General features: G+C 31.3%; 9 protein-coding genes across 19 annotated transcripts; 3 read left to right on the plus strand and 6 right to left on the minus strand.

Moving 5' to 3' along the window:
- The first annotated feature begins 17,955 nt into the window (after positions 1-17,955).
- On the plus strand, positions 17,956-22,599 carry LOC137820128 (Leucine-rich repeat protein kinase family protein). Of its 4 annotated transcripts, none has more exons than XM_068623967.2 (4): positions 17,956-18,454; positions 18,592-19,915; positions 19,988-20,084; positions 20,857-22,599. In XM_068623967.2, exons 2-4 carry the CDS (start codon positions 18,598-18,600, stop codon positions 22,304-22,306), a joined length of 2,865 nt encoding a protein of 954 aa, XP_068480068.1. In that variant the 5' UTR covers positions 17,956-18,454; positions 18,592-18,597; the 3' UTR covers positions 22,307-22,599. The 4 variants fall into 4 exon arrangements, with proteins under 4 accessions (XP_068480068.1, XP_068480066.1, XP_068480067.1 ...); XM_068623968.2 differs by having other exon boundaries at positions 17,992-18,119; XM_068623965.2 differs by having other exon boundaries at positions 18,592-20,084.
- Positions 22,600-35,784: 13,185 nt separating this feature from the next.
- On the minus strand, positions 35,785-36,948 carry LOC137822192 (uncharacterized). The gene has a single exon (XM_068627092.1). It carries the CDS (start codon positions 36,946-36,948, stop codon positions 35,785-35,787), a length of 1,164 nt encoding a protein of 387 aa, XP_068483193.1.
- A 7,445-nt stretch (positions 36,949-44,393) lies between these two features.
- LOC137822193 (uncharacterized) lies at positions 44,394-45,146 on the minus strand. The gene has a single exon (XM_068627093.2). The coding sequence runs from the start codon at positions 45,144-45,146 to the stop codon at positions 44,394-44,396; it is 753 nt and encodes a 250-aa protein (XP_068483194.2).
- Positions 45,147-53,617: 8,471 nt separating this feature from the next.
- Positions 53,618-54,370, minus strand: LOC137822194 (uncharacterized). The gene has a single exon (XM_068627094.2). It carries the CDS (start codon positions 54,368-54,370, stop codon positions 53,618-53,620), a length of 753 nt encoding a protein of 250 aa, XP_068483195.2.
- An 8,903-nt stretch (positions 54,371-63,273) lies between these two features.
- LOC137820904 (U-box domain-containing protein 62) lies at positions 63,274-68,161 on the plus strand. 8 transcript variants are annotated; one of them, XM_068625232.2, is made up of 8 exons: positions 63,281-64,041; positions 64,148-64,448; positions 65,380-65,461; positions 66,777-66,834; positions 67,130-67,218; positions 67,347-67,436; positions 67,515-67,585; positions 67,767-68,161. In XM_068625232.2, exons 1-8 carry the CDS (start codon positions 63,573-63,575, stop codon positions 67,885-67,887), a joined length of 1,281 nt encoding a protein of 426 aa, XP_068481333.2. In that variant the 5' UTR covers positions 63,281-63,572; the 3' UTR covers positions 67,888-68,161. The 8 variants fall into 8 exon arrangements, 1 of the variants encoding a protein (XP_068481333.2); XR_016515555.1 differs by having other exon boundaries at positions 63,290-64,041; positions 66,726-66,834; positions 67,342-67,436; XR_016515553.1 differs by having other exon boundaries at positions 63,290-64,041; positions 66,726-66,834.
- Positions 68,162-70,219: 2,058 nt separating this feature from the next.
- On the minus strand, positions 70,220-71,405 carry LOC137821240 (uncharacterized). The gene has a single exon (XM_068625739.2). The coding sequence runs from the start codon at positions 71,177-71,179 to the stop codon at positions 70,484-70,486; it is 696 nt and encodes a 231-aa protein (XP_068481840.1). The 5' UTR covers positions 71,180-71,405; the 3' UTR covers positions 70,220-70,483.
- A 15,324-nt stretch (positions 71,406-86,729) lies between these two features.
- On the minus strand, positions 86,730-89,188 carry LOC137820526 (nascent polypeptide-associated complex subunit alpha-like protein 2). The gene is made up of 4 exons (XM_068624658.2): positions 88,914-89,188; positions 88,696-88,798; positions 87,270-87,388; positions 86,730-87,187 (listed from the first exon to the last, which is right to left on the minus strand). The coding sequence occupies exons 1-4, from the start codon at positions 89,013-89,015 to the stop codon at positions 86,846-86,848; spliced, it is 666 nt and encodes a 221-aa protein (XP_068480759.1). The 5' UTR covers positions 89,016-89,188; the 3' UTR covers positions 86,730-86,845.
- Positions 89,189-96,716: 7,528 nt separating this feature from the next.
- On the minus strand, positions 96,717-97,659 carry LOC137822195 (RPM1 interacting protein 13). Its single transcript, XM_068627095.2, is given in 4 exon segments — positions 96,717-96,898; positions 97,018-97,104; positions 97,379-97,531; positions 97,533-97,659. Coding segments are annotated over 4 exon segments (405 nt in total). The 5' UTR covers positions 97,611-97,659; the 3' UTR covers positions 96,717-96,811.
- Positions 97,660-112,984: 15,325 nt separating this feature from the next.
- Positions 112,985-115,033, plus strand: OMT1 (O-methyltransferase 1). The gene is made up of 4 exons (XM_068624442.2): positions 112,985-113,856; positions 113,939-114,249; positions 114,366-114,430; positions 114,528-115,033. Exons 1-4 carry the CDS (start codon positions 113,438-113,440, stop codon positions 114,828-114,830), a joined length of 1,098 nt encoding a protein of 365 aa, XP_068480543.1. The 5' UTR covers positions 112,985-113,437; the 3' UTR covers positions 114,831-115,033.
- Positions 115,034-121,984: the final 6,951 nt, after the last annotated feature.

Raw genomic sequence — 121,984 nt, forward strand, 5'->3', positions numbered from 1 at the left:
ATGGAAGCCTATTATACCAATGAAATCCTAAATTAGCCAACTTATCAACACACGCATTCCCTTCACGAAAAATATGAGTAACCCTAAACCTGATTTTCCCACAGTAATTAAAACAAGTATTTCATCGATTACGAAGCATCCATAGAACATTACTCCTAACAATAAATGTAGCACAAACCAAGGCAAAATCACATTCAAGTCATACATTAGTATGCGTCATCTTTGAGCTTCCTCCATAGCATGTATAACTCCATAAAACTCAGTAATCATAGTAGTCTGAACTTCAAGAAACGCAGAAAAAACACCAATAAACTTCCCTATACTCCCACAGAAAATACCTCCACAAGTAGCAAGACCGGGATATCCCCTAGCAGCCCCATCAGTGTTAATTTTAACCCAGCCTAGTAAAGGGAACTCTCATCTAAGAGGAAAAGGACAAAGAACTTTACCAATACTAGTAATAATACCAAAAAACTTAATCACATTGAAATCCAACATATCAATCTTCATTGAAACTTTGGACGAATTTCCCACTAGACAAGTTAAATCTTAATTACCGAAATAGCTCTATAAACATCAATCTTATCCTGAAATCTAGCATAATTCCTCATACGTCATATCGTCCAAATAGAAAAAAGTTATCATAGCAAGCCTAATCAATTTAACCAAAGGACTACCATCACTCTTAATAAAAGAAAGAAGACATCCTTATTAGAGAAATGAGAAGTAAGAAAAATCTGTCGAACCCAACTCCAAATATGCAAAGCATTAGAACATTTAAAAAATAAATGTTCGAATAGATTCATCGTGCTTTTCACAAAGCGTACACATAGAACATATATGCAAACCTTTATTCTGAATATGTTGATTTGTAGGAAGTCGTCCATGAAAAACTTTCAGAGTACTAGAGTTTTGGAAGGCAGAATATATGAAGAACAAATGAATTTACCCCAACCACAGGGAACTCCAGGTTCCAAGAAAAAAAGTCATAGCCAATTTAAGAGTGAAACGATCAGACTCGTCTAGAATCCAATTAGGAATATCCTTTTCCTCTTTAACCATGGTATGGTTTAAAAAAATGAGGCATCTGCTGTAAAGACAAGAGAATATTCCAATCACAACCAGACCAAAACTAAGAGACTGTATTCGGAATGCTAGCACCATCAGATAACCTTGCAATATTTGCTAAAGAAGTTGTAGCACACCATTTATTATTTCAGAAATTAATAAAAGAACATGTACCAACATTCCAAGAAGTATAATAAAGTATAGTAGAATAAAACTGCTTAATTATAGACAAAAAGATGAGGATCTATAAATCATTCTAAACTCGTATTTTTATTTAAGAACCCTGTCTTTCAAGAGAAAAGACCAAGGCTTATTGCTATAAGCAAAGTTCCAAGCAAGCTTAAGAAGATACGCATTATTTTGATGATGAAGGTTAATAATTTTCAAACCTCCATTCTCAAAAGGAGAACAAATTGTAGCCCAATTAACGGTAGTTATGCCTTTTTTCAAAATATCACCGGTCCAAATAAAATTTCGACACCACTACTTAACTTGCTTAAGAAGTGAAACAGACCATTTATACATATTAAAGCTATAAGCTAGAAATCCAGTAATCAATGTATTGACCAACTGAATCTGACCCATCATGCTAAGAGATTTACCTTTCCAAGATGCTAGCTTCAATTTGACTTTGTTAGCCAAAGGTTGAAGAAATTGACACTTTGGAGCACCAACAAAGATAGACAATCTTAAATAAGTGAAAGGCAAACAATCATTACTACAAGAAAGAATACATTGAATTTTGGTGACAAATCTTGCAGAATTATCCATGGTGAAAAAAAATACTCGTAGAATTATTAACATATTGACCCGAAAACTCACCATATGTTTTAAGAAAAATACTCAAATTTCTAAGAGACTTATTATTCGTCCTATAGAGAACAATTATGTCATCAACATATAAAATATGAGAGGGAATGAGATAACCTTTTGGACTAACCATATGTAGAATCTTTTTATCAATCACAAGCTTAGAGATATTTCTACTAAGAACTTCCTCTGCAAGACAGAAAAGTAAAAGAGACAAAGGATCACCTTGTCTAACACCTCTATTACAAGGAAAATAACCCACCAAACTGCCATTTATTATGATAGAAAACATAGTTGATTGTACTAATCCAACCGACGAGGGGTGAAAACCAAAGCGTGTCAAAACTAATAATAAGAACTTCCAACTCAAAGTGTCAAAGGTTTTATGAATATCAATTTTGTAAGTCATATTACCTTCTCTAACTTTTTTAGAAAGCATGTTAATAGCTTCATAAGCAATACCAATACAATCATGAATTTGTCTACCCTGCACAAACCCATATTGATTAGGAGAAATTATTCTAGCAGCCACAAGTGCAAGTCTATCCGCTAGTATATTGAAAATTATCTTAAATTTGAAATTAGCAACAACATTAGGCATGTAATATTGAATGGATTCAATATCCTAATGTTAGAATCGAGGACCTTAAACAAGAAGGGATTAATTGTTTATAAAAGATTTTCGCAAACTTTAAAGACATAATGAAAGTCAAAGAAGAATCACAACCAAAGGAATGAAAGAACACAAGTTATAAAATAATTTTAATTGAATTTCAGAAATTCAATCGGTTATATATAAGTATATATTTTCCATTTATAAATTATATGGAAGTGCATGAAAGAAGGATTGAGGTGTAGGCAAAATTTGCCAACAAAAATTATTTACTAAAGTTGTCTGCGCGACCCACAACTTCTACTAAAAAGTTAAAAAACATTATTTTAAAAAAAAATTTAAAATTCTGAAATTGTAGCTTTAAATACAAATTTTACAAAACTTTTTAAAAAAATTATTAATATTCAAGTTGTGTTGCATCATGTGGCCACTTAAAAAAAATATATATAAAATCATACATTTAAGCATGACTTTAACTATAAAAAGAAACCTCAAATTTATATGAAGAAAAAATTCTATATTTCAAAGTTGCGTTTCAAAACCAGACTTATTTATTTTTCTAAAAAAAATATTCATCTTAAAATAAACGAAACAAAATTACACCATTTACCTTAAGAGAAAACCTAAAGTCTCATCTTTAATCCATAACCAAAGGGTATTTGACTATATTTACGTGTAAAATATGAAATGTCCCACGTAAGCAATTATACCTGTTTAGCTTTTATTTTGGAAATATTTACAATCAATTATTGTACGTTGTAACTGGATTTTAATGAGATACACGAAATCACACATGAATGAAATAAAAAGTTCAATTAAATCACGCATGAAATACAAATACAAATAACATGATTTTCGTATGGTCCCGTTTCCTTTTATGGTTAAATTTAATGTTTTTGTTCAATAAAATACAAAGATCTCATTTTTGTACGTTATTCGGGAAATTTTGTCTTACATGTCTCAAATATATCCAATAGTTTCAAATTAATTATGCTCAACTTAATTTAAGACAATACTATTTAGCATATGAAAGAAATAAAGTTGATGCAACATATGTTTTTTTTTTTTTATGAAAAGTAAGGATTCAAGTCATGTTCAATCCCAATGTGTAACGTTTTCAATCTTTTCTTTTTAAAAAAAGAGGTTTTTTTTTTTTTTTTGTCTTCGTATGACTTTAACTGAAGTCATTCACAGTTGCACTAGCATAACTACTGTCTCAGCTCTCATTTAATATATTTTGTGACCTTCATTTATAGTTTACTGTTCTTTCACTGCTTTATTATTTAAAATGCATGAGTTTTGTATGTTTTATTTTCTTCCTTTATCTATGAAATATTAAATACTCTGCATCTCAGATAAACTTTTTAGAGATTATTATTCATTAAATCATTTGTGCATATATTATTATTATTATTATTTATTATTATTTGTGCATATGTTGTTGTTTAATACATGTTTGGATAATGCAAAATGTTAATGCTATGGTTGTTTAAAGTTTAATAAATTAGAAAATAGTCCCAAGATCCTTAATCAATTGATGCATATTAAATTTATTTTATAATTTTAACTACAGTTGAAAATTTCTTATAATTAGGATTTAGATAAAAAAAAATTATAGATATCACATATTTTTTTAGGAATAAGCTGAAATTTATCAATTAATTTTTAAGTCTTTAACCTAATCGTTGATCGATTATTTAATAAATCTCATTAAGAATGAATATTTTTCTTTAAGTAATTTAGAATTTATGAACCAAAGAATGAGAGTTAAAATAAATTCATGAATACTAAATTAACCGACAATCAAAATTGTTGGATAAGAATTAAAGTGAACTGCGTGAAAAAATTAGTAAAATTAATCTCCAGTGTCTATTTGTTTATTTGAATTATCTTTTTGTTTAGATTACTTTAATATATTTTAATCCAACAAAAAAAATTATGTTCTTATTATCAAACATTATTTTTTTCTTTATAATCAAATAATTATATAACAAACATTTATGATTTGATAGATGAATTCTATGTTTTGACTATTGTCCGTTTGTAAGAAGTGGTATGATTGTTAAGAAGTTGTTAATAAATCAAGATAAAATATCATGAGTATAATTGAGTAGGACTTTAGTACACATGCAAGTTTATGTCACTATATATGTTTATGAATTAAAACATATTTATATATGTAAAACATGATTTCATTATCAATTTATGATGACAAGCATGTGTTTTTTAACATTGTAGTTTCTCAATTCTATGAATATTTTTTTATACTTAAGTGTAGTATTCTCAAATTAAAGCGATAAGTATAAGGTTTAGAAGGAGAAAGTTCTTCTCCATTTGGGTTGGATGAGTTTGATTATATCATTATAAAAAAAGCTCTAACTATCATTGAAACCAACACTCAAAAAATATTTATCTTTATAAAAAAGTTACATGTTTAATCACTTTTATATGATGTTCATAAAGACCAACATGTTGGAAATGTGTGGTTATGTTGACAAATATGACAATGTTAAAGATTTACTAAAAACTATTAATGAACAATTTACCACATATCATATCATAAGTCTCTTATATTTATAATGTCATTTTCATACTTAAAGCTCATTGGTATTAAAAAAGTGTCTGACTCAAAGTCCTAGATGTTACCATGTTTAATTTTTTTTTAGTATATTGTATTTTGAGTATTTTACCTCATCAATATGTTCCTTTTAAAATCTATTATAACACACAAATATAAGTATTTATAATGAATTATTGATCATACATGCTTAAGTGAAAGAAATGTACTAAGTGAAGAGGAACAAAAATGTGAAATTGACTACTTTTAGAAAGAATAAAAAAACCTGACTAAATCACAAGAAAACAATTTCTTCACAACCAATTATATAAATAAAAAATTTAAGTGTTTATTTTGTAAAACATGAACACATAAAAAAAATCTAATACGATTAATATTAATCATAATATAAGGTCGATTAATTATGGTTCTATAATCCATGCTTGTAATATGCTATCGGATATGCAAAAACTAAGGAGACCAATGGAAAGTGAGCAAAACATTTATTCAAAGGACAAAGAGAAGTTTACATGAGTCGTTAGGATGTGCAATTTAGTTTTAAGTAGTCCTAATTTATTTTTAAAAAAAACTTTTTATGTTTCTATTTTTTCTAAGAACTTGAATTTTATTTCAACACTTGTACCTTTGGATTTTTCTTTTAATTTTATAGATTATAGTTTTGCTTTGTTGAATAAATCTAAGGTTCTAGACAACTATGTTATGTGATGATCTTTAATTTACAAAATGATGTTCCTTATAACTTTATGTATGTTTTTGTTAGACTAAAAATGATGTGTTGTGAATGAAGATTCTCTATGTTGTGACACTAAAGATTGAGGCATATCCACTAATAGAATTAAACAACTAATAAACAATAAAATAACTAATTACTTTGATTTTGTTAACTTTGAGACTTGTGGCAATTGTATTAAGGGTAAGTAAACTAATAAGCTTAATAGGGTTGAAAAAGGAGTTCAAACTACACAATATCATTATATAAATATTTGGTTTCCACATATATGAAAGTAGTCTGAAATACTTTATCACTTTTATGGATTATTACTTACTATATGTATCCCTCTTGATTATGTTTTAATATAAAGAATATATTGAATGTTTATTTATTTAAGACATACTTCATAGTACATTTAAGTGAAAACTATACTTAATTATAATTAACATTCATAAAGCATAGGAGATAGATAAATCTGAACAATTTTTTTAAAAATACTTTTCTTATATGTTATTAAGTACGTTTTATATCCATTACTAATAGTTTTTAAAAAATTATGAGGTTTGCAAAGAAAATATTACTACAAATACCCTAATTAGTAATAACTGTTGATTCATTAGCCATTTCTTTAAGAACGCTTGTTAACATATATTCCTCTTTTTATTTTCTTGAGCTTTTAACACAGCATACTTCTTATTTTTATTTACAATTTGTAATAGATGAAATGGAAGATAATAAAAATCAATATAATAAAAATGTTAATGCATTTCTAAATATATAGTGTAATTAATTTGATGGATTAGTGTGATTTCACATCTCGAATGCACACTACAAGAAAACTATGAAATATAAATCAATTTGTAGAAACCAAAATAATTATTTGCAATAGTAACTAAATTAGAAATCATTTTAGAAACTAAAAAGAAATTTGGTTTCTAAATTAGTTTATATTATTTTCTATTATTGTTAAATAATTTTTAAATTGGTATCTAATAGGTTTTTCTACCAAATTTATAAACTAAATAATTGGTAGTTAAAACCTTAATTGTTAATTAGATACCAATTTAAAAACTATTTAACAATAATAGAAACTAATTTAAAAATTATTTTTTTTTAATTTTTAAAATGATTTTTATTGTAATTAATTATTTTAATATTTAAAAATTAGTTATTATTTAATGATTTTTTTTTTTTAAGAGAAACTTACATAATGGAAGACTAAACATGTAATAGTTACATAATCGAAGACTAAACATGTAATAGATATGGCAAAGATTTGAATGGTTGAAACAGTGACACATGAAATGGGTGTTGCAGTTTTGAAAGCAAAAGCTTCAAAGTGGAAACAGTGAAAAGTAAAAGGGTGATTGGTTTTTGAGAAGGATGGAATGAATAATGAGAAATTGCATTGCTGTAAAGCCTGCAACTCTATGCAAGGATTGACCAATACACACAATGGCTAGTTAAAGCTGCCACTGTGAGATTCTCTTCCACTTTCATTTTGGAATTCGCAAATATTTTATTTATTGAAAGGCACCTTAAGAGGCCACCACCATTTCGTCGTTTACTGTTTCGTCCTTTTCCCATCATCTCTCTTCCATTGACATTCTTCGGATTTTGTCTCCCTTCTTTTCCACCTAAGACATTTACCTCTTTCTTCCTTCAGCACTTATCTGCATGAATCAAACCAAACCCTTCTTCATTCCCTTCCAACTTTCATTACTTGTCATTGTCAACCCAATTCATGTGGTCTACACATGCTTTGCAACTCACCATCACTTTTAATTGCAATTATTTATATGATTAATGTATCAGTAGTTTATTTGTGGATGGATCTAGTTTGAAATTCGGATAATAATAACAGCACGCATGTCGCATATACAGTATAGGGTATGTTGTTAGCACCAAAAATTCACATGATCAGTACCTGCTTCCATGGCAGAAACAACTGAAGAAATGTAAAATGTAGAATTGAGTTGCGTGTCGTATTGTGTTGGTTGCAGAATAAGAGCCAGAGCAGAAGCATAGCACATTGGAGTCAACCACAGTGCCACAACATATAATAGTGTGTCTGCATAGTACGACTAAATGTATCATTTGACTTACAATTATTTTAATTAAGCTAAGTTTTAAACTCAAATAAATGAACAACTGTTTATCAGATTTTAGCAGAATTAATTATAAAGAATAATAAGTGTGTTAAGGTGCCTGAAATTTTTGTGTTCTATCTTTAAATTAACTTAATTTTATAAAATAAAATTTATATTTATATAATATTTTATTTTATTATTGTCTCCTTATTTAATGGTTGGAAATTAACTTAATTTTATAAAATAAAATTTATATTTATATAATATTTTATTTCATTATTGATTCCCATAATTCACTTCTTTATGGTTGGAAATTAACTTAATTTTATAAAATAAAATTTATATTTATATAATATTTTATTTCATTATTGTCTCCCATAATTCACTTATTTATGGTTGGAAAGATGATTTTTTAGTTAAATAGCTTACATGTTAAGACAAGACAACAAACTGCCTTTGTTACTTGTCTTGTTATTCATTAGATAAAAATTACTCTTGCTATTTTCATGGTTATTTTCTTTTTAAATTTTGATAAAAATACTTTTTAAATGATATAATCAGAAAAAAATATTAATTTTTAATTATAATATAAATAAAATTACTTCTTGAAACATCAGTACAAATAGAATTAGTTTTTTAAGAAACAAGTTCAAATAAGTTATACAATAAAATATAAGTTCTAATAAAATTAACATTTCTTTAAAACAATTAATTTCATACATCTAAATAAAAAAAACTTAAATCTATTAAATCAAACTTTAAATTAATTTTTTTCTCATCAACAATTTTAAATCATTATGTTTTTAAGTAAATTTGTTACGTCAAATGTAAATCTATAAAAATTATTTTATATATTTTATTAACAATAATAGATAAAATAAAATAGAATACTAAAGTATTACAATTTTTTTACATTATTCTCAATGTACATTTGTGCACAAAACTACTGTACAGTAAAAAAATATTTCATCAATATTATATTACAAAACATTTATTTATCAAATATTATATTACAAAACATTTATTTATCAAATAAAATATTATCATATACTTCTCTTATGTTTAGTTTTTATTGAATTTGATAATGACATAGACATAAGGTAGTCTATTTATTCTTTTATTTATTTTATTTGAAATTATAAATTATCAAGATCAAAGTGTTTTAGTGTATTGAAAAGTGTTTTTTGAATGTACTAAATGTTCTTAAACTATGAGTCTAAAGAAGAATACTTTAATCAATTACAAACATAAATTAATATATTGAAATTACTCAAATATTTCAAAGTAAGACTCAGATTATCATTCAAAAGTCAATGATCAGATTGTTTGAATAAATTAAAATAATATTAAAATATTTTTTGATGAATTGAAATGAATTATAACATATTTTAATCTATTATGACTTGTTTTAGATAAGAACTATCTCCATCATTATAATCATTATTAGTATAATTACTATAGACAAAATCCTGATAATCTTCAAAAGTTAGAAAAACACTTCTTATAATTACTTTATTAAATTAATGACATTAAGATTGTTAAAGGTACTGTTATGTAATTATCTCTGTAATATGATTTTTATATCAGGTGTATCTAAATAGAATATAAACTCTCAAAAAAAAAAATATTATGAGAACGTGTGACTTGAATTAAAAATAAATTATCTAACGATATATCCAAAGAAGATGTCCAGTTTTAACTTCCATTAAATGTGTTACGTTTTATTTTTTTCCTGAAAGATACATGATCGTTAATGGATTACCGACCATTTTGAGTAATCTCTAGAAAATCAATTATTTTCCGACAGTTTGGAAAACTCCTGTTACTTTCAGGGATTTTTAGACATCGTTACTTTCAGAGTTTTCAAACCCCATCACTTTCAAGGGTTTTTCAAACCTCCCATTAATTTTATTTTTTATTTTTTTAATGATTTGTTTTTTAATACACATAAATTCTAAAACAACTAAAAAAAATGATAAAAGACAAATATTTTAAATTTTTTGAAAATTTAATTAACTCCAACTTTTAATTTTTTTTGGAAGAATAACTTAAATAAGTTTATTTAGTGATACCACATATATTTGTCATCATTTTAATTAAAATATATAAAATTTATAAAAAGACATACAATATTTTAGGTCCAATTAAGTTTTTAGGTTAACTATTTTGAAGAAAAGCACATTATTGATATGATGTTGAACCAACAAACATTAAACAAAAATAATAAGATTACATTTATAATCTGTTAACTTAAAGTATGAAAATGAGTTGTTTACATTTATCACGATACTTATTATCATTGTCACATGAAGAAATACGACAATCAATATTAAAAAAAATCATTTGTGTGAGGAAGAAAAATTGCAATCCAGGTTTTCAATAATTTATCTTCAATAATTTTTTTCTTTTTCGGCCACAATTTCATCCTTCTTCTTCACTTCTTTTGTCTTTTCTCTAATTTTTTCATTCTTCAAAAGAAAATAAAACATGATACGCATTAGTCATAAAAAAAAATCATCAGAAATAAGCATATATCAAAATGAATAAAGGTGAGAAAATTATAACTCTTTAGAATTCAAACTATACGAAAGGAAACCATAAAAAAAAAAAAAATCATTTCAACCATAAATCATTAACAACAACGCAAAATCAACAACATAAATAAACTATAAACTTTGAAAATTGCTTTTGAAACAAAGTAACAAGAACTAATTGAAAATCATGAGCTTAATTTCAAAATAAAAATTGCACATAAACAAAAATTATAAACACAAACATTTTGATGATCAAAAAGTGCAACTACTAAAACTGAAATCTGAAATATGAAAAAATATAGATTAAAAGTAGAGTTAGGTTTTTATTTTGTATAAAAAACAAAATCAAATCAAGAATTTGGATCTTAAAATTGAGTTGATCTAATTACATCTTAAAGAAAAAGACATCAGACTCCCTGGTGCGAATCCTTCAATGAAAATTAGTCTCAATCTCGATAACAATAAAAACTAATGCTATTAAAAATTCAAAGAAAAAGGGTTATCGAAATACATATTTTCTTTGTCGCCAACAAAATTTTGGAGAAAAGCACACCTTGGTGTTATGATATTTATAACACGTTTAAAATAAACTTTTTTATTTTAATTTTCTTTTTCTCTTGAAACAAATAGTAATTAGTAATTGAATATACTGAAAATTGATACATTCACTCTTTATGCTATTATTGAGTGACAATTGTCAAAATAATAGAAATTTTATTTAATTTTATAATAAATCTTAAAATTAAACTTTTTTTTTTTTTTTTACTTGGTGGTTTAAGAAATTGTAGTAAACAAAGAACAAAATGTGGACGTGGATTCTACCTAGCCACTAGTTGGAGAATATAATCTTCTGATATTTTATTTTAAATACTATGGTATGGGAACAAGTGGCACCAAAATCTAATGATTCATTCATAATAATATTGAGCTAAGACAGTTTTGTTAACAATCAATTAATTTTTTCTATTTTTTCAAAAACATAATTAACTTTTTCCTGTGTAAAATTCTTGTAAGTGTAATTGTGTTTTGAAAAAAAAAAATTAAGATATTCCCCACTCTCTTAAAAAATAAAAAAATTAAATAATATAAATTTATTTATAAATTATTAAAAAGTATTAATATTTAAGAGAGTTTAGAAAACCTTTACTAGATGTAGGTCTTACTAGAAGTTTAGAAAATCTCTACCTGTCATATTAGAGGTTATAATAACCTCTATTAATAAACTTTTACTAAAATTATAAATTTTTATAATAAAATATAAATCTATACAAATTATCATATATTTTTTATAAAAAAAATATATAAATAAAATAAAATGAAATATCACACATATTATAATCCATTTTACATTATTGTACACTTGTGTATAAAACTGCAAAGTAAAAAAAGTATTTCATCAATATTATAATAAAAAACACTTATTTATCAAAAAAAACTATTTTATGTACTTATCTTATGTTTAGATTTTATTGAATTTGATAATAATATAGACATAAGGTAGTGTATTTATTCTTTTATTTATTTTATTTGAAATTATAAATTATTAAGATCAAAGTGTTTTAGTCATTTTTGAAATGAAATGTTCAGTTGAGTTTTAATGTATTGAAAAGTGTTTTTAATGTATTAAATATTCTTAAACTATATGGGTGTAAACAAGAATATTTTAATCAATTACAAACATAAATTAATATATTGAAATTACTTAAATATTTTAAAGTAATAGTTTCTTAAGAAAATAATCACTATCAAATTATACGAAATTATTATACATAATTATTATACGCTTATATAATTATACACAATTAATTTGATAATGATAGAATATCATGATTAGTGAATCACCACATAATTAGTTTGTAATTTGAAGAGAAAGTCTTCATACACTTATATATTTCATAAATACACACAACAAAATAAGGAATTATCATTTTTCTTACCATCTTCTTATATACCATTTTCTTATAGAGTCAGATTATCATTCAAATAGTCAAATTATCATATTGTTTTAATATATTAAAATGATATTTTAATCTATTAAAATATGTTTTGATGAATTAAAATTGATTATACACTACAAGAAAATAATGAAATAGAAACCAATTTTTAGAGACCAAAATAATTAGTTGTAATAGTAACTAAATTAGAGACCATTTTGGAAACTAAAACAAAAATTGGTTTCTAAATTAGTTTCTATTATTGTTAAATAGTTTCTAAATTGATATCTAATAATATAAACTAATTTAGAAACCAATTTTTGTTTTAGTTTCCAAAATGGTCTTTAATTTAGTTATTATTGCAACTAATTATTTTGGTATCTAAAAATTGATTTCTATTTCATGATTTTCTTGTAGTGATAACATATTTTAATCCATTATAACACTCTAAATCCTTTCTTAAGAATGAGATAATCTTTACAAGTTAAAAAAACACTTGTAATTATCTTTGTAACCCTATATAGGATTTTTATATAATAAACATAAAGTGTATCTGAGTACAATATAAAATTCATTTTGTCTATCTCTCTGATCTTTCTCTTCTCTCCCTTCTTCACCTTATCATTGAACAAATCACATTTTATCACTTATATATTTTCTAAATAAGATATGTATTTAGATATTTCCCTTCAACTTAATTAGTACATGAATAGTTGAAAGGAACTCTTTGAACTAAAAAAATGGATTATGAAAATGTATGGCTTCAAACAAAAAAAATATACTTTTTACAATTGTACTTACTTAAAAAAAGATGTGTTAGACTATATTTATGAAGTAGATAACCGTTGATAGATTTTTTCTGACTTATAAGAACGGTGTATCCAACATGAAACTGAAGTAGATCGGTTTCAAGTAAATGACTATTCTAATATCGAATGAGAAAAAATAAATTTAAATAATTCAATTTATACTATGTTGAACAATATAGTTTAAAAAGGAAAAAAAAAGTTAGTAATTCTATTGTTTATTATATAAGGATCCAGATCCAAAAATCCGGATTCATACCTACATATAAAGTTTTCCAGGCCCCTTGCTAATGGGGGCTAAAACTCTAGAAATTAAAAATGTCAAAATATAAATCAAACTTGCTTTTTCAATTTTTTAAAACTTTCTTGAGAACTCAATGTGTCATTTCCAATTAAATTTTAAAATCATGATATCGATCGATGATTAAATATATTTCTTATGATATAAGAACCAATAAATATTTACTTTTCTATTTGTTATACCTCTCAATTGATAAATTGTTCATTATATATTTATTGTTTTCAGAATTTGAAGAATTCTTAATATTATATATCAAATATTTGTAAAATATATTTTTACAACCAGTTAACTTGATTTTTTTTTTATCTCACTGATTATCATATTGTTTGATTGTAAGATAATTTTATCCTCATGAGAAATGTAAGCTATGATAAACTCTATCTTTCTCCTTTTTCCAACTCTCTAGATATAATATTCACTCATAAATTTATATTATAATCATAATCATAATGTAAAAACAAATTATTTTTATAATATTAATTTTTAAAGAGTTATAAAATTTAGTTATATTTTAATGGAAATTAGTTATATAAATAAGATATTGTACAACTTTAAATATTAATTTATATGATAATATAAATAATAATTTTAATTTAACATATTTATATATATTTATAATTATTGTGATACATAAATTTAAATTATAGTATTTATTAAAATACTAAAAAAATAAACAGTAATTATTTAAATATATCAATTAAAATTTTAAAATATTGTATAACATATTTTATATTTTAATAATTTGGAAAAAAACAAATTAAAATCAATATTTTGAAAATTATAAAAATTGTGGTGAAAAATTAATATTTAAACTGGTAGACTGAAAGGTTGAAGGATCGAAAAGGCCGAATGACTTGTAAAACGACCTATTAAACAACTATCAATATTATGTATTTTTTGTTGGAACAATGACACATAAATATGATAAAAGATAATTAATTATTAATTAAATACAAAATTATAAAATAAATTTTGATTATAAAAATTAATTAGTGAACCTATTGCGAAGTGAAGATAAGATAATAGACAGAATTAATAGTTAGTATAAATAGCAATTACTCCCACCTTTTGTGCGTCATATTGAGGAAGAGGAAAGTCAAATTACTAAAGAACAAGTTGTTAGTGAAAGTAATTGAAAGATAATGAAAATTTAACTAAAGATACTCTTCTTTGTGTAAGAACAATATTTAAATGAATTTATATTACATTCTATCATTATTTAGTTTGGTATGTTTGTGAACCAATATAATTGTGAATTATTATATATATTTTATTATTTTGATATATTCCCAAAATATTTTTCAAGTGTTTTTACCTTTTTTTTTATCTCAATACAAAGGTTACTATAAATAATAATTTGTAATATAATATTTTTATTAACAAAGTATTTAATAGGTTTTTGTAGTAAAAAACTACATTCATTAAGTATTTATTAATCCATATGAATTAACCTTAAATATTTAATAAAATCTGTAAGAAATAAATTAGAGAAAGTAATTGAAAACAAGGAAGTTGATTGGAAATAGACAAAAACATAAATATTTTTAATTGATAGATTTCTTCATCCATGCGGGCCGTGGAGTGTATGTCTAGACTTAATTTGAAACGGTTGTGGGCTAGGTGGCCTGACCTACTATCATTGTAAGTAACTCTATTTTATTTTATTTTATATATTATTATATATAATAATGAGATGAAAATTGTTCTTTAAAATCTCAATTAAATTGATACAAAATGTAAGAACTTATATCACTAATTAACTAGACTTTGCCTTAGATAAAATTGATCCTAATAACCCAGACTTATAATGAATAAAGGTATACAAATTTGTTCAATTAAAAATCTAGAAACATAACTCATTATTTACTATCTAGTATCTAAATAAAAAATAGTTATACTAATAAATATTTTACATTTATTAAAGATAACACCACTTAATCTCCATTAAATATAAGACCAGTTAATCCATTAAAGATAAAACCAGTTAATATGAATATAAATTTTATTTTACAAGCTGATTTTGTATGGTTGAATTAACCTTAAAGTCTATAGACTAAAGATAAGACTAATTCACAACACATAAGTGAGTGTAAACCTCACTCTTTAAGTTGATTTTGTAATATTGAGTTAGATTTAAAGTCTACTTTTTAACATGGTATCACATACTATTTTAATGAGAGTTTATTGAATTTATTGTGTCACCCGTTATTAAACCACTAATCCGATCACCTATAAATTTTTAATTCCACACACAAATTGATAATCTTAACCTAAGATGAATATGTGAGAGATTTCATATCAATTAAAAGTAAAGATAAGAAAAATGCATTTTGAAAAGCCACTACAAGAAAATCATGAAATATAAATCAATTTGTAGAAACCAAAATAATTAGTTGCAATAATAACTAAATTAGAGACCATTTTAGAAACTAAAAAGAAATTTGGTTTCTAAATTAGTTTCTATTATTTTTTATTATTATTAAATAATTTCTAAATTGGTATCTAATTAGCAACCAAGGTTTTTGCTACCAAATTTAGAAACTAAATAATTGCTCGTTAAAACCTTAGTTGCTAATTAGATACCAATTTAGAAACTATTTAACAATAATAGAAACTAATTTAGAAACCAATTTTTTTTTAGTTTCTAAAATAGTCTTTATTTTAGTTCCTATTATAAGTAATTATTTTGGTATCTAAAAATTGGTTTCTATTTTATGATTTTCCTGAGGTGAGCAGTGTTGTAAAGTTTAGTGTAATTCTTAAGATATACTTTTATTTATCTCTTTTCTTTGTCATTCTCACCAATGTTTCCATATTTTTTTAAAGAAATAGTAACATATTTGACATATGTACAATAAACAACCCATGACTAACATGATCTTTATCTTTAGTGCGATGGTCAAATTAAACACTACTTTAGCAATGTTGGAGGAAATTTAGGGAGAAGTCTGATAAATGTGAATCTGAGTTGCTACTGTAGTTGCCGGGTGAGAAAGAGCAACAAAAGACTGTGCTTGCTAAATGAAATTTAAGAAAGCATGAAAAGATCTGTCCCTCTTAGATTTCTGCGCACTCTTACATCCACTGCTCCACACCATTCATCCCCCACCACCTTCTCTCTTTTCTTTAATTGCACCACCAACCATTGCCACCTACTTCTCTTTATTGCCTTTCTTTTTCCTTCTTCTCTACCCAACTAACTTTCACTTTCACTTCACACTGCTTATAAATGCCCTTCTTCTTTCCCCATATTACTCCTTCACTCACATGCCATCCACAACACCACACACAAATACAACTTTTCTGACATATGGTGTGTGCATGTCAGCTTATATCTCTAATTAGTTAAAGAGGACTTTTCTCATGAACTGAAAATCTCGTTTTCCGTTAAGAGATACCTTAAATCATGGTAAAGTTCAATCTACTCAACCCAAGGAAAACCCTATTGTTCCACTACTTAACCAGGATTCTTTAGCTTCTTTACATTTTCCTCTTTCATTTATGTTAGTCTTTCAATTTTGTCGTGGTAGTTGAAGACCCTAAGGTTGAATTTTGTCATTTAGCACTACCTATCCACTCTAAACATTTAGTAATAAGCTATTATTAATATATAGCATGTCCCATAGGGTTTTACCAGCTCATGTTCATTCCTTTAGAATATGAAATAACACGACATTAAACTCTGCTCATTAGTTTAGAAAGGGATTGAAGAGATAGAATTGAGTAGATAGAGAACCAAACATTTCTTTCATTAGGCAAGAAAAATCCAGAATATTACCCAGTTAAACTTTAACAGTGGTCAAAGTGGGAAAATGTTGAATGAAAACATTTAATTTGAGTTGATGCAATAACAATGTGCTTTCTCATAAAAATAAGTAAAGAAAGTTTCAAAAAACTGTGCAAAAAGCATAACACGCTACTGTGTTTTGTGAACAAAAACTATTGTTTTTAAGATTTAAGAAACCAAAAAATTACATCGAGACAAGCAGAATATATCTGTAAGCACGCCACATTATTTTTATTTTTCTCAACCTTGAAAAATTAAGTAGTGAGATTACCTATATACAACAGAAAGCAAGAAATGGTTATATTACATTACGTTTGTAAAAAAAAAAAACAGTATATAGTGATGCAATCACGTGTAGCGTTTTTTCAGATGATAACTGAAGAAAGATTTTTGTCAATAACATTATCAATATTCCTTTCTGCGCAGAAAGGTGTAAAGGAAAAAACAACTTAATATCTCTGTTTTCCACCAACAATTTCTAATTCTAAAAGGAAATCATAGCCAAGTGACATCTTAACATTTTTAATTAAGAAAAAATAAAATAAAAGAGAAAGCTGCAAAGGAAAGGGCAGTGTCGGAAAATGGAAAGCCAGGTCAGCCTCCAGGTCAAAAGCATAATAGAGCATGATGACATGGCAAACACATAGGACCAGAACCTCGGCATGGTATGCCACCTGGCCTTGTCGTAATTTATTTTCCTATCTACCAACCGGGACCCTTTTGCCGTTAATAAAAACTGAATATTACTCCTTCTGTGTGTAGAACCAGAGAGAGACACTACAGAGAGAGAGAGAGAGAGAGAAAAGAGAGAGACTGAGAGACGTTACCTTGACGCCGGCGAGGAACTTCCGTTCACACTCGTCGGAAAATCTATTTTCCGTTTCTGGTTCGTTACTCTTCAGCTGAACTCCATATACTCCGTTCCCGCATTTCACTGTTTCTGGATCGAGTCTTCTACAACACTCTCGCAGCTGATTTTTTCATATGTTCTGCTTTGTTTCACTTTGAAGCTCCCCCAGAGGAAAAAAGTGCTTTACTTGCGAAGTGGGGTTTAGGATTCACCTTCAGTGACCGTTTCTTATTTCAGTTAAACTTTTTTTTGGTTATTCGATGCGTTTCTTTGAATTCCATTAGTCACGAATGCCACTGCGGCGTTGTGTTCCGCACTATTCTTTTTTTCTCCCACACTCTCAAATCTAGCCGTTACTGAAATAAAAAAAGGTTGTTTTTCATTTTTTTTGGTTTTGGTTAGAGCTTAATCTGAAGTTGAGTTTTGGGTTTTGCTTGTCTTATCCAAATTCGGAGGCTTTGATCCTCTTTACTTGCTTTACCTAACTCAATTTCACATGGGTTTTTAGGGTAAAATGCGAGCGTTATTTTCGAACATGAAAGGTTTTCTTTTACTTGTGTGGTTGTTGGAGGTGGTTTGTGTGGCGGTGGCGGCGGTGAACCCCTCTCTGAACGATGACGTTTTGGGGCTGATTGTGTTCAAGGCTGACATACGAGATCCGAAGGGCAAGCTTGCGTCTTGGAGCGAGGACGATGAGAGTGCGTGTGGAGCTGGTTGGGTTGGGGTGAAGTGCAACCCTAGATCCAACAGAGTGGTGGAGATTAACCTTGATGGGTTTTCTCTCTCTGGGAGAATAGGTCGAGGGTTGCAAAGGTTGCAGTTTCTAAGGAAGCTTTCTCTGGCGAACAACAACCTCACTGGGGGGATAAACTCCAACATTGCTCGAATAGATAGTCTTAGGGTCATCGACTTGAGTGGCAATAGTCTCTCAGGGCAGGTGTCCGATGATGTTTTCCGACAATGTGGGTCTCTCAGGGCTGTTTCCTTGGCTAGGAACAGGTTTTCTGGGTCCATTCCTTCTGCTTTGGGGGCGTGTTCTGCTCTTGCTGCTATAGACCTTTCTAATAACCAGTTTTCTGGTTCTGTCCCCTCCGGGGTTTGGTCTTTGAGTGCTCTTAGGTCCTTGGATTTGTCTGATAACTTGTTGGAGGGAGAGATTCCTAAGGGGGTTGAGGCCATGAAGAATTTAAGGAGTGTTAGCTTGGCCAGGAATCGTTTAACTGGGAATGTTCCTGGTGGGTTTGGGAGCTGTTCGCTTTTGAGGTCCATTGATTTGGGGGATAATTCATTTTCTGGGAGTATTCCTGGTGATTTCAAGGAACTTGCATTGTGTGGTTACCTTAGTTTGCGAGGGAATGCTTTTTCTGGAGAGCTTCCTGAGTGGATTGGGGAGATGAGAGGTCTTGAAACGTTGGACCTTTCAAACAATGGGCTTACTGGTCAGGTTCCAAACTCTGTTGGAAATCTTCAGTCATTGAAGATGTTGAATTTTTCTGGGAATAGTTTCGGTGGTAGTCTTCCTGAGTCTATGGCTAATTGTACGAAACTTTTGGTGTTGGATGCCAGCCGGAATTCGATGTCCGGGGGGCTTCCATTGTGGATTTTCAAGTCAGATTTGGACAAGGTTTTGTTGTCGGAAAATGGCGCAAGTGGTAGCAAGAAAAGCCCTTTGATTTCCTTGGCTGAAGTTGCAGTTCAGAGTCTTCAAGTTTTGGATTTGTCTCACAATGCATTTTCTGGTGAAATCACATCTGCTGTTGGAGGTTTAAGCAGCTTGCATGTTTTGAATTTAGCAAATAACTCTCTTATAGGTCCTATACCAGCTGCAATTGGTGAGTTGAAAACATGTTCTAGTCTTGATTTGAGCTATAATAATCTAAATGGAACTATACCTTGGCAAATAGGAGGAGCTGTGTCCTTGAAAGAACTGGTACTGAAAAAGAACTTCCTAATTGGGAAAATTCCAATGTCAATTGAGAACTGCACTTTGCTAACTACTCTGTAAGTTCCTATTCCCTGTCCCATCTTTCATTTCGGCTTTTCATACATGCGCTTGTATTTACAGTAGGTATATAAGTGTTGCTCTCATAATTTTCATCAGACGGATAACTTTTCTGCATGCTGTATATTTGGTGAAAGGTGCTTATCTCACTTTAATACACTCTTTAATGCATATAAACTAAAAAGCCAGCCTGTTTGTTCATTGTTCATATGCACATGATGGAATTTTTCTTTGCTTATTATCATTTATTTATTCTATGTTGTATTGAAATGTGTCTTTTATCATAATACTGAAAGTCTTGGCCTCGATTTAATCTGGCATGGAGTTTTGGTATTTTTGGCTTAATCTCGATCAATTCAGTAGTTTTGGAGCTGCAACAACTTGGTTAAGTTCATCTGTACTTCTAAACTTTTATATGCCCACCCTGCAAAATAGTAAAGGCACAAAGGTTGAAGAAATTATGTCAATAATTCATATTTGGGGAATGGATGGTGACGGTGACAGTGACATGAATGACTTATTATATTTTTTCTCGGAACATAACTATCTGTTACTAATGTGTGGCTTTAAAGATAATAGCACTGCACTTTCATGCATTGTTGTTTTTTTCTTAATTATAATAGGAGCTATTATGTAGGTTTTGTAGTCCTGAGTTAAATTTTTAAAAATCATACAGTAAGATGAGATCCAACTGCTCCTTTTTTTATTGTTCTGATTTCCCTGGTTCTGCTTTGTTTTCTTTACCCCTTTCTCTTTTGGTACGTTCTGTAGGAGCCTATCCCAGAACTGGCTGAGTGGCCCTATACCTGCAGCAGTTGCAAAACTTACCAACCTGCAAACTGTGGACTTATCTTACAACAACCTTACTGGAAACCTTCCTAAGCAACTGGCCAACCTTGCCAATCTTCTTGCATTCAATTTATCTCACAACAACCTTCAGGGTGAACTGCCGGCTGGTGGTTTTTTCAACACCATTTCACCCACCTCTGTTTCTGGCAATCCATCACTTTGTGGAGCTGCAGTAAACAAATCATGCCCTGCTGTCCTCCCAAAGCCTATTGTTCTAAATCCCAACACTTCTACTGACGCAAGCCCGGGTGCATTGCCTCAAAATTTGGGTCACAAAAGAATCATTCTCAGCATTTCGGCACTCATTGCCATTGGTGCAGCTGCTGTCATTGTAATTGGTGTTATTAGCATCACCGTTCTCAATCTCCGTGTTCGGTCCTCCACATCACGAGATGCAGGTGCCCTCACATTTTCTGCAGGAGATGAATTCAGCCGTTCCCCTACTACAGATGCCAACTCTGGCAAGCTTGTGATGTTTTCTGGTGAGCCAGATTTCAGTTCTGGTGCGCATGCTTTGCTGAATAAGGACTGTGAGCTTGGGCGTGGAGGATTTGGTGCAGTGTACCAAACGGTTCTTAGAGATGGGCATTCAGTTGCAATAAAGAAGCTCACTGTATCAAGCCTTGTGAAGTCTCAAGAAGATTTTGAAAGAGAAGTAAAAAAGTTGGGAAAAATCAGACACCAAAACCTGGTGGAACTTGAGGGTTATTATTGGACTCCATCGCTGCAGCTTCTTATATACGAGTACGTCTCCGGTGGCAGTCTGTATAAGCATCTCCATGAAGGATCTGGTGGAAACTTCCTCTCATGGAATGAGAGATTTAATGTGATTCTGGGAACGGCCAAGGCCTTGGCACACTTGCACCAGTCCAACATTATTCACTATAACATAAAGTCAACCAATGTCCTTCTTGACAGTTATGGTGAAGCAAAGATAGGGGACTTTGGCCTAGCAAGGCTGTTACCAATGCTTGACCGATATGTGTTGAGCAGCAAAATTCAGAGTGCACTGGGATACATGGCACCGGAGTTTGCGTGCAAAACAGTGAAAATCACTGAGAAGTGTGATGTATATGGGTTTGGGATCCTGGTTTTGGAGATAGTAACAGGGAAGAGGCCAGTTGAATACATGGAGGATGATGTGGTGGTACTTTGTGACATGGTGAGAGGCGCTTTGGAAGAAGGTAGAGTGGAGGAATGCATTGATGAGAGGCTTGAAGGGAAATTCCCAGCAGAAGAAGCCATTCCTGTAATGAAGTTAGGCTTAATATGTACTTCTCAAGTGCCATCTAACAGGCCTGACATGGGAGAGGTAGTTAACATATTGGAGCTCATAAGATGTCCCTCTGAAGGACAAGAAGAATTGGGATGAATTAACTTTGCCGTTTTCTTTACTAGTAGGATAGACAATGGGTTGTCCGGGGAAGAAGAATCCGGTTTTATTTATTCAAGAGAGAGAGAAATGATTTCTTGCAAAATGTTTACCTTTTCCATTGTAATTTTTCCTTGTTAGTCTTTAGTTGTTTGTTTTAAGATTTCTCTTTGTTATGCTACTACACCTAGGATGCCGGATTCCTTTTCACCGGGTTCCGTTTTGGACCCCCCTCAAAATTGTTCCTCAATTACTCATCTTTCATATTCTACTTTCTTTATTTTGGTGTCGCATTTAATTCTTCAGACAGCTTGCGCTTTTCCATGTCTAGGAATTATCATATCTATTTTGTTCCTACGCTTTTGGCTTGTGCAAACACCGCATGCTCTACCTTACATTCACTGTATCGTTTTTTTTTTATTTCTCTTCTGGAGGGAAATGTAGGAAAAAAGTTAATCGCATCTAATAATTTGAGTTATTATAGTGTGTGTTGTTTTGGTTCAAGTTGTGTATAAATGAATTTAACAGGTTAACTTGCCAGAGAGAAATATGTTATTATGGGAGATAAAAATGAAACCAACACTTTATTTATTGTCTCTAGTTTCACATTGCTCTTGCCCTGATAGAATGATGTGGTTGTTGGGCTAAAATGAATTTTAGATTCCCGTAAGGTAGTGAAATTTAGACCCAAATTCAACCTCACAAATTGAGATTAAATATTTGGAAGTGGTCTCACAGTAATTTAATAGTAGTCTATATTAAGTGAAACGATAAATCTAATAAATTTTATTATGATAAATTTTGATATCATATTTAGACTTAATTCAATCTAATCAAATGGGTTAAAGAATGTGAGATTTATCCTCTTTTATATAATTTAAATTAGTCTAATCTATACTCAATGCCGAGATCATAGATCATGAAAATCTAAGAGACCTAATGGATGATATGATATACTTAAATTTCGATTATAATTGATTAGAAAACGAGTTTAAATTTAATTCATCTTTAAAAATTAGCTGTAAAGGAAGATTATCATTACTTATATATTGACTTATCTTAATCGATTTGACATTTGCTAAGATATACGTTCCTATTTATAATAAAATATTGAATAAAATAAAGTGTAAAATTAGAAGTTGAGAAGTGGTGCATAGAGCCTCGGTTGTTCCTAGATTCTTTGCACCCATTTTGAAGAAAATGTTTATTTGAAATGTAGTGAGGATGATATAATGGAATGCCAGCATTGCATATAATGGAATGGGGAGAAAAAAAAAGATGACAGGGGAAAAAAAGAGAGAGCACGCCCGACCTAAAGATGAGGACGAAATAGTAAATCTCTGTACTGGATTATACAATATTACCAGATATGATGCTGTCGGAATAGAAGCTCTCTTTTCGGTGCTATATTGCTTCCCATGTTCTTTGCTTTTTCTTTTTTCCATTTACTTACTTCCTACCTCTTCTATTCTAGCTACCTTTTCATAATTATATATATTTCAACCTGCAACTTACTTTATTTACTCACACAATATGAATTCTACTTCATTGCATAATTTAGTATCTGATGGACTTTATCAACTGCCAATGTGAATAAATTATTATAAAATATGTTATTAGAATAAAATAATGAAAATATTCTGTAAATCAAAATGTTCAAGATAACAGGAAATTTTTAAAACTTATTTATGACCAATATTTATATTCTTTTCGTATATATGCTCTGGTTGGTAGCAGAGAGACTTCGGGAAAATGAAAACATGGAAGCTCTTTTTTAAGAAAGAATGAAAATAGGAGGAAAGCTGAAAAAAAGGGTCAAATAATAAATTTGATGGATGTTTGGTTTGAAGGAAGTGAGAAAAATAACAATAAAAACTATTGATTATAATGAAAGTAATTTTTGAAGTCGTGTTTCATTATAAAAATGATTTTCATCTCTTGTTGTTACACTTTGTTCTTAATGCAACTTCATTTGGTCGAGCTTTTTACCAAAACTTAAACCTCCAAGATCAAGGACTTTTTCTTGAAAAACATTGATCATTGATTCACTTTTCACTTCTCTGCCAATCCTTTGCTATTGATTGGTTATTGTGAATTCGAAATTCTTATTGACTTTATTTACACTTATTTCTTCCACCTTATTTATCACATTTTTTAAGTTAAAAAAACATATTTACACAATTAGCTCATATTCTAACCCATTCATTCATTCTTTCCCTCAAAACTAAAAAGGAAAAGAAGGATTTTAGGTGTAGGCTAAGCATGTGCACATATGGGAAGTAGTAAATGAGTTGTCCCTATTCTCCTAATGCATATAGATATAAATTACCACAAACGTTGTTGGGCCCAAAGGAACCTAAATGCATTGGTTTTCTCATCGTCAACGAATACCCACATCACATGAACCATTCATCTCATTTATTTCACTCTTACCACATTGATGTCTCAAGGGCTCATGTGACATAACTCTATAGGAATCAAGAGTTAAAATTTAACTCATTTTTACTAAATTAATTTGTAAAGTAAAGTTTCTCTTTACTTACACATTCGGGAAAAGAGGCACTAAACAACTCCGAGTAGTGCTGAAAACCTTTTTTTCTTTCTTTCTCGGAATCAAGTAATTTATGTTGGATACTAATATATTAACACTTTCAACACTAAAAATATACACTTCACATCTTAATAAATTAATATTTTATTATTAATTTTACAAAATTATATATTATTGTAAACAATGTCAAAAGTATTTTTTTAGTGTTCATAGTGTCAATCAAACTTTTCTTGGATTTGACTGTAATTCTCTATGACAATGGCTTATGCAGTAGGTTTTTTGAATACGAAAAAGAGAGGGACTATAATGTTCTAGGTTCATCATATGTATTTTTTTTATCATCCAAGACATTTTCAATTGGTGGAGACATAACAAGTTTCAGCTCCAAAACACATGGACTACCTTAATGTGATACATGGTTGTTTAGTAAAAATCTTGTATTGTTACATGTAAGTTGTCTGGTAGAGGAGTGAAGATTTAGCATTTTTAAGTAAACAAAATATGTCTAAGTGAATTGATCCCTGTTTGTTGTTGTCTTGGATGTAAATACTACAACTAGAAACTTGCATAAACCAGGATCTGTAGCCAAAATTGTTAACAATATATTTCTTCTCATTCCTTTTATACTCTTTTTATTATTTGGTAAACCTTTTTATTCATTAAGTAACTTGCAGCTATTCTTTGTTGACAAACTAAAATTAAATTTTATGTAACAATAATATTACAAAAAGAGGAAAAAATTCTCTAACACCATATAAGAACAATTTTGGAAATTTCAATTGGAAAACTTTAAACATATACATTTAAAAAGTAAAATTAAAGAAAAATTTGTTTGACTTTTACTTGAATATATAACTGATCCAGCCGGTTGACTAAACACAAGAATGTTGCCTCGTCAGGATCTATACTCACCAGCTTCAACGTTACGTGTACTTCAAGTCTCCGTTCCAAATTTCCTCAGATGAGAACCTGAAATTACAGAATAGCGCCACTGCGGTCGGTGCACTCCTACGGTCAAGTCAACAGCAGGAACACCAAAAACTCAGAGAAACTGGATTCTGTGGAACCGTGCTCAAGTGCTCTCTCTTAGAAAATGAATCGTAATCAAGAATCCCCTTTCAAATTCTGTTAAGTTTAGTTTTTATACCTATGCATTTTCTCTCTCCAAACAGTTACACTTTTGGACACGTGTCTCGTATCCAACTCTCCACGTGTCATCATCTGGGCTAAAGTAACTCAATCGTCATTTCTATGTATCTCGTTACGCGACTAAGTTACCCATACAAGGAGTAACCTAGCACGTAACGCACTCTGGAATGCACACCTGACAAGGCTAGTACCAGAATGCAACAGAGTACACCACCTCTGTGGTACCGCCTGTTGCAAGTGCCACCTTCTTCACTGACACGCCATGCATGTTCTAGCTAAGGAAACCTCACTATCAATGAATGTCCATTCTGGGAAACCCTATCACCGATGAGCAAGCTGCTTCCTCTAACTCACTTCTCATGCTGGGACATGATCACCTTGTATCTTAACCTCTATGTTCCGTGCTGATGTTTACACGCATGTACCTCCTAACAGCTTTAATTAAGTTTACTGAAACATCCGACAATGTGCTTCTTACGACGACCCCTGACCACTTGATCTTCTATTCAAACACGACGATGATATGAAACTCTTAAAACCCTCGCGCCACTTCACTGTTTCATTACCCTCTTCTTTACTCATTGCGTTCAAAATATTCTTGTGAACCCTTCATCTCCCTCAATCATCGCCTTTCTCAAAGCACTTCCGATCATCAAAAGGTAACGTTTTTATTTCTCCCACTGACACTTACTGTATTTTAATCGGTTTGCATCATCCATTAACTGTTCTGAAGCATACGTTGTGGGTTGCTCTGTTTTTCTGTATTTAGGTTCTCTATTACGTTTTCTCTCTGCGAGCCCCCCTTGTTCATGTTGTTTTCTTCTTTTCAATCAAATCATTTTGTTTATAAACCTTCATCTCTTCCCTTTTTACCTTCTTTGCAGCTCTTCCAATGGCTCGTACAAGAAACATCCCAAACCCACCTTTGTCTTCCCGAAACCTTCCACCAAAGACTCGCAGAGTCAATCCTTCACAAAACCCTTCCTCCTCTCGCAATCCACCGAGGGATTCCACTATCCCTTCAAATCAAGCTGAGAGACCCGCACCTTCTCAACCCAACCAACCACAACCAACTCCACCACAAACTGAAGAACCTGTGAAACCCCTTTATGACTACAAAAAACTATATCCTCTGGCCACCTCAGCTTTGCTGAGTGAAACTTCCTCCATTAACACATAATCCTTCGTTTTGCGTCTAAAGAGAGGCGATAAGGCTCACCTTTCGTTTAGCAAAGAACATGACGACAAAGTCACCGTTCACCCCTGCTTTCCTGGACAACCCGTATGCACCGATGGCCAAGGGAGCAACGGTGGACCATTTTTTTTCGTTTATACTACCGTCTTCAAGAAGGTCAAACTTCGCCTTCCCCTCACCCGCTTTGAAAGAGAGCTCCTAACTGAACTGGACATAGCCCCTGCCTAATTACACCCCAACAGTTGGGCGTTCATTAGGGCCTATCAAATCATGTGCGCACATTTGGGACATCCAGCTTCCGTTGATGTCTTCCTGTTCCTGTTCGAGGCTAAAAACCTAGGTGATCGACTATGGGTTAGCCTCAGTGGGATTGCAGGGAGGTTCATCCTCTCCATCTTCCAACAGTCCTACAAAGATTGGAAAGGGAAATTCGTTCGTGTTTGCCATAACGATCAAGACCCCACCCTCCTCGACGGATTTCCCTTGTATTGGGTGAATAAGGGAAAGAAAGAATCTAAAGACAACTTTAGAAGGGCAAGGAGTCTAGAGAAGATGGGGGACCTCGATAAAGACTTGTGCAACTTCTGGAAAGGAGTCGCTTCTTCCAACATCACTCTGCCCACCTCCTCCATAATTACCTTTGAATTCCATGAAGATAAACTAGACTTCCATATTGGTTTGTTTTCCCCTCTTCTCCAAATTCCCTTTTCCCTGTGTCCCAAATCATTCTATCTTTTATCGCCATTGTTTGTGTTATTCTGGTTTGCACTCAGTCTTCACTAGCTAACTCATGCGTTTGTTCTTACTTGCTTTTCTGCATACTATCAACTGTCAAAATTCTCTGTGCTAGTTCGTAAATCTTGTTCCTCTTATGCAGATAGGATGTTGGGAAAAGAATAGATGGCCAGACAGCGGTCCATTTCCAAACTACACAACTTGGCGGCGGGCTCCCAAACTGTTCCCAACTCCGTTGCAGAAACTGCTGCAGCACGTGGCAAATCTCCGACAGTTGGCCCAGCTCCCCCTGCCCTTGAACAAAGAGAGCTGCCATTAATAAATACCAAAAGAAAAACTGCTAGGGTGATCTCTGATGAGGAAGAGGATGATAGCCCTCAAGAAGAATCGACTTTTAAAAGGAAAAGAGCAATTGCTGTTGAACCATCTGCGAATGAAGGCGTCACCCTCGACTACACAGAAAACCCCCCAAGCGCCTCCACACCATTTGGATCTGCTGACGACGCTTTTCCTTCAAATGCCTCCGCTGCTGGGAATTCTCAAGTGCAACTTGCTGATACCCAAACATCCCCTCAACCTGCAGCTGAGCAACCTTCCTCACCACCACACCTTGAAACTGCTCTTACCATCCAACCTGATGAAGGTGGTGGTGGTGAGAATCAACCAACTCCTCCTCCTCCAGCTCGAACGCTTCTAGCTCCTCTCCAAGAAGCTCTGAAGTCCTTCACTTCACACTTCAATGCCATAGCTGTTGAAAATTTAGAGAAACGCCTTTCCCAAGTTGTTGGTGAAGCTCTGAAGGACTCCTTGAGCAAGTATGAAATCGACAACCGCCTTTATCAGGAAAAGGCAAACACCGCGAGAACTCAAGCCGACAAGCTTAGACGTGACATAACGATGCAAGGGTTAGAGTTCTCGCGAGTAGAAAATGCCCTCAACGCTGAGCTTCGAAGTTTGCGCGAAGATAATGCTGATCTGCGCCAAAGGTTGGACGCCAAGCTCCAAGAAGCTGTTGAGTTAGAGAATGGGCTTGTTTCTTTGAAGGTCAAAACATCTGAGCTGGAGAAGGCCCACGAAACCGACAAGGCTGAGATGGTTACACTAAAGGAAAGATCAGCTGAGAGAGAAAACCTTCTAGGACAAGTCAAAACAGAACGGGATCAAAAATCTGAAGAACTGAGCAAAACTACCATGGAGCTTTGCCCAAGTGCATGAAGAGAACAATGAGCTCAAGAAGAAGATCGACGAACTTGAACTCAATACCGCCTATGTTCTCACCTCAGGCTTTGGGGCCGCTCTGGAGCAGTTTGCTTGTGAATTTCCCAATCTCGACCTCTCTAAATTCTCTGTGTACAATGAAGTGGTGGATGGCAAGATCGCTCATTCGACTTAACTGCTTTCATCCGCCACTTCAACCTTATTATCTCGAAAAATCTTATATTGAACTTTTTGATTTATCTGTAATAACTCTCATCTTGTATAAACTACTTTTGTATACGCGACATCACCTGTTCATGGTAATTCAATCTATCTTAGCTTTGTATATCTTTACCTTTGTCTGTTGTGCAATTATCCAATGTAACTAGCTGAATTTGCTTAACCAATATAACTTAGCACAAACTGACACTTAATTTTCTGAAAATCAACTTATCCTGAATAAACTGTTAACTTATAGCAATAATATTTAATGTAAAATCTCTTGTTGGGCAGTAGGTGCAAGTCAATCTAGTATTTTAGATACCGTTGTTCGATCTGTCAAGTGAAATGGGTATTTCTATGTCATCGCCCAAAACTCTGCTGATCTGGTTCTTGCCGTGTAATCCTCTTGCCATCTCAATCTCAAAGCCACAGGCTTTCGGCAATGTCATTTTTCTTTTAACTGGAAATGCGTCTTCTATGGAGCTACCTCATAACTTTGAGTGGTCATCTTTACTCATCTGGGAGGAGAGCTGCCTTGCAGATCTCTCTCTACCTCCCTGAGCTTTCAATCTTTTACTACCATCCACTTATCTAAGAAAGGGAGGTGCCTTTTATGGATTCCCCCTCTACCTTCCCTGAGTCTTTAGCCTGAAATAACTTGATCATTGCTCCGGATAGTGAGGTGTTCACTGCGAACCTACCTCAGCCACCCTTTAACCTCTTCCACCCTTCACACCGCACCTAAACTCGTTCAAGACGAGAAGGATTTTATCTATCTTCACAACACCCGCAAACGCAGAAGCTTTAACTGGTCTTACTAGGCCAATATTGATGTTTCACTTAAAGAGAGGAGGCGTTTTCCATCAACCTTCCTCCTCCACATTTAAGATCATTAACATCCTTGACTTTTCAGTTTCAACTTGCCTGAACTCACTTGAGCGTGAGAAGGACTTTTTCTGGTGCCTCAACTTGCCCAGGGGTGATACCTCATCCCTCCTGGATGCACTGAGGACTTTCAAACTTGCCTCAACTGGCTTACAACAAAGGACCTTTCAATCTTCTTTCTATCACCTGAAAACGCATAAGGGCGTTGAGGACTTTTAAACTTAATACTAATGCCTCCAATTGCACGAGAGCGATGAAGACTTTTAAACTTTAAACTGAATGCATGCAATAATCTTTAAGCTGTTACCTTAAATCACACAAGAGTGATAAGGTATTTTTCTGAAAACTTTAGAATGATAAACATGCAAACTTAATAAACTTTGAAACCTTCTTTATTGGGTGAACTCATTAAAAACCCTCATTAGGGAAAAAAGAGTACCCCCTTGAAACTGTTTCAACTGAATACCAACTGTTTAAAACTGTTCAATTTAATCACTATTTACCATATTTTAACTGTAATAAAACTTGAGATGGGTGGCATTCCAAGTACGAGGAATCGCCCCTCCCTCCAACGTCTCCGAGCGGTAGGCGCCATTTCCGAGCACTTCGATTATTCTGAACGGTCCTGTCCACTTGGGCGACAATTTGTTCTCCATCTCGTGCTGGTGGGCCTTCCTCATCACCAGATCGCCATTTCTGAACTGCTTTGGCTTTATCCTAGAGTTATGCTTGCGTTCCACTCTTCTCTTCACTGCTTCAGCCTTCACCCGAGACTCTTCCCTAATTTCGTCCAGCAAATCCAAATTCATTCTCCTTTCTTCATTCGAATCTTCAGCCACAAAATTCTGAAATCTCAGCGAATTTTCTTGGATTTCAACTGGAATCATTGCATCACACCCATATACCAAACTAAACGGGGTTTCATGGGTTCCTGACTGCTTGGTGGTATGATACGCCCATACTATACGGGGAACTTCCTCAACCCAAGACCCCTTAGCCTTCTCTAGCCTCCTCTTCAAGCCTCTCAGCAAAACCCGATTGGCAGACTCAACTTGCCCATTCGTTTGTGGGTGCTCCACAGAAGCAAACACCTGCTGTATTCCAACATCCTCGCACAACTTCTTTAACCGGAAACTTTCAAATTGAGTTCCATTATCCGACACCAAATGTTTAGGCACGCCAAATCGACACACAATATTCTTCCACACGAAACTCTGAATCTTGTGCGCGGTGATCTGGGCCACCGGCTCTGCTTCAATCCACTTCGTGAAGTACTCGATTGCCACAACCAAGTACTTCATTTGCCTAATCGCCAATGTAAAGGGTCCCAGAATATCAATTCCCTATGTGTGAAACGGCTAAGGGCTGTAAATTGACCTCAGTTCTTCCGGAGGCGCCTTGTGCCAATCAACGTGCTGTTGGCATTGTTTGCAACACTGGCATATCTTTTGCAATCTTCCCTCATTCTAGGCCAATAGTAACCTGCATGGAGAGTTCTCGTTGCCAAAGCTCGACCCCTGATGTGACTTCCACAAATCCCCTCATGGAGCTCAGCCATAATTCTCATGCACTTCTCTCCGTGTACACATACTAGAAGAGGATGCGTAAACCCAAACCTGTATAACTCGCCATCAATGAGGGTAAACTTGTTGGAATTCGTCTTTATTTTTCTAGTTTCTGTCAGGTTCAGTGGGAGCACGCCATCCGCCATGTAGCGTCGGTACGGCGTTATCCATGTATCTGGCTCATGGATAGTACAAACTTGTATCATCTTTACTTCTACCACTGGATGTGCTCTAATTCTCGGCGTCTTCAAAGTCTCCTGAGTCAAAGATCTATGACTCCTTGCCATTCCCTTCGTCAACTTGCTTACTTGAAGAACCTGATGATCTGCCACAAACGCCTGAGGTATCTTCAAAGTTTCTTGTATGACGGTCCTCTGCCTGCCCCCCTTGCCCGAACTGGCGATCTTGGCTAGCAAGTCAGTTCGGCATTCTGCTCTCTTGGCACGTGTACCACTTCAAACAAGGCAGAAGACCTCTTTAACTCTTGATATACTCCAGGTAAGCCGCTATTTGCGGATCCTTGGCCTGAAGCTCGCCAGTTACCTGCCCAGTGACCAACAACGAATCACTCTTGGCCACCAACACCTTTGCTCCCATTTCTTTTGCCAACAAAATTTCGACAATCAATGCCTCATACTCTGCTTGATTATTGCTGGCTTTGAAGGCAAACCTCAGGGATTGTTCTATCAACACACCGTCGGGCCCCTCCAAAATAATTCCAGCACCGCTACCTTGCTGGTTAGACGATCCATCCACTGAGAGCACCCAACGAAAATCATTCCTTTCAGAAGAGAGCTCGACCACAAAATCAGCGAAGGTTTGCCCCTTGATCGGTCCTCGGGGCTCATACTTAATATCAAATTCCGATAACTCCACTGCCCATTTTACCATTCTTCCAGCTACATCCGGCTTCTTCAAAACCTTCTGCATAGGTAAATCAGTCATTACCAGCACTGTAAAACTCTGGAAGTAATGGCGCAACCTCCTTGCTGAAAACACAACTGCCAAAGCCGTCTTCTCCAAGGCTTGATACCTCACTCCTGGGCCTTGCAACACCTTATTGACAAAGTAAATAGGCTTCTGGATTTGATCTTGCTCTTGGGCGAGTACTGCGCTCACCGCCTTCTCAGTTACAGCAAAATACAACCTGAGTGGCGTTCCCAATTGAGGTTTGCACAAAACTGGCGGGCTCGCCAAATACTCCTTAAGCTTCACAAAAGCTTCTTCACATTTATTTGTCCACACAAACCTATTATTCCTCTTTAGACATTGAAAATACGGATGACCTTTCTCTCCACCAGCAGATACAAATCGAGACAAGACGGTCATCCGACCTGTAAGTTGTTGCACCTCCTTTACAGTAGAAGGGCTCCTCATCGCCAAAATAGCGACGCACTTATCAAGATTTGCCTCAATTCCTCTCTCAGTCAAGAGAAATCCTAGAAACTTCCCTGCCTCAACGCCAAAAATGCACTTATCGGGATTTAACTTCAATTTGTACTTGGCTATTGTACTGAACAACTTTTCTAAATCAGCAATGTGCTTGCTTTTCTCCAGGGACATCACGACCATGTCATCAACATATGCCTGTACATTCCACCCTAACATGGGCGCAAACACCTTATCCATCAGCCTCTGGTACGTGGCTCCTGCATTCTTCAGCCCAAAGGGCATTACCTTGTAACAATAACACGACCTCTCCGTCATGAAAGCAGTCTTTTCTTCATCCATTGGATGCATCTTAATCTGGTTATATCCCGAGAAGGCGTCCAAGAAACTAAACAATTTACACCCTGATGCACTATCTACCAGAGCATCTATACTTGGCAAAGGATAAGAATCCTTTGGACATGCTTTGTTCAGATCTGTAAAATCAACACACATTCGTCATTTTCCATTGCTTTTCTTCACCAACACAACATTGGCGAGCCATTCTGGATATTGAATCTCCCTGATATGACCCGCAGCGAGGAGTTTCTGCGTTTCGTCCCTGATCGCCTGCCTCTTCTCTTTGTTAAACTTTCTCCTTCTTTGTCGAACTGGTTTGACTCGAGAATCCATTGCTAGGCAATGACACAAGAAGTCAGGGTCGATCCCTGGCATGTCTGAAGCAGACCATGCAAACGCGTCCAAATGCCTTTCTATCACTTTGGCAATCTGGTCTTGTATCTCGTCACCTAAAGACTTCCCAAGTTTAAACATTCTGCCACCGATTTTCCTCTCCAGCCAATCCTTAGTCGATTAAGGCCTCTTCTCACTGGCGGTTGCCGCTCTTGCTATTCCTAACTCCCTTGTAAATTCCGGGCAGTCCTTCTCTTCTTCTACCCGAGCGGCGTTCTCGCACCTCACCTCGACATCTGCATCACTACTTCCCTTTCAGCAGTCGCCTCCGAAATTGTGTCCACAACCCGCCGATTTACTCGTCTAGGCTTCACACCAGGGAGCGACATTGTGGTTACGTGGCACACCAATCGCTTATTCTTGAGGTTGATTTCGTACCATCCCTTCCATTGAAGGTAATTTGACCTTCATGTGCCTTGTTGACGGCACAACTCCTATCCTGTTAAGTGTCGGCCTTCCCAACAGAACATTGTATGCTGAAGGAGCATTCACGACAAGGTACCTGATCTTCTCTGTACGCGAGGCCACCACATTAGTGAATGTGGTTCTTAAATCAATATACCCCCTGACCTCCACTTGATCACCAGCAAAACCATATAAACAGCCCACATATGACCTCAACCAAGGTTATCAGACTCGAGAGTTTACTCAGACTCGTGGTTGGTCTATAAACTCGACTCGTAGACTCGTAAGAGTCTACTTTAGATAAAAAAATTTAATAAAAAATATTCATATATCAATTTCATATTATTTTACAATTTTTTTATTATGCTGAAACATCAAATCAATAAAAAATAACTTAATCTTAATTCCAATTTTATTTCAGCCACTTTGAATAAAAAAAATCCCCAAATTAGCTTACAAATAACTCCCAAACCTAAATCCAATCAGCATAAAAATCCCCAAACCCAACCCTAAACTCAATAAAATAAAGTTAAAAATTCCCAAACCCAACCTAAAAATAACCTAACCCAATTAAGTTAAAAACTCCAACCCAACCCAGCCCAGCCCAATCAGGTTCAAAATTACTGACCCAACCCAACTAAAAAATCATTCTCAACCCTAAATCCAACCTTCCCCCAATTAACCCACAAACCCACCTCACTCTCAATCCTAAATGAAAAAGACGCGACAGTGCGGCAACAATGTGGCGCGGCGAGGCGTGGCGTGACGTGGTGAGGCACGATGACAGCGAGACGCGACACGGTGAGGCACAACGACAGCGAGACGCGACACGGTGAGGCACGATGACAGCAAGGCGACGAGGTGAGGAACGGTGACAGTGAAGTGTGACGACGAACATCTCAATCGTTTTGGGATTTTTTCATAACTCGTTGACTCGGCCTCGAACTCGTGAGTTTACACCGAGTTCAACGAGTCTGTCCGAGTCTACACTGAGTTTGTCAAAAAACGAGTTTACTCACGGGTTCACTCGCCAGGCACCAGTCAACTCGTAAACTCTAACGGGTTTAAGGGTTCACCCGTGAGTTTGATAACCTTGGCCTCAGCTGGTTAGGAGATAGCTGTAATTTGTTGAAAGTCAGCCAAAACATAACATCTGCCGAACTTCCTTGATTGACCAACACCCGGTGAACCTTCCTTCCGCCGTAACAAGTGAGACTACAATGGGATCGTTGTCATGAGGCACAACATCCCTAAGATCTTCCTTGGTGAACGTAATGTCCACATCGGGTGAATGATGCTCAAAAACTTCTACTGACATCACCGACCTCGCATATTTCTTCCGCTGTGATGCAGTACACCCACCACCCGAGAAACCTCTAGCTATAGTGTGAATCTCGCCGTGAAGGGGTACTTCATGTTGTTGTCCCTCATCACTCACCGATTGCAAGTCTGACTATTGACCTGTTTGTTTCTCCAGCAAGTAATCTTTCAAGAACCCGCACTTCACCAACTCAACGAGTTGGTGACCCAAAGCCAAACACGAATTAATGGAATGGCCAAAACTCTTGTGGAACTCACACCACACATCCGGTTTTGGCCCCAACACCTTATATGTCGCCTTCTCAGGCACTTTAATCCTGGCGGCAATATTCGGAATGGCAATCAAGTCAGCCAATCCCATCACAAACTCGTACCTCGGAGGGCGATTAAACTCCTTAGGTCGCCCTGACCCCTTTCCTTTGTTCTTCTCTGGATCATAAGGATGGTGCATCCTCTGATCCTTCTTCCCAGTCGCCGCCTCCATCACCCTCTGCGGCTGAAACCTCGTATGAACCCGTGGCTTAGCTGGAGCCACATTTCCCTGTTTCTCATAAACTTCGCTCTCAGCAGCGATATGGACCACAGCACGTCGTCGAATTTCAGCAAACGTGGCGGGGTGACTCCTAATCAACGATTCGCTAAACGGTTCAGGTAACACGCCCTTTTTGAAGGCGTGAACAAACATGTCTTCGTCTTTACCTAGCAAACGAACAATCCGAGCTCCAAATTTGTTCAAGTAATCCTTTAAAGACTCCCCTTGATCCTGTCTCACATCAAACAAGTCGTAAGACACTAATGGCGGCGCCTTATTCACTATGTACTGCTCAACAAACATTTTGGAAAACTGCTGGAAGGTGGTAATATGACCAGTAGACAAACTAACAAACCACTCCAGCGCTGTACCACTGAGAGTACTCATGAATACTTTACAATAAACCGCATCTGAACCACCCGAGAGCATCATCTGCGTGTGAAACGTAGTGAGATGAGCTTCAGGATCTTCTACACCGGTGAAGGATGCTTTCACCGCCACCATATTCGCAGGAACCGCCGTGTCCATGATCTCCTGAGAAAACGGCATCGAAAAAATACGCGACGGAGACGGCGGTGCAACTCTGTCCACGTTTGCACGCTCCTTCTGCTCCTGAAAGGCTTTACGCAACTCTTCATTGACTCTGTTAAGCTCTTCGTTTCTAGCCTGAGAGGCCACTAGATCCTCGTGCATTCTCTCTTGTTCAGCACGCGATGCAGCCACGTTCTCTTGCAATGCCCGCATCATCTCCATTACTTGCGCCATAGTCACAGCGCCCTCCCCGGTCGATGGTGCGACTGAACTGGATCGTGTTGTCCTCATCCTTTCTCAATAGACTTCAGAAAATCACACTATGTTCACAGGATTGTACAATCGCAAACGTTCTAAACCAAAATTCTGAAAATGCTTTACGGCTCGATAAAACCTCTAAGAAATCAGTACGAAACTTCAAACTCTTCCAACAAACTCCAGAAAGGCGGTTGATCCAGCAATCAATCGGTAGAGACTTCAGCAAACTCAAAGAAACTCCAATTCCCCGATTAAAATTCCAAACAAACGGTGAAAACCTCAGAAAACCGATTACGACAGCAAACAATCGAACAGAGATAACCAAAACTTCAATAAACTTGAACTGTGGTTGGGAATCACCTTTTACACGGCCCTACGGTAGGCGACAAATGATCCAGTCAGTTGACTAAACACAAGAATGTTGCCTCATCACGATCCATACTCACCAGCTTCAACGCTACGTGTACTTCAAGTCTTCGTTCCAAATTTCCTCGGATGAGAACCTGAAATTACAGAATAGCGCCACTGCGGCCGGTGCACTCCTACAGTCAAGTCAACAGCAGGAACACCAAAAACTCAGAGAAACTGGATTCTGTGGAACCGTGCTCAAGTGCTCTCTCTTAGAAAATGAATCGTAATCAAGAATCCCCTTTCAAATTCTGTTAAGTTTAGTTTTTATACCTATGCATTTTCTCTCTCCAGACAGTTACACTTTTGGACACGTGGCTCGTATCCAACTCTCCACGTGTCATCATCTGGGGCTAAAGTAACTCAATCGTCATTTCTATGTGTCTCGTTACGCGACTAAGTTACCCATACAAGGAGTAACCTAGCACGTAACGCACTCTGGAATGCACACCTGACAAGGCTAGTACCAGAATGCAACAGAGTACACCACCTCTGTGGTACCGCCTATTGCAAGTGCCACCTTCTTCACTGACACGCCATGCATGTTCTAGCTAAGGAAACCTCGCTATCAATGAATGTCCATTATGGGAAACCTTATCACCGATGAGCAAGCTGCTTCCACTAACTCACTTCTCATGCTGGGACATGATCACCTTGTATCTTAACCTCTATGTTCCGTACTGATGTTTACACGCCTGTACCTCCTAACAGCTTTAATTAAGTTTACTGAAACATCCGACGATGTGCTTCTTACGGCGATCCCTGACCACTTGATCTTCTATTCAAACACGACGATGATATGAAACTCTGGCGACAAGCGACTATGTACACTAGAGAACGCCGCTTCAACAAATGGCGGCTATGTTAACTTCTTGGCTACTCGTCTTTCTCTCGACCACGTGTCCCTCCAAGCATGCTCCACATAGTCACTCACTGTCCACGCCATCACACCCGATGACCTGACCGGTACAATAACTTTAAATTAAATTTTGTCTTAATTTTGTATTGAAACTCAATTTAAAATAAAATAAAATAATTGTTCTATTTATAAACTTAAATCCAAACACGCATATTATACTATGAATGAAAAATTATAGTTGCACAGCATATAAGACAAGATACTCCTACTTTACATTCATATAATAATATATATTAATAGTTTATCTTAAAATATAAAAAAGAATATGATTAAAATAATAATATATTGAGTTATTAAGTGAGAGTAATTTTTTCGATAATGTTGCATATCGATAATCTTATATTATACTTACTTGAGTTGGTTTGATAGTGAGGGCTATTTGTGTAATTTGTGTGTGACTATCACATATTACATTCTTTTCAATTGTATTAGAATTTTTTTTATGGAAGCTTATTACTTAGGTTGATGTTTTGGTTGGATTTAAGGTTTAATTCACTTAAAATTAATCATAGAATGTTCACAGTTAGCTAAGTTTAATTAGTGGGATTTTTCTTATTACAATCCCATAATTTCTTTGTACAGTCCTATACTTTTTTTTTAGGTTATATAATTGGAGTCATAAAGGTAAAGTTGTAAAAGTGAGCATTCTTGAGTCAATTAAAATTGTATATTTTGCTTCAGATTTAAATATTCAATATGATCTACTAAAAACATAACTCTTGTGAATTGATCATGAGGTATGGTAGTGTCAAAACAGAAAAACATTAATAATCATGAGACTTGACAACTTTCGAAAGATAATATTGAACATTAACATCTAAGATTAACATTTGTTAGATATTTTACAAAATATGTGGTCCTCTTAGGAAAATTCCTTGATTTTATAATTCCAATTTAATCTAAATAGTAACCAACTTATGATAGGGTAGTTCTTGCATATCCGTTTAATTTCTAGTGACTCTTCACCCTGAATAAGATGAAAGGAACCTTCATAGTCTTTTCACAATCTGATGTTATATCTCATACATATGCTTTGTAATACTACACTATACTCATGCAATGTAAGATTACCTCCCCAATAACTATTAGATAGATAATCTAGAATGGTATTTATTACCTTCTAGTTTGACAGTTTCAAAGTTGATGAGAGACATGTTTTTAATAGTATTTAATTTTTTTATTATGAAAATATATTTAATTAAATGGTATTATAATTAAATATGTTTAGTTGTTTAATTATTAATACAAGATTATAAAAAGTGGTGGTTGAATTTATTTATTTAGAATTAAAATTACATAAGTTAAAACTGACGTATTACATTATATAATTATTATATAATTTTATTATAATACTGACAGTTAAAAACATCACATTATATCGTATATAATGACGTTTACATGTGTCGTGTTTTGCGTTGAAATCGTTTTAAATGAAATAAATTGCTACAATTTTGGCAGACATTAATTACATATAAAAATTGTCACTTTATACAAAGCGTTAAATGACGGGTGTTGCGACGGATGCATATGACTCTCATATTAAATTTTGTGACGGTTAATTTTATGATGGTTTAGGAAACTGCCACACGTGTATATTATAGTGTTTATAAATACCACTTTATAGAAAAATAGCCGTAACCATATACAAGATTTTTTTGTGTTTGCTAAAGTTTTTAAGAAAATTCTCTATTTTTTACTTCAAAAGTTTTTCTATGTCACATAAGATTTTTTACTAAGGATTATTGTTTTGATTTATTACTATTACTACTGTTATATATAATTGTTAAATTAATATAAAAAAAATTTAATTTACTTTTATACGTTTAGAACCCTTATTATATTTTTAAATATTTTGTATTAGTTGATTTTCAATAATACGGTCTAGATTCATATCATCGAGTTTATAACGAAGGTATTAAATTTTTTATGAAAAACAATCAACAATAATTATTAAGAAAAATGAAATGATTTTATTTTTTATATTTTTTATTGCTAAATAAACGAGGAAAGTAGAGTGTAATATTGGTGGTGACATTTTTTTTATTAGATATTTGTTCAATAATTACTTAAAATTTGCTAATAAAATCAAAATGAATTTTTAATTATGAAGAAAAGGATTGAAGAATTGATGTTATGAAATTACTACGAGATCATAGGGGCAACAATGTTTGTGTATCCACATTTTTTTTTTTTACTCAACTTTCATGATAATAGAAATTTAATATATATACAGAAATGAGTCTGAAATTGAAAAACAAAAAAGATGAATTGATTAAACAACATTTTTTTCTTCTTCTCCTGTTTGAGTCTCTCTTTTTCTTCAAGTTTTTTCTTTTCTTCCATTGGTAGTTTTGGGATAGAAAGTGTGATGATGATCATGTTAAGATTATGATTGACTTGATCATAGATACAAAAGAATAATAGTTTTACCAAAAAATATAATTGTTTGAAATAGAGTGAAGATGGTGATTGAAAATGGAAGTTATTATGTGAGATTTGGTGTGGAAACATGAGAGAGTATGTTCCTTCTCTTCCTATTATTGCTTTAAAATAAGGAAGTAAGAAAAGAGTGGGGAGTTAGCATAAAACAAATTAATATTAATATTAATTTAAAAATTAAAAAATAATTTTATTTCTTAAATAATTTATATGAAATGACAAAATATTCTATCATACTAATAAAATAAGATATATTAAATAAGGAAAGAATTGAAAAAAAAAGTGTGTACACAAAAAAAATCAATTATAATGGATAATCCCCTTTATATATAGATATAGATTATGCAAATATTATGAGAAAATAATTTAGTAATATAACATAGATAATATATATACCAACAGATAAGCACACAATTATTATATTAAATTCATAAAACAACTTATACCTTTTAATTTTTTTTTAAAGAATAAAATAAAAGAGTTGAGATGTACTATAATTAAAGTTATAATAAGTTATTGTTTTAAATTCAGTTAAACTTTATAAAATAAAGGTTACTAAAAATGAAAATATAATTTAATTTTTTATAAATTTGTAACTATCATGTTTATAATTACTAGCATTTTTTTAATAATTATTATATATGTATTTATATTTATTAAAATTAACTATAAATTTATACTGTAATATTCTAATTTGTGAGTGTATTTGCAATTTTTTAAATATCAACCTATATATCTTTATTTTCTATTATCATAAATTTATGTGTTTTTATATATATTGTAATTTTGTTATAAACTTATATATTTTTATATATCACTAGAACAAAAGTGTTTGATAATAAAATTATATAAATGACGGTTATCAATTATATAAATTTACGAGAATTGTCACTATATTGCTTTCTAGAAACCCCAAAACCTCTCTTAGTTTAAGTGCAGGGGTGCAGGAAGAAAGTATGTAATTAGTGATGGACAAAGACAGAAAGCCCAAGCTCAACTTGCGGGACAAATAAAAAATAGAAACAAATTTGGGCGATGTTTACTTGCACCTTATCAATTTTGAACCTGCATTTAATTTTCATGTGAAATAATAAAAATGTATTTAAATAAAAGGAAAATGTGAATAAAAATACATTCCAGACTTGTTATTCCGAGATATATTTTTGGATTTTTTTCAATTTTTTTTTTTCGTTATAAAATTACTTTTCCCAAATAGAATTTTGATTTTTAAATTTTATTTTGAATTTTAATTTTTAGAACAGAATAATCTATTCTGTTTTAATTTTTTAAAATAGCAGTTTTGGAAATTAAAAAATATGTAGGGTGCATGTTAAAAAGGCTAAGTATAGAAAGAATTTGTATTATCCTAAATCCACCATGACCAACATTATATTAAAGACTATTTCGTTTTGTACCCCCATTTCTACCTGATGTGTAAAAGACAACACTACCCAGCTTGCTGTCACCTCTTGCCGCTGTAACTCTCTTGCCAGCCCATATATTTCGCTGTTACTGTTTTTCCATATGCTAGGGATTATGTAATTTAAAAACTTTTTATGCAGAAGATTATTTTCAAATTATAAAATTTAGAATATAATATTAATTTTTAAATTAATTTTTTTTTAATTTTTAGAATTTATAATCTAATTTTTTTGTGAATTATACTATCTAAAAAACTTTTATACTAAATAATAAAGTAAGAATTTTAATAGGAATGCACAAGAAAAGTATGGATTGTAAAGAGAAATTTCTTGCATTAAAATAAAATATCATGAAGGTGTACAAGTAAACTTAAATGGCTTTACTTTATGCTTTGAATTTGATAGAATTTAGTTATTTGATATTAGGAAGAATCCCTTTAAATATCATGTTTCCTGGCTTTTTAAATGCACCAAATAACTGAAAATGAGATCAATTGAATATTTGAATTTTCTCCCTAATGCAACCCTCAAGTTCCAGATATATTATTTCCCTATAAAAGATGGATATCCACACTTATAATAATATATAAGCTTCTTGTTTGATAGTGTATCAATATATAAACTTGGTAAATATAGATAATGAAATTTCAATCTATTTAGTTATTTTTTATTTTTATTTTTTTATCGACAATAAAAAATTAATAAATGTGAGTCACTTCAGGGGTAGTTTAACCTTTATGCAAAGGAAACAAGAGATACCAAACCAACTACTAGCTAAAATCCCCAAACTAACAAACACAAGCACTAACCGGACATAGACTTAAACTACATCAAACAATCATTCTCATACACTCCAAAGGTATCATACACCAACTAGAAAAGGGAAACGAAGCGGATCGAGATCTAACATTAATCCAAGATCAAACCTTTGCTTGCACCCGTGCACACACTTCAGACGCATCAGCCACTCCTCTGTTGAAGATAATAAAATTCCTGTGTTTTGGAAATATGAAAAGATGCAACCATTTACCCTCAAATATGTATAGATCTACTACTCACACCTATAATTTTGTATGTTAAGTTTATCTCAAAATAAGCTCATGTGATAGGACAAGGTGAATAATACCTTTACCTTATTATATCTCTATAAAACTTTTAATTTGTATATATCTTTCAAAATTATTTCTAACTAAACTACTAAATAGTATTTCATTATATTATTTATAGTTAATTTATTAATGTGATTATACAATTTAGAAAAATATTCATTCCTTACAAGTTTTATATTTATTTTAATGTATTTTGGACCTAGATCTCGATCAAGCTTAAAATTATTTTTCTGATCATACTATAATGTATTTTAATGAAAAAAAGTTAAGGTAATAACCCTAAGCTATATGAAGCTTTTGAAATTGGAATGAATTATGTAAAGAGTGGTGTGGACAAAACTATTTACTCTTTATAAATGTTATCATATCCATATTAATAAATAAATATTTTGTTACCGTTATTATCTCCAATTAGTATAATCTAATAAAGGAAAGGATCAATTAAGGATAAAATAGTATTTTTAATTATAATTTCATAACCAAAAATTACTAATTTAACAGCAAGTGATGTTTGGAAGTTAGAATGTTTATGAAGTTTGGATACTGTATTTGTATACAACTGTTTACACTTCTGCGTTTTTTTTTACAAAAACTTGTGCTTTTTCGTTTTTCATATTTTATTAAACTGATAGCCTATATCAAAATGTCATAGCATACATAAATTTCATTGCATATATAAAACCTTTATAAAAAAATAAACTTATTTTAATCATGTTTAATCCTTTATAAAAATCAATATCTTTTTTATCAGTCAAAAATTAATAAATTAAAAAAAAACACTTAAAAATGTTCCAATTCTTATACATAAAAAAAAGTTAATGTTTAATTATTAATTGAAAAAAAAATGCTGATATAAATTAAAAAAAGTCAAATTAATTTGGTTGAAACTCTTTTTTCAAAATATATATATATATATATATATATATATCTTTAAACACATTAACCAATCACAAATGTATTAATTTTCAGTTGAAAATATCACAATTACCTTTTATACATTACTTTACTTAAAAAATACAAAAACAAGATAAAAAAAAATTCCAAAATAATATCCTCCTAAAATTCAAATTAAACAACATTGCTAAGAGTAAACGACTAAGTAAAATATGGAACAAGAGATTACATTTAAAGCTTCAATGACAAATCAAGATTGCAAGCTGGTTCGTCGGAAGTTTCTTTTGGAACATAATGATCACCAATTTTTGTTGTTGCAAGAGTAGTCATCTTTCTAACTTGGCTTGAGGAAGTGACAACACCATTTGTAAAAAGAGGCTGTATTTCAATATTGATTCTATCGTTGTTATCTTTCGGCTTCAAACTAAGAGTTGCACCACTCTTTATAATTGGATAATCATTTTTCATATTTCTAAACCCATCAAATATTAACTTCTCATGATCCCTTTTAAACAATGAATGCTCATATCTTGAAGTCTTAGGAAGCTTGTGAATCATGGAGTCACTTCGAATTCCAAGTGCGTCGTTGAAGGATCTTCCATGAAGGGAATGAGAGTTATAAAAACCTGAATAATATGGGTAATAAGGAAATTGTGCTAACCCTTTAACATCAAAACCTTGACGAAGTTTTGCAACAACACGTTCTTGTTTGTGTGCATTTTGGTGTCCTCCCAAAGCTTGTGAGGTAGAAAACTCTTTGTTGCAATAATTGCAAGAAAAAGTCTTTGTTTTTTCTACCTTGGTGTTCTTCTTAACTGCACATTTGGAGTGAGAAATAGATGAATCAATTACCTTCTTATGTGATTGTTCTTGAATAATATCATCATCCTTTGACATCTTCATGAAATCAACCAACACTCTAGTGTTAGAATTTGAACCTTGATTTTGATGAGGAACAAGACTCTTTTTCTCACAATACTTCATTACGATGGGTTATAATGAACAATGAATTGAAAGGAAAGAAAGTTCTATAAACTTTTGAAATTGAGAATGAATTATGAAAAGAACATAAGGAATGTTATTTATTTTAGACAAGTGTTATCACATTTACATTATTAAATAAGGTAATAAATTGCATTGTGTTATTATTTTCAATCAGTATAATCTAAAATATAAAAGAAAATCAAAATAATATTTTCAACTACTTCAATCACACAAATTTCCATGTTTAACCACAAGAATGTGCATAAATTACTATTTTTATATTTATTATACATTATATCAATCATACTACAATCAATTAGAACACAAGATAAATGAGTACATTTGAAATTTATTTTATTACTGTTTAGTTACTTATAATATAATCATGAAAGGATATACAATAAAATATTAACTTAATGGCCTCTGTTTTTCAAAAGCAACCCATCCCACCCTCTTTCAATTTGTTTTAGACTACATCATTTTGTTTTCCTTCCGATTTAATTTGTTTTAGAATTACGATTAATTTAAACCATCTTTATTATATTAAATAGCGTAAATTGCGATTTAATGTTAAATTAATTTCTTTCATTACAAAATTGACGGGTGAAAGATTTCTATGAAAAGAATTTAGGAAGTGGCATGACATTCGTGTTTAAAAATGAGTAGTTATGTATAAAATTTAAAATAAAGAGTGTAACAATTATAAACACAATTTCAGTTCTTATATCATAGTTATAACTTTAAAATCTGAATTTTATAAAATATTACTAATATCTTATATTATAAGAATAAATTTTATTTTTTTTATCTTTAAGCAATTATTTTTTCAAGAAATTCAAATAAAAATATCATTAAAATAAGATTTTACATTCTCTACGTTAGAACAAAAGTTACAATAAAGTGTTAAAAACGATGTGACGCAAATAAAACTAAAAAACCCTTAAAATCTCCTATTATATTCTTGCAATAGAAGTAACCTTAAAATATTTTAAAATTTCAACAATTTGTTTATATGATATCTTGTTTATATCTTGCTTACGAGGATGTTCCAAAATAAATTTTAAAAGATAATAAAGTTTAATAAATAACATTACTTATCAGTGCGCGCGCGTATATTAATTATTAAAGATTTTATTTGTATCAAAATATAAATATTTAAGATTGAAATCATATCAAATTTTATTTTTGAATATTTTATTTTATCAATTAAGATTTAAAATTAATTTCTTTCATGTTCTTTTGTACTGTTTTAAAAGATATGTTGGTAGCTTACTTAAATAATCAAGTTTACATAAAAAAGAATAATAACATGCACGATTTCCTATTCAAGGTAATATTTATCAGAACATAATTATTTAAGTTGGAAATGAAATCATATAATGTTTTACCATATAAATATAAATCTTGATAGTTCTCTTCTTGTATTAAGTATCATCTTTTATATTTTATTCATAACTTTTGTATATTATTGTTATTGTTGTACATAAATTTTTGGTACAACATGTTACCATCTCACGGTCATTTATTTTTCCATATTATCTTTTGTTTAAGACCCTTTTTTAACTCAACTATAATATTATTATAAATAATTGTCTATTAATTATGTGAAAAAAAAATATTTTTAATCGTAAATTAACACTTGCTAAATATTTAAACATATATTGAGTTGTAAAAAATATGATATTTCCTGATTTTAATTCCTATAAAAAAATATTTTGTCTTCTCAAATTGGTGTTTTATTTATCTAACATAATATGTTCGAATTTAATTGTCATTTGTTTTTCCGACTAGAATATTATTCTTTTTTTTATTTTACAATTGTTTTTAAATAGAAATAAAATAAATAATTGCATTTATTTGTTATATGATATGATATGAAATCAAACAATTTATTTAAAGTAAAAAAATAATAAATTATATCATTTGAGTATCATTTCTTATCTTAATTTTATCTTAGAAAAAGTTTTTGTAAAAGGAGTAACGTTTCTAGACATACTTATTAGGTGATCAGGAAAATGGAAAATGGTTTGTGCGAAGAGAGGAAGGAGTTAGGGAATATCAAATAACGTGTTTATTTTTCTTCCAAAATATTCATTTTGACAGTGTTTATAAGCAAACACTTTAACCAAGGAAAAAATTCAAAAAATTGATGAACTTCTATAAATAAAAATTCTTATTTGGAGATATTGTTAATTGTTAATAATAATAATTACATATTTTACCATAAAGAATTTGTTACGTTGAATCAATCCATTAAATTATGTGACTTAATTAGTTACTTGCTTGATTAAAATAGTTATATATATATATATAACTTTGTTAACTTAAGAAAATTTTATTGTATGTTACATTACTTTCTTAAGAAAAATCACTAATTGATTAACTATTTGAGTTAATTGATTGATTTAATGAAACAATATTTTACACTATTCATGTTATACATTCAAACTTATCTTCACCGGTTAAAATTTACTTTTTAATTTTTTCAATTTTATATTCCTCTTCATTATCAGAATTCAATAATTATGAGCACATGTTTCACCAGCCAATGAAGAAATTAGAAATGCAACACACAAATATTTTAGAAAATTTTAAAATCTAATATCAAAAAAGGAAAATAAAGTGGATCTATTTTATAAAAAGTTACTCTAATCATCAGATTTAACCCCAAACAACTTCAAAGGATAAAAAAATATTATCAAAATTAAAAATTAACCATGCAACTCACTTTAGACAAATATAATTCAGTTTTATCCGATAATCATTAATCAAACACGAACTATTCTATCTCCTCAAATATTGTATAAGGATTCATTTACCTCTGAAGTGATTTACATTTATATATCTATTATTGCTGATAAAAAAAATAAAATTTTATCTTTAAAAAACAATCTGATTTTGATCGGCTTTTTTATGAGTTTGTAAATAAAATAAGCAATACAAATAACAAGTGAGTGTTCTAAATATTATTTAGCAACTCAATCAAGATCTAACCTTAAAACTAACAATAATCGTCATGATGCTTAATTTTGAGGTTTAATTATTTTGTGAAGTGATTTACAAACGACAGAAAGAAAATAAAAATATACATAAAATAAAAAAATACGTAAAAGAAAGGGGAAGACATAGAGTAAGCGGAGACAAATGAAAAAAAGGAAAAAGTCATTTACAAACCCTAAACTTATTAAATAAAATGTCAATTGGGTTGATGCTAAAGTAATTAAAAATAATTATTTATCTTCGCTTAGACCCACTTATTAGTTTTTAGTTTTATTTAAATTCTTATTTACAAATAGGTGTTTGACGCTGACATTTCATTAATTAAACAGTATATTCAACCGATACTAACCTAATATATTTTTTTTACCTAAGCCAACTTTTTTGTATTTTATTTAAATTATTATTTTTAAATACAGTTTGTGTCGGCTATAGTGATATTGGAGTTTAATTATTTATTGTAATTTGAATTGGGGATAGAATTTGAAGAAGTGGATGTGTGAGGATTTCAAGGAAGAGTATGAAGAAAAATGAGTGTGTTTGAATTGAGGTATCTTAGACTAAATTTGTGAGGAAAATTTATTAGAGTCTAAGATTTTTTTTTAAAGATACTAAATGTAAGTTTACAAATTTACCGTTTTACTTAAATTTTTTAAAATAATGAAATATAAGAAATTTTTTTAGTATATTTGAGTTAATTAAAATTTTATGAATTTATTTTATATAAAAGCTTTCATGTTATACTTCATTATGCAATTTGACATTTCAGTTAGGCTGACACTTTAAGCAACAACAATCATCTGCCATCACATGAAAAAAATATTATTAAACAAATAAAAAACAAAAAAAATACAAAAATATGGGGGACTAGACCAAAACTCATATGCTAACAAAAATGATACATAGGTAGACTATACCTATACATACGATTTTAATAACAAACTAGATGGAAGCCTATTATACCAATGAAATGGTTCTCTATGAATAAATCTTAAATTAACTAACTTATCAACACATGCATTTTCTTCACGAAAAATATGAGGAACCATAAACCTGAATTTTTCACAGGAATTAATTAAGAGAAGTATTCAATCGAATACGAAGCATCAACGAAACATTAGTCCAAGCAGTAAACGCAACACAAACCAAGGCAGAATTACATTCAAGCCAAACATTAGTAAGTCCCATCTTTTGAGCTTCCTCCATAGCATGTATAACTCCATAAAACTAACCATAGTAGTCTGAATTTCAAGAAAACACAGAGAAAGCACCAATAAACTCTCCCATACTCTCACGAAAAATACAATCACAAGTAGCAAGATTAGGATATCCCCTAATAGCCCCATCAGTGTTAATTTTAACCCAGCCAAGTGAAGGAAACTCCCATATAATAAGAAGAAGGCAAAGAACTTTACCACTACGAGTATTAATACTGAAAAATTTAATCACATTGAAATCGAACATATCATTATTCATTGAAGCTTATTAAGTCTTTAATTACCGAAATAACCCTAGAAACCTCAATCTTATCCTAAAATTTGGCATAAACTTTAATTACCGAAATACCAAAATGAGCTTTACTGAAGGATTTTAAAGGATTTTAAAAGTTTATGGAAGTGCCTGAAGAAATAATGAAAATGCAGGAAGAAACTATCCCTAAAGGATTATCCTAAATAATACACATTCAGAAGATGTGCAAAAGACAAAACTACCCATCTAACTGTCAACTCTCTTGTTATGGGTCACCTCCTTGTCATCATTGTTGTTACTGCTTTTCCATCTATTCCATCTATTGTATTTTGACTTAAAAAAAAAAACTAATTCAGCAACTTTCTTTTGGATTAATCCAAATTGTATAAGGAATTACATAACTTTTAAAAAAAATTATGTAAAAAATTATTTTCAAATTATAAAATTTGAAATACAATATTAAAAAATTTGTTGATTTACTATCTAAAAGACCTTTAAACTAAATAATAAAGTAAGGATTTTAATATGATCATAAATGCACAAGAAAAGTATGGATTGTAAAACTGCATTCAAAATTGAATTATTTTAGTTTTTTTTATATATATGAAAGTAATTTCTTTGTTGTTCAGTGTTTATTTATTTATTTTTATTTATTAAGCAATTTAAAAATTTATATTAATCGAAAAAAATTAATATTTATTAAATATTAATTTTATATTAGTTCCTTTTAAATTTTTGTGAGTTGTATGATGTTAAAAGAAATACTAACAAAAGAAATTCATATTTTTACTAAGAAAAAATAATTTTCTGTGAGATGAAAAAATTGGGTATGTCACCTAATATCTTGCTAAGTATAGATTTCTTTTTAATATTGGATTTTTTTGCAACTTAAGTAACTCATTAAGAAACTACCATTAGAGATGCTCCAAGTACAGATTAAATAAAATTAATCTCTTTAAAACTTTTAATTCCATAAATTTAAATAGAAAACAATATTTTATAAAATCAAATTATAAAAAATTATTCTATTGTCAATATTTTTCTTATCAATAACTTTACTTTGGTAATTTAATTGAAAATTTTGAATAAAAATATGTTCAATTATGGATCTTAATAAAAATGGAAAGCCTCAACTCTTCCAACCTCAACGTAGGATTGACTACTTCTGACATGGGTCAATGTTACTAGTGATTAAGAAGGGTGTAAAGAGAGAATGTTGTTGGTGATTAAGGATAAGACTACTTTACTATGTATGAAAATTAAACTTTAATAACTTTAAATAAAAATTAAACATTAAAGCAAGTTAATTTTAAATATATTATTTTAGTTCTAAAATTATTGTTCGAGATTAGCTAGTAATTATGGTGGATGGTGTCTAAGTAATTAAAACACCTTTACATATTTGAATCTCTAGTCACTTAGATTTTTGTAGATCTAATTTTTTTTTGTCAAATAAAAATAAGCAAATTTCATTCAAATGAATGATTTTTTTCTAAATTATAATTAGATGGAACTTGTTAATCTAATTAAGAATTAGATATTTAAATTATAAATACACGTATATTTAGTAATTAGATTTCATTCTGTTTTGATTTTTTCTGTTAGGTGTTGGCTCTTCTCCCTCTTTAGGATGTGGGTTGCTAGTTGAGGTGTGTTTTATTTTCATGATTTGTATAAGGGTTGGATATGAATGACAATGCGGGACAGCCTGCAACACGCTACAAAAAAAAGCGTGAGGCGGACTCACTAATCTAGCCCGCTGACTCACTTAAGCTTGTCTCACATAACCTGCAGCTCGCACGGGCCAACAGCGAGGCAGGCGGGTTGGATTATATACCTCATTCACATATTATTGTAGTGTCATATTTATTTTATTTTATTTAAAAAATGAATTTAATTTACCAAAAAAATAATGTTTTATTTTAATCATTTTAAGAAGTTAGTTTTTTTTATCAGTAATAAAAAATAAATAAATAAGAACCACTTTAGGGTGATCTAACCCATGTACAAAAGCGCACAAAAACGAACAACCCCTCCTCTCATAAGTTTGTCATTAACTTCTTATTATAACAAATATAGTCTAACTAACCTAAATAAATCACTTATGTTTAATCAAATACATAAAAACTAGAAGATCCATACACTATTCAGAAAAGGAAAAACAAAATAAATGACTTTAGAGGTTACCTAGCCCCAAGTCTTTAGTTGAACCATGGAGTTAGTATGAAGAGTGACAATAAATTTAATTTTAAGTAAAGTCTTATATTTAAAATTTGTTAATAAAAAAATAATATCAAGAAGAGGTTTCAATAGGATAGTTAAAAAATTAGTCATCTTGGTTAAAATATTTTGTAACAAAACTTTGATAAGATATTCTTATACATTTACATACATATATGCAAAACAAAACTTTAATTATTTTTAATCAAGTCTTCTAACAACCCTCATACTTGAATTTACATATTTTTTTATCTTAATTGAAGGAATTGAAAGAGAGATAAAATTAATTTTCATTTTTCAGTAGTAGGAATAAGGTTTTTTTTTATAATTAATAATTTTATTTTATTTTTTAAAAATATTTTTCTTATGTGGGCTGACTCGCAGGCCCGCAGATTACCTCTTATGTAAGGCGGGTCAGTAAAATGAGCTTGCATTCCTTGCGTGGGATAGACCAACCCAACCCGCATTTCACAGACTAAATGCGAGGCGGGCCTATGCAAGATAGGTCAGCCCGCATTGCCACCTTTAGAGTTGGATCACCCATGAAATGGTGCTATTTATTCTTTCTTTCTTACTGATAAAAAAAAAAAACTAAGATAAAAAAATAATAAAGAGTCGACATTTAAAGTTGAGTGTCAAATCAAAATTGCAAGTTGTTCAATCGAAAAATTCTTTTGAAATAGAATGATGAAGTTTTATTCAAGAGTATTGATATGTTTCTCGATGAAGTCTCGAGAACATTTGTAAAAAAAGACAAAATTTCAATTTTAACATTAGTTTTACTATTATCATGTTCTCTCTCCAAATTTAAAATTCCATCACTCCTCATAATTGAATATCCTCATAATTGAATAATGATGTCCCAAATTTTCAAATCCATCATTCTCAATTACCATAGTATTTTTTTCACAAATGTTGATATCTTATAATAGTAAGTTTTGAATTATGAAGTGAATTAGAAACCCTAATACCTAATAAACTCTTTGTAAAGAGAAACTTTGGACCTAGATCTTGACCAAACTTAAAATTCTTTTTCTGGATATACTATAATGTATTCTAATGAAGAGAATTTAAGGTAATAATAACATTAAGTTATATAAAGCTTTTGAAACTGGAAAACTATTTATTCTCTATAAATGTTACCATACCCACATTAATAAATAAATATTATGATATCGTCATTATCTTCAATTAGTATAATTTAAAATAGAAAACAATCAATTAAGGATAAAGTAGTATTTTTAATTATACTTCCAAAATAAAAAGTTACTAATTTAACAACGAGTGATGTTAGGAAGATATAACGTTTGTGTAATTCGCATATTGTATTTGTATAAAAGGGTGTACACTCTGCGTTTTTATGCAAAAACTTGTGCTTTTTCGTTTTTCATATTTTATTAAACTGATAACTTATAACAAAATGTCATAGCATGTATAAATTTTATTGCATATATAAAAGCTTTATAAAAAACAATAAACTTGTTTTAATCATGTTTAATTCTCTATAAAATTAATGTTTAATCATTAGTTGGGAGAGAAATGCATAACATGATACACATTAGAAAAAGTCAAATTAATTCGGATTGAATATTTTTTACTTTTAACTCACTAACCAATCACAAATGTATTAATTTTCAGTTGAAAATATCATAATTATCTTTTTTACATCACTTAAAAAAATACCAAATAAAAAAAATATCCCAAAATAATATCCTCCTAAAATTTAAACTAAACAACATTGTTAAGAGTAAAAGACTCAAGTAAAATGGAACAAAATACTGCATTTAAAGCTTCAATGACAAATCAAGATTGTAAGATGATTCATTGGAAATTTCTTTTGGAACATAATGATCAACAATTTCCGTTGTTGGAAGAGTAGTCATCTTTCTAAGTTGACTAGATGAAATGGTAGCATCATTCGTAAAAAGAGTGAGTGTTTCAAGATTGATTCTATCATTGCCATCTTCCAACTTCAAACTAAGAGTTGCATCACTCTTTATAATTGGATAATCATTTTTCATATTTCTAAACCCATCAAATATTAACTTCTCATGATCCCTTTTAAACAATGGATGTTCATACCTTGAAGTCCTAGGATGCTTGTGAATCATGGAGTCACTTCGAAGTCCAAGAGCCTCATTGAAGGATCTTCCATGGAGGGAATGAGAGTTGTAAAAACTTGAACAATATGGGTAATAAGGAAATTGTGTTAACCCTCTAACATCAAAACCTTGACAATGTTTTGCAACAACACGTTCCTGTTTGTGTGCATTTTGGTGTCCTCCCAAAGCTTGTGAGGTAGAAAACTCTTTGTTGCAATAATTGCAAGAAAAAATCTTTGTTTTTACTACCTTTGTGTTCTTCTTTGCTGCACCTTTTGAGTGAGAAATAGATGAATCAATTACCTTTTCATCTGATGATTCTTGAGTAATATCACCATCCTTTGACATCTTCGTGAAATCAACCAACACTCTAGTATTAGAATTTGAACCTTGATTTTGATGAGGAACAAAACTCTTTTTCTCACAATATTTCATTACAATATAAGGTTAAAACGAGAGAGTTCTATGAAACTTTTGATGTTGAGAATGAATTAGACAAAAATAAATAAAAAAATCGAGAATATTATTTATTCTAGAAAAGTGTTATCATATCTACATTAATAAATAAGGTCATAAATTACATTCTTATTATTTTCCATCAGTATAATCTAAAATATAAAAAATCAAAGTAATATTTTCAACTACTTTAACCGCTAAAATTTCTAAATTTTACCATAAATGATGTGCAAAAATTACTATTTTTATATCTGTTATACATTATATCAATCATACTACAATCAATCAGAATACAAGATAAATGAGTACATTATTTATTTTATTACTATTTAGTTACTTAATATAATCATGAAAGGATATAAAATAAAATATTAGCTTAATGGCCTTTGTTTTTCAAAAACAACCCATTCCACCCTCTTTCAATTTGTTTTATACTATATCATTTCGTTTTTCTTCCTATCTAATTTGTTTTAGAATTACGATTAATTTAAGCCATGTCTATTATATTAAACTGTGTAAATTACGATTTAATGTTTAAATTAATTTTTTTTTATTACAAAATGATGGGTGAAACGATTGATATGAAAAAGGAATTTAGGAAGTGGACATGACATTTATGTTTAGAAATGAGTAGTTATGTATAAAATTTAAAATAGAGACTGTAAATTTTTCATTTCTTAGATCATAGTTTTAACTTTAAAATCTGAATTTTATAAAATATTACCATGACCTTATATTATAAGAATACAAATTATTAATTTTTATCTTGAAACAATTATTTTTTTCAAGAAATTAAAAGAAGATTTTATACTACTCCTACGTTAAAACAAAAGTTACAATAAAGTGTTAAAAATGACGTGACACAAATAAATGTAAAAAAAACTTAAAACGTCCTACATTCTTGCAATAGAAATAACCTTAAAATAATTAAAAAATTCCAAGATCCCAATATAAAGTTATTGAAAACAAATATCTAAATATAGTTTGATTCCGTGCTCTTATCTTGCTTATATGTTGCTTAAGTGGATGTTTCAAAATAAATTTCAAAAGATAATAAAGTTTAATAAATAACATTACTTATCACTGCGCACGCGTATATTAATTATTCAAGATTGTATTTGTATCAAAACATAAATATTTAAGATTGAAATCATATCAATTTTTATTTTTGAATATTTTATTTTATCAATTAAGATTTAAAATTATTTTCTTTCATGTTCTTGTGTACTGTTTTAAAAGATATGTTGGTAGCTTACTTAAATAATAAAATTTACATAAAAAAGAATAATAACATGAACAATTTCCTATTCAAGGTAATATTCATCGGAACATAATTATTTAAGATTGAAATGAAATCATATAATGTTTTACCATATAAATATAAATCTTGTATTAATTATTAACTTTTATATTTTATTTATAACATTTGGATATTATTGTCATTATTGTATATAAAGTTGTGGTACAACATTTTACCATCTCAGGGTCCTTTACTTTTCCATATTATTTTTCTAAGACCCTTTTTAACACAACTATAATATTTAAAGAAATAATTGTCAATCAATTATGATAAAAATATAAAAAATATATTTTTAACCATAAATTAAAACTTGTTATATATTTAAACATATATTGAGTTGTAACAAATATGATATTTCCTGATTTTTAATTCCTATAAAATATCTCAAATTGGTGTTGTATTTGTCTAACATAACATGTTAGAATTTAATTGTCATTTGTTTTTTCCGTTACAATATTTTTCCTTTTTTTATTTTACAATTGTTTTTAAAATGGAAATAAAATAAATAATTTCATTTATTATATGATATGATATGAAATCAATCTATTTATTTAAAATAAATAAATTATATCATTTGGGTATAATTTATTTTCTTAAATTTTATCTTTAAAAAAGTTTTTGTATAAGGAGTAAGGTTTCTAAACATAATTATTAGTTGATCAGGAAAATGGTTTGTGCGAAGAGAGGAAGTAGTTAGGGATCAAATTAAAAAAAATTAAATTAACATTTTCAGGGAAGTAAGTTTTATTATACCTATATTTTTAGTCTCTCAAATTTTATTATTATCACCAAATATCAAATAACATGTTTATTTTTCTTCCAAAATATTCATTTTGACACTGTTTATGAGCAAACACTTGAACCGAAGAACAAAAAGAAAAAAAAAACAAAATTGATGAACTTCTATAAATAAGAACTCTTATTTGGAAATATTTTTAATAATAATAATAATTACATATTTTACCATAAAAAAATTGTTATGTTGAATCAGTCCATTAAATTATGTGACTTAAACTTAAGCAAATTTTATTGTATGTATTACATTACTTTCTTAAGATAAAAATACTAATTGATTAACTGTTTGAGTTAATTGATTGATTTAATGAAACAATATTTTACACTATTCATGTTATACATTCAAACTTATCTTCACCGGTTAAAATTTACTTTTTAATTTTTTCAAATTTATATTCCTTTTCATTATCAGAATTCAATAATTATGTGTGCCTAAATTTGTTGATTTCATTTTTTTCTTTCTCTTTTTATCATTTCGTTCTTTGAATGCATCAAGTCTTAGATTTCAATTTTTCACTTTGCCATTACCCAAAATCAGTAGAACTTTAAAGTACATATCAAAGTTATGTTAAAAAAAAGTAGGTTGAAGGTCCATGAATTTTGTATAGAATTAGATTGTATTTTTTTTCTAGCACATGTAACACCAGCCAATAAAGAAACTAGAAATGCAACACACAAATATTTCAATAAATTTTTAAATCTAAGATATGAGAGGAAGAATGAAAAATAAAGTGGGATCTAATTTATAAAAAATTACTCTTAATCCAAATAATGTTGATTAAATCCAACCGTTAGATTTAACTCCAAATAATACTCAAAAAATAAAATAAATATTATCAAAATAAAAAAATGTACCACAAAACTCACCTTTAGACAACACAACAGTCAAGAGATTCAGCTCCACCCAAGAACCTTTAGCCAAACACGAACTGTTCTGTCTCCTCAAGATAATCCAATTTTGAACGTCTTCTCTACGTATTAGAGTTTGTTAATAAAATAAGCAACACAAACAATAAGTGAGTGTTCTAAACATTACTTAGCAACTCAGTGAAGATCTAACCTTAGATCTAACAATGACAGTCAGAATGCTTGATTTAGAGTTTAATTATTTTGTGAAGTGATTTAGAAATGAGAGAAATCAAAAAAAGGCAAAAAGTGATTTAGAAAGGAGAAAGCAAGAAGGAGAGAATAAGGAGAAAAGTGATTTAGGATTTAGTTTTTGTGTTAAGTGTTTTAGAAACCAGAGAAATAAAGCAAAGCCAAGAAATGCATAGAAGAAAGGGAAAAGTATATAGTAAGCAAAAATAAATGAGAAAGAGGAAAACTCATTTACAAACCCTAAACTCATTAAACAAAGTGTCAATTTGGTTGATGCTCAAGTAATAAAAAATAATTATTTATCTTTGCTTAGGCCCACTCACAATTTTCTAGTTTTATTTAAATTCTTATTTACATATACGATTCAACCTAACTGACGTTAAAATCTCATTAATTAAATATTACATGCTAAGATAATAAATGTTTTTTTTTTCGTTTAAGCCAACTTTTTATATTTTATTTAAATTATTATTTTAAAATACAATTTGCGTATGTTAGAGCGATGAAATTGAGGATTTGAGGTTGATGGAAGAAAATTGATGTATTTAAATTAAGGTATATTAGAATATATTTTTTAGGAAATTTTATTGAAATGCGAGTGATATGATAGTTATAAGAATTTTTTTTTTAAAGGATGTTAAATATACTTTATAATTTTAAAAATAATAAAATATGAAGATTTTTTTTAGTATATTTGAGTTATTAAAAAATTATGAATAAATTTTTGTACCATTGAATTAATACTTCACAAAATACTGGGTAGGTATGATAGTTGAAATGAAAAGTTGTTATAAAAATTAATACATAAAATGATATTTATATAAACATAATTTAAAAAAAAATGTGATTTATTTATTTGCAATAAATTATATTTAAAAGAAAATACAAATTACAATAATAAATTACAAATTTAGGGTCACAGTTTTTTTTCAAAACTTCATTTATTAATTAACTATCGAATTTCAAATGAAAATAATTACTTATTTTATTTATAAATGGTTATTAATTGAAATTATAATGAACTGTTTTACATAAATATTACTTCAAATTTAAATAATCTAATCTTTTACGTTATAAGAATTCAAAATAAAATATAAAATATGAATTAATAACAATTAAAATATATATTTTGGCTTAATATTATGATTTCATTCAATAATATTAATTTAACTTATAATGAATATTATAAACAATACTCCTAGAGTATATCAGCCACAAACATGTTAAAAAAACTTACACATTCCAACTTTGCCAGGTCAACTTCAGAAAATGAAATTACAAAACAAGACAAAACTTAAATAAAACACATAATTAATTATGTAATCGAGGTGTATCACATTTTTTATTTTTATATATTTATGTTTAATATTAAAATTTGAATTAAAAATATCGCATATTTATATTAAGATTATAAATTTATAGTTTATTTTAATAAATACAAATGCATATGAGAAGACACATAAACTATCTAAGTACACCTACTATTGATATGTTGTGAAGAAAACATATCCAACATTTTTTGTATTTTATTTAAATTATTATTTTAAAATACAATTTGCGTATGTTAGAGCGATGAAATTGAGGATTTGAGGATGATGGAAGAAAATTGATGTATTTAAATTAAGGTATATTAGAATATATTTTTTAGGAAATTTTATTGAAATGCGAGTGATATGATAGTTATAAGATTTTTTTTTTTAAAAGATGTTAAATATACTTTATAATTTTAAAAATAATAAAATATGAAGATTTTTTTTAGTATATTTGAGTTATTAAAAAATTATGAATAAATTTTTGTACCATTGAATTAATACTTCACAAAATACTGGGTAGGTATGATAGTTGAAATGAAAAGTTGTTATAAAAATTAATACATAAAATGATATTTATATAAACATAATTTAAAAAAAATGTGATTTATTTATTTGCAATAAATTATATTTAAAAGAAAATACAAATTACAATAATAAATTACAAATTTAGGGTCACAGTTTTTTTTCAAAACTTCATTTATTAATTAACTATCGAATTTCAAATGAAAATAATTACTTATTTTATTCATAAATGGTTATTAATTGAAATTATAATGAACTGTTTTACATAAATATTACTTCAAATTTAAATAATCTAATCTTTTACGTTATAAGAATTCAAAATAAAATATAAAATATGAATTAATAACAATTAAAATATATATTTTGGCTTAATATTATGATTTCATTCAATAATATTAATTTAACTTATAATGAATATTATAAACAATACTCCTAGGGTATATCAGCCACAAACATGTTAAAAAAACTTACACATTCCAACTTTGCCAGGTCAACTTCAGAAAATGAAATTACAAAACAAGACAAAGCTTAAATAAAACACATAATTAATTATGTAATCGAGGTGTATCACATTTTTTATTTTTATATATTTATGTTTAATATTAAAATTTGAATTCAAATCGCATATTTATATTAAGATTATAAATTTATAGTTTATTTTAATAAATACAAATGCATATGAGAAGACACATAAACTATCTAAGTACACCTACTATTGATATGTTGTGAAGAAAACATACCCAACATATTTATGTTATCGTCGGTTGACTCGCTTGTCAGTTGACTCGAACGGTAGTCTCTGGCCCACCTGTCTCCGCCTGTGAATCAAGCTTCCTAGGGTTGAAGAACCTTTCACCTGCAAAGACAAAGGGCGCCTTGGGGACCGTTTGCACTCCGACGCTCAAGTCAGTACTGGAGCAAAGAAATAGTAAGTGAATAAAGTAGTTTCAATTTTATAAATGATGTAGCTTGTTAGGGTTCTTACCAACATTTATATAGGTTGTAGCTAGGGTTTACTTTTGTTCTGTTACCCATATATAGGGTTCCTTGGAGAATGTCTCTGCGCCGCTATTACACAATCTTAGCATAATCTAGCACATAGGACTTCCCTTTACTGGAGTACAACGACTAACAAAATGGCTGCCAAGGTACCAACTCATGCACCAATGCTGCGGGGCCATCTGTTCTATGAGTGCCCTAAGTATTCGCTTATCCTGTGTGTACTTATCTTTGCTTACTTATTCAAACTCTTACGTACTGTCTCTCCTGTGCATATATGGTGCTTAATGAAGAGAAAAGGAGAAAACTGGCTGAGTTGACCTCTAAACGCAAGGCTGCTCTTGCCGATGCGGGTACCTCTACCCCTGCGGACACTCCTCCTCCTGCTACCTCCACCCCAATCTCTCCTAAACCAGCCCCTATCGACCAGAGGTAGAAAGGGGTGGTGGAGACCACTGTCTCCGAAGATGAGGATACCTGCACAAACCTCGTCTTCAAGAGGAAGAGAGCGGCTGATGTGGTGGCTCCATCACTCTCAGCTTCAGATGGCCACGCCCCCTCCTTCAGGGAGAATCCTCCCAGTGCTTCCTCCCCCCGCGACCTCATGGTGCTTGAAGGCGGGGGGGAGAGCGCCCCTGGGGGTGATCACAGCACACCCCCTGTTGTTGATCTGCCAACCTTCCTTTAGCAGGCCTTCAAGTGCTTCCAAAACCGAGAGGTGGTGGAGAGCCTGGGTGAGGACCCCCTACAAGGTCGTGTAGCTTAAGGCCTTGGGGAGTTTCTCATCGCGTCCAACCTCTCCATGACTAAGGTGCAAGACTTACAGGTTGAGGTATCAAAGCTGAGGGAGGAATCAGCCCTCCAGGCCAAGACGTTCTCGCAACGCGAAGCTGCCTTGCATCAGAAGTTGGCAGATCTTCGCTAAATCGAGAAGGAGACCAAGAAACTCCTCTTTGACAAATCTTAGGAGGCCCTTCTCGCTCATTCAAAGATTCTGCCCCTTCAGAATGAGGTTATCGAACTAAAGGATAAAGCTGAAGAGACACAGGCTAAGATGGCCAAATTGGAGGAAAGGGCCACTCAGCAGGAGGTCCAACTTGGCCGACTACAGGGGGAGTTGGTCCACAAGGTCTTAAAGAGTCAAATTCTTCCCAAAGAGTCTTGAGATCAGTATAGAATTAAGTCATACTTCTCTTCCCTAGTTTAACCAAATGCATTTCTTGAAGTAAATAAGAAATTTTGAAATAGTCACTTTTTAAAAATTTTCTTTCAAGTTTTTCCATAGATTCTTGATAATATTTGTGTAGATGATACTCTCAGTAGTTGGGATGAGAGTCCTTGTAATCCAAGATAGTATCATGGCATTCCATCTTTCCCAAGCCTCAAAGGTAGGATCATTGTGTTATAAGATTTTGATGCTTCCATCAATAAACTACATCTTGTTCTTTGAGAGGATGACACATTTCTTGTTTCTACTCCAAGAATGATAATTAATACCCTTGAGTTGAGGAGAGACCAAAACCATTATTGGGTTCTCTCCCGGGAGCAAATAATATAGACTAGAGGGATTCAAGATGTGATCCATGGTTGATTGAATTCTGGTGGTTGCAAACTCCATGATGGAAAGAAAATAGAAGAAACATAACCGAAGAACAAACAAGGATAACATAAGTAAAACAAGTAATATGATCTAATACCATATTAAAAATTGAGATATATATCGTAAATTGACATTATCTTTAATCTATGTGGAATTTTCATTACATACCCGTCACATTGAGTTGAGGTATGTACATCTTGTATTGAATATTTAATATAAATCAAAATAAAAAAAAACTAATACAACTTAACACATTAGAAAAACAATGAAAACACACTTAAAAATGTCTTAGATGTCAAAATATATGCATGGTATCCTAACTAAAATGTTGCGTAAATTTCCATTCTTATTTTTATCCTTTACTTTTATTTTGTTATAAATCATGATTATGATACCTATATTGTAAATGTTTGTCAAGAAATTTTCCACATACAAGGTTGGTTTGATAGAGGTTCATCAATTTTGTTCACATGATAATTAAGGCCAAGTTAAAAGCATACTTGTGCACAACTATTACAAGATCAAACTTGTGGTAACTTGTGCAAAGGAAAATACAAACTTCAAAAATTTCTTAATATACTCAATCACCTAATCGGCCATTAGGGCACCTTTTATTACCTTGCACTAAAATAGTTTCAGACATCTCATACCTCATACCTTTGGCTTGTCCCTTGGTAATTTCTTTAGGTGTACAATTCTCATATACTTCCACGTTTTGATGTTAGTTGTGTATCTCAAGATTCGTGGTAAATGCATGATTTAACAAATATATAAAGTATAATTATGATTCTTTCAACTATAATTTCTTTCGTTAAAAAAAAAAAATTGCTGAAATTACATTTTTTTAAATACACATTAATCTTAGAATCTCAAATGGTTATCAATCAATCTCAAACCCAAATGGTTAAACAAGAAATAATTAAATCTTTCAAATATATAAGACTTTTATGTACCAAAAATGTCCTAATCTGGATCACAATTTTCATGACGTAACATTAGACCAGGTTCAAATTGATAAGTATTAGAAATTTGTTATTCTACATCTAATTTGTTAAGTTTACAATTTAAACAAGATGTCCTAAAAACCATGTTTTTACTATGGATTATGAAGTTACAATCCTTAAAATACTAAGATTTTCGAATCTTAGAATTATTATTTTTAAATGGGGGTGTGAAGTGTGAACTTTAGGAAAAGGAGTATGAGATATAACAAGGAAGCCCAATATGTGAGGAAGTAATGATTAGTAGAGATAGTAGAAGTCAAGATAGATAGATCTTATAGATCACATAACATGGGACATGGGGGGAAAAACACTACTGTAACGACTAATGTGTCAATCCAAAAGAATAATAGCTCACTACTCAAACGACGTCGCTGCACAACGAAATCCTCATCAAACGTCGCAGCCCAAAACGACGCGTCGTACAACTCATCTCCCACCGAGTGTGAACACTCCAATCCCTTCCTTCTCCCTCCACCACACTGAAACACCAAATCGCAACGACGTCGTTCCAGCAACCACCGTGTCGAAACCCTAGTTTTCTCTTCCTTCCATGTCCTCCGAAGACATCACCCTCGTCCCCGACCAGAGGATCGAGAACGGTCTCACCTCCCCTCTTGTCTTCCAAGACGACCCTCTCCGCTTCAATTGCCCCACACCGCAGCATCGGGTCGGGGACCCGGGTCCCAAAACCCGCGAACTCGGCGCCTTCATCGACGAGAAGATGTTTATCGACCGCGGCCGCTTCTTTGCCGCCCAGAACCCCGACTTCCGTCGCTACGCCGACTGCTCCTCCCGCCAAGACCCCCGCAATTGGACCGTCAACGGCACCGCCGCCACTCCCAGCGGGGACGACGATTCTGACGAGGACGATGAAGATGACGACGAGGACGATGACGACGAAGGCGATACCGAAGTTGAAGGACTCGTTGGTGGTGGAAGCAAAAGCGAAATTATCGCTAACAACAACGGTAGCGGTAGTAATTTGCCTTCTGTTACAAACGGGAAAGCTCATACTTTTGGTATGAAACTATGAATGAAGAAATTTTTGCATTTTTAATTAATTATCTTCAGAATGTGACTTTTTTTTGGATTTTTATGCATATTTTTGTTGTTTCTGGATGGTAGTTTCTGGGAGAGATCTGTTGGGGAAGGATGGTGGAGAGATTGGGCAGTTGGTGCTTAGCAATGTGAGTGGTGGTGGTGATGAAGATCAACGGCAAGAGGGGTTAGGTAAGTCTCAGAATTCTGTTACCGTTGCTGAAACTGACTGTGAGGAGTACTATTCGCATTATCTTCAAGGTGCTGACGGGGCTTCTGGCCACAAAGTTATGGTGGATAGTGGTTGTGGGTTTAGTGGGCGAAAGGATGCGATGTATTCCACCGAGTCAGGGGAATCACTCAGAAATATTCTTTCAGATCCCGTTACGTAAGTCTTAAACTCATTTTAAAGCCCGAGGATTGAAAAAAAATGTTGTTTTAGTTGGTGATGGGTTCTTTCTTTTTATGATTGTTGATCAATGTTTGAGATTGTTTAGAGTTATGCAGGATAACATCATCTTTCCTAATTTGCTATTTATTTTTATTGCTCGTGTTCTCTGAGTACGGCGTTTAGTTAAATCTAATTGGCGCTGAAATTGTTAAGTTCTCCGACTAACCCATTTTATTGAGCTTGTCAAACCAAACATATACTACTCTCTTTGTAAACATACTCTTGTTTTCCTTTAGAAGAATGACGCCGAAAGAAAATTAAGGGGTTAAAGGATTTTATAGGATATAGTTAAAATATTATAATATTATTTATAATATTTAGTTTAGATTTCAATTCTCTAAAATGAGATGATGCCATTTGTAGGGTTATCATTTAGCTTTGGTATAATTATAAATGTACCTTTCTTACCTATCAATAAAAAATACCAAAGTTTATGTTTATCTTCTCCATAGCTTTAATGCTTTTGGTATTTCCAGTAGATAGTCATTAGTTTCCCATCAAAGAAGCTCTTCTCTACCTGTTTGTTGTTGTCAGACAGAAAACTTGTGTAACAAGGAAGAAGAAGAAGATTCAGTTGGGGTTATCCAGATTATCTATTAACATTAATTGATCCCTCATGTGAAAAAATTGTCCAACTTTTTGAAACAGGCCTTCTTTATTTTGTTCTCTTTTAATTAAAGTTTAAAATCTAATGGTGCAGACTGCAGAGTAGCAAAATCAAATTTGTTGTTTTTACATGTTTTTTTTCCAAGCATACAATAAAATATATTTGATCTGCTGTGTTGCGTATATTTTGTTTATTCATGCCTACAAATACAACTAACTAATACTTTTCATATTTGATTTATGACACTCTGTGAAATTAAAGTGGAGCTCTTATGGATGACGCTATGATATTACCGTGTGGACATTCATTTAGCGGAAGTGGAATACAGCATGTTATTAGAATGGTGGGTTCTAAGCCATCAAATGCCATAATTTTCAGACTGACATTTTTGTGACTAAGACATCTGAAAAATTTTATTAACTTTGGAGATGGTAATTTCAACTTCTTTTTCTTGTATATATGCCTCTACACAGTAGGTTGGCAGGAGTCTCAAACCATCTAATGACTTTTTTGCAAAATAATGCATGTAGTTGCTTCTGCATCTTCAACTTATCCACTATTGGTCTTCTTTTCTTTTGCATGATCTTGATCATACTTTACTGTTCCAAGAACATTTAAGTTTCTGTGTATTCACAACAGTATAAAATTTGTTAAAATTATGCATTTAGGTAAAGAAAAGAATAATAGTTTTTTCATTTACCATGTTAAACTAATACCGAGTGGAATATTGGAATCTTCTGCTCTTCGAATGACTTAGTATCAAAATTGTTGAAGTTAAATGTCTGCTTTGCTCATAAGATGACACTGATGGGAATTCATGTGAAATGTTACACTTGTTTTCGTTGGGGCCCCACTGTGAAGAGAAAATATCTGAGGATCTGTGCTGATAACAAAATTTGGTTCAGATCCTACATTTTCAATGTAAATTTAAATTGAGAAAAATAACTGGAGATATTTTTATTCAACGGAGGGAACATTGGGTAAAAGCCCACATGTCCTTAGTCATGGAGAAGTATATGTTGTACTCCTTAACTGTGTATGGTTCCGAAAGTGATTTTAAAAGAAACACAAGGTTAAGGAGTCACCTGTGAGTCTAGGACATAAGAATGCAGTGATCCTTTGAGTAACTTAGATGGGCAGTCAATTGAAAATTATGGAATGTGTTTTGAAAAGAATTATTGATGAAGCTGACAAAAACTTTAAGTGGAAGAATGAAGTTGATTTAAAAAAGAAAAAGAAAAAGGTTGACAAATGGAGATGGACATTGAATGCAGTTTTTTCCCCTTCTCCTGCTTACTTGTCAGAACTGAAGTCTAGTTATGGTTCTTGAGGATTAATACCGAAGACAAGATTCGGAATTCCCTATATAATATAAATTGACTAGAAATGAAAATTAATGTGGTTATTTCTCTTGTCTGTATATCTTTGGGTTGCTGATCAGCCCATAGCTGGTTATAATAGAAGTTTTAAGAGGTACACTTGACTCCCACCTATTAAAAGTACTTTTGACCTGTTTTAGTCAGTGACTGTTAGTTAGGTCTTTCAACTTAGGTTTCTTATTAAAAAGTTTCCTTTTTAATGTATAAGAAATTACTTTCCTTGATCAGGATTTACCATGTCGTCAACTAGCTAATATAGTTGTTATGTGATGCACTCAGAAAGCTTGCTGCACCTGTTCTCAACCCATAACCGAGGAATCAATATCTCCAAACCTATGTAAGCAAAATTCAATCACTTGCACTCAAATCATGACTCATTTTTTTTCTCTTAAATGTGATCTATATATCCATTATACTCCAAATTATAACGTATAATTTTGACAAAGTCTTTCTCCTAGATTTTTTTACTTAAGAAATGAAGTAAAACTGTGCAACCAATTTATTTTTTGAATATTGACGGGTTTTGACAATGAAAATGCATTAACACCACGTAAAAGATATCTGAGGTACTGAGCAAGTCCATGTTGTGCAATACTGATTTTCTTTCTTTGGGTGTTGGCTGCCTTGATCAGCACTTCGGGCTGCTGTGCAGGCATATCGTCGGGAGGAGGAGTCTCAATTCTACCGGTCACCTAAAAGAAGAAGAGAGAGATTTGATCAGGTGTTTATCCCCATTACTGTACCATTTTATACTTTGTTATAGTGAGAAACGGAGATTAAAAGAAAATCAGTAACCTCTTAGGCTGGTCGCCTCTTCTTTTAATATGAAATATATTTTTCATAGGACAGGGTGGATTTGGAGATTCATCTGTTATGGAACCATCAAGGAGTAGAGGTGTTCAGTTTCCGTTTGCTGTTATGGACCGGGTTGTCATAAAGGTAGTGTGAAAAGGTTTGGTTTTATTTAACATTCACCTTTTTCTTTTAAAGAAATTAATTAGAGAGAAAATGGATCAGGGAAACAAAAGGACTCCAGAACGCTTTGTTGGGCGTGAAGCGATTGTAACAACGCAATGCCTGAATGGATGGTTAGTGCTTTATATTTTTTCTTCAAGCAGTTAACTATCAAATCTTTGTTTGCTATTTTAATTTGGTTTTTCTTAATATATAAGATGCTAATCTATTCGTTGTTTCATAAAGCTAACCAAATAGAAAAAATTCTCAAGAAAATACGCTGTTTCTGTTGTTAACAAAAGGACTTATGTACAGGTATGTGGTGAAGACATTGGACAATGCAGAGAGTGTAAAGTTGCAGTATCGATCTCTTGCTAAGGTTTTGGATGATCCTTCAAAGCCTGCCTCCAGCAAGATGTCACCTAATTGGCTTTAGAACTGCAGCACACAGTCATCAAATACTTCTACACCAAGCTGATCCCTCCACACTTCAAGCGTTGACATACCAACAAAAATTCTTTGTTGTAATTCCATTGTTGTATCCCTTGCGAGAGACTGTGCTAGATGAGTTTGTAAATATTGAAACCATACCCATGCTTTGTGCTTGTCGATTTTTAGTATCTGCGTAATCATTTTGTTATAGATACAACTGACAGAATATATAAATGATTGTGACCTTAAACAACAGTAATACACCATTTTCGGCTGTAGACTATTATGATTGATAGTAACATTTCCTGTAATACATTTTTTATTTGGTGGTTAAATTTTATTCAAAATTGTAATTAATTATTAGCAAGACTTAAAGGGAGATTTATAATTTTTAATAAAGATGGTCTAAAAGATAGTTTTAGTGTTTTAGACTGAGTAAAATTTATAATAAGTATTTTTAAATATATCGTAATAACAATATCTATACTCATAAAAAGAGATAGGTTGTTTTGATGTATATGCTATATTTTACTCATAATTATGAATATTATTTCTTTACTACAATGTTATTGGTTGCTTTTTTACATGACCCCAACTCAATCTGGCAATAGAAAATGTGTTTAAACTTTGTTTGATTAGGGTGAATAAATATATCAGTGGCAAAGAAGAATATCAATACATAAACACCTTTGCTATAATGTGTCCCAATAATTTTTCAACAAGAATAATAAAAAAAATATTACCAAAAACCATGAGGACCAGGAGTATTATTACCATTAATATTAAAAACAATATTCTTGATTTTTAAATAATCAGAACATTTAATCAATATCATATTTTTTTAGAAGAAATCAGCTCAGGAATATAAGTACCAATCCTTCCATAATACCTGTATCTTGAGCATTATAAACCGACTCAACCCTGTATCCTGAGCATTAGAAATAAACTCAACATAAATATTTTTATAAAATTCAAAATATGATCTTCAATGAGTTGAGGATCCTCAATAACCTCATTATCAATCCGTAGACGATGAATCTAATTATTTCTCCTCTTAACCACAACATGGAAAAAAACAGTATTTTTATCCTCATCTTTAAACTAAAGCATTTTGGCCTTTTCTTTCCAAAACAAATATTATATTGACAATGAAAAGCATTATCAAGCTCCTCCTTAGCAATTTTTTCTTAACAGCGAAGCTCATCTCTTCAATATCAGACAAACTATAAGTTTTTAAAGTTTGTTGAATGCAAGGAGGAGACCCTGTTAAGGAGCACTGTATTGTGAACATTACTAAAATAGTTTTTATTTCAGACTCACTGCTCAATTTTCAACTTTTTATGTATTTTGTGAAACCGGGTCCTTCCATCACACGAAGTATAACAAGTTTCAGTAGTAAAAGACATACAAGAAAGATAATTAGTAATCCAATCAATGAATTCATTAAAAAATCTTGATTAAGAGTGAATGATGCGGAGGATGACAGCGGAGAGAGGACGATGAAAGCGTGGGATGTGGTGGTTCAGGGGAAGGGTGTTGGATGCGGGCTGGTTTGCTATCTATTAAAGACGTGTCGAGTTGGGTCGGGACCTGGTAATGGAATGGGAGTTTGTTTGACCCACTTTTGCTTAGTGAAAGTGAAGGACTTGATGGAAAGGGTGCAGTCGCAGCTGAAGAATTGTTGGCTTTTGCAGAGTCAGTGGAAGTGATGAAATTCAATGAAAGTGTACATTTGTTTCTTCATGAATAAGTTTTTGTTGTCACGGTTGATGAAATTCTTATAGCCAACTTCCACTGTGGATCTGACCCTTATATTTTAATACTTAAGACATTCTCTTCATTAATTTCTATTCTTCATAGCTTACATTTTTTGACAACTATACTTATATAATTTGTTGCAGTTGTACAGTTTATTAAACATTATTATTTTATACAAGGAAACATTAGAGATGGTTTAAACTAAATTAGATTTTTAATTTTTTTATATAAACTAATGTTCTAAGACTTTACTTTATATCTAATATCCTAAATAAAAATCCTAAGAAATGATACATTGATACATAATCAGCAACTGTGCATCTTTTTAAAATAAGAGAAATAACAAATGTGATACATAATATACATGTGCACAGTGAGGAGCCATGTGAACCTTAATAAAATCATTAGGAGGTTGACACCATAATTAATTTAACAATCACTATCATCATTCATCACAGTTCATAAATAATTCATCATGAATTAATAAGATAATTAAGTTAAAGTATGTTTTGTGTGATTGAATCTGAAGTTAGTGGAATGATTAAATGACCCAAGTGGGTGGATAAAATAAGATCGAGTAATAAAAGAGAAGTCCTTCATTAATTGTGATAAAATGAAGAACAAATAATAATAATAATGGTGTAAAACCTAGAAACAAGGGAGGGCAGCCCTAATAATGAAGGGAATAAGAAGAAGTATTTGACAGGTTGATGAAAAATTCCCTAAAAGGGAGTATTGAGTCTGTACAGATCCACAGTGGATGTTGGCTATAAGAATTGCATCAACCGTGGCAACAAAAACTTATTCATGAAGAAACAAATGTACAGCTTCATTGAATTTCATCACTTCCACTGACTCTGCAAAAGCCAACAATTCTTCAGCTGCGACTGCACCCTTTCCCTCAAGTCCTTCACTTTTACTAAGCAAAAGTGGGTCGAACAAACTCCCATTCCATTACCAGGTCCCGACCCGACCCGACACGTCTTTAATAGATAGCAAACCGGCCCGCATCCAACACCCTTCCCCTGAACCACCACCCCCCACGCCCTCGTCGTCCTCTCTCCGCTGCCCTCCTCCGCATCATCGCCCTCCAACTCCTCCACGAATATCACCCCCTCCGGCATCGGCGACTCGCCCTTCTCCCATCTTTCCTTCACCGCCGGCCAGTCCTCCACCAACACCCTCTTCTCCGTCGTCGTGGCCGCCGCTCCTAATTTCGGGTAAACCTGCACCAGCAGAGGCGCTTCTCTCAAATTCTTCACAATATCCACCACTGACTCCTTCATCCACCTGTCCAGCCTCTCATGTCCCTCAACGGCGTCGTTCGCTCCTGCCTTCCGCTTCCCGGGCAGTTCCACACTCGTCACACTCGCCCGTTCCGTCGCCATCTCCGCCGAGATCCTCCCCGCCTTCGCCGTCGACCGCGCGATCGCAACGGAGCACGGGGGTTGGATGGCCAAACCGCTCCGGCTCCTGATTCCGAAGTTTGCTGCGATGCGGCTGTTTCCGGCGCAAGCAATTCCCTTAGACGACGCCATCAGCGAAGATGGCCGGAGAAGGAAGCAAGCGTGGAAAAAAACGAAAAAAAGCGAAAGCGGTTCTTGGTTTAGGTTACGTTTGTGTAAAGATTCAAGATCTTGAAGAATTTGAAAAGGAAAAGATGATTTAATAAGAAGCAAAACCCACGATAGGATAATGGATGTTAAGTGACGCGTTCAAAATCAATGGCCGATAAACACTTTTCATACTCCAATTCTGACTCGGATTTCTCTTTTTTATAACCCATTCACCAACCACTGTTATTTCCTAGCTTTGGGAACGTTGTCTCTGTTCCTCTGCGGTCCTATCCATTGTCTTATACCATACTACTGCCCATTCTTTCTTTATTTCTCATCATTTTCTTAAACCATATTCATTGTACGCTGATTAACCTAGGGTGCAGGGAATACCGTGGTCCGCGCTGTACTTCAATAGAAGTTTGATTGGCACGAGGTTGGGTTGCATGGGAACGTGGCTTAACGGTTTCCTCCACGAGGCTCACACGCGACGCCTGTGGAGTGGAATCTCCATACTCTTTCGAATTCTGAGTACCACACGTTTTGATTACTTTAGAGTGATTTGGGTTGGAATGAACGGTGAAGATGGAATTTGGGAAAAGGAGTAATAAAGAACGAGTGTGGGAGATTGTGCGTGTGGGAGAATCGCACGAGATGGCACGCGAAAAGTGCATGGATTGCGAACGCTGGCATTCGCTTTGCTCAAAGCTTGGCTAATAGAGTGCAAAGTGGATGCCACGTCGGATCTTGATCTCCACGTCACCCTCTCGCGCATTTTTAAAACGAGAAAAACACACGCGCGCCATTATTGTTTGCGTGCTCTTTTAATTCCTTCTGATGTGAGACTACACAATCATTAATTACAAAACTTTAAGAATTTTGTTAATCTAACAGTTAATGTAACCGTGTATTAGCAATAACTGCAATAAACAAGTATTTCCAACTTTAAGAATAATTAACAGCTAATCAAATAAACTGATAAGGAACCAGCTAGATATGTTAAGATAGATGATAAACAATATAGTTTAAATTGATTTCATACTGAAAATCTCTTTATTATCTATCATCTCTTAACTTAGTTTCAAATTTAGTGTCCTATATGCTATTTTTAAATATGGAACGGTATTTAAAGAAAAGTGTTAAAAGCTTGTTTATGATTTGTTTTTAATTTAATTTCCATATATTGTTATGAAATTATTTTTATATTATCAATAAATTAAAAATCATCTTAAACATGAATTTTAAAATAAATAATAGAAAAAGTCAAAAAATTTATGATACGTGATAGTTTATAACTATATAATAGAATTAACATATTTTGAAGAACTATTTGTGAATTTTAACTGAATTGCTCTGATTTTGAAATTTTTTAAATACCCAATTGCATCTTTTATGATTTGATAAGAAATTCTTCTAATTGTGGAAGTTGTTGGTGATTTTATGATTTGCTAATTTAAAAAAAAAATTATATATGTATGACGAATAAATTAAAAAAATGCATGCAAGGATTTATTCTTTTGTATGTTACAAATAAAAGTGTGAAATAAATTAAAATAGATACATAAAATTAATAAAAATTTAAGATTTAATTTATTTAAGTGTTTAATTATGGCATTGTTAGCTTTGTGTTTAAATAAAGAGTGTGACAATCGAAAAGAAAATATAAGTGAGAAATGAAAGTCACACCCTTGGGTATAGAATTGGAGAGTATGATGGCCTTAAATATGGGCTGGAACAGGGTTTAGAGTTTTTAAACAAAAAGTAGTAGGATAGTTTATTACTTAGTAAACCAAGGGGTGTGACTAGAAGCTTTAGAATTCAGGCTTTCTAAAGAAGATAATTGAGTCTTATATTCTCATCTTTTTCGTCCGAATACCATGATCTTGATCTTATCCTTCTCCACTCCAACAATAATATATATATATATATATATATATATATATATATTTTTGTACTAAATTGGACAACAACACTTTTTGTTTCTTACGTTGATATAAAGCTCTTTCCAAGAAGTACACAATGTCAAGTGATATATCTTCTCTCAATGGGACAACTAACAGAGTCTACATCACCATATCATAAGACTTTAGTATTTGCTTTATTTTCATAAAAGTCTTACATATTTGAAAATGCATATCACAACATTTCAATGATCAATGTGAAGGTTATGCATAAATTGACTCAAGACTTTCACTAGTCAACAATTGTTTTCCTACCAATCTTACCAATCTCTTATATTTATATTTATAGGTTTAATTTTTTTTTATCTTGGTCTCTCATTGATTATCAATGGGTCTGCAATTTGTTAGGTCTACGAGGAAAAAAACAATAAGGGAGAATTGAATTGTGTTTTTATCAAAGTTATAGACTTTTTACAAACATCATCAAATAAAAAACTATTTACACGATAGTTTAGTTCATCAAGTGATCAAACTGTAAGTCTTTCGTCTAATATATTTTTTCAGACGCATCTCAACTTAAAACCTTAGACAAAACACTTCAATAAAAATGATTTCAATATGTGTATTCACAATAACTTTCCCTTCCTCGTTTAGTACATATGATAATAACATATGATGTAAAGAGAATAGGGAAGAGAGAAATGCACATAACAATTTATATTGGTTCATCTGTCGCAAGAGATTACATCCATATCTCAATCAACAAATTGAGTTCTACTACGTAGACTAATGCTATAAAGTACAAGTATTCTTTGGGTTTGTAGTCACTCTTGACAAAACCCTTAAATATTGTTTGGACTCATCGTCTCTCCTGGTTAACTCCCTTTAGTATTCTTGACATAAGTGATCTTGGCTTAATTGAGTATTCTTTTGAATCTTAGTCAACCATGGCTAGACAAATATTCTTTACCAAGCCACTCCTGGATAAATGAGTATTATTTGGACATCTAGTTACTCTTGGCTACTCCCTTGAGTATTCTTTACCAAGCAACTCCTGACTACTCCCTTGAGTATTCTTTACCAAGCAACTCCTAGCTTAACGGGTATTTGCCAAATAGTCACTCCTAGTTGAGGTAGGAAGGTTAAGTATTTCCATGATCATCAGATCATAGGATTTGTCTACTAGAGAGAATTGTGTCTCATAACGAGTACAAGGTTCATGCTCTTTCTTCTAATTCTAATAATTTTGTTTGTTCTCTAGGAAATGATTGCGTCTTACGATGAACATAATGATAAACATTATTTCCTATTTTTCTATATGAACACTCAAAGTGTTTTTCTTGAAGTTTTTCTAGATCGAAGGATTTGACAAAATCTTTGACTAAGCATTGAGTTCTCTTTTTTCTTTTTCTTATAAGCTTTGAGGAATGCTCAACATCTAAGAAGAATTTTGGAACAATGCAACCTCACTACCTATTTATTCTTCTTGATAAGATGCTTTTTATAGAAGCTAGAAAAAGATAGTCATTATAGAAGGCAATTTTTGGTCGTTGAGTAGCTTCCTCTTTTCAAGCATGTCCTTTCTGTGTCTGATAAGCTTAAATATGAACATTGCATTAAATTCACTCCATGCATATTTAAATAGTATACTACTTTACGCAATACCCTTGATTATTGACAATACTCATCTCCCTGAATAGCATAACCTTTTGCACCAATTCATTGTACAAGTGCACCCCGTACAAGGCAAACAACTGAGTTAGAGTTGAAATTCTCTATGTCAGAAAGTTGTTGAAGAATGCAACTTCAACTCTTCTCCAATAGATCATTTGATATTGACTTGTATTTGGACTTGAACTTATCTCTTTGGTAAGACGAAAACAATGAACATTTCTTGCAACAATAAAATATGTGTATAGATATTTGAGTAATAGGAGGTTAACTTAATTTAGGTGCTTATTATTAGATGTAAGGAAATAATTTCAAAATATCGTCTGTTAAACAAAACATTTGTGTATTACATGATCTGCTATTTAAATAAAACATTTGTCTTACCGACGATACATGATCATGTTTTATGTTTTGTTGTATTTAAGCACCTAATCAAAATCATAGGTGTTAAATTCTTTTCCTAATAAGCTTTCCTCCAAAGTATTAAAAAAACATACTTTCTTTGTGAAATGACAACACATTTGTCAACACCCAATATCGCTATGGTACAATAAAAATAATAAAAAATAAAAAATGTTAAAATAAAAATAAAAATAATAAAAAATATAAATCTTTAAATTTATTTATTTCTTTTTATTATTTTATTAATTTTTATTTGTATTTTCGTTTTTAAAAAAATATAAAAAAAAGAGAGAGAAAAAACATGTTTTCTGCCCAGCTCAATTTGGTTTTAAAAAAGAAGAGACATAGAGAAAAAAAAAAGTTGGACTCAACCCAATTTCGTTTAGAAAAAAAAGAGAAGGATTGTTTTTGCTATTAGGCACCCTTTTTTACATACACAATAATTTTTATTTTTGGAAAGTAAAATAATAAACAATAAATGCAAGTATAATTTTCATGTTTTATTTCAGTTTCATGTTCCCTATGTAATTATCTATTTTATATGTATAATAACATTCACTTTTAATTTCCTTTTTAAAATAATCCACTATTATTTATTTATTTTCCTTTTAAAAGTATGGACAAGCCGGAAGTGTTTCCTTCGTGTGGTGTTAAACATAAATTCTTACTAGTATGAAACATGTGGTGTTAAACATAAATTCTTACTAGTATGAAACACAGGTGCGAGAGTATTCACATTTTTTTATTTTTTCATTTATATATATATATATATATATATATTTATGTTTAATATTAAAATTTGAATAAGTAATATAAAATAATATTTATGTATATTATGTTTAATGTTATTATTCACACACTTGTATTAATAATATAAATTTGTAGTACATTATAAATAAAATAATGTCATTATCATCATCATTATGTAAAATCATTATACTTTTGTATGAATTGGCTTAACCAATGCGAGTGATTGATAATTTTTTTTAAGTGTTTCATTGTTTCCAAATTTTGTTTCTTACGAAAAAATGTCAATTATGAATAAATTGCAAAATACACACACATAATAATAATAAATTGAAAAATATCATTTTTACTTTTTTAATCTAAATTTAAACAATTTCACTTTACTCTTTTTTTTTACATGTTTCTTTTATTTCTCCTTTTTCAGATCCAACAATTAATCAATGTTTACAAATTTTGAACAAAGATTTAAAAGAAAATACAAAGACTAAAAAATCACTCGTTTTAAAAGAATAATTAATAATTTTAAATTCTAAAAAGTGAAAAAGGTGTGTACTCGCATAATATAATGATAAATAATATATAATCATAAAAAGTGTAATAAATAAGTTGGGTAAAGTGAAGAAGAGTATGTGCATACCTAAGAAGAATGAAAGATTATTTTTGTTGGAAGCATGCAACTTTTTTCTTCTTTTTCTTATTTCCTACATCATTACACACAATTACACTTTTGAGGGAAAGGGTTCACTTCTTAAATCCAATGTGAATTCAGAAAGTTACATGTTTAATGACATTGTAGAGAGAGAGTCTTTGGATGACGTAAGTGATTTTTCGGAACCATTGAAGAAGAAGAAAGACAGTGTTTGGTATGAAGCCAGAACCAATTGGATTGGACTTACTAGACACCATATTTAGTGAGTGGGCTTAATCATTGTGTCCTTTTTATAATTTTTATTTAAAGAGATCATTGTATTTGTAATTGATGTGTAGCAGGACAAAATGAAAACCTAATAGTTGCCCGTGTGGATGTAGGTTGCAGTTGGCGATCGAACCACGTTAAATCCTGTGTTGTTTATTTTTTGCAGTTGATTTGTGATTATTTGTGTTGCTTCCGCGTGCATTTTTTCCCATCAAGTGGCATCAAAGCTTGTCGTTTACACACTAGAGATCCAATCAGCAAAAATTAATCGATTCTAGACGTGAAAATTGCGGCTGCATCGGCGTCCCAAAGCTAGGGTTTTACAGAGGCGACAACGACGTCCCAAAGCTAGGGTTTTGCAGGCGCAGTAGCGGCATCCTAAAGCTAGGGTTTCGCAGGGGCTGCAATAGCATTCCAAAGTTAGGGTTTTGCAGAGGCGACAACAATGTCCTAAAGCTAGGGTTTCGCATGGGTTGCAGCGGTGTCCCAAAGCAAGGGTTTCACGGCGTCCCAGGATTTGCAACAGTCCAAACCTGTGACTTGCGGCAGGCGCACGCAATAGAAGGTGCGACGTGCAGTGGTGTGGGTCGCGACATGAGTGGTGGTGGCTAGCGACGTTGTGCAGGTGGCTTGCTCGCAGTAGGGTCGTGTCCAGGTAGTGCGGCGGAGTGACGGAAGACGCAGGGTGCAATGCGATGGCAGTGATGGAAGACGCAGGGTGGCGTGTGCATTTTTCTGCTGGTGCAGCAGTGACCGTGCGGTGCTAGGCGCGAGGTGCAGCAGTGATAGGGTAGTCCGATGGATTCACTTTTGAGAAGAGTCGTGATCTCATTCTTGCCGAGGATGTCCGAAGAATGAGTTATGGAGAATTATCTAGTGAATCGCTATATGTCATCAGAGATAAGACTAGGGATTGCTCAAGTGTAACATGTTGGAACTGCAAGGAGGTGGGGCATTTCAGGAATCAATGCCCAAATGATAAACAAGTCAACATTGCAGAAGACTTCACGGAAGAGGACGTCTTAGTCTGTTGCGCGGATAATAGTGTGGATTCATGGGTCATGCTGGTGCTTCATTTCATGTTACCCACAACAGTGAAGCATTGTAGAATCTAGTTATTGGAGACTTTGGAAAGGTAAAACTAGCAGACAACAAAACTCTTGATGTTACAGGCATGGGTTACATAGTGTTGAAGACGCCAGTCAGTTTCTGGACTTTGAAGGATGTCAGAGTTGTTCCAAGCTTAACGAAAAGTTTGATTTCTGTTAGGCAGTTGGACGAACAGGGACATGATGTGAAGTTCGAAAATCAGCAGTGGAAGGTCGTCAAGGGAAATCTTGTCATGACCCTTGGAAGAAAAAGAAGTTCGCTGTATATGGTCGGAATAACCTCTAAGGGAGTGACCGTCCTAGTTCAGAAGATAAACAAAGTCCGGTTCACAAAATCTCGTGGGCAAAAGAGGGTTGTCTTTACAAGAGAGAAACCCAGAGCCACAGGTCAGATTCCGGATAAACGAGCATGGAAAGGTTCAGGTAGACTAGTCAGAGGTACTTATGGCAATGGGAGCACGTGTCATGTTTCAGTTGAGGTTCCTAGACGACAATGGGTTAGGAGAACCAATATTCCAGCTGTTGAAACATCTCCAGAAAATTTATTATTGAATTTGGAGAGTGTTTGTTCTCAAGCTATTCTAGGATCCAACAGTTCTTGTAAGTGTGAGTCGGTAGGAACATAGAACGGGTCAGTGACTGACGTGTTGAAACTCAGGGGAGTTTTAACAAGTCTTCAAGATGATTAAGAAGGCTGGTGTCAACTAAAGGTGGAACAATGAAGTACATGTATACAGTCGAAACGCAGGTGAACATTGTTCCGTGGCTTCAAGTGGGAGATTGTTGGGTATGAAGTCAGAACCAATTGGGTTGGGCTGACTAGACACCATGTTTAGTGAGTAAGCTTAATCATTGTGTCCCCTTTATAATTTCTATTGAAAGAAATCATTGTATTGTAATTGGTGCGCAACAAGACAGAATGAAAACCTAATAGTTGCTCGTGTGGATGTAGGTTGTAGTTGGCGACCGAACCACGTTAAATCCTATGTTGTTTATTTTCTACAGTTGATTCGTGATTATGTGTGCTGCTTTCGCATGCGTTTTTTAACAGCAGGGAGAAAATGAGGTTTGAAGGAAAATGTTTGGTTGAGTAACTCACGGCTCCCTAACTACAATTTTGAATTATGTTAACAAAATATTAGTTTTTAAAAATAAAGAAGAAAAACATTTTGAATTATGTTTACAATTACTCCATAATTCATAATTCAAAATTTAAAATTTAAAATTCATAATTTAAAATTCAAAATTTAGATTTTAAAAATAAAGAAGTCAAAAAATGACAAATATCTCATCCCGTCGTACAAAATAAATGTGCATCGTACAAAATAAATGGTATGTTACAAATAAATGATTATTGTACAAAATAAAATATGATCATTCTCCCATAATAAACCGGGAGAAAAATATGATAGAGAGAACTTCAATATAAAGTCTTGCTTTTAAAAATAAAGATAGGGTTGACTCAATATACTCATGAGTTTGAGAAACACCGGATAGACAAAAAAAAGCGCTTACTTTTCTTGTTGAAATGAGGAGATTTAAAAATAATAGGAATACTCCAGTTGGAATAGACGTAAAATCTACACAGAACTAGAAGCTAAGGAAATTCTTTTAGTTTCTTTAAGTTTTTTTTAATGAAATTTAAGATATGTGTTGTAACATGAATTTCAATATTTTAGTTCAATGTTTTTTTCTTTTATCAATAGTAATTTTTCAACTTTGATATTTGATTATAACTAAGAAATGAGGTTTTCATAATAGAACAAAGAGATAGATTAATAAAAAAGGTTAAATTACTTTTTTTTTGTTTTATTGTTTATTTATGTTATTAAATTTGATTCTCAAGTTTTGAAAAAAAAAATACTTATATTGTCATATTTTTAAAAGAATTGATTTTTTGTATTGATAATACAACTAACTAAATAAATAATGACATCAAAAAATAACTAACCTAAAAATATAGATTTAGATATAATTTTATTAAGTGTAAAAAAAATTATATGATTAGGTAAACATTTTATTATTAAGTGTAAAAAAGTTATATTGATTTTAAAAAAATAATAAAATTACAAACAAAATTCTTATAATATCAAATAATTATCTAAACTAATTACATATTTTTAATTATATAAAATAATAATACAAAATAAAATATGATCATTCTTCCACAATAAATCGGGAGAAAAATATGATGGATACAACTTCAATATAAAGTTTTGGCTTTCGAAGATAGAAATAGGACTAACCTGAATCTGAGTTCTAGAAACATCGGATAGACAAAAAAACACTTGTTTTGATATCATTATAACCCGTTATCTCCTTCAAACCAGGATCGACACAGCATGTCTCATCACTTTTTGCCCACAAAGTTTGCATGATTGCAAGTTCACCATTCTTGAATAACTAATAAAACTGGTTGTTTGCCCTATATATTGTTGTCTTGCTATCTTTCTGAAGGTTTTTCAGAGTATACTTTATTACTGCTGCTTCAACATAATTCTTTTCATGTTTTTTTCATGTTTTTAGGTGTTCAACTGTGTAAGTTAAAATGAATGGTTTAATAAATATGGTGGTTATCGTACAAAATAAATGTTCATGGTACAAAATAAATAATCATTGTAAAAAAAAATATGATCCTTTTCCCACAATCAATCGAAAGAAAAATATGATAGAGAATTTCAATATAAAGTTAGAGATAGGGTTGACTCCATATGCCTCTGCGTTCGAAAAACACTGGATAGACAAAAAAGTGCTTGCTTTTCTTGTTGACATAGAGGGATTTAAAAATGATAGGAATACACCCAGTTGGGATAAACGTAAAATTTACAAAGAAATCCAGAAGGTAAGGAAATTCTTTTTGTTTCTTCTAGTTTTTTTAAGTTTTTTAAATTTCTAAAAGTTTTTTTAAATTTCTTTTAAGTTTCTTTAATGAAATTTAAGGTATGTGTTGTATCATGAATTTCAATATTTTAGTTCAATGTTTTTTTCTTTTATCAATAGTAATTTTTCAACTTGATTTCATAATTGATTATAACTAAGAAATGAGGTTTTCATAATAGAACAAAGAGATTAATTAATAAAAAAGGTTAAATTACTTTTTGTTTTGTTTTATTGTTTATTCATGTTATTAAATTTGATCTTGAAGTTTTGAAGAAAAATAGTTATATTTTTATATTTTTTTTTAAAAATGATTTTTCATCGATAATACAACTAGCTAAGTAAATAATGACATCAAAATATAACTAACCTAAAAATATAGATTTAGATATAATTTTATTATGTGTAAAAAAATATATGATTAGGTAAACATTTTATTATTTAGTGTAAAAAAGTTATACTGATTTTTAAAATAATAAAATTACAAACAAAATTCTTATAATATCAAATAATTATCTAAAGTAATTACATATTTTTTATTATATAAAATAATAATACAAAATAAATAATCTTCATACAAAATAAAATATGATCATTCTTTCCCAATAAACCGGGAGAAAAATATGATGGATACAACTTTAATATAAAGTTTTGGCTTTCCAAGATAGAAATAGGACTAACTCAATATGAATATGAGTTTGAGAAATATCATATAGACAAAAAAACACTTGCTTTGATATAATTATAACCAGTTATCTCCTTCAAACCAAGATGGACACAACATGTCTCATCACTTTTTGCCCACAGAGTTTGCATCACTGCAAAGTCACAATGACTAATAGAACTGGTTGTTTGTCCTATATATTGTTGTCTTGATATCTTTCTGAAGGTTTTTCAGAGTATACCTTATTACTGATGCTTCAACATAATTCTTTTCATGTTTTCAGTTGTTCAATTGTGTAAGTTAAAATTAATGGTTTAATCAATATGATTATCGTACAAAATAAATGTTTATTGTACAAAATAAATGATCATTGTACAAAATAAAATATGATCTTTCTCCCACAATAAACCGGGAGAAAAATATGATAGAGAACTCCAATATAATGTCTTGGTTTTCTAGATAGGGTTGACTACATATGCTCATGAGTTCGAGAAACACCGGATAAACAAAAAAGCGCTTGTTTTTCTTGTTGACACGAGGAGATTTAAAAATGATAGAAATACATCCAGATGGGAGAGACATAAAATCTACAAAGAAATCAAGAAGCTAAGAAAATTCTTTTAGTTTCTTTAAGTTTGTTTTAAGTTTCTTTAATTTTAAAGTTTCTTTAATGAAATTTATGGTATGTGTTGTAACAAGAATTACAATATTTTAGTTCAATATTTTTTTCTTTTATCAATAGTAATTTAACAACTTGATTTCATAATTGATTATAACTAAGAAATGAGTTTTTCATAATAGAACAAAGAGATTAATTAATAAAAAAAATTAAATTACTCTTTTTTTTATTGTTTATTTATGTTATTAGATTTGTTCCTAAAGTATTGAAGAAAAAAAGTTATATTGTCATATTTTTAAAAGAATTGATTTTTGAAGAAAAATAGTTATATTGTCATATTTTTAAAAGAATTGATTTTTTATTGATAATACAAGTAACTAAATAAATAATGACATAAAAAAATAACTAACCTAAAAATATGGATTTAGATATAATTTTATTAAGTGTAAAAAAAATATATCATTACGTAAACATTTTATTCTTAAGTGTAAAAAAATTATACTGATTTTTTAAAATAATTAAATTACAAACAAATTTTTTATAATATCAAATAATTATCTAAATATTACATATTTTTAATTACATATTTTCACAAGTCTTGAATGACTAATAAAACTGGTTGTTTGTCCTATATATTGTTGTCTTGCTATCTTTCTGAAGGTTTTTCAGAGTATACCTTGTTATTGCTGCTTCAACATAATTTTTTTTATGTTTTCAGTTGTTCAACTTTGTAAATTAAAATTAATTAATGGTTTAATGAATGTGGTTATCGTATAAAATAAATGTTCATCGTACAAAAGAAATGGTATTCTACAAAATGAATGATCATTGTACAAAATAAAATATCATCTTACTCTCACAATAAACCGAGAGAAAAATATGATAAAGATAACTTCAATATAAAGTTTTGACTTTCCAAAATAGAGATAAGACTGACTCAATATGTACTTTTATTCGAGAAACACCTGATAGACAAAAAGAAGTTACAAAGAAATCAAGAAGATAAGAAAATTCTTTTAGTTTCTTTAAGTTCTTTAAGTTTCTTTAATGAAATTTAAGGTATGTGCTGTAACATGAATTTCAATATTTTAGTTCAATGTTTTTTTCCTTTTATCAATAGTAATTTTTCAACTTGATTTCATAATTGATTATAACTAAGAAATGAGGTTTTCATAACAGAAGAAAAAGATTAATTAATAGAAAAGGTTAAATTACTTTTTTTTTGTTTTATTGTTTATTTACGTTCTTAAATTTGATTAGTTATATTGTCATATTTTTAAAAGAATTGATTATTTTATTCATAATACAACTAACTAAATTTGATCCTTCCATTTTTTTCATTTCTATTATGTTACTACACCGATCTATAGCTATAAGAAAATGGTAAGAAAAATGAAGATTTCTTATTCTTTTGTGTGTTATCGCTCCATGCATGTATAGGAAATATAAGTGTATTTGGAAACTTTTTCTATCTAAATTACAAGCTAATTATGTACTGATCCATTAATCTTGTGATTCTATCATTATCAAATTAATTGCGTATAGTCATTAACGTATAATAACTACGTACAATGTCCAATAATTGTGTACGATAATATTAAAATGATCAATTCATCTTTTTCATGTTTTAAATTTATTTAAAACAAAAAAAGTTAATTTATTTTCATATTCTAAAATTATTTGAATCAACTCTTGATAAAATAACACAAATATATATTATTTACTTCTATTGTATTTCCAAACTCCTTGTTCTGTAAATTACTAAAATTCTAATTTTGCGTGTCATTAATAAAAAATAAGCTAACACGATTAAGAAATTGAGTAAAATTCAAGTAGAAATATTTAATATTAAAAAAAATGAACTATAAAAATTAGAAAATTAACGTTTTAAAACTAATATATGTAATATATAATTTTTTTTAATATATTAGTACAAATATATATTTAGTATATGAAATAAGAACAGAAAAAAATAGCATTGTAACTTGAAAAAAACGAAAATATAGATTTATAATGTAATATTGAAAACATAATAGCGATATAAACTAATAGAATGATTGTTGAGCTACTTTATAAAACATTTTCCTTTATAAATACTCTTATTCCAAAGCTATTTTTTCTTTTTTATTTTGTTATTGCACCGATCTATAATTATAAGAAAATTGTATATAAGAAGATGGTAAGAAAAATGAAGATTTTTTATTCTCTGGTGTGTTATCACTCAATGCATGTATAGGAAATATAAGTGTATTTAGAGATGGGGGTGGTGGAGTGGTGATGGTGGTGGTGGTGGTGGGGTGGTGATGGTTTAGGATTTAGGGTGTAGGGTGTAGGATGTAAGGTGTAGGGTTTAGGTTTTATGGGTTAGGATTTAGGATTTAGGGTTTAAGGTTTAGAGTTTAAGGTTTATGGATTAAGATTTAATGTTTAATATTTAGGGTTTAAGATTTAAGGTTTAGGTTTAGGTGGGACTAATAGTGGTAGTATACCAGGTAGAGGTGGTATGCCACATGGTGGTGGGGTGGTGGTGGGGTGGTGATGGTGGTGGCGGTAGTGGTGATGGTGGTGACAGTGGTTGTCGGGTGGTGATGGTTGTGGCAGTGGTAGTGTTGGTGGTGGTGGTGGTGGTGGTGAGCAGCAACTAAGGGTCTAGTGGTGGTGGTGGTGATGGTGATTTTTTATTGATAATACAAATAACTAAATAAATAATGACATAAAAAAATAACTAACCTAAAAAAATATAGATTTAGATATAATTTTATTAAGTGTATAAAAAATATATGATTAGGTAAACAAAATAAGGTGGGGTAGTGTGGTGGTGGTGGTGATCGGGTGATGTAGTGGTGGTGGTGAAGGTGATGGTGGTGGTGGTTGTGGTTTATGGTGTAAGGTTTAGGGTTTAGGGTTTAAAGTGCAGGGTACATGGTTTAGGGTGTAGGATGTAGGATTTAGAGTTTAAGGTATAAGGTTTAGGATGTAAGGTTTAAGATTTAGGGTTGGTGTTTAGGATGTAGGATGTAGAGTTTAGGATTTAGGGTATAGGGTTTAGTGTTTAAGATGTAGGGTTTAGTATTTAGGGTATATGGTTTAAGATTTAGTGTTTAGATTTAAGGGTTTAGGGTTTAGGGTTTATTGTTTAGGATTTATGGTGTATAGTTTATGGTTTAGGGTTTAGGGTTTAGGGTAGGGGGGGTAGGGGGGGTGGTGGTCGTGGGGTGGTGATGGTTGTGGTGGTGGTGGAGGTGGTGGTAGTGGTTGTGGTGGTGATGGTGGTAGTTGGGTGGTGATTGTGGTCGGGTGGTGGTGGTGGTCAGGTGTTGATGGTGGTGGTGGTGGTGGTGGGGTGGTGATGGTTGTGGTAGTGGGGGTGGTGGTGGTGGGGTTGTGATGATGGTAGTGGTGGTGGTGGGTTGGTGATGGTGGTGATCGGGTGGTGTGGTGGTGGTGGTGGTGATGGTGGTGGTGGGTTTTAGGATGTAAGTTTTATGTTTTATAGTGTAGGGTTTATGGTGTAGGGGTTCGAGTGTAGGGTTTAGGGTGTATGGTTTAGGATATAAGGTTTAAGGTGTACGATTTAGGATTTAAGGTGTAGGGTGTTGTGTTTGGGATTTGGGTTTTAGGGTGTATTGTTTATGGTTTAGGGTTTAAGGTTGAATGTTTAAGGTTTAGAGTGTAGATTTTAGGGTTTATGGTTTAAGGATTATGGTTTACAATTATGGTGTAGGGTTTAGGGTGTAGGATTTTTTAGGGTTTAGTGTTTAGGGTGTAAGATATATGGATTAGGGTTAAGGGTTAAAGGTTTATGATTTAGGATTTAATGTTTAGGGTGTATGGTTTAAGGTTTATGGGTTTAAGTGTTAGGTGGTGTTGTGGTGGTGGTGGTTGTGGCGATGGTGGGGTGGTTATCGTGGCGGTGGTGGTTATGGATTAGGTTGTAGGGTTTAAGGTTTAGGATTTGTGGTTTATGATTTTAGGATGTAGGGTTTAAGGTTTAAATTAGACTATTAGTGGTAGTATACCAAGTAGAGGTGGTATGCCACGTGGTGTTGGTGGTGGTGGTGGGCTTGTGATGGTAATGGTGGTGGTGTTGGTTGGGTGATGATGGTGGTAGTGATAATGGTGGGGTGGTGATGGTGTTGGTTAGGTGATAATGGTGGTGGTGGTTGTGATAGTTGTGGGGTGGTGGTGGGTGGTGTTAGGTTTAGGATGTAGGATTTAAGATTAGAATTTAGGGTATAGGATTTTATGATATAGGATTTAAGATGTTGGGTTTAGACAACGGCGTAATGAATTGGAGCAACCTAATTAATTAGACTTTAATTTGTTGTTAAGTGACAGAACAACCTAATTAATTAGATTTTAATTTGTTCCCGCTGTTAATCCACATAACCCACACAGATTGCAAAAGTTATGCGAAACGAACATAAAAAGGTCGCAAGTTGCAGAAACAGCCCGCATAGCTTGCTCCGATTGTCATCCCTAATAGTTCTACACAATGTTTAAAGTAAACTCAGTCGGAAAAATTGAGATTTGGGTTCCGAACAAGAATGTTCTAAATTTAAAAGCTTCAGTTGTGGATTTTTAATTCATCTCTTAATAAATGCTAAAAAATTAGGACTAAAATACTAAATCAAACAATAACGGTTGAAATAAAGGTTGATCGGCTGATTCGGTTTAACATTTAGAAACGGCACTAGTTCTAATATAATATAAAAAACATACAAACAAAACATAAACCCCAATTATGTAGTGAGTTCCATAATGGCTCCAACAATATCGCCGTTGTGAGTCTTGAGTGCCTTGACAGCCTTGCTTCTTGACACTCCTGCCTGTGTCATCACCAAATCAATGTCATGGAGCTCAACGCCAGTTTCATCAACCTCCTCCTCTTCTACAGGCTGTGCTGCTGCAGCATCTTGATCCTGTTTCGCTGTTACAGATCCAATATCTGGCATCCTGAACTGTTGGGCAGCCTGTGTCTGCAACTGAGAGCTCAAGTCCTCTATTTTTGCTTCCCCGAATATGACGTAGGTCTCAGAATTTGGACTCTTGAACACATCGGGCTTTGAGATGAAGAAAAGAATCTAATGCATAAAATAACTTGGTTAAAAGGCTATCAACCTTCCAGATAGATCACAAAAAAGAGCAATACATATAATGACTCACATTTTTTGTTCTCTTGATTGTGACCCTACTAACGCCCGTAACAGGTTTTAGTCCCAGCTTCAACATTGCTTTTCGGCTTTTTTTCTCACTTCTGCTCTGTTTTGAACCCTCAGCACCACCTGCATATCAGTTCAATAAATCAAATTACTGAACAAGAAGATCAACAGATAACAAGCCAAACAAACCCAGTATACTTATGGCTGCTAAAACAGAGCACAAATAGCAAAGTGCATAACTACGTACGTAGTAATTTTCTCAAGGTAAGAACCCCTTATTCCAAAAAGATTGCGACAATTATTTACTTGCTACATTGAAACAGCTATACAGTATGTAATTTTTTTTCATGAACAATTCAACCATATAAAAATCATCAAACACATAAAAGCAGATGTTGAAAAAATATAGTTAAGATGTGAAATTCATCATTAACAAAAAGAACCCCAAACATGATTATGGTGGTATAAGAAAGTGCTCAGTGATCAGAAGCAGCCTTAAAGAACTAGTTGATGTAATGAAGACTGTAATAAAAATAAAAAATAAAACAAAAAAACAACCATCTGACTCAAAATGTGCATCTGAAACGAGTAAGACACTCCGTACGTTTAAAATTAACTAGTTGTCTGAGACTCAAAACAGAGATCACCTTAGGATATATGCTTCAGTGATTAATTGACAGTGAAAACTAATCCAAAAAGTCATATATAGTCATTCTTCAGCTAGACAACACATTATGCGAAAGTCACCTCTGTTAATTCTCGGATATACATTGAACGATTGTGTTACTGATCATGCACATTCTGTAAGTCTGGACGTTACATTAGCAACAACTGAACCTAGCTCAGATCTGCTTTTTCAAGCCACAGCATATGAAATCCAACCATCATGTGACAACTAATGAATAGTTTTACCCATTCCCCTTTTAATTCCTACTCTGTCCTGTGCAAACAATCAATGAATATCCAAGACAGCCATGATTAATTAATGCCTAAAGGGTAAAGGATACCTCCAGACCCTCATGAAAATAATGCTTTTACTCAAAACAAAACAAAATCATCAAAGACCATCATCTAGAGCTAACAGCCAAAAGATGAAGCGGTTGATCATTAATTGTCAACAAACAACAACAATTTCTATACACAAACATATATAATTAGAGAGATCTTGTTTGGTCGTTACAAGATGGTAACTTAACAAGAATAAAATCTAATCTATATGTCAATCTGTTTACCACAAAAAGGGAGTCATAACTAGTCTAACGTGAGTTAAGCAAAGAGCTCTACCCAAACCCTAAAAAAATGCAGAAGAACATGGAAACTCAATAATAAAAGTTGATAAATAGGGGGTTTTGTTAACAAAACAATAAAAAAAGTACCAAATAAGGATTTCGTTAGGTAAAGACATAAAATGCAGTGAAAGAGAGGAGCACCTTGAGCACCGTCTTCCTTGTCGTCGTCGTCGTCGTCATCGTCGTCTTCTTCATCGTCGTCGGCTTCGTCCTTCACGTCTTCTACAACGGGAGCGTCGTCATCCTGACAACATGCTCGGAAATGATACACCAAACGTCAATAAGAGAAACGAGTGGAATCGCGTATTGGGAATTAAAACAAGAGAAAAGGGAAAAGAGTGAGAATTAGTGAAGGGAACCTGAGGTTGAGGTTTCTTCTTCTGAGTTGCGTCGTCAACGAAAGGAACCTCTTGTTCTGTTTGAACCTCAGGGGAAGCTTCAACGACAGGACCTGGAGACATGGCTGGTTGTGTCGGAGAGGGTAGGATTGGGATTTTGCAGTATCACTCGGCGCGTGGGTTCTGATGATCACTGAGCTTGGATGATGGTAGATAGATATAGATAGGGATAACTTTTGCTCCTTATTCCGCCTCCAGGGTTTGCACCTTTATTGGGCCATTCTTCTCATCGGCCCACTTTAGTTGAGTCTAGTAAAATAATAAATATGATCATTTTTTATCCTAATTTCTGAAATTTCATTTACTATTTAGCATCATTAACAAAAAGGTTATATAATGAAATTTTAATTCAAAGTTGATAAATTGGAAACAAAAATTTTATGGTTAATATGGTAATTGGCTAAATTGAATATGTTGAGTAAAATTAATTAACAGACTAACTTATGCTTATAAATAATAAATAATGTGGAATTATGTGTGTGTGTGAATATATATATATATATATATATATATATATATATAATAATTAAAATAAAATCGTATTACATTTTTTATTACGGAAAAATATGGAGAGTTAATCATGGCTATACTTGGATCTCACTTATTTTTATTATAACTTTTCTTTTTATCACTTAATAAATTGGTGTGACCATTTCTTATAATAAGTTTGTGGCCTTTTATATTTATTTATTTTAAATATTTATTATTCTTTTCTTTTTGCTACATAACATTTTATTTTAATATTTTTTATTCATCCCTAATAAGGAAATTTATTTTTATTTTTTTATATGAGAGAAAAAATTGTTATTTATAAAATTTTATTAAATAAGATATTCACAATAATAGAAAATTATGTTATTTTATTTTATTTATTTCAACTATTAGATTATTTATAACATATTTTAATACATTAATATTAATATAAAATTAATATTTTTTATTTCTACTTTATTTTAAACATATTATACTCATTTCAAAAGTTTTTATTTTATTTTATTTTCAATATAAATATTGTAAGATATAATATAAGATTAATATATATACAATTTTTGGAAAATATTTAACAATTGAAAAAATTGTTATTTATAAAATTTTATTAAATAAGATATTCACAATAATAGAAAATTATGTTATTTTATTTTATTTATTTCAACTATTAGATTATTTATAACATATTTTAATACATTAATATTAATATAAAATTAATATTTTTTATTGCTACTTTATTTTAAACATATTATACTCATTTCAAAAGTTTTTATTTTATTTTATTTTCAATATAAATATTGTAAGATATAATATAAGATTAATATATACACAATTTTTGGAAAATATTTAACAATTGAAAGTAAAATTAATATGATTTAAATGATTTGTCAATAAATAATAGATTATAAGTTTTAAACATAAATAAAAATAATATTAAAAATAACCTTAAAATATATTTTATTAATAAAAAGTTAAAATTTATGTAAAGAAATTGCATAAATATACATAATTTTGTCATTTATATTTAATATTAAATTCAATTCATAATTTCATCAAACACTTATAATTTAATAATTTATAGCTATCAACTTGTTCGTTTGCGTTAGTTTTTCATTAGTTTTGCCAAACAATTATCAATGTTTTTTAATATAAATATAAATAATAATAATTTAATGCTTTTAATTTTAAAGGACTTAAATTAGAAAATATCAATCGCATTGCTAATCATTAATAGTTACAGTATTTTTGTTTTCCATTATCTGTGAAATATGAAATTCATATTTGACACAATAAATTTGTGTTTCAATTATGAAACACAAAATAAATGTTTGAATTTAAATTTTCTTTTTATGCTAATTTTTCTCCACAATTTAGTATGTCACAAGATATTTAAAAGTGTTGGTTAATTAATATCATGTTTGGATATTTTATAAATGGTTCCTTGTTTCTTCCATTAATTCAATAGTTCTTTCTTTCTAGTGTAGATTTTAAGACAAAATAAAGAGTTAATAATGTGTTTTCCATCAAAGCTATTCATCTTGAATTAACAGTATGTTCATAAGTAAAACAGTAATCAAATTTATTGCAATCTAACACAAACTTTGGTTTAACACCAACCTCAAACAGATAAATTTATAACTTAATCCAAACTATGGACATTAATGGTATTTTTAGTATGGAAGAAAGAAATAGAAAGCAAAGAAGTGAACGGATGAGGAAAAAAGAAACAAGTTATTCAAATAAAAAAATAGATTAAAAATAAAAATAATTTGATAAGAGAAACAAATAAAAATAGTGATTTTATTAAAGATTTTTTAATGTCTGTTAATATTATTATTTATTTTTTATTATTACCACTATCTATATGATATACAACTCGAAGTCAGTCCTAAGAAATTTTTTTACATGTGGTGCTATTGGAGTTTTCTTCCAAATTTTTGCTTCTAATTTTTTTTTGTTATTTATATAATAATATTCAATTTTATGTTCGTCACTGTCCCTGGTTTGGGTTACTAAATTCTTAATGGATTGGACTTGGGCTAAAAGGTTAGAGGGGTAGCACATATTAGACTTGATAGAATACATATTAGAGGGATACATTTTTCCTGCACCTTCATACATTTTATTAATTGGGTAAATTTTTCTTCATTGGTTGCGTATAATGACTTATTGTGGTTGTTGTATAATGAATTATTGTGGTTGTTGATTGTTAAACGTTGATGATTGAGGTAAGTATTGTGGTGTTTGTCCATTTTATTTTTCGTTCGTTTTTTTTTTCTTTTTTTAATGTATATTGAATTGTACAATCCATAACACCTACATATTGTAATATGTATTATAGATTGTACAATCTAGAAGGTAATTCTAAATTCAGAATGGGGTCCAAGTCACCCATCAAGGGTATCATACAACAGCATCCAAACACTACAAATGTGTCATCCATTAACATATCTAACTGCTCCCATAGATGACTTATGGGATTTATATCCCTCCTTCCCATGCGAGGGAAATGTTCATGTGTCCACGCTTGTGTAAATGTCGCAAATGTTATCTACACACCTATAAGATAATTAACTGAATAAAATTAACATGTTATTTGTATCATACATGAATAAAAGACGTATAGCCGCCTAATTGCTCTATTTGCACAAAGCAAGCATCACCAACATGGTCATACACATTTGATAGTGTGCCTCACCTGTGTAAATTGTTGAATAACTCCAAGCACGAGACAGAGACGAAGGTTGCACTTTTATCGACAATATTGTGCATCTCACAAAATGCAACAAATATGCGCTACTTGCACAATCTCAACTTTGTTGTATGCAGTAGTCCTCGTAAACTTTTCTGAGCCAGCTAAGTCGCACGTGTGCATCTCGACACTGTCTCATCTCAAATGTACTAATGTCCATCGTGACTCCAAACTACTCCACCAAAAGAGTTAAAGGTGTAGCGAATCCAACTGAACAGGTCAAAAATTGTCCCACAATGGGGATATGTAGCAATGACGACACATCATCCAATATGATCGTCATCTCACCAATGGAAAGGTGGAAAATGTTTCTATGTTGTCACCTCTTGACAAAGGCTAAAATCAAGCCTTTATCGGCCATCTCATAACTAATGTTACACAAAGGCAACAATCTAGAATTAACAACATATGGGTGAACATGAGGATGTCACCCCAAATTTACTTAATTTACGACCATGGGAGACCAACTTAAGTTCTTCTCGATCCTAAGAATTACAAAAATGTAATACATACAAATTACAATAGATAAAAATTTAAAAATTGAACTAAACATTTTCAGACTTACCTCACCCTCCTACAGTCTCACATTGAAACTAACTAGGAGAGACAGATATGAAGGTCCTCCAGAAAATCTTTCACGTTGATCATGTAGTTGTTATGCATCATTCATATGAGGACCAGTGTGATCTATAGCTTGACCACAATAATCTTCTCTACGAGTTGATGTCATAGGTCTCTGCCTACTATCAGGTTATGATCTACCACCTCTAGTCCTAGCCATATGTTTATGTAAAATCCATAAGCAATATAAAATATTTCAATTATGCTTACAAATTATCTACAAAATTCTAAACAAATATATAATATAAGTTACAAACAAGTTTTTGAAAAAAAAATGACTTTTGGATGATACAATCTGGAAGGTGAGGTGTTAGCACACCGAAAAATTCTGGATTGTACAATTCAAAAGTTGTACCGGTACTGGGCGAGGCTGGGACCCACCTGGCTGCCCGATGCCTAGTCAACCTGACCGAGAGACCGAGAGGTCAAGATCTTTGGAGACTTGGCCGAGCGACCGAGAGGTCGAGACCTTTGGAGACTTGGCCGAGCGACCGAGAGGCCGAGACCTTTGGAGACTTGGCCGAGAGACCGAGAGGCCAAGACCTTTGGAGACTTGATCGAGAGGTCGAGACCTTTGGAGACTTGGCTGAGAGACCGAGAGGCCAAGACCTTTGGAGACTTGGCCGAGAGACCGAGACCTTAGAAGACTTAACTGAGACGGCCGAAGACCACAGGTATTTGGCCGATGGCCGACCCTCACCATGAGAATTTGGCCGATGGCCGAACCCCATTACAATTAACGCTCAAACCGAGATCAGAGAAGCTAATCCATCATCAAGAATTAGGTAATGCAACCCTAAGCGGTATCCACCTCGATAAACGGGCCTAACAAGGTAGGCCCATTAGAATAATATAAATAGCACGCATTCCAAGGAGTAATGTATGTCATTTATTACTGTTCACCTACTTGAGAGCTGACCACCCGCTTTACTGACTTGAGCGTCGGAGTGCCTTCGCAGGTACCCCCACCATCCGGTGATTCGCTCGACGACCGAGCGCCGAGTACCGAAGGATAAGCCGGAAGACGAGAAGAATCACAGCTCATCACCCAGTCACCTGCCCGACCGAAGGAAGGAGAAGAAGACTTCAATAGTTCTCTAGGTCTCATCTCCCTAGCAGGAACAAAAGCCTTTTGAAAAAATGTGTTTTCCAAATTGTATAAAATATCACCAGATCTAGAAATACTTATCAGATTGTACAATCCAGAAAACACATTTTTTAAAAGGCTATTAGATTATACAATTCTTAAGGTAATTTTGAATCTAATAATATGTTATGCATTTTATAATTCGAAAGTAAAAAAAGAATGTGCAAAAATGGATGTAACGAATGGAATGGAGTACAAAATAGAAAATACCTTTTTGTATATCTTAAAACTTTGGTTTAAACTGAATTCAACTTCAGAATCTAATTCAAGAGATAAGGGTGTATTTCTCCTTTAAACATTTTATTTTAAATATATTATTGTTTTAAACATTCCATTTTAATAACCAACTAAAATATAATATTCAAGTAGAAAATTAGTATATATATATATATATATATATATATATAATGAAGAAGAAAAAACTTCTATGGTTTTGAATTATCTTAAGGGAGGTGATACTTTTAACACCTCAACGATAAAAAAAAATATCGGCTTAATACTCAATATATTTATTTTAAAGTGTCAAATGGTATTTTTCTTATTTTAACATTTACGATTGTGAAGTTGGAATGTGATTATTGGTTACCTTGATGAATTTTTTTTTATTTCACAGTAGGTTCTCCACCCGATCACTTCCACTTTACAATCCTTTTAATAATAAATATTATATTTTTTTAACAACATTTAATATAAATAAAATTTAAAAATAAAATAATAATATATTTGATTGTTATGAAATAATAATAAATATCATTGCTCTACTTTAATATACCCTTTATTGAAAACTAGAGTATTGTATTTGGTGCTTTCAATGGTCTGAGTTTAGATCGAGAGACGCAAGTTCTAACAATATTTATATCAATATTTTTTTTCACTTTTCATTTGATAACTAAATATATTATTATTTTATTTTAAAATAAATAAAGTTATAAAGTGGAAAGTAGTAAAAAATAAAGTGTTCATGATCTTAAGAAAAAATGTTATTTTAAAAATTGTATCGATAAAAACACTAATTTATAATTTAGAAGAGTCCCGATATATTGACATTGTCTGACAAGTCGTACAGATTTGACATTGGAGGTTTGACAATGATGTGGCAGAGTGAGATTGCGTTTGGTGATGTGACAAGGTAGTAGCGCGAATGAGCAGTGAGATGCGAGCTTCAAAATAGGGTCAAATAGCAATGGGTGTAATATATTATGGAAAATGATACAATGACAACCTTGCTCCAGTATACAACTCTCTTTCTTTATCTAAAATTTCAACTTTTGTATGAAATGACAAAAATACCATTTTTTTATATCATTAATGAAGAGTTGTATAGTGGAGCAAGTTGTCCATATATCATTGTTCATATATTATTTTGTTTACTCGGAATGGTCCATATTACATTGGTTAAGCCATTTAATCTAACCGGTGTAATATATGACTCATATTAAAAAACTTTTTGAATTTTTCTTCATGAAGAGTGGGTGACCATAAACGAAACAGAAGTGGCCACTTACAAGCACATGGGTAATCAGTTTTGTGTGTGCTAGTACATGTGGAGGAACCTGTGGTTGGGTAACCAGTTCTGATAGAGTGGGTGTCCAGTTCTGCCATGAGTGTAATATATAAGTCATCTAACCGGTGTAGTATATGATCCACATTAAAAAAAAAATTGATTTTTTTTCATGAAGAGTGGGTGGTCATAAACGTCACAAAAGTGACCACTTACAGGCACATGGGTAACTAGTTTTGCGTATGTTAATACATGTGGAGAAGTGGCTGGGTAACCAGTTCTAACCAGTGTAGTATATGGCACATATTCAAAAACTTTATTTTTTTTTTCATGAAGAGTTGGTGGCCATAAACGTCACAAAAGTGACCACTTACAGGCATACAAGTACCCAATTTTACGTGTCAGTATATGTGGATGAACCTGTGACTGGGTAACCAGTTTTGGTAGAGTGAGTGTCCAGTTCTACCATGAGTGTAATATATGGCTCATATTACAGTGGTTGGTTCGAGTAACCAATGTAATATAGGGTCAATTTTAATTGATGAGTGAAGCCAATGATGCTCAATACTTAAACAACAAACAAAGAAGCAGCGACGACTGCACAAGAAAACGTTTATGGTTTGTGCTTCGCTTGTTCTACTGCTTGTTCATGTTTCCTGCTGCTTCTTTCTCTCCTCCCTTCGTCGAAGTCGTTGCTTCTTTCTCCATTCCGTTCGACCTTCCCTTTCGTTCAAAACTCTCCCTCTTCCGCACCCACACTCAAACGTTAAACTCTTACACTCACTCCCATCGCAATTACAAAAAAATTCACCGACAATGTCGCGTCCCAATGTCACGTGTAACGTCAAGTCGTCAATCTAGTCCACAACATGTTACCATACCATTTTCAAATTTAGAATGTTTCAAAATTTCTCCAGATCATCAGCTCACATGTCGGTAAAAGATGCAACGATTTCTGCATTAATAAAGTTTTTATAACACTAACCATTTCTTAAAATAAAATATTATATTATAATAAAATACTGATCTTTTTATATGTGAATCATTCTCTCAGGTATCATATATAATCTTAAATGTAAGTACTGTGAGATGACAATCCAAGGGTTTCTCATTTTTAAACATTCTTTTAATAGCTATTTTAGCATAAAAACATGAAGTTGAAGGGATGTGAGATCTGCAGAATTACATAACGTGATTCTGGACTACACCAGAAAAGCAAAATTTGAAGTTGATTAGTATCTCATTCCCCAGCATATACAGTCAAGGCACGTCATCATACAACTTGAAAACAAAAATTCAGTTTATACTCGACAGATTTCTTCATGTTCCTCAGAATCTTTGCATATTTGTTATATATAAGCTTCATCACAGTGTGGGGACGTAAATCGGGTCCAATGCTTACAAGGAGCACGCATGTCACAAACACAACAGTAACACTGCACATTTGATCACAGGGATATTTCAGAACACGTTGGTGGTGACGGAGAGGTAAGGCAGACACGAACAAGGAAAAAATAGTTAAAAACAGCAATTCCAATCAGATAGTTATAATTACCATTTCACAATAGCTCTCGTGAGGTGTTGTAGTAAACGGAAATTTAAGACACATATGTCTTGGATGCGGGTAATCCCTGCAAGCTACCTATAAAAATTTGTAAGAAAACAAATCACTTTTGAATAATAAACTCGACAACAAACATCTTCACTCAAGTAGAGAATATTCTCAAACGTTTCCTTTTCGAAAATAATATTCTCAAAAGTTTGATTCAGAAATGAAAACTTTTTTCCACATTTTACTTTCCCTCCAAACCAAAACATAAGCCATGCATCGACAGCAATTGTAGGAGGGTTAAGCAAATAATATTATATTGAAGTAAGATTTTAACATGTGTGGCAGGTTTTGTAGGGTATTTTACCTGACTGTTTTCACCAATAATGCAGACATCTTCAGAGACATCACCCTGGTTTTTATCGTCCGAGGAAAACATGGAGAAGTCGAACGAGTCATATGGGTCGAAATCTAAGATGAAACAATCCTCAGTTTTCTCTAAACGTTTCATGTCCTCTTTTACCCAAACAGACTAGGATTCTCTCTTTCTTTGGCCATAGAATGACTGAACCTTTCCCATTCACCGTTATCTCTTCCATTTCTTCTTGCTTCCTTTCTGACCCTTTTTGGTTTCAAAGTAATGAGAATGCGGACTCTACAAATACCACAGCTAGTTTAAGTAATAAATATCAAATTCTGAATTGATAATTATAACTGTTCTTTAAAGACACTAAGGTTTCTTTAGTTTGAATTTTAATAAAATAAAAACTGAAGAGACTTTCTCAGTTTTCTCCCTCACCACTCTTATGGGTTCTTATTTTGTTCTTGTTTGAATGTTAAAGATTTTGAACAACATTTATTAAAGATAATAAAATGGTGAAAAGAAAGCAAAGGTTTAAACATCTTTACCTCCTCCCAATGCTGACTTATATTTCCTCTCCCCGCTCCCTTTCTTTCTTTCTTCTTTCGTTTTCTTTATACTGTCCTCTCTCTTTCCCTGTGCTTTTCTACTCTCCTTCTCACTATTGTCTCCGATCTTGGTTCTCCGATGGTGTGCTCTAGTGCAATGTTGTAAAGGTGCAGCGAGAGAGTCTATGCAGAGAAAATATGTGTGTGTGTGCTGTTGGCTTTTGTGGGTGTTTGTAGCTGCAGTTTTTTGGTGCGGGAAGGAGGAGAAGAAGTGGTGTGGAGAATGAACATGAGAGGAGAGGTTATGATAGAATGAAAACCGTTTATTTATTTATTATTTTCTTAAAAATGAAAATAGAGTAGGTCCAATTTTTTTTTCATGTTTTCTATTTATTCTAGGGCGTTTTCTTCTTCCACTTTTTATCACTTTTATACTTCTTAAAATACTAAAATTATCTTCTATTTTATTAATTTTTTTCATTTTGAAAATATTTTCTAGATTTAGTAACTTTGGAATATGTTTTGAAAAAAAAAATATTTAAAATTGTAGAATCTTTCATGTATTTTTTTAACAAATTCTATTCCGAATATATAATAATTTCGGATTCTATAATCAGAATATATGTATATATTTTTTTTTAAATTCACTTTACTACAAATTTTATGAAACCCATTTCCCCAAAAAACTCCAAAATTCTCTTCATAATATAATATGATAATAAAATCATATAATATGAAAATAAAAAAAACTCCAAAATCCTCATAATTAATATGAAATCATATGAAAATAAAAAACACCAAAAACCTATTCATAATATATTATTAAAATATATGGATATTCTCCCGATCTGCTCAACCAAAATGTACCCACTAACCCCATTGTATTGGCAATTTTTATTAAGAAGAAGAAAAAACACACTTTTGGATTGCAGATTCTATATGGTATTTTTTATTCTACAATCCATAATTTTAAGAGTTAAATGGTTTTTTTCTTAAGCTATAAGTTTCAATAAATTATGGAGGTGCAGGAAGAAAACATTTTTAAAAGAGGCCCAAAGTTTTTTGATATATCTCTTAAAACGAAAATGAAAATTAATGATAAAAATCTAAAAATAAAAATTTCACATTTTAAAATTTTATAGTAGAAAGAAAATAATTTTAAATATTTATATATATATATATATATATATTTAAAACTTATTATTATTATTATTTTTTATTTTCTTTGAAAACCAGTTTTATTTAGACGAAATTGGAAGTTCGCGGTATAATTTAGTATATTTTTTTTTAATTTCATCCTATATGAAAGTGTTATTTCTATATATACAATATTCTAATATTTGAAAATCCTTCTTTATATAATTATAATTATATATGCTTAATTAAATTTTAAGTTTATTATGAAGTAGAGTATTTTAAATTGAGTTTCTATTATAATTTTATTATAATTTTTTATTGAGTACTTAAAATGTTTATACAAATGAATATTTACTATTTAATTTTGTCATCAACCACTATAAGAAAAAAAAAAGATTTTAAAGAAGGTTATTTAGAATAGGTTAATATAATTATAGAAATTGATTTAATTAACAAAGATTTTTTTAATTTCTAAGGTTATTTTAAAATCTCAACAAAATAACAGAGATTTTTTTAACCTTAGTTAAATTTTAAAGGTTTATTTTAAAACCTCAAACAAATAATAGATGTTTTTTTAACTTTCGTTAAATTTCAAAGGTTTATTCTAAAACCTTAACAAAATAACATAGATGTTTTTAACCTTCGTTAAATTCCAAAGGTTTATTCTAAAACCTCAGCAAAATAATGAAGGTTTTTTTTTTAACTTTCAGTAAGTTCCAAAGGTTTATTCTACAACCTCAGCAAATTAAAGGAAGTATTTTTAACCTTTGTTAACTTTCAAAGGTTTATTCTAAAATCTCAACAAAATAATGGAGGTTTTTTTAACCTTCATTAAATTCCAAAAATTTATTGTAGAACCTTAATAAAACACTCCAGATTTTTCAAACTTCAATAAATAAATATAATTAAATCTATTTATAAATAAATAATTAAAAAATATATAGTTTTAATATATTTTATAACTAAATTATCTAAAATTTTGAAAGTGTAACTTTACATTACAAATAAGTTTTCTAAAGTTTCAAAAATTTATTTTAAAAACTCAGCAAAATAATCTTGGATAATAAGTATTTCAATAATTAATCTTGTATACTTAGTATTTCAACCGTATTTGCATATTTTTTTTATGATTGATAGTATATAATTTCTAGTTTTTTTTGTCACGAGCTTATACTTCAAAATACCTAACTTATTTTGTTTTAACTTTTGATATACGTATATTTTATGTGGAATTTTAGTTTTAATTATAATTGTTAATATTCAATTCTCATAGTTCTGAAATATTTAAAATTGAGGCCTTTATTTTAAAATGCATTTAATTATTAATTAACTATGAAAGTGAGAAGTAATAAAGTTAGTTTCTCCTTGGAATATGTCCTTACAATCTGCCAAGAACACACATGGTTTTGAAGGCCATATCTGATTGATAATGCAATTATTTAGGATAGAGAAAGCAGTGATAAACACTAGTTGTTGTCGAGCTAGATAACAGTGGCTTGTGATTCAAGTTGGAGAAGTAAGGTGATGGAAGAAGCAATATTGGAGCAAGAAAAAGATAATGTCTTATTTAGTGTTTCTTCTCCTTAGATATAATAGACATAAGTGTTGATGAATTGTGATTCCTTGCTAGGATTGTCGTCGATGGCCATTAAGTATGTGCCAGAGAGTAGTGTGTTTACGGTGGATGAGAGAAGTCAGTAAGATCGTTAGAGATGATGGAAAATGGGGTTGAAGGTTATTTCAAATGGCAAGTCATTTTACAGAAATTTTGAAACTCATGGTATTTTACGGAGGTTCTTATACCCATAGTATTTTACGATGGTTTTTAAACCCATGGTATTTAATAGAGGTTTTGAAACCCATGGTATTTTACGAAGGTTCTTAAACTCATGGTATTTAACACGGGTTCTAATAGACTTTTCCTGAGATTTAAAAAAACCCCTTTAGCGAGGGAAACTTCAACATGAGTAAATGACTTAATAGAAGTTTTAACCTTGGATAATGTAAAAATAAACCTTCATTAAAATCATTTTTTCTTGTAGTGAACTAAAGTAATGTAGTTGTTACTATGCATTGTCATTACTTAGGGTCTTTACATGAAAAGTAAAAATCAATTTAATCAAGTTTTAAGTCTCTCAAATTTAAATATTTTCGATTGAGTTCCTATTAATTTTTTTTGTTTTATTGATTGTTCAAAATCTTTATATTTTTTCGAATTAGTCATTGTTGACATGACCATTTTGTTGAAGCTAGTGATGTTATTAACTATATTTGATGAATTCACTTCTAAGGAAGCTTTGAATGTTGAAGACTTAATTTTGTATAGTGTGAGTGTTTTTTTTATGATTTATATGTTTTTCCTCTTGGTAATTAGGTTGATATTCACAAATACTTAAGAAAGATGGTGTATTTTCTAATGTTAGAACTTTTTGTGATTAGAGAATAATTTTAATTGGTTAAAAGACAATTTAAGCTATTAAAATTGAACACAGTGGAACAATATCATAAAAAAAGCTTATTAAAATATCTTTTAACCAATTCAAATAGTCTTATGTAAAGTTGTAAAAAATTGCACTGGATATTCTAATCGATTGTTATTACTCAAAATGGTAAGTAATTTTGGGAGAATATTTTAATATGTTAAAATTTTTTTTTAATAAATTGATATTTTCAGTATTTTTAATAAGGGTATTCATCAGTCTATTTTAACTTATTGAAATATTTATTTAATCCATTATTTTCATTATTAAGTGAAATCAATAAATTAAAATGTGTTTTCAATCCATTAAATTTGTCAAGATAAATTTTATATAATTCTCTTCTATAATTTTTTTCTAAGTATGTTTTTGAAGTATCAGTTTTGAAAAATATATTACATTTGATAGAGTTACTCTTCTAGATATAAAAAGGTATTTTCTTGAAGCTTTATTTTGACATTCTTGAGATCAATCTTTTTTATTAAGAGGTTCTTAACCTGAGTTTTTCAGATTAATTTTGATCTTGTTGTAATCAGGTGATATTGTTCCTTTGTTTTGTTTTTCTTTATGGTTCTATAACATGATGTTAAAGGGTTAAAGGATACTCTTTTAGGATTCAATAAATGTGTTCTTGATGTATCTTGTTCTTGTAAACATTTGTTATAGTGTTTAACTTGACTTGTTTACCCGAGTGATTAGTATTTATTTAAGAGTAAATATAAACCAGTATAAAAATTACTATGCAATCTATTTCTAAGTTTGAATATCAATTGTTCTTCTATAATTAAGTTTTCAATATGTTAATTTATGTATTAGGTTTCCTTTAATTAATTAGTTCAATAAATGATTCATTCTAATTCTTGTCAAGTTTTTAAAAAGTTTTCAAAGTTCCATTTGTCCCGCTTCCAAACTCATCCTATTCTTCTAACACATTTGATCTTACATTTTCAAGCTATTAAAGGAAAAGAAAGAATAGGGTAAATCCATTGTGTATATTGAACACATAGGGTTATGTTTATATAGGAAAAGAAACATATGGGCTAAGCCCATTACATAAATATGAGATTTCTAACTATATCTATAATATCTCATAATATCAAATAATATTTAATTATATCTAATAATATCTAACACTCCCCTCAAGTTGGTGCATATAGATCATATGTACCCAGCTTGTTACAAATGTAATCAATCATAGGCCCTCGTAAGGGTTTAGTAAAAATATCTGCTAATTGATTATTTGAATTAACAAACTCAGTCTTGATATCTCCCGATATAACCTTTCCTCGAATGAAATGACAATTAATCTCAATATGTTTTGTCCTTTCATGAAAAACTGGATTTGAGCTAATATGAAGAGCAACCTGATTATCACATATAAGTGTCATTTGAGTAACCTCTCCAAATTGCAATTCTTTAAGTAATTGTTTAAGCCAAATAAGCTCACAAGTAGCTGAGGCCATAGCTCTATATTCTGCTTCTGCACTAGATCTTGCCACAACACTTTGTTTCTTACTCTTCCAAGAGATCAAGTTATCACCAATGGAGACACAATAACCAGAAGTTGATCTTCTATCAGATGGAGATCTTGCCCAATCAACATCCGAATAACAAACGACTTTAGTATGGTTATTATGACCATATAACAAACCTTTTCCAGGAGAGCCTTTAATGTACTTCACTATACGAATGACTGCATTCCAAAGATCTTCACATGGAGAATTAAGAAAATGACTCACCACACTGACTGCAAAGGAAATATCAGGACGAGTAACAGTGAGATAGTTCAATTTTCCAACTAATCTTCTGTACTTCTCAGGATCTGAAAAAGGCTCCCCCTGATTGGGTAGAAGCTTGACATTGGGATCCATGGGAGTATCAACAGATTTCGAATTCATCAACCCAATTTCCTCCAAAATATCTAATGCGTATTTTCTTTGAGAGATAACAATACCAGTATTGGATTGTGCTACCTCAATCCCCAAGAAATATCTGAGTTTGCCAAGATCTTTGGTCTGAAAGTGTTGACAAAGGTGTTGTTTTACTTGTGAGATGCCATGGTGATCATTGCCTGTAAGAACAATGTCATCAACATATACTACAAGATAGATACCCCCAGCACTCGAGTGACGATAAAAAACTGAATGATCTCCTTCACTGCGTGTCATACCAAATTGTTGAACAACATTGCTAAATTTTCCAAACCAAGCCCTAGGAGACTGCTTGAGGCCATATAAGGATTTGCGAAGACGACATACCAATCCAGAAGACTCCCCCTGAGCAACAAAACTGGGAAGTTGCTCCATATAAATTTCTACCTGCAAATCCCCATTAAGAAAAACATTTTTAACATCCAGTTGATAAAGAGGCCATTGTTGAAGAAGAGCCATAGCTATGAATAAGCGAACAAAGGCCATCTTTGCTACTGGAGAAAAAGTATCACCATACTCTAAACCAAAAATTTGGGTATAACCCTTAGCCACAAGACGAGCTTTGAGACGATCAATAGTACCATCAGGACCAACTTTGATAGCAAAAATCCACCTGCAACCAACAACAGATTTCCTAGATGGTAAAGGAACAAGTTCCCAAGTTCCATTATTCTGAAGCGCATTCATTTCATCAAGCATGGCCTGACGCCAACCAGGATGAGCTAAGGCATCACCTACAAATTTTGGAATGGATACAGAAGAAATAGACGAAAGACAAGTATAAAAGGGTTGAGATAGTCTATGGTAACTCAAAGCAGTATAATGTGGAGAGAGATTACGAGTAAAACGTATACCTTTACGAATAGCAATAGGAAGATCAGGTTCAACAGTCGGAGGTTCAACTGTAGGAGCCGGAGGGGGATGAGGTGTTGGCACCGGAATAGAGTCTGCTGATGGACGATGAGACGTTTGACGATGACTATACACTTGAAGAGTTGGTGGCGGTGGCGAATTGTTAGGTGCACTAGGCACAACAAGGGGAATATTAACTTGATTAGATGAAGAAATTGAAGGAGAAGGACAAGACTTAAAGTAAAGGGAAGATTCACTGAAGGTGACATCTGCTGAAATAAAATAACGGTTTAAAGACGGTGAGAAAAATTTATATCCTTTTTGTGATCTAGTGAACCCTAAAAGGACACATTTGTGTGACTTAGGAGATAATTTATCAAGACCATGACTAAAATTATGAACAAAACATGTGGACCCAAAAACTTTGGGAGGTAAAGAGTGGAGAGGGTCATGTGGAAATAAAATAGAATGAGGAATTTTGTTATCTAAAACTGAAGATGGCATGCGATTAATGAGATAACATGCACTAAGAACAACATCACCCCAAAAACGCTAAGGAACATCACCATGGATTAAAATAGTACGAGTTGTTTCAACAAGATGTTTATTCTTGCGCTCAGCTACCCCATTTTGTTGAGGTGTATAAGCACATGAAGTTTGATGAAGAATACCATGAGAAGCCATAAAATTTTTTAAAAAATGAGAAAGATACTCACGTCCGTTATCACTGCGAAAAATTCGGATGGAAATTCCAAATTGATTTTTAATTTCATTGTAAAATATTTGAAATATAGAAAAAAAAAACTCAGAACAGTTTTTCATTAAAAATACCCAAGTACATCTTGAATAATCATCAATAAAAGTAACAAAATACTGAAATCTTAAATTAGACTTAATACGACTTGGTCCCCAAATGTCAGAGTGAACTAAGGCAAAAGGAGATGAAGCACGTTGTGAGACACTACTAGGAAAAGAACTACGAATGTGCTTCCCTAACTGACATGACTCACACGATAAAGTAGACACATTAGACAAACTTGGAACAAGCTGCTGCATCTTGGCAAGACTAGGATGACCCAACTGAGCATGAATGAGAGATGGAGAATCCATAATTGCGCCAACATGTGCAGAGAGTTGTAGTTGATAAAGTCCATGAGACTCACATTCGGTGCCAATCATCTGTCCCGAACTCCGGTCCTGTAAAGTAACAAAATCTTTGGTAAAAGAAATAACACAATCAAGGGAATGGGTGAGACGACTAATGGATAATAAGTTAAATGGAGACCCAGGGACATAAAGAACATTATCAATAGATAAAGAAGAAAAAAGATTAATAGTACCAACACCATGTGATGGTACCCTATCCATTGGCCATGGTAACCGAAGGTAAATAACCCGTAGTAGATAGGGAAGAGAAAAAGGATTTATTACCAGTAATGTGATCAGTGGCACCTGAATCTAGAACCCAAGGGCCATGGGAAGTGGAGTGAGTGAGGCCAACAAAAGATGTACATGAATGTGCAACAGACGTCGTGGAACTAGGGTTCTGACGATCCTTATACCATTTAAGAAATTCATTGAAAATAGCAGGCTGGCCTGAGGTATCAATTGAAGTATGGTCCATGGTAGAAGGTTGCACAGGGGAAATTTGAGCAACCGCAACAGATCTAGGAGGACGACCATGTAAGGCATAACATCTGTCAATTTTGTGGCCAAGTTTTCCACAATGGTCACACTTGTGACGCCCTTTGCTCTGATACCATGTTACGAAATGGACTTTAAGCCTAACTCAACCCCATAAAACCGGCTCATGAGGTTGAGGTTTGCACCCACTTATATACAATGAAAGACTCTAATATCTAGTCAATGTGGGATCTCCAACACACCCCCTCACGCCGAGACTGCCAACTCGTGCGTGAGACTATATATTATAGGTGGTCCGATAGCGGCCCGATAGCGGGTGGTACGATAGGCCCAACACAAACACTCACTAAGATAGGCTCGAAATGACTCTGATACCATATTAAGGAAAAAGAAAGAATAGGATAAATCCCTTATGTATATTGAAACATAGGATTATGTTTATATAGGAAAAGAAACATATGGACTAAGCCCATTACATAAATATGAGATATCTAACAATATCTATAATATCTCATAATATCAAATAATATCTAATTATATCTAATAATATCTAACACAATCAAAACACCACAAATATGAATGATTAAAAAAATAAAATTCTTGTACTCTAATGATCTTTACTAAAAGTTTCGTATTTTTATATTATTGATTTAATTTTAATTTTAATATTTAATTTATAAAATTAAAAAAAATGTATTTTTTTATTTAATTTAGAACATGACATGTAACACAATTATTTGCACCTTAAAACATAACTTTACTTATTATTTTATTTTTAAAAAACTATAGAAGTTATGTTTTAAAAAAGACCCGTATTTTTTTAAAGAAAAACTCTCTAGAAATAAAACCGTTCTTTAAAACTCATTTTTTTTTAATAAAATGTTTGACATGTTTATGCCACTATGATAATAGTATCTCAATTAGATTCGATTGACAAGTCAAATTTCATCAATAATATATAACAATGAAAATTTAATTTCTTTATATAGTCAATACTTTTTCAAAACCTGAATATTTTTATTAGTATTTTTAAAGTCTCCTAAAGCCTTAACTTAAAAAAAAAAACATGTATAGTTTGTACGAAAATAAAAAACAACACTAAGCCATAATTATATTGAGGGGTCTAAAATTAGATTTTTCTTAAAGTCTTCCAATAAGAATATTAAATTTTTACATATAACTTTTAAAACAAATTTCCAAGAATATAATTTTTTAGAATAATTTTAAAATTAAGTTTTGTATTAAAAAAATTCATAAAAAAACGATTATCCAAGTTTTTTTTTTAAGAAAAATGTTGTATTTATTTATAATTGTCTCTCACTGAAGTAGGAAAATGCATGAAATCTATTTCTAAAGTGAGTTTACTATTTCACAGTGTACTGTTTTCATTACGATATTTTGTATAAAACAAATAACCATTTGTTTCATAGCCAAAATATCTTAAAACATCAAACTTTAATTCATTTGCACCATGTTAATAAAAAACATCAATGATTTCTTATTTGTCATGGTCCATCAACACTCATGTTCTCTTTAACAATGTCTTTGTGTGTAACTAAATATAGTAAGACCTCCTCTATGCTATACAAATGTGCTGGTAGAACATCTTTTCTATATTTGCTTATCATATTTTGAAGACTTACTTATTAATCTACAAAAGTGTTACATTTGTTAAAAACTCTTATAGAATTTACTTTTAACATGTACTTGGAACAAAATTAGATAGTTTCCTTTAAAATGTATCTTCCAGTAATAGAAACTTTCAAACGATATTGATTCTTCACATATCCCTTCAAAATCTTCATGTATCGCTCAACTAGTACATCCATCGTAGATAAACTGGTTCAAAAAAATTAATTTCTCTTACAAGATGAACAACCAAATGCATCATGATATCAAAAATTAATGAAGGAAAAAACATCTCTAGTTAACACAAGATCTATTTTTCAAGTTCATCAAACTTTTGAGGGTCAATAACTTTACCGCACATGGAATTGAAAAATGAACACAATCGAGTTATAGTATGCCTAACATGTTTTTGGCAAGATTCCACGAAAAGCCACAGGCACTAATTGCATTAAAACATGACTATCGTGAAAATTTAATCAAATTAGTTTCAAGCCATGCATAACTACAATACTCTTAACATTTGAAGAGTACTCGTGTGGTACCTTAATACCTTTAAAACATTCACAAAAACTCGTTCTCTCCTTTTTGGACAGAGTGTAACATGATGCAGGTAAATATGTATGTTTACCAACTTCTCACGTCCAATTTCTGTCGTATAATCTTCTCAATCAAATCCAAATGAGCATTCACACCATCTTTCATCTTGCCTTCAATGTTTAGAAATTTTCCAATTAAGCTATCACACACATTTTTTTCTACATGCATTACATTTATACAGTGTCTCACATCTAACTTACACCAATATGGAAGATAACAAAAATTGACCTACTTTTTCATATTCCAGTCATAGTCATAGTTGACTTCTTCATTTTTCTAAAAACCATATTTTTTTTTTTACCATTTCATAAATTTGAACACTAGTTAATGGAATGAGACATCTCTCGCATTCTTGGTGTCCATTAAAAGTTTGTCTCAATCCATGATACATGTGACATTGATTTAGAAATCTATGATGCCAAAGGTACATAGTTTTCCTTCCATGTTTCAATTGTTCACATGATGTGTTTTCTTCACAAACTAGACATGTTCTATGACCCTTCACATTATAATCTGACAAGTTTTCATATTCATAAAAGTCATCAATAGTACAAAATAACATTGCATGCATCTAGAAAGATTCATTGACAAACCCATCAAACACTTCAATCTCATGATCCCACAATAACTTCAAATCTTCAATCAATGGACTAAGATAAACATTTATGTCATTTCCTGGTTGTTTTGGACTAGAGATCATCGTAGATGACATCATGTATTTACACTTCATACACAAACCTAGAGGTAAGTTATAAATCACTTGGAAAACATGACATGAAATATGATTGCTACTTAAATTTTCAAAAGTATTCATTCCATCAATAGCCAATCCAAGTCTTAAATTCCTTGATTCATTTCTAAATTTAGGAAATTCTTTATCAATGTTCTTCCATTGCAAAGAATCATCTTGATGAAGAAGCAGTCTATCGCATTTCCTATCATCTCCATGTCATCTAAGGTTCTTAACGTCATTTGGATTCACAAACATATGCTTAACCCTTGGAATTATTGCAAGATACCAAAAACACCTTCATTGGAGGACCGTCCTTTCTGACCTCATCATTATTCTCTCGTTGACCATTTTTAACCCTATAATGTGATAATACACACTTGAGACATAAAGTCTTGAAACTCTTTTCTATATAAAATAAATCATTAGGACATGAATGTATATTTTTATATTTCATACTCGTCAAAAAAGGTATATTCTTTGCCTCATAATTTTGATTAGGTAATGTATTCCCTTTTGGAAGCATTTTCTTCAACAATTAAAGCGATCATGTGAAACTTTTATTGATCCATCCATTCACTGCCTTCGAATTCATCAACCTTAACACTACTGATAATCGTGTGGAGTTAGTTGGATCGCGATATAATAAATTTTTTGCATCAATGGACATATTGTAATACACAAGTGCTTCAACAAATGACTCTACTCCAACATCATGGATCATGTTCCCTAGTATGTCATCCACTGTCAAATCAATAAAGTTTGTCACACACTTGGTAAGTATAACAACTCACTATGCCACATCCATGTATAATTTTTAAAAAAATCTATCGCACAAAAGATGTTCTCTAATTTCCAAATCATGCAATGTCCTCCCATTCAAACAATTCACACAAGGATACCTCATCCTTCCTCCACTGTGACTACTATTGGCATTACGTTGTGCAAAATGTATAAATTCTTCCACCTCTCTCTCTCATAAGCATCACTTATACGTGGTGAATTAATCCATACCAATCTATATCTACGTTATATGCGTACATTATTAGAGTTGTGTTTTCTACGATGCATGTAAATCTCACTTTTTTAATCAAAGGTCTGATCCTGTCTTATATATTGAAAAAGATTCATTTTTATTATAATTCAATAGTACATAAACTTTAATCACCATCCCTTATATATCATAAACTTTCAGTTGCATTTCATATTGGTTTTCAGGTGACATAGAATCTCCACAATCAAATATGTACTTGAAAATCAACACAAAATACAATAAACTAAAATTAAGTAAAATATATAAAATATAAATTATAAATTATATACTAATAAATTAATAGAAAGTTATTACCAGAGAATTAAACAATTAAAGATTCAATAACAACCTCTACTACTTTTTAATATAAAACTTACTATGACGAAAAAATTATTACACAAGTTAATATATTAATTTTTAAAAAAATAAATCTTAATAAATAAGTCTAACAAAAATTTAACAACATAACACATAAAATACAAACTTCTACAAATATAACAATATTTGTGGGATCAATACTAACAAATTCAACAAAAATAAATGGTATATAATTTAAGAATATATAAATACTAATTAAATATAATAAAAATTAAAAACACTAACCTGAATCTGGAATGCACAAAGGTCAACTTTCAACAGTGAAAGAAGCGGTAGGAGAGTGACGGGGTTGCATAGGTGGAGGGGTCACGACAAGATGCAACTGGTCTTACTCGTAATAATTATCATTGTTTTTGTCAAAAAAAAAGTGACTTTTTAAATGTTGATTATTTTGTTAGGATAAATAAATAACATTTAGTTGATAAAACAAATAGGTAAAAAAAGATTAAATTAGAATTAAATTGAGATTAAGTGTCTTGTATCTATAGGAATGACATGTTAAAGTTGGGACTATGTAATAAGTTAATAAATATTGTGTGTTTTAATCATTGGGAAGGAAAAATCTTAATTAATTCTTAAATTGTGTGTTGTTATTGTTTATTGAAAACCTTAACCTGTTTTCAAAAGTAGACAACAGTTGTCCACATATACTAGTTTTGTAAAATGTGCATCTTGATTAAGGATTTGTTCACCAAATTAGTTTGAAGCAGTTCCTCATAAGTGAGCGGAGTCAGAAAAGAAAGTTTGTTGGAGGTTGGTGGGAGGTTGGCATTAAGTTAAATATGTTTGTGGAATTTCTTTTGGTTGTCAAAAGAACTAAAGAATTTCAAGCACCAAAACAAAGGGGAAAAAAAGAAACATTAGCGGCTTCCACATTCTGTTATTTCCTTTATTTATACTTCACATAATCATTTTCTTCACACCATAATTTATTTTAAAATTTGGGTAAGAGACGTGGAAATGCTACCACGAACTATTAGGATGTCGTATTCCGTATTAAACCCCAAGTGCCATTTTTAAAAAAACTACCATCACATTTTAGTTATGTCATCGGATGTTGCGTGTGGATATGCTAGAATTTAGGATTTTATTTAATCCGAGGTAAATTTAATTTAATGTCGTTCATACTAAATACTACCAACTCGTGCGTGAAGTTATATGTTATGGGTGGTCCGATAACGGCCCGATGGCGGGTGACCTGATAAACCCAACAAATACTCGTTAGGATAGACGCTGATACCATGTTAAGAAGTGAACTTTAAGCCTAACTCAACCTCATAAAACCGGCTCAATGATGTGAGATTTGCACCCCCACTTATATATTATGAAAGACTCTAATCTCTAGTCGATGTGTGATTTCCAACAAGAATATTGATTCTTTTAGTATTTAAAATAACTATATATTTTGAAATTTAATTTAAAATTATTATTAAAATAAAATAATCTTATATCCCATCTAATTCGTATATATTTTCACCTTAAATAAAAATACCTCTTTATTCCAAAGTTAGAATAGAAAAAATTAAACATCACGTCAAGATAAAAATAATGTAACACCATACAATCATGATAATAGTAATATATTAACTGGTTTATATAAATATAACTTCGATATTAAGATATCTATATAAAAAATGAATTACCAAAAAATATGGTCAAAGTTTTACAAAACGATTTCAACCGCTACAAAATTTCGACCATAATATTAACTTTGTAATACATTAGTGCTAATTTAAGATGTAATGGTATTTTTGTTGAAAAGGGAAAATGGAGTAAATATTTAATACCTCAAATTTGTTCCAACTGTCACTGTCTCTCTTTTAATTGACGAACAAATTTTTAAACAGAATTGGGAATAATTTGTAGTTGAGGAAATAACCCTTTTTGGTAGCCATGTGGTAATAGTTTTTCTTGCTTATGAGACGGTGAAGTCTTTATCAATCCTTTTCTCGTCCTTAAGAAACCATGGCATGGCCCAAACTTGCAAGCAATCAATTAGCTCACTCACCATACAAGGTAAGTTAATTGAATCACAAGAAAACAGTACAAAAGTTACAACTATAATTGTTATTCAAAATTAAAGTAATGCAAGTTATAGTATATACATTCACACTGTTTTTGAATAATGGATTTGCATATCTATCTAGAAGTTAAGTGACTTCTCTATCTATTTTTGTCATTTGATGTGAAAATTCTAAAACAGTGGAGTTGGAAATGAGTCTGAATCAAGAACTTCTTGGGAAGGGGAAGAAGAAATATAGAAATGAGCCATATTGTCTCTATTTGACAAAGAAAATTGAACCATACTTACTCCACTCTCTCTTTCGGTGGTCTTGAATATTAATAAAATATGAATACATTTTATGGGTATTTGAATTTGCGTACCAGTTGGGTACGTATGTGTAACAGCTTAGACTTTGGAGCAGCTACAAATGCTGACTCTTACGTAAATTAGTTCAAAGTTCCTTCTAATAGTGACGTATTAGGTAACCCTCTATCAAAAAGTCCTCTCATTGAAATTTTATTTCTCTGTCGTTATATATATTGACAAACTTGTACAAGTGCACTTCTGGTCAGAGGCTTCTTTTCCTTCTTGCATTTGCTCTACAATTTCACCAACTTTTATAAATTTACTAATTTACGAACTGATTTTTTCGCTTTTCATTTTTCAAACAGAGAACACTCTGCTTCAATTAATGAGCACTTATTCACTGGTTTTTACATCACATCTTTGTTTAGTCCATTTCTTTGTGAACTTATTTATTACATTATTCTTTTTTAATTTCACTCGCCACCACATTCCACATGGATCATATTCATACCATACCAGACTACTTTTTGCCACTTTACTGTACAAAATTTTGTAAAAGAGGAGCATGAATATAATTTTGGTTTGCGTATTCACACATGGTCTTTGTGGGACCTGGGTGTGGTTGTTGGGACGGTGACAGGTGCAAGTAGGGGAGCCATTAACATCATTTCTAAATATCTTTATATCTTTATGAATATAAAAGCACTTCAGATGGAAGCATTGAGGTCACAGGCTCATAGCAAAAGCACTTGCTCCAATCTCGAATAAAGAATCTGAGGTAAATTGAAAGTATCAAGAATGGGTTCAACAGGTGAGACTCAGATCACTCCAAGCCATGTGTCTGATGAAGAGGCAAACCTGTTTGCCATGCAACTGGCGAGTGCCTCTGTCCTCCCAATGGTTCTGAAATCAGCGATTGAGCTTGATCTGTTGGAAATCATAGCCAAGGGTGGCCCTGGAGTTCATCTTTCTCCCTCCCAGATTGCTTCTCAGCTCCCAACACGCAACCCTGAGGCACCCGTCATGTTGGACCGCATCTTGCGCCTACTGGCTTCCTACAATATCCTCTCTTTCACTCTCCGCACTCTCCCTGATGGCAAGGTTGAGAGGCTCTATGGTCTTGCTCCTGTTGCCAAGTACTTGGTCAAGAACGAGGATGGCGTCTCCATTGCTGCTCTCAACCTCATGAACCAGGACAAAGTCCTCATGGAAAGCTGGTATCCGTAGTAGGATATAATTGAATTAAAACTATTTCCCTTTAGCAGTTAAATTAAAGTTGACATGACTGTGTTATTGTAGGTACTACTTGAAAGATGCAGTTCTTGATGGGGGCATTCCATTTAACAAGGCATATGGAATGACAGCCTTTGAGTACCATGGAACAGATCCAAGGTTTAACAAGGTTTTCAACAAGGGTATGGCTGATCACTCTACCATCACAATGAAGAAAATTCTTGAGACCTACACAGGCTTTGAGGGTCTTAAATCTCTGGTAGATGTTGGTGGTGGAACTGGAGCTATAATAAACATGATAGTCTCAAAGTATCCAAATATTAAGGGTATTAATTTTGATTTACCCCATGTCATCGAAGACGCCCCATCTTATCCAGGTAGGTGTTTTTAAGTTCAGGAGGTTGCGATCATATTAGAGCTGTTGCTTATATTATTTTTTTCCAAGCATTGTCACCCGTTCATGGAAAATTTTGACATTGCTGTTTTGGTGCAGGAGTGGAGCATGTAGGTGGAGACATGTTTGTGAGTGTTCCAAAAGCTGACGCTGTTTTTATGAAGGTGAATGTTAAAACTTGAATCCCTTTTTCTTACCTAGTTTAAAGGATTTCTTCTTACTTGTTTATGCTAATGATTTTAATTTCATTTATACCTCCAGTGGATTTGCCACGATTGGAGTGATGAACACTGTTTGAAGTTTCTGAAGAACTGCTACGATGCATTACCAGAAAACGGGAAGGTGATTGTGGCAGAATGCATTCTTCCAGTGGCTCCAGATTCTAGCTTGGCCACAAAGGGTGTGGTTCACATCGATGTGATAATGTTGGCTCATAATCCAGGTGGGAAAGAGAGAACAGAGAAAGAGTTTGAGGCTCTGGCCAAAGGATCTGGATTCCAAGGTTTCCGAGTCTTGTGCTCTGCTTTCAATTCCTACATCATGGAGTTTCTCAAGAAGGTTTAAGTTATTTGGCGTGTATTCAGATCGACTTGGATTTGGATTTTGACTGAGGATATGCTTGTGGTGTTACTTACGAAGCTTTCACGGAAAAATGTAAATTTCTCTTCATACATTAGGAAAATAATAATGAATAAATTTAAATGTGTACTCCCTTTATAAAATAATAACAAGTTACTTATGTGACTTATATACGAGTTGATCACACATATTTTGGTGTCTCTCTTACGGTCATTCTTCAATAAACATCACTTTTACTTACCATGTTATTCTAATAATTTTAATTTTTTTATTGTTAATTACTATAAAGAAGTGTTATACATTATTAGTATTATAAAAGGGTCACATTACTTACTTTTTACACTTTCAAAATGTTTATATACAATAACTCTCCTTATATCTTTTTTTTTTTTTTTTATCAGCAACTCTCCTTATTTCTTTAACGTGGACAATAAAGAAGCTAAATTTTACATGCATGAAATTGTAGATCTAATTTGTATTTTTTGTGCACCATTCCTCTCTTGCATGTGTCTAAGTTGTTTCATACCATTTTGTGTGATAGGGAAGTCTAAGTTGTTTCATACCACTTGGTTTAATTGCTTGAAACTTTATCTAGATTTTACTTAATTTTTTTTATCTTGTAAACGTTGGAACCTTGATTTACAATATCTTTGTCTTTCACGTTACATGAACATTGTCTCCCTTTTTCACAAAGTTCATTCTTATTGTCTTCCCTTTTTCAAAACGTTCATCTTTCTCTTTAGTAACTTACCAAGATCATGGAAGCATGTAACTGTGTAACTCAAGTTTCCGCTCCCTATAAGTAGATGTCTACACTCCTTTCCAGAAATCACACTTTTACTCATTCTTTTCTTTTTTCTTATATTGGGTTCTTTGCTCTTAAGAGCTTGCTAGTAATGTGATCCTCGGCATACTACTCGATAAATTCTTGTTGTACTGTGGGGGTTTGGATAACATACCGCAAAAAAGTCCTTAATAGTAGTGTTCGTCCAAGTCTTTAAAGATAATCTTGTTCGTGTTCTCATTTAATTTTTATTACAATAAGAACCTACTTACAATTATATATAATATTATATTTATATCATAAAATTATATACTTTAAACTTAAACCATAGTTCATTACATGAAGTGATAGCTTATAGGTAATAAATACATCCCAAAAGTTATCATCTTGTCCATATTTGAGAGGATGAGAAAGTTTATCTTTCCGCCTCCTTCCAATACTTTCGACACTTGCATTATGTGAGAACCATGTGTATGACATGTGTTTTATGATTCTAACACGTAAAATTTCATTGTATAGCTTGGTTCCCCAATTTGATGAATTCACTTTTGTTTGTGTCAACCTTTACCCTGTGTATATGCAATGAGGAGAGATGGGTGAGTTTTGTTTGTGTCAACCTTTACCCTGTGTATATGCAATGAGGAGAGATGGGTGAGTGGGTGATGAATTTAATTTCTCTAATTAGATTGAGCAAGTCTTATTTTGCCTCAGTGTTATGAATCTTGGTCAATATTATTGGTTGTAGCAACAATGAACATAAAAATCATTATAAAGCTTGAAAAAAAATCAAACATATTCACTTTATGAGAATGATTGTCTTAAACAATATTTCGCAAAAATGGAAGTGCTAAAGAGTTTGAGGTTTATGGGAGAACGCTCCCAAACTACTGATAAATGTCTTGTTAGGACATTAATGAGTACATTGACTACCATGAAGTTTAATGAGATGCATGAGCATGTTATTGAAATGATAAACATTGTTGCAGTAAGACCAAAAACCTTCGAAATAACTGTGAATGAAATTTTCTTGTACAGTTTATTTTGAACTCATTATTATTTGAGTAGCCTATTCAAATGATCTATAGTGCCATGAATGATAAATGAATTGTACATCAATTGCAAAATACGTTGCTTCAGAAAGAAACAAAACTTAACAATGAAGGAAGTAACTCAATCTATTATGTAAGTTATTAAAGAAATCAATAACCTAGGAAGAAATTTCTGAAGAAACATGACAAGGGAAACTTGTTCTTAAAGATTAATCAAGCAGCTGTGAAAATCTAAAAGAAAGCATCAATGACAATAATTATCATTTTTTTGTGAAAAAGTTACTACAAAAAAAATCACTTTTAGCAATCACCTCGGTCACTAAAAGTACTATAACCGGTCACTAAACATATTCATGACCGAAATAGTCACCAAATAAAAATGGAAGCGAAAACCTTAATCGCAAAACATTTAGCGACTAAATTATAAATTAATCGTAAATTTACGACTGAAATTTCGATGGCTAAATCGGTTACAGAAAAGCAGGTCACCAGACTTCAGGAACCAAATTAGCGACCAAATTTTTACAAAAAATTGGTGGCTAAATCGGTGAAAAATTTGGTCACTAGAATTAGGAACCAAATAAGCGACCAAATTTTTATAAAAAATTGGTAACTAAGTCGATGGTCGAAATAAAAGGTGATAACGACCACCATTTGCGATCGCTAATGGATTAAAGTAATTAATTAAAAAAAAACTTGTGGTAACTAATTTGGTGGTTAAATGGAGACCCTTATAGTGAAAAAATTGATTTCATAGGCTAAATATTTTTTTAATTACAGCGACCGATTTTGTTTCTGTCACTAAACATCAACATTGTAGATATAGCCACCAAATCAATTTCGGTGACTATTTTTATATGTATTATTAATACCTATTTAAAATGGTATTTTGACTATTTTATAATAAAAAAATTCAAAATTGTTTATAGATATTCAAAATTCAATAAAGATAAATAAAAATAACTTCAAATACATAATTTAAGAAAAAGTTAAATTAAAAATAAATTATATTACATAACGAAAACTATTTGAAAACAAGTTAAAAGAGTAAAAATATTAAATAATTCAACATACATATTAATCTATGTGAATGCCCTTTTCTGAAATAGGCGAACAAGGTCAACAATTTCAGTTTCTCTTATATGCTCCACCTTGTTGTCCTGCTGTTCATTCTTTTTCCTTTCCGAGATAATCTGCTTGCAACATCAATTGTCAAACCAGTCATATCCCTAGTGGTCGTTAAACCTCAATATATTATTTATCAGTTGAAGATAAATGTGAACAGAATATATAAATATTTATTTTCCAATATTAATTATATTTTATATTTTTTCTAAATTTAATAACATAAATAGAGAGAGTAACATTGACTAACATTATATTTGGATTATATTTGATAAGTGCGAAATTAGGATCTGGAAAAATGTTTGAATATACAGGGAATCTTAATTTATGAAAATAATGAATTTTGTTAATTATGATTTCTAAAAAAGAACTAAAGTACATGTAATTGGTAAAAATATTTTTGAGAAAAATTATATAAATATTAAATAAAAGTATATTATTTTCACTAATGTTTTAATTTGCTATTAGATTAAATTAGTTGATAAGAGTAGTATAGTGTGATTTTAATAAAAAACATTTTAACTTAAGAAACTTATATTTTCACCACTCATAAAAAAAATTAGGGTGAGAAACTTAACTAAAAAATGTATATCATTCTTTAAATAATCAATATTAAATAGTTTATCTAATATTTTTTATAAACTAAATTTTTTCCTTTCAACCTATTTTTGGAAAGTGTTTCATTCCTACTTTGATAAAGTTCAACATTATATCAATTATTTTTTATTAAGTATATTCTTTTTGTATTTTCTAATTTCTATTACTCTACCCATTTATATTTCAAGTGAAATTTAAAAAATGGGTAAAATTAAAATCTTCAAAACTATTTTATTTAAATATTTGTTTATTCAATAAAATAAATTTAAATAATACATAAAATAAAATAAAAGGATGTATTGTAAACAATAGCATATCTTCAAAGGTATAGATTTAAAATATGAGTATACCTTGATTGAAAAAATTTAAAATCAAATACATTTCATAAATAAATCCAACAAATGGTTGATATCTATAAAATATTAAAAAAAAATCTAAAACAGTAGTGACAGAAGCAATCATGTGATTGAGGGCAGAATTTCACAACCCATCCCATCCATCAATTCTAAATCATTCCAGATTCTTAATTGGAAAAGAAAAATCTATGTATTTTAAGATTCTATAATTATTTTTCACATATTAAGGCCACTTCCCCTTTCCCAAAGGGTAGCAATAAACTTTGTGAAGGGCAAAGTTAAAAGAGGAAGGATATGAAAGGTTACTGATCCACGGGCTTCTTGTCATCGCCATCAACATCAAAATCTATCTTTTGATTTTTTATTTTCTCTCAGACTTCGGTTTCATTGAATTGAGTATTTATGTTTTATGAGTGAATTTTGAAATTTTTTTTTTTTTTATTCCTGTGTCATTCCTCGGCCAAGTGCTCTGGTTTGTTTGATGATGTGTTGGGAGCAATCAATGTTCTTGGGTTGATTCGGATCAACTCCATTGGATTTGATTTTAAAAGTTGACTGGAGAGTTAGTTGTACTTTTTATTTCTTCTTTTCTTGACTTTTATGAATTCTAATATATTTAAACAAACTGCAATCTTGTTGATTTCTTATGTAATTTTATATTATGATTTTATAGTAAAATAATTTGTTGAATTTATGGTGAGAATGTGTTTCTTTGATGCTTTTACTTTAAATCTCAAATTCTAAACTTTAAATTCTAATTTTTAATTTCTAATTTTTAATTTCTAATTTTTAATTTTTAATTTCTAATTTCTAATGCTACGTTTGGATCCAACTAACAGAAAGTTATAAGGTAAAAAATGCGTTAAAAGTTCATAAATCAAGAAATAAAATAACAATAGAATGTAGAAAACAAGGCAAAATATTTTCAGCTTTCTTTTTTGGCATATTTACGAAAAATTCCGAAGAAATGCGAAGATTTTGATTAATATATATATATATTATCAACATAAATAATAATAATTATTATTAAAATATTAATAAATATATAAAATGATAATTAAAATAAAAATATTAATAATAAATTTATGAAATAACAATTATAATTATAAATTATAAATAATAATTAATATTGATAAAAATAAATAATAATAAAATTAAAATTAATTTATAATATATATTTTATAATTATTAAAAATTTACATAATACTATTAAAATGTCAAAATTTTCATACAACTATCACATCATTCACAAAATTCAATAAACTTTCCTCACAAATCTACTCTAATATACCTACAATCCAAACAACCTCACTTTCCTCTCAAATCACTTTAAATTCATTCTCTCAAATCCCCTCCTTAATCCAAACACACCCTAAACGTGAAACTCTAAATTCTAAATAGGAATGGTAATGCAGGACGGAATATACAGACGGACTTGTGCTCCGCTATCTAAAAGTGTGGACGAGCTCATTAATCTAGCATGTTGACCCGTTTTAACTCATCTCGCATAACCTACGGCCTACGCGAACCAATAACAGAGTAGGACGGATTGACCACTGATCCAGATAAATAAACAAAATTATTAGTTTTAAAAAAAATCATATCTCATTTATCCATGCTTAATAAAAAATCATATTTATATTTCCTTTTTATTTGAGAGAGTAAACTTTTCTTTCTCATCTCTTCTCCAGCATGGTAGTTTTGTTTTTTTCAGTGAACACAAATCTTCTCTCCCTTCTAACTTTGGTTTTGTATTATCAGACTTATTGATTTCTCGAATCTCTCGCTTCTCTTCCGTCACTCTTACTGCACAATTCTTGTAATGACCATGCTCAGGGATTTATTCAGCTTTTCTCTTCGAAGTTATGTAAACTTTTGAGGATATGGACAACATGGGCTTATCCGGAGTTTGCGAAATTTTTGGTTGTTCTTTACTTGGGACAACAACCTTCACTGCAAAATGAAAATTAGAAATGCAACAAGTATTGTGAATAATTCACCAGCACGATCATTTTATAGGGTTGATGGTTAGGAGTGTGCCATGCGGGCTGGCCCACGGCCTGTCTACTAAAAGTACGGGGTAGGTAGTCTAGTCTGCTGACCTCGTTTAGCCCGTCTGCACGAGCTTACAGTGAGACAGGACGGGTTGACCCAAATTTGTGTAAAGAAAAAATAATTATTATTTAAAAAAAAACATATTTTATTTTATTTTTAAAAAAATTGAATTTAATATACTAAAAAATAAATGTTTTATTTTAATCATCTAAAGAGTTAGTATTAAGAGTAAAAGTGGATTTAATTTTAAGTAAAGTCTTATATTTAAAATTTGTTAATAAAAAAGTAATTTATAGAAGAGATTTCAATAGAAAAAAATAGATGCAAAATAAAACTTTATTATTTTTAATCAAACCTTCTAATAATCTTGGTTTTTGAATTTATATTTTTATCGTAATTAAATGAATTGAAACACATGATAAAATTTTAATTTTTCAGTAATATAAATAAGTTTTTTAAAATTTTTAATTTTTTTCTAAAAAAAATCTTATACGGGTTAGTCTGCGGGTTACTTCTTATACGGGTCGAGCCAGTAAAATCAGCCCACATTCATAACGCGGGACAGACCTATGCGGGAGGGAGAAACCTGCATTGCACTCTAAATCCTAAATCATAAACCAAAACCTCAAAACACAAAACCCAAAATCCAAAATCTTAAACCCTTAACCCTTATCCAAGCCCTAAACCATAATTTTAACCCTTAAACTTATAAAAAGAGCGTGTTTGTGAATTATTCTACATGTATATGTTTAGGAGTTGGAGTTATATTCTGACAATACTTCTTGCATTTGGCTAATTTTCATTTTGCAGTGACCGAAGTTGTCCAGATGCTCAAAAGTTGACGGAACATTTTGAGTGAGTTTATTTTCTTTGTGGCATTTGGTATTTTGAGACTTAACCTTTCAATGACCGTCTGTACTTTAACTGAAGGGTCTAAGAACAGATCCTGTGCATGGAGGAACATTTGTGCACATTTGAATTATAATAATTATAATTTCTTTTTCATCTTTTTCTTAACTTTCTTTATTGATAAAAATTATTCATTTTATTATTTGTTATTATTATTTTTATATAAATACTAGTAGAAACACATGAATCATGTCCGTATTTTTCAAAAATATTTAAAATTTTATTTTATTCTTTTTATTATAAATAATATATTATAAATTTCTA

Source organism: Phaseolus vulgaris, chromosome 9, assembly GCF_051622355.1.
Source record: "Phaseolus vulgaris cultivar YP4 chromosome 9, ASM5162235v1, whole genome shotgun sequence".
In the NCBI taxonomy this organism is placed as follows: domain Eukaryota; kingdom Viridiplantae; phylum Streptophyta; class Magnoliopsida; order Fabales; family Fabaceae; genus Phaseolus; species Phaseolus vulgaris.

Excerpts from the sequence above, each read along its gene's own strand:
- LOC137820128 (XM_068623965.2), top strand. The coding sequence starts at position 18,598 with ATGCGAGCGTTATTTTCGAACATGAAAGGTTTTCTTTTACTTGTGTGG. Across the intron at positions 20,085-20,856 it reads TGCACTTTGCTAACTACTCT|GAGCCTATCCCAGAACTGGC; the intron begins GTAAGTTCCTAT and ends TACGTTCTGTAG.
- LOC137822192 (XM_068627092.1), bottom strand. The coding sequence starts at position 36,948 with ATGGCGCAAGTAATGGAGATGATGCGGGCATTGCAAGAGAACGTGGCT.
- LOC137822193 (XM_068627093.2), bottom strand. The coding sequence starts at position 45,146 with ATGAAGTATTGTGAGAAAAAGAGTCTTGTTCCTCATCAAAATCAAGGT.
- LOC137822194 (XM_068627094.2), bottom strand. The coding sequence starts at position 54,370 with ATGAAATATTGTGAGAAAAAGAGTTTTGTTCCTCATCAAAATCAAGGT.
- LOC137820904 (XM_068625232.2), top strand. The coding sequence starts at position 63,573 with ATGTCCTCCGAAGACATCACCCTCGTCCCCGACCAGAGGATCGAGAAC. Across the intron at positions 65,462-66,776 it reads TACAGCATGTTATTAGAATG|AAAGCTTGCTGCACCTGTTC; the intron begins GTGGGTTCTAAG and ends TGATGCACTCAG. Across the intron at positions 67,437-67,514 it reads TGGACCGGGTTGTCATAAAG|GGAAACAAAAGGACTCCAGA; the intron begins GTAGTGTGAAAA and ends AAAATGGATCAG.
- LOC137821240 (XM_068625739.2), bottom strand. The coding sequence starts at position 71,179 with ATGGCGTCGTCTAAGGGAATTGCTTGCGCCGGAAACAGCCGCATCGCA.
- LOC137820526 (XM_068624658.2), bottom strand. The coding sequence starts at position 89,015 with ATGTCTCCAGGTCCTGTCGTTGAAGCTTCCCCTGAGGTTCAAACAGAA. Across the intron at positions 88,799-88,913 it reads AGAAGAAACCTCAACCTCAG|GATGACGACGCTCCCGTTGT; the intron begins GTTCCCTTCACT and ends GCATGTTGTCAG. Across the intron at positions 87,389-88,695 it reads CAAGGAAGACGGTGCTCAAG|GTGGTGCTGAGGGTTCAAAA; the intron begins GTGCTCCTCTCT and ends ACTGATATGCAG.
- OMT1 (XM_068624442.2), top strand. The coding sequence starts at position 113,438 with ATGGGTTCAACAGGTGAGACTCAGATCACTCCAAGCCATGTGTCTGAT. Across the intron at positions 113,857-113,938 it reads AAAGTCCTCATGGAAAGCTG|GTACTACTTGAAAGATGCAG; the intron begins GTATCCGTAGTA and ends GTGTTATTGTAG. Across the intron at positions 114,250-114,365 it reads AGACGCCCCATCTTATCCAG|GAGTGGAGCATGTAGGTGGA; the intron begins GTAGGTGTTTTT and ends GTTTTGGTGCAG.